Raw genomic sequence first — 128,405 nt, 5'->3', positions numbered from 1 at the left:
CTCTACTTCTCAGCAATGATTGCTGACTGACATCAGTGGCGTTAAGGAATTTACAGGAGATTTAAAGAGCCCTAACTAACGCAACAAATTCCAGCTCAACTGTCTAGTACAAGTGGATACTCCTCGAAGATCAATTCAATGAAAAAATCTATTGCCTTTTAAGTTGACAGGCCCACAATGAAAATGTAATTCATATCAGAAATCCAGCTACTAACCTCTTTAGGGTATTGAATAACAAAAGTTTGTGTTGGAACAATGCATGTTGCTGGGATAAATCCAGCAGGAACGTTCAGTTGCAGTATAAGGTAGTGGTTTTTAACTTCTTGAGATGGTGATGACTACAGCACATCTTTTGAAGTATTTCCTGCAATACAGGATGCATGTGTCTCACAGTATTGAGTGTCATGTAGATGTTTCTTCCATTGCTGAGATGACAGAAGTGTCAGTGCTTCTGTAATGTTGGTCTTTTTGAGATTGAAACAGCACAAAACGAACACCATGCCACAGGCATTAACACTGTAACATGAGGAGACTCTCCTACAATCTTTTCTGCTGCTTTTAGTACATTAAAATTTCAACACATGCTTCTTTAGTGCTACGATCAGTAATTGGAGGAGGTTGAAACATCACCTGGTGTAAAGTTTTTTTTTGTTTGGTTTTTTTTTTTGTTTTTTGCATGTGCTAAAAGCTTTACTAAAGCAAGCCCTTAATATATCTAAAACTGAACGTTTGTGATGAGACTCTCCAAGGCAAGCATATGTCTTTAAAGGAAAAGTTCACTCAAAAATGAGAATTTTCTCATAATTTACTCACCCTCATGCCATCCGAGATGTGTATGACTTACTTTCTTCTGCTGTACACAAATGAAGATTTTTAGAAAAATATCTCAGCTCTGTACGTCCTCACAATGCAAGAGAATTGTGACCAAAACTTAAGGTCCAAAAAGCATATAAAGGCACCATAAAAGTAATCCACACAACTCCAGTGATTAAATCCATATCTTCAGAAGCGATTTGATAGGTGTGGATGAGAAACAGATAAAAATGTAAGTTATTTTTTCCTATAAATTCTACTTCCACCCAGTAGGTGGCGATATGCAAAAAGAATGTGAATCGCCAAAAACAAAAGAAGAATCTAAAAATGGACATTTATAGTAAAAAAAAAAAAAAAGACTTAAATATTGATTTGTTTCTCACCCACACTTATCATATTGCTTCTGAAGGATTTAACATTGGAGTCATATGGATTACTTTTATGCTGCCTTTAAGTGCTTTTTGGCCCTTCAAGGTTCTGGTCACCATTCACTTGCATTGTATAAACCTACAGAGCTGAGATATTCTTCTAAAAATCTTTGTTTGTGTTCTGCAGAAGAAACAAAGTCATACACATCTGGGATGGCATGAGGGGGAGTAAATGATGGGAGAATTTTCATTTTTGGGTGAACTAGTGAACTTTAAGTGGATTACAGTGTTTTCTCAAGTTTTTTTGGAGTTTCAGGAGACAACTGTTGCTTGGCTACAAACATAAAGCTGAAAAATATCATTACCGAAATCTCTAATAAATGAATGTGGTTAAAACAAGTGCTTTAGCCAATGCAGGGTGTTCAAGTTCATTTTTGATTGTACTGTTAAAAAAAAAAAGAAAAAAAAAAAGGAATTGCAAGAAAGTAAGCCAAAGTAACCAAACCTTTCTCTTAAATAAGTCTCAAGGTAATTCAAATTCCCTTGAAAAATATTATCTAAATTCAAGATATAGGTTTTAGGTTTTTTAGTTTAATTTACTTATAATTGTTTTTCACGTATCATGTGTCATGATGAATCCTGAATGGTACTTTGTTCTGTTTGCTATATATTTGCTAGTTTTTTAAGCCTGTAAACAAAATGTGGTCTGAAGAAATTTGAAAAATTCTAATTTGCATAATCTTTAAGTTTAAGTTGCTCATTTTCAAAACTCCACTCCTGTCTGCAGTGGGCACAGCTTGAACATCGTATTCAGCCTGCCAGTGAGCGAGCAAGCAATCATGTATTATGTTTAACTTTAGTTGATTGTGTTTCTATGCAGGAACATTTGATGTTTCCTTGCTCTCCTGTACACTTCCTCCAAGACTCAGTTCAGGCAGAGTAGGATTTAAGTTTCCAGTGTTCTGGCGTCACACACTTGCATTCGTTAGTCCACATACTCAAGCTAAGTTGCCCATGTAGCACATCCCTCCAATGCTTGGTAGTGTCGGTGAGGCTACGTACCAGCCCAAATCTGTTCCTTCGAACCCCAGCAGAAGTACTCGAGCTGGGCAGCTCTTGCTCTACGCAGCAGGCATTGTACCAAATGTTGCATTGTATAGATTCATTATAACATCCGTCAAGAGAACTAGATCTCTCTGGCTTATTATCCTATCCCCGCAGAGTGCCCCTGCATGGCTTTGAGAGGAAATCCCCATGAAGGACATCAATGGGCCACCCAGTGTGCGTTCCACCCTGAGGATTGTAGGAAGAGTAAGAGAAAAAGAAGGCCTCGTGCAGAGTGGCATGAGGGGGCCGAGGGAGCTCTGGGTCCAGCCTACTGCTCAGCACGCTCAGAGCTTCCACACCTGTGTCAGGGACGAGCCTTTGTCTGGAAAAGAAGTACAAAAATGTAAGCCTGTGTAGAAGATACAATATTATTCATTATACATTAAACAATAAAACCATAGACACACAAACCTGATGAATGAGAGAATTGTTGGAAAGCCCCGGGGGTCCAGGTATAGAGCGAGCGTTTTTGCTGTGGATGTTGTTGATTGATGGAGACTTGGCCATTTTGGGCCTGCCAGGACCCTGTCCTCCTCCCCCTCCTGTTCCAGATGCTTTAGAAGTCATAACAAAGTTTCACTTCAATAAAAGACACCACAAAAAACAACACTATACACTACAGCAAACAGCAAATAATAATTATGTAAAGTTTACAAAAGACTTTGAGATATAGGGCTGCTAGGATTGTTTTAAGAAGATGTGAATTCAGAAAAAAAGAGAGATTTATCAGCAGCATGTCAGCTCTGCATGATGTTAGTTCAGTTTTTAAATCAACCTTTACTGAATAAAGTTTGAAAATCAATTGAGCCGGGATTAAATCTAAACTGAAATTAAACAGAAACCGAACAAACACTAAACTTAAACAAAACTTGGCTTAATACTAAACTGATACGAAACAGAGTCTGAATTAAAATTAGGATTGGGAAACAAGAACCAGTTCTTGAACAGAACCAGTTCTATTTTTTTGGAACTGTATGATTTTCATGACTTTGAGTTCTGTTAATGGTTCCTGAACGTGCAATTTTCCGCCGATGTGGATGAAACACCATATTAAAATACTTAGACAGGGTAATTTAGTGACAGTGCTGCCACTCTACTGAATCTATAATGCAAAAACGCAGCCCAACCACAGGGCTCTACAATGCGAGTGTTTCACTCGCATTTGTGAGCCGCTGAAAAAGTAGCGATACCTGGCGCAACAATCAAAGACAATCATCTTGCGCATGTTTACATAGAAAAACTATTACAAAACAAAATATACGAACACAAAAAAGGCATCTTCAATGAAGAATGAGGTATTTTACCTTTGCAACTGTGCGTCATAGGAAATGTATTGTTAACATTTTATAATAACTTGAATAATATTAACAAGCACTGTTGCATTATACAGTATATTGCTTAACAGATTAATAGTGTAGTCTGATTTCCGAAAGAATGCTGCTTATGAGTTGAAATTAATTAAAATATACTTGAAATCAGTTGATGTTACTGAATTAATCTTACTGAAGGGCAAGTAATGACTTTTGTCATTACTACTCGAAATGAAACAAACTGTGTAACGTACTGTTGTACGGAATATTCCGGGTTCAATACAAGTTAAGCTCAAACCGACAGCATTTGTGGTATGATGTTGATTACCACAAATATTTATTTAGACTTGTTCCTCCTTTTCTAAAAAAAAAATAAAAAACAAAAAAAATATCTAGGTTACAGTGAGGGGTCTGTATAATGAGTGGAATATGTTAGCACATTTTTGTTTAAAATTGTTAATGTATAGTATAGGATGCATTTTTGTATTGCATTTATGCCTCAAAAAGTAAATTGTATTTAATTTAATTCTGATTTGTTATATTTGTTCTGTCGAAATCGGAAATATCATTTGGCAACAGGTTGCTGAGGGCAGTAAATTGGATTTCTTATTTCCAAATAATTCTTCCTCAAAAGTACTAAAAGAAACATTAATGGAACCATTAAGGAACTGGAATCATTAAAGAAAGGAATCTGAACCATTAAATTCCTTACGACTCCCATCACTAATTAAAACTAAACAGAAATGAAACAAACTAGATTAACACTAAACTGATATGAATCCAAGTCTCAAAACTAAAGTAAAATGAAACTGAAAATGGATCAAAAATAAACCAAAATAAACCAGAATCTGGATCATAACTACACTAAAATGAAAAAAAGAAACTCAATTGAATCTGGATTGATTCTGATTATGGACCTGTGCTGTTGAGGCTACTTGAGCCAGGCGAGCCCTTCCTCCTTTTGGCTTCCAGGCGTGCATCTCCGTGGTGATCGCTGCTCTGGTGTATGAATGGGCCGAGGGAGAGGGTAGAGTCGCTGCTGTTCATAACCACGCTCATTCGCTTAATAGACTCTGCCGGGCTTCCTGAAGGAGGACCGCGACCTGTCGACTCCTGCTTTAAACTCAAAGAGTTGGCCCTGCCTGGAGTGCAGTTTACCCCCACACTGTACACCCCACTGTGGGATGAAGATGACAATGAAGATGAAGATGAAGTTGGAGTAGAGGCAAGCGTAGTGTGGTATGTGCTCCCCAGGATGCCCGAGTTTACAGCACAGTTCTTCTTAAAAGATGAAGAGGAGGAAGATTCCGAGGTGTAAGTGCTATGCAAGGTTAACAGGGAGCTGTTTTTCCGCTTTTTGCCTGAACTGAGGCTACTGCTCCCGCTACTGCTGACACTAGCACTGCTATTAGTGCTGCCCTTGACGATAGAGTTATTTAGGCTGGAGGATAGCTCCCTCACCCTGAAGGACTTTGTTCCAGATCTGGATTTGAGGGGTCGGTTGGAGCCCAGAGAGGGGAGAGAGGACGAGTGGGCTGAAGGCATCTGGGGTGATGAGGCAGACACTTGTCTAGACATGCCACTGTAGGCGGGCTGCTCGGTGGTGGAGGCTTGCTGAGAAGAGCGGGCATTCAGGGTGGTGCCGTATGACAGGACTGGCTTGCTGTCATAGGGTGGTGGTGAGGACAGGCTGTGAAAGCCTGTGGAAATGGAGGAGGATGAAGAGAAAGAGTGGGAGTTTGTGCTTGCCCGGTGAGAGGCTGTTAGTGTTGTTGAAGAGTTCTCCAATACCAGAGGGATTTTTCTAGAGAGTAAAACAAGAAATGACAATAACGTAACCTCTAAGAAATTAATTGTATTCTTTAGAAATACAGATACAATACAGATGTGGGTAGACTACATCAGTGTTTCCCACAGCACCATCAGAAAGGCTCAAGTACCCTTTGATTGACACAAAACCCAAGATGTGTACCTAAATAAAAGTCTAAATAAAATATAACGTTAACATTGATATTGTAATATCCCTCATGTATAAAAAAAAAAAAAATTAAAAGATGAAGTTGCCGGTTATGATGTGTCTTCATCAACAGCAAAACCATGCCATATGAGCAGTGAAACTCGCAATTAGAACAGACAGCGTTAATTACACAGGGGACCTTAAAACTTTGTTCATTTCGAAACATTGTTTTATTTATTTTTTTGGTAGTTAGTATATATATATATGGTACAGTGCTGATTTCTTCTATTTTTGTGTATTTTTCATACTAAATTGTTTAAGATCTTCAAACGAGATATAACATAAAACAAAGGCAACCAGAGTAATTTTTTATTGAAGCAAAAAATTTATCCAACACCTATATCACCCATGTGAAAAACTAACTGCCCCCTTAAACTTAACAGCTGGTTGTGCTGGGGCCTGGGTAGCTCAGCAAGTTAAGACGCTGACTACCACATCTGGAGTTGTAAGTTCGATTCCAGGGCGTGCTGAGTGACTCCAGTCAGGCTTCCTAAGCAACCAACTGGCCCGGTTGCTAGGGTGGGTAGAGTCACGTTGGGTTAACCTCCTCGTAGTCGCTATAATGTGGTTCTCGCTCTCGGTGGGGCGTGTGGTGAGTTGTGCGTGGATGCTATTACTACTATGCTTTGGATCATTGTCTTGCTGCATAATCCAGCTGCACTTGAGCTTCAACTCACGGACTGATGATCGGACGTTCTCCTTTAGGATTTTCTGGTAGAGAGCAGAATTCATGTTTCCCTCAATTATTGCAAGTTGTCCTGGCCCCGAAGCAGCAAAACATCCCCATCACACTACCAACACCATGCTTGAATGTAGGAATGATATTCTTTTTATGGAATTCTGTGTTTGATTGTAACAGAACACCAGTCTTCCAAACAGTTCCACTTTCGACTCATCAGTCCACAGAACATTCTCCCAAAAGGTTTAAGGATCATCAAGGTGTGTTTTGGCAAAATTCAGACGAGCCTTAATGTTCTTCTGGGTTAGTAGTGGTTTTTGCCTTGCCACACTTCCATAGATGGCATTTTTGGCCAGTGTCTTTCTGATAGTGGAGTCATGAACATTGACCTTTATTGATGTGAGAGAGGCCTGCAGTTCCTTGGATGTTGTCCTTGGCTTTTTGGATGAGTCATCACTGTGCTCTTCTGGGAAGTTTCACTACTGTGCCAAGTTTTCTCCGTTTGGAGATAATGGCTCTCACTGTGGTTCTTTGGAGTCCCAGAGCCTTTGAAATATCTTTGTAAACCTTCCCAGACTGATGTATTTCAATCACCTTTTTCCTCATCATTTCTGGAATTTCTTTCGACCTTGGCATAGTGTGCTAATGGGTGAGACCTTTTATTTATGTTATTTAGGTGTTGATTTGATTGAACAGGGCTGGCAGTAATCAGGCCTGGGTGTGTCTAGTCCAGCTGAACCACATAATAAATGCAGTTTCATAGATTTGGGGAATTAGTAACTAAGGGGGCAAACACTTTTTCACACAGGCCCAGTTGTTATTGGATAACTTTTTTGCTTCAATAAATAATATTATCATTAAAAACTGTATTTTGTGTTTACTCAGATTGCCTTTGATTTATGTTAGATTTAGTTTGAATTTTTGAAAAAATGTAGTATTATATATATATATACAGTATATACACACACACACACACGTTTATTGTTTACATGTATAATTACTATTTATACTATTTACATTGATATGTAGAACAAATGCTAAAACGGTACTGTCACTAAAAATACTGGCAGTTTTGAACTGGTTGAGCGCATAAGAGTGGAGTCGCACAGTTGCTTTTAGAATTAAATGTTTCTTTTGTTGTTTTTTAATAAACAACTAACTGTAAATAACAAAGGATATAAAGAAACATTATCAATGACAAATGGATTGCATGGATTTCCAAACTTTTACTCTAAACAAACAGTGAATAGATCTCAGTGCTGAACTTTGCATATTAAAAAAAAAATCAATCTTGGGATTTTAATAATCAATATCGAGATCATTAAAATGAAGATCATGATTAACTGGAAAATCTATATTTTTACCAAGCCCCGATCCCCATTAATATTTATTTTAATTCATACATTTTGTTTTAGAGGTTAAACAAAGTGAAATCCAATTATTTTTCGTATCCCATGGAACCTGCTTATATACCCCCGGTTGGGAAACACTGGACTAAATGGCCAAAAGTATGTGGACACTTCCTTCTAATTGACGGGTTTGGCTGTTTAAGCTACACCCATTAATAAGAGGTGCATAAAAACAAGCATGAAGTCATACCAAAGAAGTCAATGACTTTCAATGTGGCACTGTTATAGGATGCCACCAGTAAAATGGTTTACTGTGTCGGTGTGGAAAAACTTTACTAGTCTGCACAAAGCCCAGACCTGAATCCCACTGAACACCTTTAGGATGAATTGGAATACCTTCTGCGACCACACAGGTTGTACCGCCCTAAGGACGGCCCTGCATGGGAGTAGTGTTTCGGTGTCCACAAACTTTTGGCCATGTCATGTAGATAGACATGGTATATGAGTAGATAAATTTAAGTGGTTACAAATATGTATACAAATAATGTGTAAAGAAAGAATTATCAATTTGTAAAGCCAATAAAATAATTAGTCTCACTCACTTCCACATTTGTGAGTTGACATGTTTGTCAAACATGGTGGTCAGAGCACACCGAACTTGATCCCAGCGCCGGTCAAATGCATAACAACCTCTACCGAACAATCGACTTCCAAAAGTGCAGTACTGGTGAGAGAGACAGAGAACTACAATTTGCATTCACTGCTGACACTGGTTCACAACATGAATTGTGTATATATATATATAGTCACACCAAACATAAAAACCAATTCAGCCAATAAGATCAAGGTCAACTTGAATTGAAACCTGCTGAAGCTGACTCAAAACTTCAGGCCAAATTTGAATAAAAATGAGGCCCCGTATACAACTAATATTTTAAAAGAAGCTTAGTTATAAAAGCTGAAAAAGTTGAAAAGCTGAAAATAAATATTCATATATTCACTTAGAGCAGGCATTTGAGTCATTTACAAAAAAAAATCTAAATTTGAAGGAATAGTTCACCCAAAAATGAAAATTCTTATCCACTTATACTGTTTTTTTGTTTCATTATTATTATAATTTTGTGGAACACAAAAACAGAATTTTGAAGAATTTTCAAACAGGTCTTTTCCACACCACTACATAATTCACTGTTCATAGTGACCAAGAGTATTGGTCAGACTCATGAACTAATCATTCAAAAAGAATCAAAAGAATGATTCGTTCTAAAGTTCAACTGACTTAGAATATAGCGCACAAGTCATGTTGACTACTTTTATGGTGGTTAGGCATGGTTACTGTGCTCTACTGCTGAATGGAAATGATATGCTTGAAGATTGTTCAAATTATCAAATTTGTTTTCAAAAGAAGCAAGCAACCAATACATGTTTGAAACGATATGAGGGTGATTAAATAATGACAGAATTTCCATTTTTGGGTGAACTTTTCCTTTAAAATCCCCTAAATGGCCCAAATTGGTCCTCTTTCCAATCAGTGCAAAATAATGTAGAAAACAACATTTTAAGACCACAAGGTTTCTTTTACTTACAGCAGCTGGTCGTGGGTGGTAACCCGAATAATGGCAGTCCAGTTTCTCTGTGCTCTCCTCTCTCTCCTCATTCTCCCCCTCATCGCTGGAGAGACGGCTGGCCTCGGTACTGGCAGAGGCCAGATGAGAATGGTGGGCCTGCTCGTGGGCCATGGCTGGGTCTCCTCCACTGTGAGAATAACTGCTGTTTAGTCTAAGATAAAGCAGAGCACCAAAATACCTTTAGTTGGAGGCTCACATTCTCTTCCACCCAATTAAAGAATAGAAAAAGAAAATGGGGATGCATTCATTTCACTAGAGCAGGGGTTTTTAAACTGGGGTTGGGGACCCCCCCAGAAAACTGCAAGGAGCCGCTAGAGGGTCACTGGAAAATTTGAGGAAAAAATAAATAAAATATTTTAGTACTTATAATTTTTATATTATGGAATAATTCTGCTTTCTTAAGGCTTCATAAAGACTTTGGAAATCATGAGATTAATCGTGATTTTTTTAAAATTCTTTCATAATAAGAATACATTGAAGAATAGTTTGTATGTGTGTTGTGTTAGCCTTTCGCGTGTGATGGAGGAATAAGGTGTTTCCCTTATATGCATTTAGCAGCGGCGCAGCGCATCACAAGGTTAATTTAATATTTTTGACGCAACATAACACTTGCCAGCCCTAGTCAACTGTGTGCTTTGTACACTGCAAAAGAGACCCCACCAATCACACACACACACACAAATACACGCACATACTCACAGTGAAGTCACCACATAACACGTCAAACTCACTTCATTTCATGTGGCCCGCGAGCTCATTTCTTAAATGTAGGATGGCAGGGGATCGCAATGTTTCACTGACCAATCAGTTAGCGCTTTTATGAGCCTTCCCCAGCATCATCTGGACCATTTATCAACACGGCTCAATGGATAGAGCAGCGCGAGTGCAGAGCAGGTGTGGTAATTTGTGGACTGGTCTCAATCGAACAGAGTATTTTAAATGCATTTGTGAACCAGTGAGATGCACAGCAGTGGATTACGAAACCCGTTTGAATGCAGTACAGAATTGCCTGTTACAAAACTCCAAATGTCTCGGTGATTAAGCTAATTAAAACAAACAGGCCCCACATTCTAAACGGCACTGACTACAAAACAGTAGAAAACATAAATTAGAAGGCTTTTCAATTCTCAGATCACAACACTTACAAATATGTACCATGGATTTACTGTAGTAACACTAACTGTACTGTATTAACTATGGTATTTGTGGCAGAAAAAGTTTCTAAAAGTATTTAGACTGCTTTTTATAATTACAAACATGCCATAGTTCTTTATATAGAAAACATAGTTACCAACCATGGTAGTGAGGAGCCATGTGTGGTTTTACCAATGGTTACCATGAGCTATCACAAATATCATTATTAAAAATATGGACACTGTAGAAGAACTATTGTACATTTTCATAATTATTATGGACCAAGCCATCAGTCTCTTGTAATGCTCTCTGATTGCAGGAAAATGTGAGTTGTTTTGTTTGCCTTTAGAAATTCCAAGAGATTACTGTACTTTAATCAGTAGAAGCCTGATGAAAGGAATCTGTAAAGGAGAACTTAGTCTCACTCTCAGACTATTTCAATTTAGCCCTATAAAAATCAGGTGTTCATTTTTTCAACATATATTACTGTTGTTAATATCATAATTTCCATCTGCATCCCAACCTCAAAATAAATTCTTTAAGGCGTTAATACAGGTCAGGCTTTGCAGGCTCGTGGACGCATGCACAACAGCACCACTGCTGAAAAAATCCAAGGGGAAACACTGAACGTGTTAACTCACAAAAACTTGTGCAATTAATCGTGATTAATTATTTTAAACAATTGACAGCCCTAGCCTTTATGCAATAGGATAGTCAAATTTTGGGTTCTTGGCATCAAAAGTTCGAAAACCCCTGTGAGGACTGTAAACTACCACAATCTGGCTCTAACACCACATGGATTTTAGTCAACAAAATGGATTGAAAAGCAGAAAAGAGTGCGGCAAAAGGGAAGCAGCAACTCACCGTGGAAGCCCAGAATTATGAGGTTTGGGTTTGCTGAGGGGCAAAGGCTTGGAGGCATCGGCAGTGCCATTGCCATGGGAGACTGGGTGAGGGTCTTGTGAGAGGCGTGAGGGGGGAGGGTCCCTGAGAGGGGGTGCTGGGTGGGAGGGGTCCAACCTGAACTGCAGCTCCTTGTCACGTGCTTTGCTCTTGTGCTCAGCAAGCAGTGTGTCAAAGCGTTGCCGCCGACCGAGCACCGCCCTCCTCTGGCTAATGGAATGTGTCTGTGGAGGCATGGGTTTCATACTTAGCATTTCGATTTGGTTAATTAATGAAAAATTTGGTTCACACACATAGAAATATGGACATTCAACTATACAATCATATCTTCCAATTAGGAATGCATAATAGATTGGGGACCATATTGATATTGGCCAATATTCATGTTTTTTTTTTTAATCATCTGCATCTTTCTAATTAGGCTGATATTGGCTGCAGATAATATTGTTAATGTAACGTTATTGGCCATAATATCAAAATAACACTGGCTATCGATATCGGCTAAACTGTAATTACTGGTGCACAGTTCCAACTCCATCTAAAAGCATATTTCATTAGAGACTTAGATCACATGTAGACATTGACATACCTTGCATGTTAAGGATCTTGTGCATGGCTTACGTGCTGTCATATCCAAAACACCACAATGGATATCTGGATTAAATTCCCGTTCTAATTGAACAAAAACATCACAGCAGACCACACGAAAGATCAGGAAAAGGTCAAGATCAAGAAAATAATTGTACTTTTAAAAAGATTAATTTTTGTGTCAAATAACAAACTGGCAGCAGGTGAAAATCAGGCGAGGGTGCCACGGAGTTTAAGTTAACATTCACCTTGTCTCTTGTATAAGGGTCTTTTGCTACTAGCACCGCTGTTGTCCTGTTTCTTGTCAAGGGATGAGTTGTCCTGTTTCTTGTCAAGGGATGAGAGATGTCCCTTTCCATTGGGGATCTGGCCAGGGGCCATCTGTGGAGCCTTTGGTATGGAGGTGAAGTTAAGGCCTGGCTTCAGCGGAGAGGTGCTCACAGTATTGGAGGAAGAGGAAGAGGAGGAGGAAGTGGAAGAGGAGGCGGGCACATGGGTGAGTTTGGCTGAAAAATCCACCTTCAGATGGACTTTCTCTACTTTGACTGCAGAAATTAGGCTGAAAGGAGCATAAAATAGTAAAACTTTATTAGAAAAAAGTATATGATTTGACAGATATTAACACTTTTATACTAAATCGGTTATTGGTTCTTTAAAAATGCATCTACCGGTAAATTCCTTCTGGCGGGTCTCTAAAGAATAGCAAGTTCACAAGTTAATTAATTTCATATTACAATGAATAGATGATTACAAAGCCGTCATTCATGTAAGATGTTACAGAAATGGTTGAAACTAAAATTGCTTGCACTATTTTTGGCTAAATTATTATTGTTATATCAATAGTCTTTTTTTTTGTTATAGTCTAATGATTATTTAGTCATCATTGTGTCGTAAATAAATTACAAATCGGTCCTGCGAATTGGTTATCATCCACTTGAACATATAAATAATTAATATTTGTTGTACAAAACAATATAGTCTAGGGTTGTCACGATTATTCAACTTAATTTGATTACTTCACACAAAAAAAGATTCGATTATAAAATTGCTGAATCGACAAATCGAAAATAAGGCGGAAGTGACGCGTTCCATGGACAAGTGTCCAAACAAATAACGACAAGAGGTGTCAGCTGTGTGAGAGCACTTTATTTTAGATGTGAGAAACAATGCAGTCGACCTGAAAAACCATAGCATCTCTTCAGCAATGCAACAGCACTTGAAAAGATGACATCCAGTTTTCACAGAGCCCCTGGACACAGCACGGTAAATTCACTGCATGAGATTTGCGGTGCTGCGTGTCCAGATGTGTAAGAGAATTTGAGCCTCTTGTGTCCGTGCAGGACACACTGAACTCAGCAAAAAAAAAACACATTGGAATGCACTCTAAACCTATTTATCTACACAATCGTTTGCAATACAGGCTTTTATGCAGCAAAATAAGTTTGACTTGAGTTACACATGCAGTGATGGATGCACAAACACTTTCTGCTCGGTAAATCTGACTGAATCCATATGATCTAAGGTTATTTTCTGCAGATTGTAATTGGTGTGTAAATTAATTAGCATTTGAATGTAAATGCAATCTTCCTCCTTATGTAAATTAGATTTCATAAAGATTAAGTTTGTAAAAGTTCGCAATGCCCCACTTCTGATAAATATTTTATAGTTTATGGCCATTATCACCAGTAAAATAGAACTCAATGTGGGAATCCAGAAAACCTTATTTACTGAACAAAGCCACAGGTCTGTGTGTGATCAGTCAAAGCTTAACATGACCCTACTGTTAAAGCCACACAGCTGCAAGTCTCGTGCCTTGCAGAAACAATATGAAACGGACTTACCTGAAGGAATAATAGCTAGTATTCGCATGTGAAATGATTAACAGTGTTTACTCAAGATGGAACTGAATGTCCAGATGATTAAGGTCATTTTACATGGTAAGCGATAAGCTTACAGTATGTAGCACAAGCGCAACAATGCTGCAGTTTAACACAAATGAAAACATCTAGCCTCAATTACTGTTAATATTGTATTAAGTGTTGCATGTAAATGATGGTTAAAAAACAACAACCAAATAAAATTGTTTTTATATCTCCATTAAATTGTTGGACCATGAATATAACTAATCCTCAATAAACAATATTGGTGGGCAGATAATGTTTCCAAAAAGCTCAAATATTTTATTTCCATGGCCTGTTTTCCCATATTTGAGTTCTAAACTGAAAAGGATAGGTCGTGTGGAACATGTTCATAAAATAAAGTAGATCTTGCATTAAAAAAAAAAAAGAAGTTGCGCACACCTGGAGTAGCCAACCTCTGTCAGCTTGAATGATATATATTTTTTATATTATAGATCTGCTTTGGGTGTCTGCAGGCTTTACATATTGTTTGCACAATAGTTTTGTTGTTGTTATTCACTCATAGAATACATCAAAACTTGCGCTAATGAACGCATTTTAGCCAAACGTGACTTTACCTCGACAACTTTATGCAATTTGAGTACATTAATCATTTTTCCGATTACTCGATTAATCGTCAGAAAAATGAAAGATCAGAAAGATTAGCAAAATAATCGATAGTGATACACCTAATATCGTCTGATCTCTAATTAAAACACACACACATCCACACCTCTCTTCTTGCAGCACCCTATAGGGGAAGTGAGGCTTCCTGTTAGGCAGCTTCTCTTTGGCTGGTTTGAAGATTTTAGGGATGCTGCTGTTTGCGCTGGAGGGGCGTGTCAGTGTACCTCCACTGACAACCACACCCCCGACTCCGCCCCCAATGCTGCCCTTATTCCGAGAGATTGCGAATGCAGTAGAGGCAAAGCTGGATGGGGGCTTGTTGCTGGAGCTGTGTCTTCTCTCTGGAGAGGGGGAAGATAATTGTTTTACATGTTTACTCTCTGAATGCACTGAATCTGACCTTGAAAGGTGAAAAATACACGCTTCATCAAATATACATTAATATGCACACACTAAAACAAAAAACTATTAACATTATTTTTGTGAATCAGTGTCAAAAAAGCAATGAGATGGAAAATAAAGGACGGAAAAGAAAATAAATGAGGAAAAATAGAACAGCATATGCTCAACTTATGGAGTTTGACAGAGCTTTTCTTGAGTAAGAATTCGTGTCTGAGTTTGAATTTTGGCCAAGACAACCATGGAGACATTTTAATGGGTAGTTGACCTAACCTGCAATTAATCTAAATAGATTAAGACTCCTGGCGCAGACACACACACACGGACACACACTCCTCTTGTGAACACACCTCTCTGCTTCCTTTGAGCCGTAATAAGACACAAACTGGACAAAAGTCTGTTGTCAGAGCAGCAACTTTCAATAACTATCAATACCAGGGGAAAAATATCTTTACTGGTTTAAAACCCCATACACAGACTTTAGGCTCTATTTTCATGATTATTCTAGGCGCAGAGCTAAGTGCAACAACCGTATACTACATCTCCAATTTTAATGAGAGCGCTAATTCTTATCGAATTTTTGTGCCAGCGGAAAGCACAAGTGGGCGTGGGTGGGATGTTTGCGCTATCTTTGGGTGTATGCACGCAAACTGTGGGTGTATTGCGTGTTAATGAAGTGCCGCAAAGTGCAATTAGCTATTTTCCTGAGAAACAGATCATTGCTATAGGACAATTGAGAACCCTGTCTAATCTCGGCAGAAAGTCTGAAATCAGTTCCTGCATTTGCAGTTTTGGGATTCCACCAGCAGCAGATCATAACAAAGAGCTATCAATCACTTTTGCTTTGTTAAGATATGCCAAGACACAACTATACAAAGCTTCTAAGACCAACATAGTTGTAATTATACAACAATTGGTTTGAAGATTATGAGCTAAATATTGTTTTCAAAAAGAGTTCAAGGTGCCGTGTATGCCACTAGTGGCATCAAATGGAAAAATACATACCTCACCACTACAATGCTCAGGTATTGAGGGTGGTTGCCAAGGCCTTGCTCTGCATTTGCTAGGATGTTCTGTGTGGTTTCTAGAACATTGCCTGGTGGTTGCCAAGCCAAAAGAGCCCAACCTCAAGTCTCTATAATATTCATCAGTTTTCCTGAACAATTCCCCCATCTTCCATTGGTCGACCAAACAGGTGGTCTCGCCCCAAATTCAAAGCATTAGTTAATCAAGAAGTTAACATGTTGGCTGCTTAACATGTACCACAGATCCAGTATCTAAACACTTCTGGGAAATTAACCCACCAATGGCTTACTTACTTACGTACAAAACAGGTTGAAGATGTCAGTTAGAGGAGCAGTCAGCTAGTATTCCTTTATAAAGTAGTACTCCAGTGTTCCTTTAAAAACTCTCATCAGGTCTGGGCACTCTGCCAGATGTTCTGACTGAAGGAGTGAACCACTGTGCTGCAGCTCTGGCTTCTCCATTCTTGCAAGTCAACAACACACATACAATCCTGCTACTCAAACCCAACACTGGCAACTAATCTCTTCAGCAAACCAATGTCAAACACACATACACACACTCCCTGGTCTGATGTCTCGCCTGTGTTTATCTGTGCGATAAAATCCATTGCAGCGATTTTTATAGCAAAGGCACAAATATAGGTAAAAACACCAGTAAGAAATCCTTGACTTATTTATTTCTCAGAGACGCTTGTGGCTCCTTTACAGGTATTTGCCACTGCTCTGAAAATTTGAGCCAACAGCAATTTGTGTAACCAAAGCCCCAATCGACAAAGCCCCAATTAGACCACAACCGTCCGCAAAATCACTTTGTCCCATGTTGAAAAGCAGTCTGGGACTGTTGTAGGGAAACTATAAACCGAACAGTCCAGTATCTACCTGACAAATGACCACAGGGAACCACCGACAAAAAACAAAGAGCCTGAAGCAAAAAAAGGAGGATTATAAGTAAAAAAATAAATAAATAAATAAAAAAAACAGTAAACAAAACAAGCCAGCAGCCCTCCAAAACATGTGCCATATCCCTGCTAGTGTTGCTCAGTATACTGGTGCCACAGTACAACAGTGGTCCTCAAGCCCGAAACACTGGCTGTAGTGTTTTTCAAATGGTCGTACCATATTTACAGTATGTGTGCTAGAAATATTCTCAGATTAACTAGGTTATAAAGCGCCAATTGCGGCTCAGACTCTAGCGGTAAAGGCATGTGTCTGAGGCCAATGCTGTAATAAGGGCCATTCACAAAAGAAGCGGACAGAATAAAACAAACATGCTTTTCCAAATTGAAATCCTTTCAACTTGACACAGTGTTTTAAAATGCAATACACATGCCGCAAGATGCTAATAAGTAAGAAAGACAACCAAAAAAACCTCCATCTGACCCATATGTACAAAGACAGGCAATTAAAAAAAAGTGCGATATAAGAATGCGTCATCTATTTTAACAGACCAGACCAACTTGCAATGCTGCATGAAAATGAACAAATTAAGACAGAAGTTCAAAACTACATTATTTTTTAATAATAATGTTGTAATATTTTATTTAATAAAAATAATCATAATAATAAAAAAAATGCAAGCAGCAATAAGCAGGGCCAAGCCCCAAAAGGGCAACAAGTGTCCCACATTAAGCATAAAAAAAAAAGAAGAGTAAATGACCTCATTTCCACCTGGTATTATAATGCGTCTCGGATGATCCGATCATATGTGATCAGGTGAGACACATTGCTGTTTACACCTGGTCACTTAAATGTGTCTCCTGTGACCACTTGTGTTCGGATTTGGAGGGGAGGGTCTCTGTTTCATGATGACAACATCAATCACTATGTCAGTGTGTTTCTGCATGATAATAAAGCGCAACAAATTCAGAAAGACAAAGAAAGCGGCAAACATTTTTTTTAGTGTATTACCTGTATTAAAGGAGTTTCAGATTTTTGTGCTTCTCATCTGTTTTGATATCAGACACACTAAAGGAGATCCGTTAAGCTCTCTTGATTGTTTATATATCTGCTTTTTTATTTTCCAATGGACAGTTATTTCCGTAATAGGCAAAGTTTAAGCTCTTGTTTTAGCGCAGCAGTTGATTGACAGGTGAGGAGTGGCACTTTGCTGCTGCCAGGATGCTACCAGGACGGATTAACTTGTACACCTCAAATGCGATGTGGTCAGATGCCTTTTTGACCACATTTGTATGTGGTTTTTGTGATCTGATCACAATACGTTTTGAACCACATTTAGACCTGTATTTAGGGCTAACCACATGTGATCGGATCACCCGAAACGCTTCTTAATACAGGGTGTAAAACAGGGTCAATATGACATACACTGAAAATCCACAATGACTAGATATGAGTCGTCCCTATCATGGCTTGAATCAGTAGTCTTTTTTCCAGTCCAGCCTACAATCCACTGGACTATGCTGCCACATGGTCGGCGGAGGTCAAAGTGACATACCAAGCAGAGATTCAGCACAGTGCTCACCATGATCAACTTCGTGTTGATGTAACAAAGAAAATCTCAATTCTGTTAAGACCTTTCTGTGCGGCTCCGTCTGAAGCCGTTTTTTTGTAGGAGGAGCAGCTAAAAAACAATTAACATTAATTAGATAAAGTTTTCATGTAAAAGGAACATTAAAAATGACCATAGGAGAGTAATCAGAGGAAGCAAACATTTTACATTTACATTTATGTATTTGGCAGATGCTTTTATCCAAAGCGCCTTATTACAGGGACAATCCCCCTGGAGCAACCTGGGGTTAAGTGCTCAAGGCCACAATGGTGATGGCTGTGGGGACTGAACCAGCAACCGTCTGATTACCAGTTATGTGCTTTAGCCCACTACGCCACCACCACTCACCATTTTATTTTTAGACCAAACAGTTCATAAGTTACAGTATATGCAACATTAAAGTTAATGTTTGAACTGGTGGTGGTGCTATGGAGTTTGGCCTAGAGACCCCAAACCTGGTCTGGGAGTTTTTCATAACCACTTGTATCAGTGTGCCAAATTTAATAATTTTTCTATTTACGGATCATAGTGCTGCCTTAAACTCCCATTGGAGAGAAAGACAAAATAGAATAATAAAAATCGCTGCAAGCAGCAATGAACGTGGATAAGCTCATGATGATGACACATACCAATTTTCTTTTAAATCCGACAAAGCTTTCAAAAGATACATCACTTTATAAGAAAATTCAATATGGTGGAGAGGTAGTATGACCCAAGGAATCTATAGACTCCAACTTCATGATTTTAGGATATATGATTCAAAAGTTACGGACAAAAACATACAAAATGTTCTTTACCCATAGGTGGTGCTATCACCAAACTTTGCATGTACCCTCAGATCATGGTCCTAATGAAGCATACCAAGTTTCGTTTCGATATGACATAGCTTTGTGAGATTAACATGACAGCTTTAATTTCTGTTTTACATCAATCTTGTTAAATTTGCGTTGCTGTAACTTTTAATCAAAGATGAAAATCAAAGTTCTGTATTTTCAATTTGACATTATCAAGGTATCATGATCCACAAGCGTAACTGTCGTAACTATACAAGACACACCAACAATTTACTAGATGGGATATACAGCAGAGTGTGTTACATGAGGCCTGGCAACATAACGTAAATATCTGAGGCCATTTAGCTTAAAAAAGTCAAACAAACCAAGCATCCATCAGCCCTTCAAAAACATCTAACTTTTTATACTGTGCGACGGTAGAAACGTGTCAACTGGTAGAGATTATGCTATACTGTTTATACCGTAGTGCACAGTATATCCGTGTACTGATTTTAAGATGAACTTTAAATCAGATTTGTTAATTACAATGGCAGCAATTTAGTATTGAAATGACGCAGTAGGTTGTTTATGGTTGGCAAGCAACTTGCTGCAGCAACACAGAATAGAGAACTTATAGACCTTTAAATATAGACATACCATAGCGCCCTATGATTTGATGACAGAACTGCAGAATCATATCATAAAAATAGGATTAACATTAAAACAGATTTCACTGAATTTGACATATTTGGGATCAAATGAATATATAGATGTACAATTAATCAAATTAAAATCATGATATGTCCTAGCCTGATTATTAAACACCAAAAGACAGTGAACAACTTATCAACACACACAAACGTAAAGATCTTCACTTCTGCCAAAAAATAATTAAATAAGTGTTAGATTTAAGTTGACGCATGAAGTTGCAGAAATTACGACAGAAATAAATTCCTACTGTATATTAAAATGCTATATTTAATTTAATAATAAAAATAATACAATATATTTATGCAATATCTCACAAGCAAAAGTGTATTTGTACTGAATATTAGCTTTATAACAATTTCTATTTATTTATACAGTGATACTCCATTGTACATAATTATAATAACTCAGAGCTAATGACTCCTTCAAAGGTTTTTCAAATTACCACGCAAATAAAAATTATCAATACACAAATATATACTGTAAATATTTGCCTTTAAGACACTGCAAGGATCAATGCTTTTAAAAATTTACATTTTTATGATTTAAAATTCTGGTTTAGTCTTTGTACAATAAACAGATTGTACTCTGGAATATTTGAACATCAATGCTGTACTGAAAACTGAACTTCTGGAAGCTGAATAGAGTATCAAGTGCACTGATGTTTTGGCACTCTGAGGTTGCAACTTTTAGAATCAGCACAAATTCTTGGATTTTACGGTGCAAATATGGTCATGGGAAAGCTTCCATTAACATAATAGGCCCTAGTTTCATTTTGAGTTTTGATAGCCCATGAACAGCTGTGTAATAATGGTTTATGTATATTTGTATACACTAGACAGGCAGTTTTAAAACACCCCAGGTCGCTTTGAGTGTAACCTGAGTATCCAAATCTGAGCAATATATGAAAACTATAAATAATACTGCAAATACTTAAAAAAAGTCAAATGGTTTCATTATTATTACAAAACACTTACAGTCAGGCTGCTCGGTTTGCTCGAAAAATCATTCTGCAATTCTTTTGACAAACCACACTGCTGACTTGAAGCAAACCAAACTCAGACCACCCCCACAAGTTTGTGAGGAGCGTGCACCATATATTAAGATCCATGCGTGAAGTATGACAGGGTGCCACCCCTGAACTATGAAACATGCAGCGTATGCAGAAAATATAGTCTTTAATTAAACTGCAGCCTTTTGCAGTTTAATAATAACATTAGCCAATATGGCTATTTTGATTAATTATGCAGCCCTTCTTTACAGTGAAATAAAAAAACCACCAAAGCATTTTGACACTGGGTTTCAATTATATTTTGGCTCCCCCTTGTGGTCAATGCTGATATAATTATTTAGAGTGTACCATCTCATCTTTTAGAACTGAAAACAACAAATAAATGGACTTAGCATCAGGTAATGAGACCTTTCTTTTAAGGTTAATTACTATAAATAGTGCAACAAATTTGAGAGAGCAAGACCTTGACTGGGCCAAATGTTTTCAAAATCGAAATAAGAAAGAAACAGCTTTCAACACAAATATGAAACACTTAAACAGACCTATAATAATAATTATAATTATATTTATTTATCACACATTATACATTTGCACATATACAGTGAAATTCTTTTTTTCACATATCCCAGCTAAGCTGTGGTCAGAGTGCAGGGTCAGGACCTTGAACCTTAAGAACACATATCCACTAAAGTATAACCATCTGATTCATTTAACTGACACCACATTTAACTTGTATTACATTTCTTCTTAAAATTCTTTCAAAATATATGCAGCATTAACTTTGGATATGTATTAATGACCATACTTCACGATATCACCAATGCTACAGTGTTAAATTAAATGTTACACCAATGTTGACAGTTTTCATACCTCAAAAATGAATAAATCAATCAATAAATAAAATGCCTAAGCAATCAATCAATCTCAGAAATACTATTGAGAGATTAATTATTCAAATTTTATTCCTGAAATTTTCTGATGTCTTGCGGGAGGTTTTACATGTGCGAGATTGGATAAAACCGCACAGACATTCCGACTAAAAAGAGCACATCAAATATTAACTTTGGGATAGTAAACAGAACTCTGGTGGTGGATATCAAAGGCTTGTGTTCTTCCCTCTTCATGCTATGATAGCTGAGACAGAGCAGAGGTGGGGGCGGAAGGGATTTCTGTCTTAATTCCCTTGAGTGAGATAAGATTTTTCTAAAACACCTCCAGTGAAGACAGAAAGGAAGAGAGAGAGGAACTCAACTGTAGATAACAGAAGATGGTCTTACCGTAATGTGCTTGGAAGGCCTGGGGTTTGACTACCTGACTGCAGTGGCTGCACATGACCAGGTAGAAGTCGTCCTGTGCAGGACACTGACCAAAGATGGGCATATCTGCAGAAACACACACAAACACCAGGTTTGCATGTTAGCATTCACAAATACCATGTTTTTTTGTGCACATAACCAGAGTCAAAAATGATCTTTTTTTAAATAACCAGACAATGCAACAACAACAACAACAAAAAACTGTTTAGATCATGAAATCATAATCAATATAAGATTGGTTGGATACATAAACTCAAATCTGACCCAACCAATGAATGGATTCATAATCTGTCAGCTGCTCACATACCAACAAAAGCCCAATAAAATTATGTTGTTTTTTCACCAAACCTCAAGTACACATGTACACACAGTGCACATCCTTAATAAATAGTGTCTCTCCACCACACTGCCCATTCAGTTTATTAAGAGCCCAGGTTAGGTAAGGCCACCCAGGCCTTTCCGGGGATGTTCTGGAAAAAGTGTCTGGGCGAGTTCACGCGGTGCAGAGGGTCATTCACAGAAGAGCTACTCGCCTTGTTTTCATAAGAAAAAAAAAAGTGATAAGAGAAGTGAGTTACAGAGCCAGCCGTTCCAAAGGTTGCCTGGGGAGCGGGTCTTTTCCGAACGAGGTGAGTGGGAGAGCAGATGAGGATAAAGAGTAACTGAGTGGGAGAAAGTATGAGACTGAGACTGCAGATTAAGAGTGGCAGTAAAGTTGTGAAATATCGGCAAGGCTGAATGATTATAAACATATTAGTAAAAGTAAGCTGTACAGTAGGTGGCATTTGGCTATCAAGATTCATATTCAGTGCCCTGAATTTAATGCAGAGTTTGCGGAAAACAGTCAACCCAAACCACACAAATTACTACAGCACTGAAAATAGATGAAAGCAGCAGAAAAACTATCTGCACATAAACATAGTTCCTAGTCCTAGCTGTTTGGCGAGGCTCTGGCACTTGTTCCAAACACAAACTACTTGTTCAGTACATTTTACATTATGTCTAATGCTTGACCTGACTTGAAGTCTGTGTGATTCACAGCAACATGCAAATGATGATGTTCCAACAAACCAGATTATACACTGAACTGGGAAACATCACTTGTCATCAACAAATCATTTGTTTCAGGCCAACACATTCAAATCTGTGAGATTTGCATGGACACCATTGTGTTCAGAATGAACTCACAGTCATGTAGTTTTTCCAAAAGCTAAAACCTCCTGTGCACCTTTGTGGCAAATACTACAAGATTAATTAATCACCATGGTATTTAAAATGAGTTTTGGTCAGAATAGTGGTTGACCATTATCACTTTTTTCATGGCCGATGCTGATATCCAGAGAGCAGGGTGGCAAATAGTAGTGGTCAACCGATATTTCGCAGAGGCCGATAAATCGGCCGTTATTCTGAATTTTAAAATTATCGGCAGATACATTTTCCTGTTTGGCAGATTAGTTTCTCAAGCAACGACGGCACCAAGAATTGCCTGCTTGCACCTGAAGGAGCTGCCTGACACATGACCAATCACAGTTCGTTTTGCTGTTACTTACCATCGTGTTAAATCGTGTTACATCCCTACAACGCAGACGTCCTACACATGTAACTATTTATTTATTTAAAGACCGTAATTTTTCCTGTTTCTTGAAAGCCCGAGCGAGTTATGTGTCTCTATATCAAACAGTATCCACTTCTAACAAACTTCATCGGCAAACAGATCAGCTGAATGTAAACTAGCTCACTGAAGCTGAGGTAAGATACAAACAGACATTTTCAGACTTATTTATTGTGATCATTGAAGTGTTTGTTCAGAGTTACTTGTTTTATGTTTTTCTCTCTCTCCCTCACACGCAGCACCTCAGGGAGACAACACAAAGTTGGTTAAAATTAAACTGATACACTAGATTTAAATGGCAAACGAACATGTATTTATGACATGAATGCATGTATGACTACGGAGAGCACTTCACTATGAAAACAAGCAAATCCCGGGCATTCAAGGCCATTTAGAAATCCCGGTTTAACTTTTTTAAAGTCCCATTTGGGGGTAAGGACGTGTTGTCACTTTAAACAAGCAGCTATTACAGCTTGTCCTACTTGCATTACAACTTGTGGACAATCTTCCTCTTCCTTTGGTGAGTGTTGTGCTGCACTGATAGACTGAACACCGGGGCAGGTGATGCTATAGTTCAACCATGAGATTTCGTTAAACCATAGTTACCACACAATTAACCATGGTTACTACTACAATATTACTGTAGTAAAACCATGGTTTCAAAAATAATGTACAGATTTTGCTGTTTCGGATGGAAATTGGTACTTTAATTCACCAAAGTGGCATTCAACTGATCACAAAGTATAGTCAGGACATTACTGATGTAAAAAACAGCACAATCACTATTTGAAAAAAGTCATTTTTGATCAAATCTAGACAGGTCCCATTTCCAGCAGCCATCACTCCAACACCTTATCCTTGACTAATCATGCTAAACGGATAATTTGGTACTAGAAAATCACTTGCCATTATATCAAACACAGTTGAAAGCTATTTGGTTCATTAAATGAAGCTTAACATTGTCTTTGTGTTTGTTTTTGAGTTGCCACAGTATGCAATAGACTGGCATATCTTAAGGTCAATATTAGGTCAAAAATGGCAAAAAAGAAACAGCTTTCTCTAGAAACTCATCAGTCAATCATTGTTTTGAGGAATGAAGGCTATGCAATGTTTGAAATTGCCAAAAAACTGAAGATTTCATTCAAAGGTGTACACTACTGTCTTCAAAGACAAAGGACAACTGGCTCTAACAAGGACAGAAAGAGATGTGGAAGGCCAGATGTACAACTAAACAAGAGGATAAGTACATCAGAGTCTCTAATTTGAGAAATAGATGCCTCACATGTCCTCAGCTGACAGCTTCATTGAATTCTACCCGCTCAACACCAGTTTCATGTACGACAGTAAAGAGAAGACTCAGGGGTGCAGGCCTTATGGGAAGAAATGCAAAGAAAAAGCCACTTTTGAAACAGAGAAACAAAAAGAAAAGGTTAGAGTGGGCAAAGAAACACAGACATTGGACAACAGATAATTGGAAAAGAGTGTTATGGATCTTAACCCCACTGAGCTTTTGTGGGATCAGCTAGACTGTAAGGTGCGTGAGAAGTGCCTGAAGGCAAGTGCTACTGGAAGCATGGGGTGAAATGTCACCTGAGTATCTGGACAAACTGACAGCTAGAATGCCAAGAATCTGCAAAGCTGTCATTGCTGCATGTGGAGGATATTTTGATGAGAAATCTTTGAAGTAGTTAAAGTTAGTAATTAGTAATTTTTCACGTTATTAATGTCCTGACCATACACTGTGATCAATTGAATGCCACTTTGGTGAATAAAAGTACCAATTTCTTTCCATAAGAGCAAAATCTGTACATTATTCCAAACTTTTGGCCGCCAGTGTATATAGCTCTGGAAAAATTAAGAGACCACTGCAAAATTGGATTTGGTGGATTTAGGTATGGTTGAAGTAAAATGAACTATTTTGTTTTATTCTATAAAGTACTGACAACATTTCTCCCAAATTCTAAATAAAAATATTGAAATTTAGAGCATTTATTTGCAGAAAATGACAACTGGTCAAAATAACAAAAAAGATGCAGTGTTTTCAGACTTGGTTAAACGAAAACCTGGAGAGGCCTTCAGGCCACAGTGTCTCGCACCCACTAAGAAATTTGGTGGAGGATCGGTGATGATCTGGGGATAATCGATTAATTGAAGCCTATCCTTTGACATATCCACAAAGTCCACAGCAGCCAATAAACAAGCCAAGTTTAAGTTTGTATACCGACGTCTGGTCTCATTATTATCTGCACAAACACAACGCAGGGCCTATGCACACTGCACGTACACACCAAGTGATAATCTCATGCCCAGTCAATTATCTGCTATCTGCACTGCCTTGAACGGTACTGTATTAAAATCATTCCTGGCTTGCGATATGCATATCGTGATATGTACATTTGCGATATTTTGATAAATTAGATATATCGTGCAGCCCTACTTCAAAGTAAAAAAGCTTCACGTGCACTATAATTAAATGTCTTACAGTGCTTTGAATGTACAATTAGTTTGAATCTGTCTTTCTGTGAGAAAATGCGATTGCTAATGCACACATACCGTCCGTGGTTGCTGGACTACAGTTTGCACTGTTATTTCCTTCTTCCTAATGTAATGCAATTTCTTTGTGCAAACAAATTACTAAAATGGGAAGACTAAACAGAAACCAGGAGAAACTACTATTTACCATCTAAAACACACAAAATATTTTTACATTGTTGGAGTTGTGTCTAATTCTGAGTAAATATAATGCTAAATAAAAATGTAATTTTTTTAGCCAATTTATGTACATCATTTACTATTATATTAAATTGTGTGATATACAATATCAGCATTATATCGGCCACCCTGCTCTTTGGATATCGGCATCAGCAATTTTTTTAAAAACCATGTCGGCTGACCACTAGCCGAAATATCACACAATTTAATTTTGAAAATAACATATACAGTACTGTGCAAAAGTTTTAGGCACTTGTGAAAAATGTTGCATAGTGAGGATGTCTGCAAAAATAATGAAATAAATAGTTTTCATTTATCACTAAATGTCATACAAAGTCCAGTAAACATAAAAAAGCTAAAATCAATATTCGGTGTGACCACCTTTGCCTTTAAAACAGCACCAATTCTCCTAGGTACACCTGGACACAGTTTTTCTTTGTTTTTGGCAGATAGGATGTTCCAAGCTTCTTGGAGAATTCGCCACAGTTCTTCTATCTTTTTAGGCTGTCTCAATTGCTTCTGTCTCTATATGTAATCTCAGACTGACACGATGTTCAGTGGGGGGCTTTGTGGGGGCCATGACATTTGTTGCAGGGCTCCCTGTTCTTATATTCTAATCTTTTCTATTTGCAAAAGTTATGTTTGGGAGTCTAACATTTATATTTCCTATTGACACACTAAAGCTGAAGATGTGGGAAATGGAGATTCGTTTCCAGCTTGCATCATGTCAAGATCCCATACTCCCATTCTCACCTCAATCATTTCCTGTATCTTATCTACTTTGTGGTCAATAAAGGTGGCAAAAATGTTTTTTTTTTTTTTTTATATATATTATAAGTAGATGTACTGACAATATATTTTGACAGTTTATAACTTGTAACACCCATTATAATCGCTTTAAAAACACCCTAAACCAAAGCCATAAATGAGCACTAACATTATATTCAGAAGTGTTTTGTCGGCTAAGGATGTGGAGCTCAGAAAGGCCCTATCTGTCCATTAGTGAGAGAGCCAGGAGGTTAATTAGTGCGAGTGATTAAGTGAGGGGAAAGGAACAGCACTGCACCTGGCATTTGACTGCCACTCCTTCATACTGAGACACAAGGACACTCAAAAAACATCTCATCAGCTTCACCTAGATGTACCTGTGCTGATCTCACAGTAATTACTGCCTGTCTGGAAATCAGGACACTACCCTCTCCAAGAATTCACAAAAGTGACCGTCAAGTAGTAGTTAATCAGGGCAGTGTTTAAAGTAATAGTTCACTCATTTACTCATCTTCATGATGGTTGAAACCAGTAGGGTATGACTTTTTTTCCTCCATGGGGCACACAAAAAAAGTTAGGCAGAATGCTAACCTAGTCAGCATTCACTTTCATTGCATCTTTTTTTTTCTCCATACAATGAAAGCGAACAGTTATTGAGAGAAACCGTGTTCCACGGAAGAAAGTCATACTGGTTTCAACCATCATGAGTGTAAATGATGACAGAATTTGAAGGGTTTTGATTCACTGCTGCTTTACCTTATAAAGCAAACAGTATGTCTTTTTTTTTCTTCTTTTTTTCCTCCCCAATATGCATGCCCAGTTCCCAGTGCGCTCTAAGTCCTCGTGGTGGCGTAGTGACTTGCCTCAATCCGGGTGGCGGAGGACGAACCTCCGTGTCTGACACAGTCAAGCCGCACATCTTATCACGTGGCTAGTTGAGAGCATTACCGTGGAGACCTAGCGTGTGTAGGGCGGTCCACGCTATTCTCCGCGGCATCAACGCACAACTCGCCACGCGCCCCACCGAGAGCGAGAACCACATTATAGCGACCACGAGGAGGTTAACCTAACGTGACTCTACCCACCCTAGCAACTGGGCCAATTGGTTCTTAGGAAGAATGACTGGAATCACTCAGCACGCCCTGGATTCGAACTTGCGACTCCAGGTGTGGCAGTCAGCGTCTTTACTTGCTGAGCTACCCCGGCCCCCGCAAACAGTATGTCTTAATAACGGGTGGAGAACAAATATCACATGGTGCACAAGAAATATGGTGCTGTCCAGGTAGGTGATTCTTTCAGTGACTTATATAAAAAAACTTTGAAATCTTACAATGAGCAATATGATAAAAAGTAGTTATAGATCTATATATTAATAGATTAAATTGCTGTGACGTCACAGAGCAGGAAACCACGCTTCCGGGTTCTTTTGACCAGAACATTATAATGGTGGACATGAAAGCGCTGCTGTTTTAATAGTCATTTAAACATTACATAATGTAATAATGTTTGTTAATATTAATAAAAGTTACTATGAATGTATATCCATGGTTACAGTGAATAAATATATGAAGGTTTCAGGGCTGCACAATTAATCAAATAAATAATCGAGATTACAATTACAGCTGCCACAATAATCTAATCATCAAAAGTGTCAGTTATACCAGTCCATGTAGGTCTACTCCTGTTGCGTCAAAATTTTCCATTTGATGTTCTATTTAACATATGTTTTTGCAGTGGTTGATCGTTTTAACCAACCAGACACATGTCCATTGCTTGCTACTGTGTATGATTTATTCAGAATTTGAATTTTTTATGCTTCTGGGAGGACCAATGTAAAGTTGACCATTTAGGTAACTAGTCTTGATTTACTGATGTATAAAACAGCAATAAAGTCATTCAGGAACATAGTTCTCAGCTTGTTTTGGATGTGTAGCCAACATAAAGAATATAGCATGCAGTTGATCCCCTCAAATAAGTATTTTAATGTAAATTCTATTAATCTAAATTAATCAAAATTATAATATAAAGGGAAACAGAGTATTTCAACCCTACAAACAGAAATTTTTAGGCATTTTCAGCTCAATTCGTGCAAGCGCCCATTGAACTCAGTTCTTTTCTGCAGTGCCAAAACAACATAGAAGTGCTGGAACGTTAAATTGTATTTTATTATATACCTTGCTCTCTAGTTATTAGTATTGGCTATATCGGTCGACCACTAATAAAAGTTGCTGACCCTCATAAATTGTCTATAAAGTAGAAAGTAGTGGCGTCATCTCTGAGCATAGAGACAAACTTGAAAAACGCTGTGTTCCGCTGTGTCATAAGGTGGGTATGTCATCTGACGTCACTTTAGAAAAAGTTTTGAACTGATGCATCGCCCGAGTCATCTCAATTGGCAAGTTACATTTACATTTTCAATTTCAAATGGCTCCTACACCAGACAGCACACACTCCTGTCAGGAATAGCAGATACATTTTCACCCGTATTCAAAGTACAAACATGCAGCTGTTTAATAGACATGTGCAGATAGTGGCTTAGGGTCTAAGGTCTAGGGGCCAGGAGGAGTGATCTCCATGAATAGCCTCCACAATTACCTGCTATGAGTTTAACTACTGCTTTGAGGGACTCCTGCAGATAGTAACAACCATTTCAAAGAACATGCAGGAGGACTGCTTCCTTTTGAAATTCCAAATTAGCTTTCAGGGCTCCCATGGCTTTTGAGCAATACATTTCCATGAATTTTTCAATCGTATGTGATTACCGGAAAAGTATTTTTGAAAATGATTTTAAAGTGATTGCACTTTCTGGAGTACAAGTATAAAAATTTATATTCAATACAGAAATGTCCATGACTTGAGATTTTACTAGTTTCCAGGTCTGGAAATCAAAACTTTAATATTCCCTGACATTTCCAGGTGTTCCATGACAATGGGAACCCTGTTTCTTCCTGTTGCCATATGATCACTTTGTGCAATGAACATACTACGTTTATCAACTTTTGCAGCACTCATATCAAACATGGGAACTATGGTGCAGCTGGACGTCAATAACACCGAACCTGAATGAGAGTTAATAACTTTAGTGATCACAGGACTTCAAAAATCTTGGAAAATAATGCATAAAATATATATTCAATACTTTTACTGTTTTGTTTTGTTTTTTTGTCCTTTTGAAGGAAGACAGCCCAGAGTCACTATTTACTTTAAATATACGACTAAAAGCTATATGATAATGTTTCACATTTTTCCTATTGAGTTCCACGGAAGAAAGTCATACAGATTTGGACCAACATCAGGGTGAGTAGATAATGAAAGGATTTAAATTTTTTCGATGAACTACTCCTTTAACAAAGAAATCAAACCCCTCAAGCAAGTGAGCACTCCTCCGGATATCAATCCAAGCATTAGAGAACAACATGCTTATGACAGCGTATGATGACATGTTCTCCATCAGAGCTGGGTTGATATGACATGAAAACCACTGACATATTAGTGTCTTTTAATTGTGCAACTAAGATCTGAGATGAAGTGAAGAAGAGGACAGACAGGATGTGCTGAAAAAGAGAAAGAATGGAGATGGAAGAAAACAAAAATAAAGGAGGGAGAAGGTAGAGAAAAAGAGACAAATGAGAGAGAAGCAAAGACGGTGATCAGGTGAGAGGGAGAGACCACAAGACAGTCAGTAAGAGAGAGACTGTGCGCAGCAGTGTTATTATAGTTAAAGAAAGCTAAAATGAAAACGAACAAAAATTATTTTAGTTAAGAACTCCAAAACTAACTAAAATAAAATAAAAATGATCTCAAATTAATTTGAGTTTTTGTTATACTAGGGTGGATATGGGCAAAGTGGGACACCTTTGAAATTTTACATTTCTTGACATTTTGAATTATGATCTAATCGACACATAACCAAAGATTATACCTTTAAAGAAAGCTTATGATGTCTTCTTCCTTTGTCAAAAGCAAAAATGAAGAAATATTCAATACTAGGATGTAGAACCTTTGAAGACCCTCTTCTGACCAAATCCCAGATTTTGTTTATACAGTACTTGTAAAGTGGGACAGAGGAAAAACGATTCTCTAGAAAATATCTACATCTATTTGGAATACATTTTACATTTTAATATACACTTTCACATCATAACATTAAGTTAACTTATACGTATTTATAACCTTAACAAGATTTACCTCAAATTTTTGTCATTTTCTTTACCATTGCTTTTCTCAACAGTGGTCATGAAATGAGCTCTGCCACACATCCCAAAGTAAAATCATCAATTTAAAACCTCAAAAAGATAAAGGAATAGTTGACCCAAAAAATTAAATTATCTCATCATTTACTCACCCTCATGCCATTCCAGATGTGTATGACTTTCTTTCTTCTGCTGAACACAAACAACAATTTTTAGAAGAACATTTAAGCTCTGTAGGTCCTTACAATGCAAGTCAACAGGGTCCAAAACTCTGACGCTCCAAAAAGCACATAATGGCAGTATAAAAGTTATCCATAAGTGGTTTAATCAATGTCTTCTGAAGTGATCTAATCTGTTTTGGGAGAGAACAGACCAAAACGTAACTCCTTTTTCACTGCACACCTTGCAATTGCAGTCTGCAGGACAGATCATTATTTCAAGCTCGATTACACTTACGAGTGCTAGATGGTGTTGGGAAACAAAATCGAGCTTGAAATCATGATTACCAAGGATGTCAAGACTTACAGTAAAAAAGGACTTAAATATTTATCTGTTTCTCACCCACATCTATCATATCACTTATGAAGAAATGGATTAAACCACAGAGTCTTATGGATTACTTTTATGCTGCCTTTGTGTGCTTTTTGGAGCTTTAAAATTTTGGCCCTTATTGACTTGCATTGCATGGACCTAAAGAGCTGAAATATTCTTCTAAAAATCTTCATTTGTGTTTGGCAGAAGAAAGTCATACACATCTGGAATGGTATGAGGGTGAGTAAATGATGAGAGAATTTTAATTTTTTTGTCAACTATACCTTTGATTGTTTACTCCCCAAAGATTAGATTAGTAATGATTTAAAATCATTAAATGATTTTAAATGATTAATAATCATATGGATAAAGCTTAAATGTCCTTTGTCACTTTACCCATATTCGCCCTATATTATAAAATTTGCAACATTTACAATCCACATGAAACATGAAAAAATCCACTAGACAGAGGTAACACAAGACTGCCCTGAGAAATGTAATGATGTTAGACTTTTTAAATTACACCAGTAAACGCTCAGCTTTGGCAGCCATAAAAAATACTAAAACTAAAATAAAAACTAACTAAACTGAAACTACAAAACACTGAGAAAACTAAACTAAAACTAACAGACAAACTGAAAAATAACGAACACTAAACTAAATTGTTATGGCAAACTGAATATAAAATAGAAATAAAACTAAATAAAAAATCCAAGACTATAATAACACTGGTGCGCAGATAATTCGACCATCCCCTACATTGTCATTGATAAACGATCTAGGTAGAGAAGCTATTAGAAGCCCAGTACACGGAGCGAGGCAGCACAAACTCGGCAGTTTTAACTCCACACCTGGCTTGTCTGTTTCTCCTCCCCGTTCTCTTTTCTTCATTTGACAAAGAGCTGCAAGATCTTCACCACACACACCTTCATGCTTCACTAATCACCGTACAGGAGTTGTGCACGTGTGTGGAAGAGATGGTTTCACAGTGTGATTTTATGTGCATGCTGGTGGAAAAGCTGCTTATGGGGGTACGAAAAGTCAGATTGTGTTGGTCTAGGCATCTTTTAGGTTTGGTAATCATTTAAACTCCTCAAAACAGTGTGTTACCATCCCCTCAGAACCTGTAACCATTATACATCCCTTTTCCAAAACAGGGTGCTTGTGCTCAATTTGGTCCCATGTCGAAGTTTCCACCACGGAAAAGCGGTTCTGCAACGGAAAAATTTAAAGATTGACTCTGACCTTGTCGGTTAAACCTGCTATAATGCCGAATAATGTCCTAACCACAAAGTTATCAAAACAACAATGACTAAGTCTGCTTGGACCGACGCATAACAAAACTAGATTGCATAAAACTTGCTCCAACTTTTATCAACAATGCTGTCCACAATGTAAATATCTGATGGATAACAATGGAAAGCCACAAAAAAAAAAAAAAGTGAATTTGTCACATTCAAAATTTTCATTATGGATTTATCAGGGCCGTCAATCGATTAATCTATTTTTATTTTTTATTTTTTTAAGATAATTAAAAAAACATTACATTATGGCAGATGAAATCATTCAATAGACATAAGTAGCTTTAGAAGTCCGTAGATATTAGGGATGTGCCAGGGTGGTCGAATAATCGACTAATCGTCTAACAACTGACTATTCAATTACTTTGAATACTATCATTAATATTTTTAGTGGTGGTGGTTTTAATGGGAGATGCAATTCAAATTAATTGAGATGCAACTTCTAATAGAGCATTTTTCTTTGATGTTAAATTGCTGTGCTTAACAGTGAATAACAGTCAGCACAATAAAACACTCTGCAAGAAGTTTGGTCTCTTTAATGTTTTAGGTTTAGTCTTTTTATACACTGTTGTTAAAGCAAAGCGCTAAATCAAAATCAACAAATTTCAAGACGATCACTGTTGGACATTAAATCCTCTGAGTGAGTAACATTTACGTATTTGCGAGGTGCTGTGGAAACATTAAAGTCTCTTGCTGATTCTGTCTGTCACTGCTTAAATAAATAGTTGCAGTAAAAAAAGGTTTAAACTGCTTGATGTCGTGAACTAGATGTGTACTCGCAATATTATCTAGCAGTTCTGCACATTTGAATGTGCAGCGAGGATCTCCCTGAAACACTCCGGTTACTTTGAAGCATGTCATTCTGGGTTCAGGATTCGCATAGGTGGTTTAGTGCCGCTCTGTATTGGAGCCTTTCTTATTTTGTACTTTTCTTCGATAGTTGCAATAAGATGTTAGTTATTTAGTCTATTTATGTTTTGAATATTGGTTAGTCACCGTGATGAATTGCTGCGCTTAGCGTCCGTATATTCCTATAAAAGGCATCTGATCGGGGCCGCGTAAACAAAACGGAGCCTTATTATACATTATCCATAACACCGACTAATTATTCAAACAACCGAGAGACTTTTTGATTATAAAATTGGTCGTTTTGCACATTGCTAAAAGATATTGTTTGTTTTATTCCCATATCAGTAAACATAAAGCCTATCATTGGTCTATTGTTCACAGCAATCCATTTAGTATTCCTTCAAAAAGATTTTTAGTTGCTTGCTCTACACATACATCAGATTATGGCTTGTCTATCTAAACAAATGCAAGTTTTTGTGTCTGAGACCCTTGCGTTTTGTTTAGCCGTTTTAAACAAGTACTCGTTCTGTGTGAACAACTTCGCTTTCTCTCAGTAAGCAATCGTCAGGGGGCATGATTAATTGTGTTCATTTTGAGGATGTTATTTTTTATATAATTAATTGCATTAATTGTTCTCATAACTAGGAATGAGACTTATAAACAAAGACTGTAATGCACCATGTTTGTTAAAATACATTCTCAAAACTAGGAATGAGACTTACGTATAAACAAAGACTGTAATGCACCATATTTGTTAATGGGCAGAATATGTACTAACAGTTATGTCTTTGTTCGGCTCTAAAGTCAGTGGAAATGCGGGCCTTTTCTTAGAGAAGTCCACAAATCACACTAACAGAACCATTTTAAGAGAGGTTATAAAAAAGCTCAATTACAGCCTCTGGGCTAGAAATGAGGATGGCCTCCATAACCGTCTGACCTGCTGATCAAACACTTTCAACCAAAAAAGTTGGCTTTTTACAATAATTTCAATGTAGTTTTATTTTTGTTGTTGTTGAAATAGCTAAGGACAGGGTTTAGGCACACTGATTCAAGATTAGCATTACCTGTATCTACAGTAGCACACGTTTACAGCTAACAGAGCATTTTCCTGTGGAAATCCTCTCTCAATGTTAGACTGTAGCTAGTACAACACCTGGTGCTCTCAAGTCAAGGCATTAAAGAAACAGTTCACAAAACATTTCTGTCATAGTTTACTCACCTTCGAGATAGAACCCTGTATGACTTGTAAGGGGGGAAAAAATGAAAGCAAATGGTGACTGAGGTGGCTGTTATTCGGCCGAGCATCTCCTTTTGTGTTCCACAGAAAAAAGAAAGTAATAGTTGTTTGGAACAACACGAGGGTGAGTAAATTATGTCAGAATTTTTTTAAACTATCCCTTTAAAGGTGCTATATATAAGATTGACAAAAAGCGTTTGAAATGGGTACTGCCGTCCAAATTCAAAATATTGGAGAGTTGTCTGCCCCGCCCCAGACTCAAAGCTCATGCGGGTTGCCACTGAACGAGTGAAACTGAAAATGTCAAGCGACGAACTTTACACTGTAAGTTGATCAGCTTATGTATACGTTTGCAATGTTTTTAATTGTTTGCAAAATATAAACCGGCTCGTGTGGAAATTTTCGTGATCCAGTTCGTTTGCTGGCATCCATGGCTGCAGCACGCAGTGTAGTTTGCCTGCAAACTTGTTCAAATCTGGCAACCCGGTGGTGTCGAAATACTACTGGTGAGTGGGCAGTGGGCGGGATCACACAGGCCAAAACATAAACAGAAATTCCGGCCCGGAACGGAAACTTCAAAGTACAATATACTGGCTGTAGCATTGTTATCGGAGAAGCCAGTATTTCAACTTAGCATGTTTCCTAAATCTCTGATGACATATTATGGTCATTTGTTTGATTTAGTACAGTAAAAATCTTACATATAGCACCTTTAAGGCAGATAACATCCACATCTACAGCACCACGTATGCTGCTTTCAATACATCCTCACACGTAAATATTTCAGACATAAAACAAGCGATGATTCCAGTCCGGTTAAGTATGCGTTTTGTCCTTACAGGTAAAAACATGTTATGTTTTCTCTTATGTAACCCAAAAGCTGACAAATCAAACATATTCCTGTGCGACAACAATGGGTCTTCCAGGACCTAATTTACTCTAGTAAGTGTGCAATTGAGCACACGATGGCTCCATTGTTTGTCAAGGCAAATGCACTGTCAGATAAGTGCCCTGATAAGTACTTTGTATGCAGACAGAAAAGTAGGCAAGACGAGCCTGAAGATGATAATTGACAACAACTTCATGACAACTTAAGATAAAGCTAAGATCTACTGAAATGATCTCAATAAAGGGAGAAATCCTCTGTTGGGATAATTAACATGCTAGATACATTTTTTTTAAAAGGATAGTTCACTCAAGAGTGAGAATTCTGTCAGATTTCTAGACATTAAAACTTAAACAATAGTCTTTAATTGTAAAAAGTATCTCTACAGTAAACTTCTCCCCAAACACAGGGGTTGAAAAACGGGTGTCTACATGCATTCAACTGTCATGATGCTTGAACATATCAAAACATAGGAAAAGATGTTTTTAAGCATAAGTATTAAGAAATGTATGTTTTCATATACACATTATGCATTCTACTACTTTCTATAAATGTAACATGCAATCTAGAACTGTATAATAACTAATATCCCTGTAATTCTAATGAATGCAAAGATTATAACAGCTGAGTTTTAAAAGGCTGTACTGTCAAAAGTCAGCTGCACTTGTTTCAGTCAGCCGGTGTGTGAAAAGTGTGCACACACCACCAAAACAAAAACACACCTTTGACCAGAGAAAGCAACAATACTCACCGTCTCTGAAGAGTCTCATGGCTTCGCGATTTCTCCCGCACTCTTTCAAACTTTCTTCCAATTCTGTACCTGAGGAAGCGATTTGGACCGAGTTAAACAAATAGTTACACTTGCTCGCTTGTTCTCTCGCAACCAGTCGCGTTTCTCAATATTTAAAAACTGCACGCAATCGGGCAAAAGCTCGCGATCTGACGCGGCTGCCCGTTTAAAATGCAATGGCCGAACAACTCACCGTCACTCCCGTTCAGTTTCACAGTATCGACCCAGCTGCTCCACGGCTGTCCCAGCATTATTTCAGGACTAGGGAGGGATCTGCGCTCCGCAACAGTCGCCATTGCTGTGGAGGTTTCTCCCCGCTGCTTCAGCTGCCTGGCCGCTCTGCTGCGCTGCTGCTGCTGCTCCCCCCTGACGTCATCATCGGCCCTATCCGACATTCTTTCCGCTACAATGTAACACACAACAGCAGTGAACGTTTAAGGTGGCCGAGTGGATTCCGTCAATGAATGACATTGAGTTAAACGCAGGATTTATTTACGCTCTCTCGTGTTGTGCCGCGGGAAGCGCGAGCCCGATTGTCTTTTTTTCTCTGATACGAGCCGAGCGTGTAGCACGCGACGGCGTTCCTCGAGACATACATTATGTTTATTGGCAGATTACAAAGATAAAAGTTTAAGGAGGATCTCAAAACTTCCTTTCACGGACGTATGCGGGAAATAGAGGGAATCCTGGTTACCGGGTTACACTGTCACATTTATTTGATCCTATAGGTTCAAAAATGTATTCAGTTATCAAAGTGAATCAATGTGGATGGGAATTCCCTATTCTCTTAATATTGGCGCCCCAATATTTAGGACATGGCGATAAGGAAACGGGCCACGAAATGACGAATGGAATTTATATGCAAATATTTTAAATTATACCAAGGACAAAATCACATCCATTCCTTTGTATTTCTGAACACGTTTGACTTACAACAAGTGCTGTTAAGACAATAGCCCATACCGCAAACAAACGAGAGGGTTCTACATAATATATGTCACTTTACCAAGCCACTTCAAAGTGATAGCTGACCCAAAAATGAAAATTCAGTCATTGTTTACTCACCCCTGTGTTGTTATAACCTAATATGACTTACTTTCTTTTTCTTAACATAAAGGGAGAAATTGTGAAAAAAAAAAATTGTGCTCAGTGATGTCATAAGATGGCAGTTTCTGGGTAGGGTTGCACCTGCTGTGCTTAAGGTCTCACTTAAGTTGAGACGTAAAGTTCACACTAAGGGCTTAGTAACTACTAGTAAGTCAGTGCTTAATTTGGTTGCACCACCTGTTCTTAAGGCAAGACTTAACTAGTAGGTCGCCTAATATGACGTTTACCTGTATTTATCCAATAAGCAGCCTTGAAATTTGTACACAGAAGTGTTAAACAGCCGTGAAGTTTGCCAGTGCTGGCCAACTATATCCCCTTTAAAATACGACATGTAATAAAACAAGATTTCATTTATGATATATTTAGCTTATGTAAATGACAATATTCAATAACTGTATCTAAAATGAATAAGGGACAATAAATAAATACTAATACAACAGGCTGGAAAAACAGACGTTTATTCATTTTAATATCTATTTCGTATATGTTGAAACTTGACATCGGGCGGCGTACACAGGAAAGTGCAACTTTAGATCGGTTTCATGCTGAAGAAGTAAGTTTTTTACATAATGTTTTCTCCCGTAAATGTAAACGAGTGTAAATGCCAACATCATCATATATGTCAAAAGGACTGATGCCTGTCAACCAAAACATGAGCTCACTGATGTCATTAAATGAGTCTGCTTTTTTATTCCATCCGTCACTCCTGGTCAGAGGCTTCCATATATATTTAGTTTATCTGTAGGGTTACGTCCTACCTAAGTTTAATGGTGCAACACTCAAATATTTAGTAGAGCGTAAATTGTGACTCAGTGCCCATTTACGCCACAGCTAGGCTAAGTTGAAACTTACGTATAGTTGGTGCAACCGGCCCCTGGTGACTACCTCTTCAAACTTCAAAAGAATGCAAAAGTATAATTCAGAAGTCTAAGAAAATATTCCATGACACTCATGATTGTTATGAAACCATACGATAAGATTTGGTGAGAAACAAACCAAAATCGAATGTATTATTTAGTGAAAACATCTGTTGATTGCGCACGAGAGCAACAGTTCACGCAACATGGGGTGTTCAAGCAAAAACTAATTTGGTTTATCTAAAAACAGGTCCGCCACAGCGATGGGGACAAAAGAATACAACACAGCTGCACAAAAACCAGAGTACAGAACTTACTAAACATGTCTAAAGAGTTTGTAGTCAAAGAATAGATGCATGTCTATGCCCAGCCTTTTTAACCAGAGTACTCAATCCAACATTGAGATGTCTGTCACCTCTTCTCCTTTCTGAATCGGTGAGTATTTGTGACATATCTAACAGTGAGACCTCCGCTAAAACATTCGGTAGATGTAACATTCTCAACCAAAATCAAGTCGTTTTTAACTGGCTCATGAGATTCTGATTTACTATACTGTTATGACAAAGTTTTTGGACAGGTGCCAGTTCACAGCGGACGCAGAGTTACCTGGTGCAATGCCAAAAATAAAAAACAAGTGTTCGACAGAATGTACCATCGCTCGTCATGGCTGTTTGATTTCCGAATACTTCGTTAAAAAAAATAAGGCTGGGCATAGAAATGCATCAATTCTTCGATGACAAACTCTTCAGACATGTTTAGTAAGTTCTGTTCTCTCTTTTGTGTGCAGCTGTGTTTGTTCTTTTGTCACTATTGCTGTGGCAAACCTGTTTTTAGATAAACAAAATGGTTTTCACTTGAACGCACAATGTTGCGAGGGGGCTGCGTGTACTGTTGCTCTCGTGCTCTATCATGAATGTGCACAGAAGATCAACGATCAGTGAACAGTTTCACTATATAATACATTAGATTTCGGTTTGTTTCTCACCAAACCTCATCATATGGGTTCATAACAATCATGAGTCTCATGGAATAATTTATTAAACTTCTGAATAATACTTTTGCTTTCTTTTGACACTTGAAGAGGTAGTCACCATGAACTGGCACTGTATGACATCACTGAGCACAATTATTATTTTTTTTTTTCACAATTTCTTCCTTCATGCTAAGAAAAAGAAAGAAAGTCATATAGGGTTATAACAACACAGGGGTGAGTAAACAATGACTGAATTTTCATTTTTGGGTGAACTAATCCTTTAATGACAGCCAGAGGTGAATCATTGTTGATGCTTTACCACACAGTTCTTAAAGGAATATTCCAGCTTCAAAACAACTTAAGCTGAATCTACAGCATTTGTGGCATATTACCACAAAAAAATTATTTCAACTCGTCCACCATTTTCTTTCAAAAATCAAGGTTAAAGTGAGGCACGTACAATGGAAGTGAATGGGGACAATTTTTGGAGGCTGAAATGTGAAGCTTATGATTTTATAAAAGCAATTACATTCACTCTTCTGTTAAAACTCATGCATTATTTGAGCTGTAAAGTTTTTTTTTCTTTTTTCATTTTAGGGTTTGGGGTTTGTTGACTTTACATCGTCATGACAATGAAGATGTAAAATTGGCTATAACTGTACACAGAAAAGGTAACTAAGTGATTTTATCACACTAAAATCATGTTAACAAACATATTGTTTTTGTCTTGTGGCTATACTTTTGAAACAGTGAGTATTTTAACGTTTATGGATTGGCCCCATTCACTTCCATTGTAAGTGCCTCACTGTAACCCAGATTTTTGCTTTATTTAAAGAAGAGGGGCAAGTTAAAAAAATTTTTTTGTGGTAATCAACATTATGCCACAAACGCTGTCGATTGAGCTTAACTTGTATTGAACCCGGAATATTCCTTTAACCATATCTAGCTCTGATAGATTTAACACAATGATTAAGGCAAAAAATAGTTTAACTCAAACAAAACTGCATTGCAAGTTTTAAATCAATTCACTGTTTAAATAACAAACTTTGCAAAGTTTTACAAAACACTCTGAAAATTGCATAAAGTTAGAGGCATGGTTAAAGGCAAATTGTGTTATAAAGTATGAAGAACTTTCACACCTTTTGCATGCTCTAAAAATGAATTTATTCAGACTTTGAAACCGATCAACCATGTTATAAATAAATCACATTTTGGAGCACAGGCATTAGCAAATAATTTGTAGCCTATAACCATTTCTCAGCTTGTAAGAACGTGTCTGATATACACTCAAATTTGTCTGGGCCAATTTATCTAGAATAAGACATCTTCAAAGTCAATTTGGAGCTTTATGCAATAAAAAATGAATCAGTATCAAAATATGTTCATATTAAATATAGATGTTAATATTTAATACATGTAAAAGCTGGTTTATTTAGATCACCAAAGTTCAACTTTGAGGGAGTTTTACACTGTTTATGTGTATAAACAGCAAGTACAACCTGCAGGAAATAAATCACATCTTTAATGTTTGCTTGTACAAATTCTAAATCTTATCAAGTGCTGGTGTGAAAAATCCCTTCAGCATTAGGACCAGTCATTCAAACAGGTGCATCTGATTAAAGGGTTTCGACTATTATCCATCTATTAAAACCCTATTACAAAGTCACAGCATATTAAAGATAATAACTCCTCAGTCTCTAATGGACTGAAAATAAATCTGAAAATTGATTTTGAACAGTTTACACAGCTTAATAAAAAACTGTGCAAAATTATTTGAATATGCTGTAATTGTGTACTAAAAAACATTGGGTGGTGTTGTGTACAGGAGACTTCGGCTAAAAGTCATCTGATTTTTGAGTTGTAAACATCATCTCATACCTTGTCAAAAGTAAAAATTGGAACAAAACTGGTCAAGTCAGTAGATCCTCATCAGCTTTGGTGATTCCAGACTGCCACACAAGCTGGTGAGGGAATCTGGGCAAATGAGACACAAGAGGGAGGGCATGTTAGCAGCATTGTTTTAATACTCTGTGTGTAATAATCACAGTTTAGGTAATTAGCTGTTTGTCTTTTAACAAAGGAGCCTTTACGACCTAAGGCCAAGAGAATCTGGCTGTGGCTTTCAGCTCTACAGTTTTTTACTGGTACAAGATCTACTTATGGTGGAGCCCGCCGCTACAGAGTAATCCAATCCAATAATGACTATCCCTGGCTAACCATCTCAGAGCCCTTCAGTTGACAGCCTGATAATCCATCTCAGGCATACAAGTGACCAGTGAAAATGTTTTGACTTTCTAGCATATGTTTAGTGTTTGCAAAAGAGAATTCATAATCTAATTAATTTATTTGAACTAAGCAAAACCTCTCGGTTTTACACTATTTAATGCCATCTATTTATGTGAAATGAAAAATCACTGAGAAATGCTTCTGCAGGCACACTGAAAAAAGGGGTAAGCAGCTCTATAAAAAATACTAAACCAGTGCACTTGAAATCAACTTAATAGATTTATTTTTGAGATGAGAACATAATTATATTGCATAAAGATCACATTGCTATGAAATGATCAAATGGATTCAGATCTCTAACGGATGGTGTTCGGTCAACGTGATTTTTACTGTGTGCTCAATTAACTTATTTAAAATAAGCTAATGCAAAACAATTCTTTAGCATTTGGTCTCAACTTAATTTCATTGTGTACAATTCATCTATGTTCACTTAATCCAGTTGTGTTGGGACTATGTGAATAATATTTGTTGCATCAATGTATCGCTGAAACCAGGCAGGGGATTTCCCATTCTCAGCATGCTTTGCATGGGAATGGATTTGTAAGAGTGAATTAAGTGTGTGTGTGTTTTTTTTTTTTAAACATTTTTTTTATGTATTTCTATGCAAAATAGGTTAACTTAATTAATTTAGGTTTTCCCTACACAACGTTTTTTAGTAGAGCCTACATTTTAATTTCATATCAAAGACACTCGTTTTCACTGTGTGGAACCAATGTCCCCAACTGAATTAAACTGAACCAATGGATTTTATTTTCATTACAGTACATTTATAATTTACATCTGAATGCATAATTTCAGAATATATCCAACTACAAAGGAAATAACAAATATACACTAATAAGATAATTCTAATGATCGCTGGATCACTATTAGACTGTTGTTTGTCTTACTGGTAAGTGATGAAGGATTTATGCAATAAGTGTTGGAATGATGGGAATGGAGAATGATGACGCTTTCTATGCATTTTACAGAATTAAGAACAATCTTTTAGTTTCCACTGCAATACCCACTTGTTGCCAACGTCTTAACATTGCTACACAGACTTAGAATTTAGTATGCACAGCTTATGCAGTGATATCCAAACTGTTTGTTCCGATACCTTTCTTTGAAGCAATGTTTTCAGACAAGAACATGAGACATCATAGTCTTTAATTAGACTACTAAGCAATATAAGAAAACCTACTTAATAGCTAAATGAAGTCCATCTGTTGCAAAAAAATACATTTAAAAAATGCTGCTGCGTTTATCAGAATGTTGAAGAAAACATGATTTGGCTTATAGTAAAATGTTTAATAGCTCGGAAAATGAAAAACAACATGTAAAACACTTTGAAAGTTAAATAAAAGAAATAAGAATAGTAGGTTACAGTAAAGTTAAAATGATCACAGGTTCCCTTGGGTCCCCTCTCTAAAATGTCATATCCTTGAAGATAAAAAAAAAATAATAAAAGTATTCTGTTAATTGTTTCTTAATCAAACAACTATTGTGGCTCCATTCATTTCTAGCCATTTCCACTTGTTTGCATCCACTTGGGTTGTTACTGCCTGACAAGTGCACTTATGAAAGTGAAAGCATTAATGACAGGATCCTATATGATAGAATGGCACCTACAACAACTTTTCTACAAGGACTTAACATAGCGGCTTTGTCAGAGAGCAAAATGAACAAAGTAAACTTAAGTATTACGCCACCAAAATAAAATGATACAGACATAAGAGGGGGAGGGGGCGGCAGCAGGTTTAGCTTCCTCGCTAACTGAGCAGCTGAGTGTCACTGCTGTAGCATTCAACTGGCTAACTGACAAAACAGACATTAGCAGCTGATCTCGATGTCATCATTGTTCTCTTACCAATGTCCTGGACTCCAGATGTCCCGGTAGAGCTCCAACGAGAACAAAGGCGCAGGCTTTAGGGTGTATTGAAAATGAAGATCAGCTCAAAGAGCGAATGCTGCGCTCAGTGACTGTGGAGGTCTCCACCAGGTGCTTCCATGTCTGTTTACCAGGCAGCATTCTGGGACAAGAACGTCACTGACTCCAGCAGCACGCATGCACCCGAGCACGCCTGTCACTGGACACTGTGGTTGTGTTTCGAAACCTAGTGTGTTGCCTACCTAGACAACATTTCTGGCAGTCACACGCGCATTCGAACGTTCGAACACGTTTTTGAACGCCGTTTGAAGTGTTTGAACAGCTTTTGTTAAACGTTTCAAATGCGTTTATTCAGAGTAGCACCTAATGACATTTTTGACAGGAATGAAAACGAGACTCTGAGGGATAAACTTGCTTGTCTGTTCAGTGGCATTCACAGTATAAAGCTGTATAAAGGTCCTAGATCACATGTAGTTTTCACAATTCATGTTTGTTGTATTTTCATGAATTTTCAATGTTTTTATCATTTAAACAATTAAAACAGCAGTACAATCAATTGAAGACTGTACTTCTATCCCTCACAGTCTCGTTTTCGTTCCCGTCAAAAATGAAATATAGCGGTGTTATTTTAAAGATGAAGTATGTCATTTCTGGGACACTAGGCCACTGCATAAAATAGAGTGCAACAGTGCCCACTTATTCAGCCATCTGGGTTCCGGAAGTATGTTTCCCAATCATTTTTCACATAGACTTTTCATAAAATCCTTCATAAAAGAGTTGCAAGGCATAAACCAAACCAGCCAGCTCCGAGATAAATCACAACATCACAAAGTTTGTCTTGAGCCAATAAGGTATTTTAAAATCTGACAAAAAGACGAAGGTACAAGACTGTGTACTTAACGTCTTTCATGAGGGCATGTACTACAATCTCGAAGCTTTTCGAATGATGTAATTTAATAAAAAACGATGGGAATATGGAAAACTATTAATTTTAGTTTGTTGATTATAAGTATAGAAACAATATGTTTTAACTTTATTGCAAAATATTCCTATATTCAAATAGATAAGTAGTTTAAGGGTTTAAGAGACACCTATTCGATTACGTCATTCACAGTGCATCATGGGAGTTGGCGGTTGCTCCAAGGCATGTTTCTTTGGCTTGGTTAGCCACGGTTCATTGATTGTTAAAGCTAGTTTCTCTGCTGGACCATGGGTAATGAAGCTGTTTACCATAAAGTCTGCTATAAAACATGATTTATAACCAATGAAGTAGAAATAACACAGACAGATGGCTTCAACAGGAGCATATATACCATCGATGAACAACTTTTAAGCGCAAGGTAGTCAAAGGTTTATAAGTTGTTGAAAATCAATTCATCTATGCAAAAAATTAATGAGATTTTTACTTATGGAACCAGACTGACCAAAACAGTCAATCTGACCGGAACTCAAAACAGCTTTCCGAATAGAGCTATTCAGCTGCGATGTCAATTTGTAGGTGAACCCGGAAGAGTTCCCTCTGGATTTACCTATGAGTTTTTATAATGGGGTTTTTGAACTTATGAGTAAAATAAGGTCTGTGGTAAACATTACTTGACTATATGTGGACATTTTGTTCTACAACATAAATTACACACAGTCATACCTCAAACGTGAAGATTGAATCCGCCGTGTGTGTGTGTGTGTGTGTGTGTGTGTGTGTGTATGTAATTCAATACGGCTTCAAAATTTACATTTGAGGTACAGTATGACTGTGTGTAATTCATGTTGTAGAACAAAACCTCCACATATCGTCAAGTAATGTTTACCACAGACCTTATTTTACTCATAAATTCAAAACCTCCATTATAAAAACCCATAGGAAAATCCAGAGGGAACCTATGGTGAATTCTCTTCTGGGTTTTTGGACTACAACCTGAGCAGGTCCCATCTGCTGTTGCTCAAACAGTCAGATAATCCCGCCCGGCAACTGATGCCATTGGACGTTGTTGGGTGGGGTCTAAGGGTCGCTCAAAACAAACACAGGAATTTTTATAGTGCCACAGAGAAACAGTGTTTACAGTTTCCGAGAAAATGTATCTATGAATGGCTTACTTATAATTGTCTCTGCATAATAAGATGGTAAAGAAGAAAGTATTTAACGCTGAAAAAGTTACATACTTTAATGTAACTTTAAATTATGCTTTAAACTCCATTAAGTCCAAAAATGCTGTCCAGGTAGGCGGCTCACTGTTTTGAAACACAGCCTGTTACTGTACTTCATTAGGTCACAGTCAAACCGCAGACAGATGCAAAACCAAGAACACGTGATAAGAACCACAAGCAACTGACATAACTTTTAAATGACTTTGGGGATAAAATTATGAGATAAAAACGTGGACATGTTGGTTGCGTCCGAAAACTGAAAAAAAGCTGCCGTCGGAGGCTGAATGAAGAGTAGGGTGAAAATGAGGTGCTTTTCAAACCGTTCTGAGACCAGTTTCCTTAAGCGTTCAATTAATTAAAAAATGCTTTCGGTTAAGCCATTAACTGACAAGGCAGCAAGTCAGCTGCCTACGTTTTCGGATGCAGCCATTGTGATACGTGCAGTGGGTTCGGGTCATTTGCTTCGCAACAGAGGCGGGCGCTGCCAGAGATTCTTTCATACTGAGATACAAACCTCTGCAGCACAGCTCTGCCATATGAGAGAGCGTAACAGCAACTAGCATGTTCGACAGTAAGTCACCGTTTGCGGATATAATACAAATGAATGGAGAGAGCCGTAAACTGACACCTACCTATCGCAAAATTGTTGGCGTCACCTCTTATAAAACAGCGATTTTATAGTAGTAAGCTCCACACATAGTTAATTCCAAAATTATTGTTTAGTATAAAACATGTTACATATTATCGGACAGGTGGTCAATTCATTAAGCGATTAGCTGTTTCCTCACTAAACAGTTTATTCAGCGCCCTGAAGCAGCTCCTTCATTAAGATCCATTAAAAAAGAACAGCCTCTGGTCTCCTCGCCGGTGTACCGCCGCGCAACTCTTTGTTTTGCCTCCCTTGAAGGCTCAACTTGTTAAAAGGGTTCTGGCACTGCTGCTGCTATTGTTTTACCTGTGCGCGCCTACCAATAAAGTTTTTTGACTAACACCAGTCTTGGATACAGTTTTGGACAAATGGGTAGCATCACAGATGGTAAGAATTTGTTTGTTTTTTGGTAACTATATGTGTTCGTTTACTATGTGGCAAATCAGTACGATTTACTACATCGGTTCCTGACTCAACGTGTTTTTGTACACTAAAGGGACTCATTTCAAGTAAGAAATCGAGATTACATTATGAATCAAAGCTAGTTAGCCATGTGATGTGCTAACCAAAAAACTAGGCAAAAACACTAAAATGAGTTCGCATATGACGCATCGCTAACTTCACTACGTGTTATTGAAAAATTGAAGTATGATTTTGCAAGTTTGGTTGCCAGTACTGCCATGTTTATTCGCTATTTGAATTGTTCTAAACTTTTACACGTTCATAGCTTCTTTCATCAGGATTTAAATGTTTTATAAGGATTTAGGATCTTTCATTATTGCTACTTCATGTAGCCTAGCATATTAGCATTGCGTTAGTAACCTCAGGGCTTAACAGTAAGGATTTTTTATTTTTATTTATTTATTTTTTGCTGCAGTTCTGGAAAACTGGTTTCCGGTGCAAAACATTATTTATTGGTTTATCATTTTCAACCTCATTCCCATAACTTAAATAAAACCTTAGAGAGAGATTAACCAGCTAGATAATGTTACCTTTTTGGCAAGTTGAAATCAGCAGAATTTGCAACAAAAATGTCATGGCAGCAACATCACAAAAAATCTGCAGGCCATACAAACACATGTACAAAATCAACAAACGTAATAAGACGTTGTGAGAACGCAGCACTTGCCCATTGTGGGCAGTGATAATTCCATCAACTGGCCTGAAACTTTCTCACACTGGCCCGAGCCAGTGGGTCATCCTTATTGTTGAGCCCTGAACCTGCAACATCAATTGTTATTAAATTGATTAGTTAGTTAGGCTCAAGCAAGGACCAATTCCTACACTATTTAATTTGGCTCCCCCATTCTTTTTTTTTTGTGTGGATTTTCTCCCCAATTTGGGATGCCCAATTCCCAATGCGCTCCAAGTCCTCGTGGTGGCATAATGACTCTCAGTGAATTTTACCACACTAAATCTCAGTTGCCTCCGCGCCTGAGACTGTCAACCCTCGCATCTTATCACGTGGCTTGTTGAGCGCGTTACCTCGGAGACGTTGCGTGTGTGGAGGCTTCACGCTGTTCTCCGCGACACCCATGCACAACTCGCCACATGCCCCACCGAGAGCGAGAACCACATTATAGCGACCACGAGGAGGTTAACCCAACGTTACTCTACCCTCCCCAGCAACTGGGCCAATTGGTTGCTTAGGAAGCCTGACTGGAGACACTCAGCACGCCCTGGTTTCGAACTTACGACTCCAGGTGTGGTAGTCAGCGTCTTTACTTGCTGAGCTACCCAGGCCCCCTTGGCTCCCCCATTCTTGAATAATTGGTGACATTAATAATGCTCAATCATAATTCTCAAATGGTGTCATCTTAAGTCTGTTCAATCTGTTGTGTATCTCTTCATAGATGAGGTTATTCGGAAGCGTCTTCTTATTGATGGAGATGGAGCTGGAGATGACAGACGCATTAATGTACTCATGAAGACATTCACCAAATGGTGCCACTCCAATGTCTCACCAGAGGAAGGGTAATTACAATTTTAAGACCATCTGTGACCTGGCCTAATACTAGATTTTAATTCACATTGGCCCGTTGCCTAGTTTCACTTGACTACTATTTGAGGAACAAAATTTATGAGCCATTATTTTCAGCAGTTTAACATTTGTGTCTCTTGCATATCTTCATTTGAATATTGCTGCAGGTTCGTGCAGTATCAAAGGATGCTGACATCTTTAGCTCAGTGTGAATACTCCATGGGAAAGACTCTGCTTGTGTATGACATGAACCTGAAAGAAATGGAGAATTATGAAGCAATCTATGCAGATATTGGTAAAAACCTCCAGTTGTTTTGCTTGTTTGACTTTGTCAAGTATTGTCACTAGGGATGCACCAATATAACACATTTTGACTGATACCGATTTTAACAAAAAACTAGGCCGATGCCATTATTTTGTAACTTTCCTTATTTTGTCATCAGATCAATGTTTTACTTAGGAATGCTTAAAAAATGTACAAAGAGGTACAAATGCGTTTCACTGTTCTAGCAATAAATAATTTCCTTTGAACATTGCATCTGTTAAACACACGACAGGCCAAAAATTTAAAGAGAGCCACAATGTAAGATGCATACAAGATAAAAAAAAGACTACATATGATCACATGATGATTGATATGAAAAAGTTCTTGCAGTTTAAAATGCAGCCTTTTAAGGTTTAGTAATCGCGCCAGACCAAATTGGAATTTAAATCTTAATTTAATCAATCATGCAGCATTAATGGATATCATATCGATATCTCGGAAGTCAGAGTCAGCTGGTTTCAAAGCGTTTTGAATAGTTTCCCACAACATGTAGCCTATAGGTAAGTGCTGCTTTCACAGCTGTCACGTCCGTTTATGCCGGTTTTTCCGCATTAACGTGAAAATGAGAGAGAATAAAAACAAAATATTTCATGTTCTTAGGAGTGCCAACCCTTCTACATATTGTGGCTTTTGTTTTATCTGGATTGTGCATTTAAATTCATTAAGTTTTTACAAAGTGTGTTACTGAATAATTATGAAAAACCAATGATTTATTTATATCAGCATTTTCATTCTTATTACAGATATGCCGATAGTTTTAATTTGGTCAATAATTGTCCGATACGTTGGTGCATCCGTAATTGTCACCACTTTTTGACTTGTTTGCATAGAAAAATTTTCTTTTTTCCCAATATAGAGAAAAGTATAACATCAGCACATGAAAAGATTGTAGAGTGCAAAAAAGAAATCCAGAGAGCGAAAAGGATACGCAAAAATCGTCAAGGTGAGATGATCCCTGGATACAGTTATACAGCTCCTTTCATCACTGATTTCTGATTTCTATAACTCAAACTGTCTCATTTTTAGAGTATGATGCTTTGGCCAGAGTTATCAAACAACATCCAGACCGACATGAGACCTTAAAGTAAGTTAGGTCATAGCACAGCTGCTATAATACTGCCAAGTTATGTTTAAATACAGTTTATTTTTATTAATTGATCAAGCTTGCATAGCTGTTTTATTACTTATGTGGTTTTCAAAATGTGAAGAGAGCACCAGAACATATCAGGGGACTGAGGGGAGGCGCAAATAATAATGATAAATTCAAGTAAAGCTACAAATAAAAACATATGTATTTATTCAAAGAGAACTGAAAATTAATAGTAATAATAGGCAAATATTTCTTAGCTTAGTAAGCCCTAGTTGTGCCTCTGTAGATTCTTGCAAGCACTCCGCTTCTGTAGGTGTATTTGCACTAGGGTTGCACGGTATATCAGTTCTAATGAAATATAGCGATACCAACATCTTGTTGCTAATTCCTCTACCATACTACATACCATGTTGCTATTAGCTAAATTTTACAGGATGTGTAATTATTTAGATTAAATCAATGACAATTTGGCAATTAAGCTAATTTAAATCTTGAAATGGCCAAGTGTGATCATTAAACAGCAAAAGTATGTAATTTAATTAAATAATTTACAGTCTGCATGCACTGTGAACTTTAGAATGGACGAGAGGTGCAGCTGTGATCCCTGACAACAACTAAACACACACACACACACATATATATATATATATATATATATATATATATATATTAGTGAAGTCAGAAGTTTACATACACTTAGGTTGAAGTCATTAAAACTCATTTTTTAACCACTCCACAGATTTAATATTAGCAAACTATACTTTTGGCAGTTCGTTTAGGACATCAACGTTGTGCATGATATGAGTAATTTTTCCAACAATTGTTCACAGACAGATTGTTTCATTTTTAATTGACTATTTCACAATTCCAGTGGGTCAGAACTTTATATACACTACGATATCTGAAAAAGAAAAAAAAATGTGGACCTCCACAAGTCTGGTTCATCCTTGGGAGCAATTTCCAAACACCTAAATGTACCATATTCATCTGTACAAACAATAGTATGCAAGTAAACACGGGACCACGCAGCCATCATACCGCTCAGGAAGGAGACGCATTCTGTCTCCTAGAGATCAACGTAGTTTGGTGTGAAAAGTGCAGATCAATCCCAGCACAACAGCAAAGGAGCTTTGTAAGTAAATTATCTATATCCACAGTAAAACGAGTCCTATATCGACATAACCTGAAAGACTGCTCAGCGAGGAAGAAGACAGCTCCAAAACCACCATAAAAAAGCCAGACTACAGTTTGCAAGTGCGCATGGGGACAAAGATCTTACTTTTTGTAGAAATGTCCTCTGGTCTGATGAAACAAAAATTGAACTGTTTGGCCATAATGATTACCATTATGTTTGGAGGAAAAAGAGTGAGGCTTGCAAGCTGAAGAACACCATCCCAACTGTGAAGCATGGGGGTGACGGCATCATGTTGAGGGGATGCTTTGCTGCAGGAGAGACTGGTGCTCTTCAAAAAATAGATGGCATCATGAGGAAGGAAAATTATGTGGATATATTGAAGCAACATTGCGATGTTGCCATGAAGTTAAAGCACGGTCGCAAATGGGTCTTCCAAATGGACAATGACCCCAAGCGTACCTCCAAAGTTGTGGCAAAATGGCTTAAGGACAAAAAGTTTCACCCAAGTTAAACAATTTAAAGGCAATGCTACCAAATACTAACAAAGTGTATGTAAACCTCTGAACCACTGGGAATGTGATGAAAGAAATAAAAGCTTAAATAAATCATTCTCTCTACTATTATTCTGACATTTCACATTCTTAAAATAAAGTAGTGATCCTAACTGACCTAAGACAGGGAATGTTTCCTATGATTAAATATCAGGAATTGTGAAAACTGAGTTTAAATGTATTTGGCTAAGGTGTATGTAAACTTCTGACTTCAGCTGTAAGTTTTGTTAGAGGTGAGCCCCAAAACCCCTGTATTATTTGGTCCACTGTGTATTAGATCAATAGTTTATTGGCCCACCAGCTTTTAAATTGCTATTGTGAACTTATTTCTGCAGAAGGCTTGAGGCTTTAGACAAAGAGCTCCAACAGCTTTCACGGACCAAAGAGAATGTGGAGGACAAGGTGAGGAAAAATTTATTTCTTGACTTTTTAAATGTATACCATGCTATAAACATCAATATTAACTCTAATCTCTCTCTTATCTGTCTTCAGTTGGAGCTTCGTAAGAAACAGTTCCATGTCCTTCTCACCACCATCCAGGAACTTCAGCAGACTTTAGAGAGTAAGTCCGAAAAAGACAGTATCATCCTGTGTGCTGTTTTCCAAGGCAGATTTGGAAAAGCATATTTATACAGATCCTAGGCTGTATTGCAGTTGCCAACTGTCCTTTTTAGTTCAAATCAGGTGTAGGCCTTTTGTTAAACCAGGCCTCTGCTAAATAAACAATCCCTCAGTGATACAGGATTTTTTTTACTTGAAAGTCTAATTGTAAATAGTATTGATCCACCGGTAGTCTAGTCTTGCAGAGCTAGACTTTTTACTATTGGCATTAACTCTGGTCCACTTTGCAACTTATTCTGGCAAGAACCACACACTTAGACAGGAAGAAACCATCTGTCTGGTGATGTGACCAACTACAGTTTGTTTTGTTGTTACATACACTTTGGGGCATATAAATCTGAAATTGATGATACAGTAACAGATGGCATGTAAAGACATTCAAAGCAGGGTTCCAGACTGCGATTTAAATGGTTGCAAAATAATTGATTGTGACAATAATTTAAAATCTAGTCACCATTGGCAACAGTCGGGTTGGGTGCGTTCATATGCGGTTTCGTCAGATATCATCTTGTGAGTTATTGAATACATCTTTAGAGTGCACACCACCATTGTGTCTCCCACCGCTTTTCCACCCATTCTGCGCGAGAGAGTCGTGACCAAATTACTTTTGAACCGGGTCTTTTTCATGAATCACAATCAGCAAATCATCTGTTAGTGTGTTCACAACTGTGAGCGCAGACATTTCAAAATAGGTGTCCCATGTGTATTTCGGGCTTATATATAAGGGAGATCCAGCTTTTGACACTTAGAACAATTGAGGGACTCATACACAAGGTGCAAAAGTTCATTGATGCTCAAGAAGGTAACACACTACTATATGCATACTATGCTTTATGTAAATATCTACTTATGTAGATTCTGAAGGGCAATACTAAATAAATAAAAAAAAAATGTATCTCTTATATTTGTATAAATTATGAAAGGGGTGTGAACATTGACGAGACAAAAGGGAATGCAAACTTGCATATCTTCTTAACCAAATATACTGTTTATTAAACCTCAGATTAATGGTTATCAACTGTCTTCCTTTTCTTCTGCTTTCTATCTTGTTTCTGAACAGCAATCTAAATCGAGCAATTATATGTTTTGGCGACTAAAAACAGCCATTTGGCTCCTTAATGTTTCGGTTAAGAAGCCAATGGCTCCCAAGTATTTTTTTTAGTCTGGAGCCCTGCAAAGAATATCACTGCAGTCTCTGTAAATGGTTGAACAGAAAACAGAAGCAACTGATAAACGGAATTCCTGAAGTACTGAATATTCATAAGTGGAATGTACAGTTCTGCTTCCAGATTTCTATTTTACTTGCTGTAAAATAGTACCCAGGGTCTGATATTAACATACACTTGGAAAAATGTCACCGAAATGGACAAAAATGCCCCTGAAATTCAAAATATGGGGGCAAAAAATGCCCAGCAAGGAGTTCCTGTTTTTTTAAAATTGTTTTATTTTTCATAACATCTAATACAGTTACAAATAAATACACTGGTGGCCATAATTTCGGAATAATGTACAGATTTCGCTCTTATGGAAAGAAGTTAGTACTTTTATTCACCAAAGTGGCATTCAGCTGATCACGATGTATTTTCATTTTGAGGTGGTGAAACAGGTTGCTTGTATTACGAGTGATTATCGTCATGCGAACCACAGAAGTCGCACCTGTTTTAATAACGAGCTCCTCTTCATTTTCTTGACCTGTTTGGGAGTCGTCCTGTTCTGTGGAGATTTCTTCATTTGGGGTGCTCCTGGGTAAAAAAATGATTGAGTAGTGCAAGTGATACTGTTCTGAGCACTCCTGTCTCTGGAACACAAAATATTGGAAAGCCTGCTGGATTCACACGCAGTTCGAAACTCCAGAGACAGTGTGCGCCACAGTCACGTGAAACATTCGTATGTCAGATGAGAAGAATATTTAGCGCTTTTAAAGCAGCAAACGCACAATGAAGGTAATTAAATTTGCTTGGGTGGCCACCAAGGATGTAACCACATATTCAGGAATGAAGGGGACCAAATGAAATAATTTAATAATCAACCATGGAAAAACCCCAAATAATTAGACTACTATTATGAATATTCAGTGGGACATGTCCCCCTCAATGTCTATGGCGGTTATGACCCTGGCGGCCACAGAAAAATGTTCAATGCCGAAAAGACCCTGGCCACGTTTCTTCAATTCTCTCAGTCTCACGTGAAGCCCTGCCCTCTAATAGATGAGCCCATGCTCCGCACATGGATATTTAGATACCACGATATAGCAAATTCTCTATCGATTGATACTTTATATCATCGCCATGATATATATTGTCATATCATCCAGCCCTGTTATGCTGCTATCTGTCTGGAAAGCATCCTCACCTTCTACAGGCCAAAAGTGCAGGAGGAATGGATGTTATATAGTTGGTAAGTAAATCAGGGATGAGAAATCACAAAGTATAATGGAACCATGTTAACTTAAAGGGATAGTTCACCTAAAAAAATTTAAATTCCTGTTTTACTATCAATCTCCACTTTCACTTCCACATTCTGAAAGTGAAAGTGGAGATTTATAGTAAAAAAAAAGGGTTTAAATATTGGTCTGTTTCTCACTCAAATTGATTGCATTGTTTCAGAACGGGGCAGTGGTAGCTCAGCGGTTAAGGCTCTGGGTTACTGATCAGAAGGTTGGGGGTTCAAGCCCCAGCACTGCCAAGATGCCACTGTTGGGCCCTTGAGCAAGGCTCCAGGGGCGCCGTATCATGGCTGACCCTGCACTCTGACCCCAGCTTAGCTGGGATATGTGAAAAAGAAGAATTTCACTGTATATGTGCAAATGTATAATGTGTGATAAATAAAGAAAATTATTATTAAATTATATTAGGAGACATATATTAAACCACAGGAGTTTTTTGCCTTTGTGATTTCAAAGCGTCAAAGGTCTGGTCACCATTCACTTCTTTGAAAGGACCTACAGATATGAAATATTCTAAAAATATATATATAAGTCATTCACATCTTGGGATGACATGAAAGTGAGTAAATTATGAGAATTTTCATTTTTGGATGAACTATCCCTTTAATATCCAAAGTATTTGGAAATGAGTGAATCAGGTAGTATGTAATTATTGAAACATGCCTGTTGACATTGTAACTGAAATATTCCCAATTGCATTGATATTGAATAAAATAAAATGAGAATCGAATCAAATTAAATTGGTAAATCAGTGCTAGTACCCAGCCATACAAATATTAGTTGTTGATTTAATTTATTTGGTACAGCCTACATTATCTTATTATTCAAGTTGAATTCAATGATTAAATTAAAGAATTTGACAAAAGTAGATGAGACAGAGTCATACGGTTAGAAAAAAATTGCCCTTACAAAGGAAAGAAATGCCCCTGGAAATCAATTCCAAATATTGACCCCTAATGGAAAAGTTAATTTCTGACCATGATAGTACCTTAGACAAAGCTCCTGAATATATATAGTACGACTGAATGTACCTGGTGCATATCTAAAACTCCTTTAAAACAACGTACATTTTCTTTAGCAGCTATACTGCAGAAGAAAAAATTGTTATCTGAGAATGTTGAATATAATATTAAAAATACAAATATTTTAAAATATCTAAAAATCCTTTAAAAAGAGATGCATTCACCTGAGAAGCAGCATATAAGATATTTAGACTTGCTTTTAGAGAGTAGATCTTGAATATAAGTATATTTTGTCTTTACTGCACTTGTGGAAGTATAACCAATTGAAAAAATACACTTATATACAAGATACACTTATATTTAAGATACATTCTCTTAAAGCAAGTCTAAATATCTTATATGTTGCTTCTCAAGTAAATGAATCTTGTTTTAAGGATTTTTAGACCATTTTAAATGGAAAACAAGACAAAAACACTTGATAACAGTAGGATTTTTTTGCAGTGAATTTCTTTACTGAATTAAACTTAGTGTTTTTTCCCCCTTTATTTCAGTGAATGTCATTTAGAGGTATTTTTAAAAGATGATTTTGTCCTCTTTATTGTTAGTAAGCACGTTTAATACAACCTTTTAAGTCCGGCACAAGCTGAATAATCGGGTAAGAGCTAATGATTAATCGTTAGATTAATCGATTATCAAAATAATCGTTATTTGCAGCCCTACTTCAGATCGATCGCATTCTTGTGCTAAAAGATGCTAGACACAGCGCAACAAATACAGTTTAACAGAAAGCAGGTGTCTCAAGATGCTTTTTAAATTTCTTTTTAATTAGACACAGCATCTAAAAAAAACAGCGCTTCTGCACGAGACGCTGAATAAACAAAAACAAAGTGAAACTAAGACGTTCGTCTAGCGTGCGTTTACATAGAAAAACAAATGGATGGTTGCAAAAGTGTTTGGTGTGAACAGCCCCTTACAGTTGGTGGAGGTCTTTGGCCGTTGCGTCTTGCTCTCTTAATAAGCGTTTCTCAGATTAAGCAGCGAGTTTTTTTTTAAACGCTTTGTCAGAAAAGGAGTTCAGCTTAGAAATGTGTGTCTCGAGATTCTCGCATTCTGTTCCAGTCTGTTGTGTGTTCCATCTGATTGAACAGCCCCTGGCCTGGGCTCGTAGTCTGAGCCGCTTCACCACCGAGTTCAGCCGAATACCAATGCTATTTGTGAATATTGCTACCCTACATACATAATAAATAAATAATCAATGTGATATTTCACTGATATGAAGTTTGTCGGGGGTAGTATACTGTGGTATCAGTAAGTGAACTGTCTATTGAAGTCCCCTCCCCCATTAGTTGATTTTTTTATTTTTTTTTTTTTTTAACAGGCAGGAATGTTATTTGCAGTAATATAATGGTTCTGTATGGTTTATGTATTTAATGCACTCTCTTGTGGACTAAGGAAACATTCATTTAAAAAAAATCAGCTGACTTTAAAATTCAAATATTGGAATTTTGAAAATATTTAAGGTAAAGATTCAAACTTAGTTTCTCTGCTCAGTTCACAGCCCTACTAGTGACTAGCCAGCTCTTGCTGTTTAAGTGTGCATTTTGCATCAGCCACTTATTGTGGGCAGTCCATGGGCATGCCGTCTGAGACTACCAGCTGTAGCCTGATGTCACAGCCCATGAATTCACAGTCATCCCAATACTGTATGGTCTAAATATATGTTTTCTCATTTTTTTTTTTTTTTAGATGATGAGAAGATGGAAAATGATGATTCCCAGGAAAGTCAAATGGAAAGTGGAGACTAGGCATTTGTTTTTTTGTTTTTTCCAGTTTTTCTGGTTTCGATTGTTTGGATGATGTTCTTATTATCCCGACATTTGCCATGTGTTCCAAAACAACTATTTTTTTCTAATTTTAATCTCATTTTCTTTTGAAGTTGGCTGATTGCGTACAGTTTTACGATTGGCATGGCACAATAAAAGTTATTATTTTACAAACTGAATCTTTGTCTGAGTTGTTTGGATTTAATTTAAGCATTGTCCTGCTTCAATAAGTCACCTCTAGCAGAGTGAATAAACGAATAAATTTAGGAACAGATTACTAGCTTTAAACTTCTTGTTAATAAACAGAATATGAAGGAATTAATGATGTATAACTTTGCCATTTCACTGAATGACATAGGCTTTGCCCCTTTAAAACAGCAGATGTCGCTGCTGTCACAGTTTAACACGACTGACTGAAAGAACAGGACTATGAGATAAATGAGGCATTTGAAGGTTTATTTATCTTTCAGAGATTTTATATATATATATATATATATATATATATATATATATATATATATATATATATATATATATAAAGGTTTCCAATTAATAACATTCATATTCTCACCTTTACCATCAATAAGTTATTTCATGAATGAGTTTAGCCTGTCATTTTATTTATCTATCGTCGGTCTGTGAAGGATTTTAAAATATTTGATGGCAAGGGTTAAATGCTCAGAACTGAAAGTATTTGTAATAAACGAGAGATCAGCCAATCTTGCAGAATGACTCTAAAGCACTGATATGACCGAAGGATCAGCTCAGTTTACAGTAGTGTGGAATCAATTTATCATAGAAATAAAAACACTAATCTTTTGATACACTTAAAGAGCTGTTGCAGAGCACTATCAGGATGACATTTGCCCTTCCCAAATTACTGCTGTTGAAAGCAACTAAGAAAGATAAGAGAAATGGAAGAGGAGGACATAACTATGTGTGAGATATTTACAGTCCATTTTCATATTAGACACACAGAAGTACATAGATTCAATCAATGTAAAACTTTTCTTTCTTTTGTTAAAAATGTTCGCCATAATGTGAATTTTAAATGGATGTTTTATAGATAGTACTGGTTCTTAGAATAATGCTGTTTTATACTGGACATGATACATAATTATTGAACAACCTCCTGAAACCACGCATCCACATGCGTGGACATTACGTTCTGGCTTCACTATAGGCTATGCATAATTAAATTTAAACCAACTGATCTCAGTTCAAGAGACTAGGCTGTCATTAAAGGGTTAATATTTCGATGCACCTAGTCATGTGAAAAAAACATGGCGCCGATCTCAGCTGAGTTTGTCTTTGGGAGAAACGGCAACAAAACTACATCTGGTAAGAAACCTCATTAAGTTTTTAAGTTGAAATCTATTTGAGTCAAAAGAGTAGAGTCTATAGTTTCATCTGATATGCCATTTTAAAAATGTCAACGATTTGTCGCGAAAAGGCACGCTGTTAAACACAATGACGACGTACATGGACTATAGGCTCATTTTCTTAAAATATCCTATATTCACTGTGCATTTTCACATTGAGAATCAATGGATTCATCAAAAAGCTGGAAAATGTTGCTTTCAGAGGCTGCATATGGATTTAGGATGAAAATAAGGTGCATTTCAAGCTGTTCTGAGACCAGTGCAGTCAGACAACACACTGGAGGTTAAGTCATTCCCTAATTAGGGAGCATCCTATAGCTTTCCTATGCAGCCAAGTGCATTCACTCCTAACATCTGTTTAAAAGTTTATATTTAGGCTGCAGATGATGTTTGGATCACTCAACATGTTTGGTAATCATGGGACAGTGGTAATCAGTACATAGATTCAGAATTTATAATGTATAATTTTATTTTAACATGGTTGGCACTGATTGGATGATGCTGGGCATTACATTGAATCAGAAATAATTATGCTAATTTCTGATGTAATGTCTGTAATGTCTCAAAAACATGAACAATCAACACTCCTGAAAACATAAAATTTTTTGACTTTCTATAGCTTGGCATTAATTTCACAACTTAGTCCTGCTGTCCACATATGTGGGCATCTATTTTTAGTAATTATTATTATTCTTTTTATTATTATTATTATTATTATTTTTATTTATTTTTTTTGCAAGTTTCTTAGGGGCTACTAGTTACAAATCAAAAGGGGAATGGAAAATGCACATATCAGTCACGCTCAGGTCTCAGGATGATAATAATAGTTTATTCATAAATTATTCAGATTATGTATTGCTCAAATCAGCAGAACAGAAAGATGAAATTAACAGAGACAGGCTGAATTTTCCATGTCAGCACCTCTTTTCTACATTATTTCACATAAAACTGATACAATATTGTCCAATTCTGCCTTGTCACAATAAGAGCCAAATCTTCATTATCTGTTTCATTCAACACAACCCCTGTGTACAATATCCAATACCTCCACAAAGTAATTGCAGCTGAGCTATGCTGCTCCAAATGCACAGAGAGAGATGTAGAGAATAGTAGAGTATTAAGCATTCTGCCATATCCTATGTCTAATCAAACGGAGTCCCTGGAGTCAGCTGGAGTGCTTCCAATTGGGTCCCTGATTTAAAAACGTCTACAGCAGCCAAATAAGTCCTCCTGCCCGAACAAAATACAGACTGGCTCTCAAGAAGACACATGGGAACCTTATAACTCAGACTCAGAGATAAAGATGGAAAATTTTGTTTCTTCAGGTAAACCAAACTTTCCCAGCTTACTCTCACTCCTTGTCATCTGGGATGCTTTTGCTCTTTGATGTTTGCCTGAGGTCGCCTTTGATAATGGGCCAATCAGACACTTAAATGTCACAAGGTTCGGAAATGGAACACAGTTTCACTATGTGTCAGTGTTATCATGGTTTTCATTCAATGGAGACCATTATTTAGTCTGGGTGGCCGTATGGGCAAATGCAAAATGCAGATTATCTGCCATGCAATGCGCTGGGATAATTTAACATCCTAATTTGCATGCTGTGAAAGCTGTTGTTAGTATGTGTTATAGCTACAAAGGAGTTTTAGTCCACATTGTTACTATACTATTTCTAATCTATATTTTAAGATTCCATTTCTTGTTCACAAATCAAATAAACAAATTTGTGACATTGACTACACTAAAAAAATTGCTCTTTGGCTGAACTTGATTCAATCATGGACAGTGGTTCCATGTGTTCTTAATTTAAAATTACTATGTAATCTCAACACAAATACTTTGTGTCGAAAGAGCCTAGATGATTTGGGCAAACCCAACAAAATTAGGCGTGTCAATGTAACTAAAATAAATCTCTTTTATTTCTTTATGTACTAACAAAACATTAAATACTAAAAAGTGTCCCGCTTTATGTTCATCTTGCACAAAAACACAGAAAATAACACTTCATTTTAACATTTAATCACCATAACACCATAAAATGTATTCATGTAGTCCCAACTCAAATAGATTAAGTAAACTTCCATTTTACAAATTTGAATGGATAGAATGCAATTAAGTTGTGCCAAAATGTTCAAGAATTGTGTTGCTTTAGTTTTAATTACGTAAATTGAACAAGAGGCAAAAATAATTTTTTTGATTGAACGTTAACTCCGTACAAACTGTTAGATTTCCTTTGCTTGCATTTAGGCACACAATATGGTCTTTTGAACATTCTCAAATCAACTTCTGGAGTTCATGCCAGCTCAAGTGCATGCTGTCACTAAAACAAAAGGTTGGCATCCCAAATATTAAGAAATTCTGAAATTCATGTTAATTCTCCATCTCAGCTTTTCATGCAAATGTTTATGCTAACAATATAATTTGTAATGTTAAAATGGTATTACATTAGAATAAAATAGTTATTTTATTTCTATGGCTAGGTAAATGCCCAAAGGTCACAAAACAATCTGTTTTGTGCCTGTGCTTCTCCTTACTCCAAACACTCTATCTAACTCCGTCTTTCTCTCCATCTCTACGCACTTTTACTTTTTTCCCAGTATGCATTTCCAATGCAACTCCAGGTGGTCATATTCTTCCTTTATGAAAGACAGAGCTTTTCTCCCTGAGAGTGACTATAACATGCCGTGACACATCTTTCCATTGCTATGGTAACGGCACTGAGGTGTACATGAAAATAAGTCAAACCAATTTGCTGTAACACAGAAATATTAGATCAGGACTAGGTTAGAATGGCCCACTATTGGCAATCCATTCACCCACTAGGGCAGATTACACTATGTGAAGTACCTGTGGTTTGCATGTTGCGAGCTGTGTATCTCTGAATAAGTTACATTTCTAAGCTTGAAATGTTGCAACCAGCATCTCTGGTAAGCCCACTTCTCAATTCACTTCTTCACCAACAGAGAGTCATACATTTTAAGTGTATGAAAACCTCATTGTAAATCTGGGATTCAAAATCTAATTTAAATATGAAATAAGTTAAGCTTTAGGAGTTTGAACATGTTTAAATAAATAAACTTTGTGATAAAATTAATAAGAAATATTTAAGATTCTGCACTAGGTCACTAATCAAATAAGCAAATTTGTGACATTGATCATGCTAACTCCTTTGTACAAAAAGGTCAGACATCCTTGCTTCCACTGAAGCACACAAGAGGCTCATTTGAACATTCTCAAATCATGTTGGAATAACATGGATAATCAGAAAAATGCAAAATACAATCATTGATCTCATACTTTTAGACCCCACTCAGAGCTTGCATGCTTATATAATATATAAGATAGATATGGAATGGGTAGACAGATTTACCGTCCATATGGAGTGGTGTCAGCATGAGACATGACTCAGGCTTCCATTAGGAACTTTATAAAAAAACATGGCTGTGACATTTATTTTGGTGTGAAACAGAATAAGAACTGTCACCACATATCTTCTATAAGCAGCAAGGTTTGTGAGAAACAAGACATACAGTGCAGTTCAACACTCTTAGTCATGGAAAAGGGCATATTGTATAAGAGACTGGTATTCAGTACTTGCACTCAGTATGAGCAATTGTCTGCTCCTGATCAATTTAGATCTGATTACTAACTTTTTACTACTGACGCAGTCAGATTCCACTGTTTAGCTACTGAATCTGTTTAATAATAATAATAATAATAATAATTAATATTAATAGTTCCTAGAACAGAAAACAATAAAGTGTGTCGCATTCTACAAATACTGCTCTGAATATTTCTTTAGAATATATGTATACAAGGGAAAGCAGCTCTATTGAAAATACTAAACCAGAACACTTGCGATCAACTTAATACATTTATGTTTGAAATAAGAGCATAATTATATTGCGTAAAGTCCAAGTGATATTCAACACAGTCATCAAAAAGTGATATGATCACATTGCTATTAAATGTTCAGATTGATTCAGACTTCTAATGGATGGTGTTCACTCAATGTCATTTTTACTGTATGCTCAATTAACTTATTTAAAATGAGCTAATACAACAAAATTCTTTAGCATTTGGTCTCAACTTGATTTCATTGTTTACAATCCATCTATGTTGTTGATTACGACGTGCATTCATCGTGGCATTGTTTTGACAACCTTATGCAACTTCACAACATTTATTTCCATCCAGAGTTGCATAAATTTTTGGCTGAGATCTTGTATTGATGACGGGAGAGTCAAACCACTCCGTGAAGTCTTCTCCAGCACATCCCAAAGACGTTCAATAGGGTTAAGGTCAGGATTCTGTGGTGACCAATTCATGATTCCTCATGCTCCCTGAACCACTCTTTCAGAATTTGAGCCCGTTGAATCTTGGCAATGTCGTCCTGGAATATGCCCGTGCCATCAGGGAAGAAAAAATCCATTGATGGCATAACCTGGTCATTCAGTACATTCTGGTAGTCAGCTGGCTTCATTTTACTGCCGCATAACGTTGCTGAGCCTAGACCTGACCAATTGAAGCAACCCCAGATCATAACACTGCCTCCAGAGGCTTGTACAGTTGGCACTATGCTAACAGGTGCATCGCTTCATGCGCTTCCCTTCTTACCCTGACACGCCCATCACTTTGGAATAGGGTCAATCTGGATTCATCAGACCACATGACCTTTTTTCATTGCTCCACAGTCCAATCTTTATGCTCCCTAGCAAATTGAAGTTTTTTTTTTTTTTTTTCTCGATTAGTCTCACTAACAAGTGGCTTTCTTGTGGCCACACAGCTGTTTAGTCCCAATTCTGTAAGTTCTCATTGCATTGTGCATGTGGAAATGCTCTTCCTTTCACTATTAAACATAGCCGTGAGTTCTACTGTCGATTTTTTACGATGTGACTTCAAGCATTTTAGTGATCTCAGATCACGATCATTCAAGATTTTTTCCGACCACATTTCTTCCACGAAGCTGACAGTTCACCACTATCCTTTCAGGTTTAAATAATGCGTTGGACAGTTCTTAACCCAGTTCCAGTGATTTCAGCAGTCTCCTTAGTTGTTTTCTTTGCTTAATGCAGGCCAATCATTTTCCCCTTCTGAAACACAGTAACATGTTTTCCACGACCACGGGATTCATCTTCTGACAAGATTGATTAAGAAATGAGAAGCTACACACTGCATCAGTTAGGGTTAAAAGAGTTGTTGCCAGCTGAAACATATTAATCACTGCAATAATGATCCAATCATAGACTCTTTAAGTATCTGCTTTTTTTAAATCCAAATGGCAACTTTTTTTTTGGTCAGGCAGTGTATTTGTCAAGTTACAGGGACATTTTATATGTGGTGTTCAAAACGATTACTTACAGCACCTTTAAGCATGGTGAATAAAAGTAATTCTGCTTCTATAAGATAAATCATTTCTGAGTAAAGAGGAAACATCTAGACAAACTTGAATTAAATCAATGAGTAGCCCGGTATGTTTAGTCCAGAGGAATGTACAATATCTTTATTGGCATTGCACAAAATGCATCAAAGCATTCACACACATTGATTTAAAATGCAAATATATCAAGACACATTGAAATGCAACAGCAATCAGAACAAGAACATTACCATGTATTGGGGTGTTTCTTCTTGTTTTATAGTCTTTGTGGTTAATAAACAGCATGCATTTTAAAAGGACCAGAAAATAGAAGAAAATACATATGATTGCAGGGAATGTAATCATGAATTGTATTTCTTATAGTACAAGGATTAATACCTTGCATTTAAATCACCTTATGATCATAAAGGCCTATGAACAGACAATATGACCCTTTTATAAGGAAAAAAAAAAATTAGTTATTTGCAATTTGTGAAATAAGGATAATATGGCACAACTCCATGCAGTTCATCAATACAGTTTAAACATTAGAAAGCCACATAAACGTGGACCACATATTTTTATTAACACAATAGTGCAAACACAATGACCACTTGCATTACATTATTCAGGGGATGAGAAATCTGGAAAACTGACAAACAGTTGTTTCACATCTACACAAACAAAAGAATGCAGTTTTCTGTAATATACTCTAAATTGCCAGTATTACTTCCTGTAGGTGATCATCATTATAGGACAGGTATGCTTATAGGTGCACTCAGCGATTCCCGAGAAACACTGTTAATATTCAAACTCAACTGCCAAAACAAACACACCCCTCCCTTCAGTGCTCCTTTGGAAGCTCCGCCCCCCAAATTCATGCACACAAATTCTTTCCTTTTACCTCTCAGAGGTCTCTCCACCGCAGAAAATCCTCGCCGATGTTGACGCAGCTCCTAGCCCTCGACTTATCATAATCCTTCTTTTTTAGTTTATATTCGTCTGACATTTTTCCCTTGATATGTTTCCCAGCCATTTGTCCTCCATGGAGTTTAGAAAGTTCGCATCAGCCAGATTTACCCTCGTTCTTCTAATGAATTTCCCTCCCGCTCTGCCCCCCCCCCATCCTGTGCACGTGCAAGAACCACCCCCTATTGCCGATTGGCTGGAGTAGTGTTGTGTGGATCGGTTCGATCCACTTTGTTTTTGTCCCATTTACAGAGCCAGGGCTGTGTACAAATACTACAAATATTTTTTTTCAGCCCACCCACAGAAGGGACAGCAAGCAGACTGTGAGGAGATATTTGCAGAATTTGACAAAAAATGTATTGGATTAGAATTACTGAGTGCATCTTTAACTCTACTTGCATTGAGTTTCACTTTTGGATGTAATGACCTTAGTTCAGTAAACAGTGGTATTTCACATACATTTACAGACATGTAAATTAAAAAATTGTACAATGCATCTGAGGATCCCTGTCATTAATATTTAAAAAACATATTATTCTGGACAAGCGATAGCCTTTACGTATTTTGTTTCATCAGAAATAAAGGATGCATATTAATATATCTGTTAAATTCATTTACTCCTCCTCTTGTGCTCAATGTTGAATTTTGCCCTTAAAAATTGGTCCCCTCTATAAGGTGATTACACTTATTAGGCAGAGGGGGTTACTGATTGGTGTTGGAGATAGGCCCAGTTGAAGCATAATTTCCCACCTGGCTGTACTCCGATTGGCCGAAGTCCCCTGTTCCAGTAAAAGCAACTCCTGACTGATCAAAACCTCCCTGGTTGTAGACCTGTTGGTTGAAAGCAGTGCCCTGTTTTTCAGAGGACGAGACAGGGTGCCTCGCTGCACCTCCCTTGTGCCATCCAGTCTCTTTAAATACAAACCAGATGTTTCCAGCCCACAGCACGAAGTTTAAATATCCGAATACCTGTGAATGAATGGACACAAAAGCTGTGATGAACATTGCTGGGGAAGTTACTCAAAAAAGATATCCACTACCTCCACTGAAATTGTAATCAGATTAAAATTAAAATCAAATGTAATTAGATTGTAATTAAATTGTAATCAATTAATTTACTGATTACATTACGGAAAAGTAACATTACTAACTATTTTACTTAGAGGTTACCTTATAAAACCCTTACAAACTTACAAAAATACAAATGTGTCACACAATAGTACTTGAACACTTACTGAACACAATAGCAAAAAAATCAACTCTGCAATTGCACACGGCGGATCATAAAGGGCTGCACATCCTTTAACCCTTTAAGCTCTGAAAGTGTTTTTAAAGATTTCCTGTTTCAGTGGCATACCCAAAATTAAAGGCTAATAACTAAAAAATAAATACAATTAAATTTTCTTGTAAAGAAAACTTTTAATATTTTTTAATGATATAGATTATGATAAATTCTGAGACTCAGCCTAAAGCCCCGTTCACACTGCCAGCGACTTTGTAGCTTGGTGTCACTAGACCACGATCTGTGTCACTAGTGGGCGTTCCTACTGTTTGTCGCTGTAACTTTATTGGAGGACTGCACGTCTGGACATTGCTTTTGAAAATGTGATCAGGGATGAGACCTAATACTGGTAAAATTTAAATATCATTACAATTTGACAAGGAATCAGTTCTCTTGTCTCTAAAATGTACATTCTGCTGTGTAGAGTGTTTTATAAAACGTGCAGCAGTGTTCAGAGCATTAAATCATTAACAAGATGATCAATCGAGTCACGTGACACCATGCGAGGTTTGGACGTGAGAACGGCGAGCTCTGCGAACTTTGCTGGTTTTAATACTTTTTATGTCATAAACCAGTGAGATTCGATACACCCTGATTCTTAACTGTTCTAGGAAGACAATATGTCAAAGAATTCAAAATCCTCGGGCTCTGGAGACATTGAAAGACGCTTACGTGCTCAAGCTGTTGCCCCCGAGCAGGTTGCAAGCCCGGGAGCCGATTTGGCTGGAGAAGTGAGGGAAATGCGGTGAGAATTGTTGAACATGTTGGCAATGCTGACAAAGGTCGTTGCTGATTTGGAGGATCTTGCTGTAATACGTTGATCAATCACTGCCATGGAGATAAAATTCACTGAGGTGGCTACAAGAGTGGGGGATGTCGAGAAACGGATCAATTATCTGGAGTTATCGGAGAGGGAATTAGCTGCTAATACGCTAGCGACCAAAGTGGATTTGGAGTGCGTCTGGGAGAAGTTGGAGGACTTGGCGAACCGTAACCGGCAGAATAACGTCCGAATTGTTGGAATTCCTGAGGACGAAGAATGTCGGGATATAGAGAAATTCCTGGACAGGCTCTTTTCATGTCTGCTCGACATAACAGGCCATAAGCTGGACATCGAGCGAGCTCCCAGGAGCCGGAGCTCGGCGATCCGCTGAGTGAGACAAATAATCAATTCTGAATAATTGAAATCCAAATAATCAATTCTGGCCAAATTTCTGAGATCATCCGATAAAGATCTCGTTACGCAAGGTGAGGGGTAAAGGAAGGATTTCTTGGAAGAACCACAGCATTTTCTTATTCCCAGACTTTGCAAATTCGACAAGAGAGAAACTTGATCGATTTAAGGAATGCAAGAAAATCTTACATCAACGGAAGGTCGATTTTTCACTGATGTTCCTGGCCAAATTGAGATTAGATGCTAACGATGGCCATAAAATATTAATTTTATGTCCCCAGCAAGCGATGTCCTTCATAAAGTCAATGGACTTTTGTGGTACTCACGTTGCAGCCAAGTGGACAGACTCATTGAACATTCGTTTGACTCTCTGAGGAAACTGAACAGCCTTTTTTTTTTTTTTTTTTTTTTTTGTGCTGGTTCCTCTAGCGGCTGGAGTATATTTTGTGGAGGAACACACCTTCGGGACAGTTCTGTGGATGAAATTACACTTTCTTTCTGTTTATTCCGCCTACTGGCTGGAGTTTGTTTTATAGATTATCTTCTGTTGTGTAATTCTGTCTCACAAAATTTTTATAGAAACACCGGACTTGAGCAATCCGATGGCAAAGTTGTCGCAGGGGCTCTCGTAGGGGTACATGGACTGTTTGAGTTTAGAAGGACGGATGGCAGTTGGCGCTGTCGTGCGCGGGGTTAATGCGGGCGTTTTTTTGTTTCGGGGGGGCGGAGGTTTGGGGTTTGATTGTTGCACTAATGTTGGAATATGGCCTTTATAATTGTATTTTTGACACACAATCTATTTTTTCTAATATGTCAAAATGTAAAAAAATTTTTTTCATCAGTCCATAAGATTTATTTTAATATATATATTTTTTTATATCTAAGTCCCTCATTTCATCTGTTGTTTATTGCTCAATTGGAAACATCTTAGTCTCAGATCATGCCCTGGTGAGTTTAGAGGTGTTGCCACATACGGAGAACAAGAAATCATATAGTTGCCACTTTAATGTATCCCTTTTGCAAAATCCTGAATTCAAACAAATGTTAAAGGCTGAAATCAATGTTTATATGGAGACCAATTGGTCCTCAGTATCCTCTGTGGGCATGGTTTGGGAGGCACTTAAGGCGGTTCTTAGGGGTCGGACCATACCGTATGCCTCATTCACCAACAAATCCAAAGCACGAGAACTCGTGGAGTTTGAAGGGAATATTAAAAGTGCCGAGGCAGAGCTGAAGCGCCGAATGTCAACTGATGGCCTCAGAAAATTTACCCGATTGAAATACAGATATAATACTATTTTGTCACGGAAGGTGGAGTTTTGGCTATTCAGGGTAAGACAGTCATACTTTGAGTCAGGGGACAAAGCAGGGAAGCTTTTGGCTAGATATATAAAGCAGAGGGATTCTTTTTCTACCATTCCCTCAGTGAAATCTGCTGGTGGTGAAATATTTACCTCGGCCATTGATATTAATAATGCTTTTAAAGAATTCAATCTTGATCTCTATAGTTCCACGTCTTCGTCTACTGATGAGGATATTAGAAACTTTGTGGAACCATTAGAACTTCCTAAACTGATGACTGAGCAAATAAATTCTCTTGATTCTGAGATAACCTTGGAGGAGCTTGGCGAGGTAATTAAGGCTTTGCCTACAGGAAAGGCTCTGGGGCCAGATGGCTTTGCTACTGAGTTTTTTTAGATCTTATGCTACAAAATTGGCTCCACTTTCACAAGAAGTTTATACGGAATCATTAAAGAATGGAAAGCTTCCTCCAACCATGACACAAGCCCGGATCAGTCTGATTCTTAAAAAGGACAAAGATCCAAGCGAGTGTAAGAGTAATTGTCCAATTTCCCTGATCCAGCTAGACGTTAAAATATTGTCAAAAATTTTGGCTAACCGATTAAGTAAGGTTATGACATCTCTTATACATATAGATCAGGTGGGGTTTATTCGGGGCCGTAGCTCTTCTGATAACATTAGGCATTTCATCAAAATCATGTGGTCAGTGGTGAATGATCAGACTCCGGTCGTTGCCATCTCACTTGATGCCAAAATGTGATTGAGATGGTAGAATGGGATTATCTTTTTAAGATTTTGGAAATGTACGGGTTTGGGAATACTTTTATTGGTTGGATTAAGTTACTTACACCCAGTAGCGGCAGTACAAACGATTGGATTAATTTCAGATTATTTTACTCTGGATAGGGGCACCCGGCAGCATTGCCCTATTTCCCCATTATTGTTCTGTCTTGCCCTGGAACCATTAGCAGCCACGATAAGAAAGGAGGATGATTTTCAGGGGTGGTGGTGGGATGTGTGGCGCATAAACTTTTGCTTTACGCAGATTATATTTTATTATTCATCTCCGACCCTACTAGATCTATGCCTTGCCTCCACTGAATTATTAATTCCTTTTCTAAATTCTCAGGGTACAGATTTAATTGGTCTAAATCCAAAGCTTTGGCTCTAACAGCATACTGCCCGGTAACGGCTTTTCAGCCGGGTGCCTTCCAGTGGCTGAAACAGGGCATTAAGTATTTGGGTATTTTATTCCCAAATTTGGGTGATTTAGTTAGAGTAAATTTTGACCCTTTAATAAAAATATTTTCGAGAGATGTGGGCAGGTGGGCTTCATTGCATTTATCTATGATTGGGAAGGTTAATGTTATTAAAAGGAATTGTATTCCAAAATGCAACTACCTGCTACAGTCTCTCCCTATAGATGTCCCCCTTTCTTATTTCAAGCAATTTGATAGCATAGCGAAATCTTTCATTTGGAATGGTAAATGTCCCAGATTACATTTCAGTAAGTTGCATAGGCCGATTGACAAAGGTGGGCTAGGTCAACCCAAGATATTGTTTTATTATCATGCATTCGGTCTCAAACATTTGGCTCATTGGTCGCTTCCACCTTTGAGAGACCCTCCCTGGTTTTGTATTGTACAGGAAGTTCTTGCCCCTATTTCGCCATCGCAAAGCCTTTCTATCAGACTAATCTGAGCAGTTAAGTTACACCCCGTTATCTCGCATTTGCACTCGGTATGGGCAAAAGTGTCCAGGGTGTTTAATTCGGACATTTATTTAAATGTGGCCTTGAGCATATGGCTGAACCCAAAATTATGTATTAATAAGTCCCCTTTCTGCTGGTCAGAGTGCATTGTGATGGAGGTTAATACACTCAGTGACCTATATGAGAGTGGAGTGTTGAGATCCTTTGAAAATTTGGTTCAACATTTTGGGATTCCCAGATCTCAGTTCTTTAGGTGTTTACAGCTGCGCCATCTGCTCTGTACTATTTTGGGGAGTAGCATACACCCCCCTAAAGCGGCAAATACTGTGGGAGTGGTGATTACCTCTTTTGGAAAAGGTCTCGAGGCAACAGTGTATTACTCCCTGCTAATTCATAGCCTGGGGGACGGAGCTTTAACTTCTATCAAGAGATTATGGGAGAAAGATTTAAACTTGGTATTGGAGGGAGTGTGGGCTAAGATTCTAAAAAACATCAAGTCTGTATTTAGAGATGCAAGGGTACGCCTTATGCAATTCAAGATTTTCCATAGATTCTATTGGACCCCCTCTAGATTGTATAGGCTTAGTCTTAAAGACACACCCACCTGCTGGCGATGCCAATCAGAAGATGGAGACACAACCCATGTTTTTTGGTGGTGTGTTAAGATCCAAGAATTTTGGTTGAAGGTTCAGAGTTTTATGTGTGATGTATTGTAACGGGGGGTTGCTGAGATGAGACAGGACGTGTAGGATCTATGTACAGGCTTTAATAAAAATGATGACAGTCCAACAACAAACAGGAACTCAAAACAACAACAAACAAGAACTGACAAAGGAATGCAAAATCTAAAGGGTATTTATCCAAACAAAAGCTAATGAGGGAATGGAAAACAGGTGAGAACAATCAGGAACATATGGCAGTGATGAGGGCAGTGCATACTGGGTAACGTAGTCCGGGGGAAACACTTCAAAATAAGAGTCCTAGAAAACATGAGGGAGACTGTCTGTGACATAACCCCCCCTTTAAGGGGCAACTCCTGGCACCCAAAAGATGGCTGAGCAGGGCAGGAAGATGACCAGGTGGCCAGGGAGGAGACCCCAGGGTAAGGATTGGGTCCGGAGGTCTGGGGGGGCCGCCTCAGGGTAGAGACTGGGTCAGAAGGTCTAGGAGACGGCCACAGGGCTGGGATAGAGTCGGGAGGCCTGGGAGGTGGCCACAGGGCCGGGACTGGGTCAGGAGGCCTGGGTGGCGGCCACAGAGTGGGGACAGGGTCAGGAGGCCTGGGAGGCGGCCACAGAGCTGGGACTAGGTCAGGAGGCCGAGCCGCTGGAGGAGGAGCAGGCGGAACCACTGGAAGAGGAGTCTCTGGGGGAACGGGTGGAACCGCTGGAAGAGGAGTCTCTGGGGGAGTGGGCGGAACCACTGGAAGAGGAGTCTCTGGGGGAGCGGGCAGAACCGCTGGAAGAGGAGTCTCTGGGGGAGTGGGCGGAATTGCCAGAAGAGGAGTCTCTGGGGAGCGGGCGGAGCCCTGGAAGACTCTGAGGGCGGAGCCAGGAGAGGCTCGATGAAGGCAGGCGGAGCCAGGAGAGGCTCGACGAAGGCAGGCGGAGACTGGAGAGGCTCGAAGTTCAGAGCCATGGAAGGCTCTAAGGGCAGAGCTATGGAAGGTGGAGCCATGGAAGGCGGAGCCATGGGAGGCTCAAGGGGCAGAGCCATGGAAGGCAGAGCTGTGGGAGGCTCGAGGGGCGAAGCCATGGAAGGCGGTGTAGGATCTATGTGCAGGCTTTAATAAAATGATGACAGTCAAAGAACAAACAGGAACTCAAAACAACAACAAACAAGAACTGACAAAGGAATGCAAAAACTAAAGGGTATTTATACAAACAAAAGCTAATGAGGGAATGGAAAACAGGTGAGAACAATCAGGAACAGATGGCAGTGATGAGGGCAGTGCATACTGGGTAATGTAGTCCGGGTGAAACACTTCAAAATAAGAGTCCTAGGAAACACGAGGGAGACAGACTGTGACACGTATTGGGCACTAAAATTTCATTTTGCCCCAGACTCTGTATTTTAGGTGATGGGGCGGTCATCAATATAGGGGATAAACATATACAAAATTGGGTCCTGACCAGTGTTAAGATAGGTAGACAGATTGTTTTAAGGGGATGGAAGTCGGCTGGATCGTCCTCATTTCAGGAGTGGTGTGCGGAGATGGGGAGGGTGGCAGCTTTCGAGAAGGTGTCATGTAGAAGGCTGGGGATCTTGGATTTGTTTGATGGGAAATGGGGCAGTTATTTGGTGTTTCTGGTGAACTCTCGGGGAGGGGCTGTGGAAAGAGAAGCATATTTCTAAATTTGTATGATTATTATATATATTTATTTTTTATTTTTTATTTTTTGGTGTGTGTGTATACTTGTATGTGACCACAGGGGTGTTCGTTGAGGGTCAGGGTGGGGTTGGTGATTGGGGAGGGGTAATAGTGGGGGTTAAATGTTGATTCAGTGTATTTATGTTTTGTTTTTCTTTGTTATCTGTACGAATCAATAAAAAATGTTAATCGGAAACCAAATGATCAATCTATCAAAATAAATCATTAACAAGACAATCAATCTATCATGAATGAATGAATCAAACTTACTCGGAATGCAGACCATTTCTGACATGTTTTTCCACGCATTATTGTTTTATCATATCCATGCATATGGTTACAAACAAATGATATAGAACAGTAAAAATCCCTCACGACGCTGAAACTTCTCCGTCTTGCCTGCACTCGTCTCTATTCTGCCAAGAGACAGATGAAATGAGCTCCGCTGTCTTCACTCTCATTGGTAGTCGCTCGCGAATGTCGCTCATTATTTGCATAAAGTTTACATTTTCTCAACTTGTCGTGTCGCTCTCCGATGGCGATCTTTGTCACCAACGGCCGCGGCAGCTTGTGTCATCGGAAGTTGCTATGCTCTCATTGAAAATAAATGGGATTGTGTTGCTGTCTCGTGCAATGTCACTGGCAGTGTGAACGGGGCTTAAGAAACTGCTGAAAATCACAAATATTTTTTTTATTTTTCTTCTTATCTTTCTGATTTTGCATTATATATCTCTGGGTGTAAATAAGGTGGCTCTAAAAAACTGCTTTTGGTTGGTTTCCAATCATGTCAACTGTACCTGAGAAAAAAGTTGTTGACATGACAAAGCAATCAAAAGTTACAGCATTACAAAAATAATTTATCCTAGTGTACAAAAACCTCTCCAAGTGTCCAAACACCTCTCCAAACAAATAAAACATAATAATTGTACATAAGAACTAATTACACATGCAAAGCAACAATGACTAAAGGTTTGCATAGCATGCAGACATGATTTTACTAATGAGATTTCACAGAATGAGTTTCATTCTGTGCCATTTGAGTCATCATTGAGTCTGTGTCATGTACTTGGCGCCATATCCTGGTGGCCACATGTAACAGTCACCAATCACATGTCTCTCTGCCCAAATATGGAAGATTCCGATCTGAAACCAATCTGATTGGTTTAGCGTTTCATGACGCTACACAATTTTCAATGACATCATCTGATCCAGGAAAGCTAATGTGTTTTTAGCCAGATTGCAAGATGGCAGATAGCAAGATGCTGTGTGGACATTGTGCTACGTATGGATTGTCTAATGATCTGTGCATCTAATAACCTTGTGTGTGGGCTTGTTTGAAAGATAATTGCCTCTAAGTAACTGTATGTGATATTTTATGTTGTTTATTTTTTTTATGAAGTTAGTAATTGTAATCTGATTACAGTAATTTAGATTTAGCACATTACATTACTAACATACAGTATGTTACTGAGTTTTATTACAGGGCTCTCTGAAATACTCGATGCTGTTTGGTCAATCATACAATCTCTAGTGGTCTGATATTTCTGAATAATGAGTGCACTTTTTTTTTTGGCAAGTAGTCAAGTAATAAAGTGGGATAATGAGCAGTCAGACAATTACTTTCACAATATAAACACCAACAGGATCCTGGCACTAACCGGAGGTGGAATTCAGCTGTTTCTTGAGACTCTGCAGTCTCTTCTCACATAAACATTTATTTTTATTTGGTAAGTAGCCATGTAATAAGTGGAATAATCTATAGTCAACCGGTCATTATGGTAAAATAAACCCCTTTAGGGTAAACCCTGTCAGGTTTATTTTGTGATAATGATCAACTGAGTGTAAAGTATCCCTTATGAAACACATTACTTTCAACACTGGTTATGAATACAAGAGATAGCTACCGTTTCATCCTAAAGTCTTATAAATGGAATTGCACACCTGCATTAATTATTATGATGCAAGAAAGGATGTTTTATGACATACAGCATAATGAGGTATAGTGATTATTTATCACCATTTCTTACCAGCAACACAAATACAACTAATATTTGTGGCTAGAGTGGTAAAATCTTAGAAACTCAAGTCTTACCACAGACGTATTCAGACCAGACCATCTGGGTCCATATAATGAACTGCATTTGTTGGCCTGCACCTTACAAGCCGACAAGAGCAGAACCACCTCACCAGGATCAGTCGCTGCCTTTACATCTGAAAGACCTTTTGCCCAGGCAGATGAGCTCACTAGCCACATAAATGAGAACACCACGGTCACTACAAAGTCCTGGGAAGCATGAAGAAAGCACAAAAGTGTTACAAACATTTTCTGCAAATTTTATTTCTTGTTACTAATGGAAAGGTGAAGTGCGTAGATATGGCACCAACAACGACACCAAATGGAATTGCAAAAAGAATGACTGTTCTCAAACAGTTTTCCCCAACCTACCCCACCTGTTGTTTGTTTGGCATAACTGATAGTCCCACCCCAAACTCATGCCATTGATTGAGACAATGTTTTTGTGTTGGGGTGGGCAGGATGCTCAAATAAACAGAGTAATGTTTTGAAAGTGGCACATAGCCAACACAGTATGTACACTTTTCAAGAGAAATGAACCCCCAAATGGCTTGCTTATAGTTGTCTCTGCATATTAATCTGGGATAGGGAGTATTTTAACATCAAACAATTAAACACTTCACAGTTAAACTATGTATGACAAATTATGAAAAAGTATGACAAATTTTCGTCATGTCTTATGACTAGATTTAATGTGGGTATTTAATGAATAGAAGCTTGTTTTTTGTTCATCAGTCTTTCCCAATCCACAGTTTTCCTGACCAGTCACTGGGCACCGCCATGAGGATTCAGATTGCTGCTGGACTGTTTTCTGGTTCCGGTCTCCATTTAAAGCAATGTAAAAACTACCAAAACGAGTATTCAAGGCAGAGGACAACAACCATTTTAAGTGTTAGTTGAAGTAAAAAAAAATAGTTCAGGCTCAACTTGCGCAGTTGTTAGCTGTCATTACATCTCGACATAGTTAACGTATCAAGGTAATTAACCTCCCGGCCATAGCTTCATGTCATCTACCTACTCCTTAAACTTGGATGGGTGAGGCACTGTCAAAAGACAGTCATCGTGCCTCTGTAAGTAATGGCACTATGGTGTCACATGCTTTTTTTTTGGGCAATTTATACAAATTTAATCCGCTAAACATCAAAATATCTTGTAAAGAGCATACGCCGATGCAAGTTCAAAAACTGGAGACCGGAAAAGGAAAACAGGATTCCGGTATGAATCTTCCGCATTCAGGAAAAAGGTGGATAGCAAGGCATTTGTGGATGTAGGTTGTCTAAAATAACAGCAGTGCTCACAATGAGAGGTCCGCGGTTGTTCTCACGGTACTTATTCTGGAAAAAGATGTAGACCACAGTGGCCAACAGGGAGTAGAGGAAGGCGAAGACAGCAATGGTGACAAAGAACTCGGCGGAGGAGGAAAAGTCTCCGATTAGGTAGAGCCGCTCTTGCCTCCTTCCTTCACACATCGGCACGTCAAATTCCACCCGGTTCAACCTGTTACATACCGTACACAAAAACGTCATACAAACTATCAGGTACATTCAGGCCAGCATAATGTTAAAGACTAGGCTGTATCTGCGTTTAAGAAGATAAATGGAATAGTTCACCCAAAAAGTTTAATTTTGTCATAATTTATTCAACCTTAATGTCGTTCCAAACATTTATGTTCCAAGTCTTTTAAAGCCTTTTGATACCTTTGTGTGAAGATCAGACCAAAATGTCTGTTCTGCTGAACACAATAAAGCTTTTTAGAAGAATATCTCAGCTCTATAGGTCCTTACAATGCAAGTGAATGGTGGCCAGAACTTCAAAAGCTCCAAAAAGGAGATAAAGTCAGCATAAAAGTAATCCATAAGACTCCAGTGGTTTAATCAATGTCTTCTGAAGCAATCCAGTTGGTTTTTGATGAGAACAGTCCAAAATATAACTCCGTTTCAATCTCAGTTTGTGTTCAGCAGAAGAATGAAAATCATACGCATCTGGGATGGCATGAAGGTGAGTAAATGATGAGAGAATTTTACATTTTTGGGTGAACTAACCTTTTAAGTTGTTGTATATGGTCACTGTAACATTCAAAATGTCTTTTCTGTTACACAGATGAAATAAATTCATCATGGTTTGGAACGACATAAAGGTGAGTAAATGATGACACAATATACATTTTTGTGTGAACTATTCCTTTAACACACAATGGCAGTGAGTCTAAGTCAATACTGTGTATGTCTAGAGAGTGGAAAAGGGGTTTCTCTTTTCTTAGCTATTTCAATCTGTATATTTTAGAAAAAATAAATAAAATAAATACTGTCCTATTTAAATTTATTTGTCTAGTCCTGCTCTGATATCTATAAACTTGAAGCCCAGTGAATACAGAATAAACCTGAGGGCTACTTCAAACCATCACACTGGCCAGGACATCTTGTGTGTCCACTTGACTTTTCAGGGCAAAAGGCCATGCAAACAGCCTGTTCTTGCAAATTGATGTACATACAATGTTCTACAAAATAATTTCTGTCTGTCAAAAACAATAAAAACAGTTCTGATAGGTGCGATTTTAATCAGTTTTACAGAGAATAATGCAGATTCATTAAGGTGACATATTGTTCTCTTTTGCTTAAAGGAATATTACGGGTTCAATACAAGTTAAGCTCCATCAACAGCACATGTGACATAATATTGATTACCACAAAAATTTTATTTGACTTGCCCCTCCTTTTCTTTAAAAAAAAGCGTAAATCTGGGTTCCAGTGAGGCACAATGAAAGTGAATAGGGGCCAATCTGTAAATGTTAAAATTATCACAGTTTCAAAATTTTAGCCACAAGACGTAAACAATATGCATGTTAACATGATTTTAGTGTGATAAAATCGCTTACTAACCTTTTCTGTATAAAGTTATAGACAATTTGACAACTTCGTTGTCATGACGATGTAATGTCAACAAACCCTAAAACCCTAAAATGACTGTAACAATTATGATTTAAACTAATTTACAGCTCAAATAATACATGAGTTTTAACAGAAGAATTAAAACTACACTATGAAAAATTTCATTAATAAGCACGTACACCAACAATCCGTCTTCCAAACCATGTTTTTGACTTACCCCAATTCACTATGGTAAGCCTATAATAATTATTTATATTTTTGAGCTGTCAGGACGGATTTGGCAGGAAATTGCATACTTCCATCATTCATGTTTACATCATGTCTGTAAATAAAAAAAAATAAGATCCAGCTACTACAGCATGTGTATGTGCGCTGACATGTGTGGTAGTAGTTTGAAGCTGAAAGCTTATGACCACAACAAATGAGCGACATTGATCATGGATCATTCAAAAAGGGAACCCTCTGGGGAATCACCCGTTTTCAAAATAAAGAAACCGAGAAGCGAGAAGAGTCTGAAAGCAAAAAGGGAAAGCAACAGAGCTCGTAATAAAACACAAAACAACACTGGATTGGCTTTTCAGAGGTGGCGACAACTCAGAGATCTTAAAGGATTTAAAACTGACCCAGAGATGGAGTTTTTCTCGCTGGACAGGTCAGATATTTTATTGGACCGATAGTTAGCCAGGTAGCTTTCTTACCGCTGTAGTTTGTTAGATAGAGTTAGCCACTCTAATGGGGTGTTTTATTATGGATTGTGATACTCCAGTGTTTTCAGTTTCATTTTCGAGGAAGGAAGGACAATGGAAAAAATTTAACTTTTATGCTGGTAAAAATGCCAATCTCTAAACCAGTTACTGCCTTTGTTTATTTGCCTGCTTCCCAAGTTATTATACACTGCCTGGCCAAAAAAAGTTTGCTGTTTGGATTTAAATAAGCAGATACTTAAGAGCCTATGATTGGATCATTATTGCAGTGATTAATATGTTTCAGCTGGCAACAATTCTTTTAACCCTAACTGATGCAGTGTGTAGCTTCTCATTTCTTAAACAGTCATGTCGAAAGACATATTCCGTGATTGTGGAAAAGATGTTACTGTGTTTCAGAAGGGGCAAATTATTGGCCTGCATTAAGCAAAGAAAACAACTATGGAGATTCCTGAAATCACTGGAATTGGATTAAGAACTGTCCAACGCATTATTAAAACCTTAAAGTATAGTGGTGAACTGTCAGCTTCGTGGAAGAAATGTGGTCGGAAAAAAATCTTAAATTATTGTGATCGGAGATCACTAAAACGCTTGAAGTCACATTGTAAAAAATCAACAGTAGAACTCACAGTTATGTTTAATAGTGAAACTAAGAGCATTTCCACATGCACAATGTGACGAGAACTTACAGGATTTGGACTAAACCGCTGTGTGGCCACAAGAAAGCCACTTGTTAGTGAGGCTAATTGGAAAAAACAATTTGCTAGAGAGCATAATGATTGGAGCAATGGAAAAAGGTCATGTGGTCTGATGAGTCCAGATTTACCCTATTCCAAAGTGATGGGCGTGTCAGGGTAAGAAGGGAAGCGCATGAAGCGATGCACCCGTCATGCATAGTGCCCACTGTACAAGCCTCTGGAGGCAGTGTTATGATCTGGGGTTGCTTCAATTGGTCAGGTATAGGCTCAGCAACATTATGCGGCAGTAAAATGAAGTCAACTGACTACCAGAATGTACTGAATGACCAGGTTTTCCAATCAATGGATTTTTTCTTCCCTGATGGCTCGGGCATATTCCATGGCAACAATGCCAAGATTCATTGGGCTCAAATTGTGAAAGAGTGGTTCAGGGTGCATGAGGAATCATGAATTGGCCACCACAGAGTCTTGACCATAACCCCATTGAAAGTCTTTGGGATGTGCAGGAGAAGACTTTATGGAGTGGTTTGACTCTCCCGTCATCAATACAAGATCTCAGCCAAAAATTAATGCAACTCTGGATGGAAATAAATGTTGTGACATTGCATAAGTTTGTCGAAACAATGCCACGATGAATGCACGCCGTAATATAAGCTAAAGGTGGTCCAACGAAATATTAGTGTATGCGACTTTTGTTTTTGACCAGGCAGTGTAGTTTCCACCATTTGATTTGATCTGATATGACTAGCATTCGTTATGTCTTATGTCATCATTGCCTAAGTTTGTAACACTATTTATTTAAAAACAACTTTTTTTAATAAGTCAAAACAACAGCGGAAGATATGCTACTTACCTGCTCCTAAGACATATTTTCAGATATTCTTCTTTCTCTTCCTTTCATTATTTATTTATTTTTTGAGGGGAGGGGGCGAGTTTTGTTGTCATTAACAAAGATGATCACCTGTAACCATGGTTACTCCTCAAACCATCAGATTCATCCATGCAGAATAGCAGAGTCGATGCACAACTCACGTAATTACCAAAACAATGTTCCTCCGCAAGTAACCTGCAGTTTTATGCTTCAACCACTAGAGGTAAAAGTTACATAGTGTTGCTTTAATGTAAGTGCTTTTATAAGACTATAAGCTACACATTTCTGCCTTTAAACCCTCCAAAAATTGGCTCCATTCACTTCCATTGTAAGTGCCTGACTGTAACTTACATTTTTGCTTTTTTTAAAGAAAGGAGGGAACAGTCAAAATAATTGTTTGTGGTGCCACAAATGCTGTCGATTAAGCTGAACTTTTATTGAATCCCGGAATATTCCTTTTAATTAACAATGTATGTCTTCATGTTACCTTACATTCTGTTACCACAAAGGACCTGGTGTATGATTCTAGCACATAGTATTTGCTTTTGTGTCAGCCACATTGAGAATAAATGAATTTGAAATTAGTGCAAGTATGTTTCTTTCTGTGTCTCAGAAAGAATAGCTTTCTCATCTCACTGAACTGCTGAATAAATTTTATTCCTGAGACAGAACTGTCTGATATACTTTGAGACATTTGAAATTGATCATATGGCCGAGCTTTCTAAATTTTTTATTTAACCATGGATTTAGAGTTGTGAATATGAAAAACCTATAGCAAGTTAACAATGGCTTCAGTAAATTTGTGAATTGGCTAATTACCATTAGATTTGATTATATATATTTTTTCACGTAATCCATTGACTGAAATATAGGTTTTAGTACAATTTTAAACAATGCAGTAGCCAACTGAATACAACCTTTTTTTGGCACTATCAAATGTCTAATGTTTGGTTACTGTAATGATGTTCAACCAATTCTCTTCTTGACAACACTGTGACCTTTTAATATATAGATGACTTTAAACTCTCAATATAATCACATTAAAACATTCTCACATAGTAGGGTTATGAGGAATGAACAGTGATAGTATGGTGTTTTGAAAAAACGAAACACTTCTTATTAGATTAGCTCTGATTCAGTGTTTTCACACTTTAAAATTTATGTCGCCATTGTATACAGTATATGTATAAAATACAACAAAACAAATAAAATAAAAGAAATAATGGTAACACTTTACAATAAGGTTCCATTTATTAACAATAGTTAATGCATTAGGAACAAACATAAACAATTAACAATTTATTTTTTACAGAATTTATTCATCTTTGTTAATGTTAGTTAATAAAAATACAATTGTTCATTGTTAGGTCATAGTACATTAAATAATGTTAACTAATATAACATTTGATTTAAAAAAATCTATTAGTATATGTAGAAATTAACATTATCTTAGATTAATAAATGCAGTAAAAGTATTGTTCATTATTAGTTCATGCTAACTAATGTTGTTAACTAATGGAACCTTATTGTAAAGTTTAACCAAAATAATTATTATTAAACATGAAAAAGAAATATATATATATATATATATATATATATATATATATATATATATATATATATATACATATAAATAAAAAATATATATACTGTATCCTTACAGGATCATATTAAAGCATTTCAAACATGATTTTAAATAACTAATGGGTCAGTTTGTTATAACTCAGATTTTAGATGTCAAAGTATATTTGATGATCAAGTTCTTGTTTTACCTTCTTTGAAGCTAATATCATTTTAGTTTAATTTAACATATTGCTATTTATACTGCACATATACTATACATAATGTACCAGGCAGAATAATTAACAATTCTTATATGACAAGAACAGCAGAGGCAGTGGCATGAACCATCCACTTTGGCTATTGTATGAAGCTCTGATGAAGGGAACACTGTTTAATATTATATTGTAACACGAGTTACAATATAATCACAAATTTAATGTTTGAAAACATATAGCTGGAACCACTATAGAGGGTTTTGGCCTACTATGGCTGTAATAAACCTGTGTCACAAGACACATACATGTGTAAATCATGTTAAAACATTTTGAATACAGTCAATTGTGCTTATCAGGAGAAAAGATCTGTAACTGGCAGAATTAAAACATTCACAAGGACTCAAGAGAATGTGAAGCTAAAAGCCTTATCACATTACCACATGCTTATCTGGGGATTAGAATACTGAATCAAAGCCAAATAATTAACTTTTTTTTTTTTCTCTATTTCTCTACCAGAAGTATGCAGGGAGCTTCAAGCTAGCCTTACCTGAATGGGTAGGCAAAGTTGATGCCAATGCTGAGGTTGCTGTCAGTCCTGTTGACGCAGTCCACACTAACCCGCAGTTGCCCAGAGTAACCTCCACATGTTGCAAATGCAAAGATGGCAAAAAGCTGAGAAGAATTGGAGAATAGGTGTTTTTATTGATCACATAATATAATTATTATTGAGAATGATTACACATTATTCCAAAGAAAAAACATTCATCAACATGTCAACTTTGAGACGACCTTTCTTTTCTTTTTAAATGTCACCAATCCCTCTTATTTTTCAATCAATCACCTGTCGGATAGAGACCATTTTTCACGATTCAATCAATTCCCAATGGATAAAAAGTCCCATTCTACCTTTTTCCTGTTATATATCCCATTTCACTTGGAAATATGTCACATTATGAAAGCAAAACTGTTTCATGTTAACTCTACAGTTAGGATAATTGAAGGGTGATACTGTTTCCCAACCAGCTTAAAAGAACAGTTTCTAACTAGGAGGGTTAATCCTCTAATCACTTGTTGGTTATTTAGATACTGAACTGGCTGCAGCATGTGGGATTGTAGTCAATTTTAATTAAGTCGGTGACTTTGTAAACAGCTGATTAATTCTCATCTGCTACTGCTGGAGGTGGAGGTCTGGAGGTGTTAACTTGTCAGTGTCAAGCTCATATGCAAACACTGAGTCAAACTGTAATATCTGAACAGCATTCTTAATAGTGATCACACCAATAGGTGTTCTCTATCTCTTTATCACTCATCTCATCTTCAACATTTTTCTCTTTTACACAATCTCTCCACAGCTACCTCTCTACCTAACCCAAGCCCCTTCTCAATGTTTCCCACTCATTTTTTCTTTATATGTCCATTACATTGTGCCGACTTTCTTAGGCCCTGGCTCTGTTGTGAAGGCTAGCCTTATTAAGCACAGAGGACAAGTTCTCTGATAATGAAACTGACTGGCCTACAACTAGTGGGGGGTCTAATACTTATGGGTCACTGACAAATAAGGTTGTCCAAGTTGTTAAAATGAGAAACCTTTTAAAGTTTCTAAAATCTAGTTTAAAACACGTGTGTCATGTTCTCAGAAATGTATTCTTTGTGTCCAGTTTGGTTTCATACATGTTTTAAAAAGTTTATAGCATTTTCTACAAAAAAATTACAACTTTAAAATTGTCATGTGGTGTGACCATCAAGTAAAAAGTATTATAATACTTTCTTTGCACCTTGAATTCATGAGATTATAAACAACTTAATCATTAATTTCCTAAAACTTTTCAAACACATTTTTCAAGGTATAAAAAAAATAAAATAATAATAATTAAAAAAATTTTTTAACAAAAATTATATATATGGGATAACGCAGTTTGGGGCAGACCAATGTACAATGAGTTGCAATAGTCTAACCTTGATGAAATAAGTGAGTGGATCACAATTTCCAAGTCTTTATGGGAAAGAAAATGTATTATTTTAGCGATAGATCTAAGATGGAAAAAGCTACCCTTGACAACAGCACTGATCTGCTTATTGAAAAGTAATGATGAGTTTAAAATCACTCCTAGACTCCTCACATGATCTTGTACATTCAACGACAGAGGACCTAACTGGGCAACCAGGCCTGGTAAGTAGGACATGGAGGAACCTAAAATCAGAAGTTCGGTTTTGCTTTCATTTAATTGTAAGTAATTGTTTGCCAGCCAATGTTTAATATCTTTGAAGCAATTTAGGGCATTCTCAGATGAGCAATTCTTGTCTGCACTCACTGGGAAATAAAATTGGGAATCGTCAGCAAAACAGTGATAAGATATGCTGTACTTATTAAAAACAGAGCTCAGAGGAAGCATATACAGTGAAAATAATAAGGGTCCTAAGATTGACCCTTGAAGGACACCACACTTTAACTGAGATGAAGTAGAAGAAAAATGACCTAAATTCACAGAGAACGTCCTTTCTTTTAGATAGGAGGAAAACCACTGGAGGGTCATCCCCTGGATGCCAACCATACATTCTAGACAATTGAGAAGAATATTATGGTCGATTGTGTCGAATGCGGCACTGAGATCTAATAAAACTAAGACGACAGGCGAACCTGAATCTATGGAGAGTAAAATATTATTAGTGACCTTCAACAATGCAGATTCAGTGCTGTGCAAGTGTCTGAAACCAGACTGAAATGTATCTAAAATATTAAATGTATTTAGATAGTAGTAGAGCTGCGAATAAACAACTCTCTCCAAAAGCTTGGAAATAAAAGGCAGTTTGAAGATTGGTCTGTAATTGTTGTGTATTGCCGGATCCAAAAAAAAATTTTTTAACAAAGGATGTAGAATTGCATGTTTAAAACTACTTGGAACAACTCCACTTGCTAATGAGCTGTTAATTATAGCTGTCACACTGGAACTGATAGTCATGAAAACTTCTTTAAGAAGGCATGGAGAAAGAATGTCCAGCTTGTAACTGGAACACTTCATCTTAGAGACTACATCTGCTAACTGTGCTGATGAAACTGGTTCAAAACGAGTCAGGGAGCTGGACAGGGAAGGAATTAGTGGTTGATCAAATTGTGAAGGTACAATCGCACCTTTAATCTGCTCAATTTTGTGAGTAAAAAGTTTAAAAATGTTTCACAGTTCTCTTGGGTGGCGTCCAGAAGAGCATTTTTAGTTGGGTTTAAAACAGAATCAATAGTTTTGAACAAAACTTTTGGTCGATTTGCGTTATCAGAAATTAAAGTAGAGAAAAACATTAATCTCTTGGCTTTAGCTTCCTTTACAGCTCTCTGACAGTTTGTTAAACTCCTTTAAAATATCATAAGAGACCTGAAGCTTGTCTCGTTTCCACTTGGCTCTGCACTCTTGTCTGAGAGCACTGGTGACGTCATTTTAAACACCCTTAATTCTCCTTGGCTTGAGCGGAGCGACATTATCAAGTGTAAAAGTACAAGATTAATTAAAAGCTTCAACCAATGATTCAGTGTCGAGTCCAGCTAAGACATCATCTGTGAAATGCGTTAGATAAAATTCTGAATAAAGACTGGCAATAGACGAGTGAATGGACCGGGAGTGACGTAAGGGCTGACAAAAAGTATGGAGAGGACATGTAGACACAGACTCAAATATTATTGTATATTTTACAACATTTTTATATTTGTATAAATTTGTATACTTATTATCAAATATTATATATATATACATACATACATACACTATATGGCCAAAAGTTTGTGGACACCATATGTGCTTGATGAACATTTGATTTCAAAACCTTAGGCATCAATTTCCCCCTTTGCTGTAATAACAGCTTCCACTCTTTTGGGAAGGCTTTTCACTATACTGTATGTAGTAACATGGCTGCGGGGATTTGCTCTCATTCATACACTATCAGTGGCTATCAGTGAGGTCAGGAACTGATGTTGGTTGATGGGGCCTGACTTACAGTTGCTGTTCCAGTTCAGCCCAAAAGTGATCAGTGGGGTTCAGGTCTGGGCTTTGTGCAGGCCAGTCAATTTCTTCCATGCCAGACACAGTAAACCATTTCTTTATGGACCACACTTTGTTCACAGGGGCATTGTCATGCTGGAACAGAAAAGGGCTATCCACAAACAGTTGCCACAAATTTGGAAGCACACAAAGCCCAAGCCATTACATAAAGAAACATTAAGATTTTTCTTTACTGGATTTAATGGAGTAACCAAATTCGTTAATTAGAAGGGGGTGTCCACATACTTTTGAGCATATAGTGTGTGTGTATATATATATATATATATATATATATATATTATGTATCACAGTACTTAGGCAGGGGCACACATTCAACATTGCCTCTTGCTTATCAGTAAAACAGGGTAGGCTATATGCAAGTCTAAAATACTCAAGACATGTTTTCCACATATACTGTATGTACCATTATATAAACAGATACAAATTAGAGATCGACCGATATTGGATTGTGCTGAGTTATGTAAATCATTAGTAAAACTATTTTTTTTTTTTTTTAGTAAAATTATTCTTATGTAAATTGTCCCATTCAATTCAATGGAACAATATATGTAAGTACTCATTTACACACAAAATTGTTCTGCTCATTTTTTCATGAATAAGGCTCAGTACATGTAAAAATAAAAAAATAAGAATGAGAAAACAAACATTAGGCCTTATTCATGAAACACAAGCTTTCATTTCACTGTGACAATTTATGTAAGAACATGAACAATTCCCATGGAAATACATACATTGTGCGTGTCATGAATGAGGCCCATTATTTGTTAAATCTAAAGGTGAAGTGTGTAACTTCTGTGTCATTAGGAACATAAAATGGAATTGCAAAAATAAGGACTGCTTTCAAAAAGGTTACTGAAACATTCTTGTCTGCTTGTCTTCCATTGGTAGTCCCACTCCAAACTTATGCAATTTGTTCAGTCTGAAATTAGATCAGAATATTATGTGACTATGGCAACATTTTTGCAAAATGACATTAAGCAGATCATAACATTTATCGCAGCAATTCCAAGGTGAAATGTCCACCCTGTGTTGCCAAAAGCGAGTTAAATGTTCTCCCAAACAGATGAGGTTAATGCTCTATCAAGTTTAAATCAACAAAACCTACCTTCCAACCCTAAACCTTAAACCTAAATGATAGTGTCATAAAAGCAAACATGAGATGGTTGAAGTAACCACATCATGTTGTGGTGCTTCTATGACACTTTTGGATCACGTCAACTCGCGTAATCTTCAGGACTCGTACCCCGGTACTTTGCACTGCAAGTGCAATGCACCTGCGCAATTTGATCACACTTAAAGGGGTCATGTCATGAGGAATCAAATTTCCCTTGATAATCTGACATATAAGAGGTTGTTCTACTATAAAAACATACTGTACATTTCAGAACTCAAAACTTATTCAACACCTACTTTAAATCATCACACCCTTGGCCCCGCCCACTGGCGCTCAGTCCATAAACAGAGAGAAAGAGCAGGACAGGCTGGCCTTGTGTGGCCTACTAACTATTCTTGAACACCAAAGGGGACCCATTTTGGCTATTTTGAATTATTTTTGTATATAAACATGCATTAGACAGACGTTCTTGACCATTGTCATGTATCTCGCGCAGCTTTTAGAAGACACAGTGTCAAGTTACAACTCTGAAAAGAAGACCCCATTCTGTTAGTGTATGAAAACATGCTCAAGATAGATGTCTTTGACCATTTTGATGTGTTTCTGGCAATGTGCGTATCAGTGCAGGATGATACTGTATGTGTGTGCATCTTGCTTTATGCTTTGGACTATGTATGTGCGTTTTTTTCACCTCATATCAGCGTGGATTGCTTGTGAACCAGTCGTAATATGATTCAAGCTTTGAAAAGGAACTGTTATTGAAGGATGCGGCAGTTAAAAACACTATTGGACCCAATCGCAAAACCACAAGTAAACAGTTTCATTCATGAATATTTCAAATGTCATGACTGTTTGATAGTTTATGGTGCTGCTGTGCTTGAGTGAACAGTTTAATGTATTTGGATGCAATGTGTTGGACGTGCGTTATGTGTAAACCCTGAAATTTTGTTTTGTAATATTGTGGACCTTGTTAATTCTCTTCTGATTGAGTTTCAAATGTGGCTATATTCGAGGGGCTGCACAATGTTAGCCAATCATAACAGTGGCTGTTTACGTTGAAGTTTAAGGGAGGCGCTTAGGCAAAAAACCGAGCTTTTCAGACAGAGGGTCAGAGACAGGGTGGAAAACTATCATATACTGTATTACTTAATTATGTCTGTTTTGGTGCAATTAACTTTACTAAAATTATCCGTAGACCTCAGGGGAGATAATACAATGATAAAAGAGTATGTCATGACACCTTTAAACAAGCTTGTAAATGTAGTTATTTATGTAATGTAGACATTACTGTATGTATTTTTTTACAAGTTATACACTATGGTAAAAGTGTTTTGATTCCATAAGATGGCATTGTGTGAGGAACAGAGCGAAAAGTATGTGTTTATGAACTGTTAATCTGCTGTTTTACTCGTGATTAGTGTAAAAGTGAATAAAAGTCATTGTTGTAGCTCCCCTAGTGTTCATTTGACCAGGAAACTGTCATGATATGTACAGCAAGCCATGTAAAAATCATTTTGCAAAAATGTAGGTTGAGATATGTAATTCTATGAGACCAGGTTGGTCAATGTTGCTATGTCGGGCCTCTTAAAAAGAGCAACGTTGAAAGTGCCACAGTTTAAACATTTTGGAAAAGTCAACCTATAAATGGCCTACTTATAGTTTCTACACATTGAACTGGGATAGGAGAAATAATTTTAACATAAAAATGACACTTTTTACATAGTGAAGTTTACCAACAAAAACAAAACCTAAAGCAAGTTCCTCAGACTTCAGAAAACAGTTTGTATCACTAAATCCACCCACTTTACTCATATAAAGTGCTCTTAATTAGTCAAATTTTTAACAGTTTTACAGCCTATTACTTTGAAACTCACTTTATTAGGGATACAGGTATGCATTCCAAACATGATACCTGGAACGGTTAAATGCCAGAATGTCACCATGGTAACCTTAAGGCAGATATGCAGTGAACCCCTTCAGCAGCATATCACTCTACAATAAATTCAACTACAGAAATCTCTTGGTTTTTAACCTAGTTTCTGAAACATCAAAAGGGTTACAATAGCATTGATCTGTATGGGCGTAGGAAATTTGATCTATGAATGTCTTCTCTCAGATACTTCCTGAGATACACTGGATGGCTATTCCCCTTTTTGCACAGCATATTCATTGATCACGAATAATGACTCATTTATAGGCTAACAGAAAAAGGCATCTCACTCATTCAGAATTTCAAATTCAATTTAGTAAAGCAGTAGTGCAATGTTAGCAGCTAAACAGTGTCTGGCACTCTGACAAATATAATTTTTAGGTGGGAGTGTCATACATGCTTCTGTTTTAGTCGTCTGGTATGTTGTTCTGGTATCAGTACTCCAAATTGCCTTGTGAATTCAGCCTCTCTGGATAGCTTACATTTGCAGCTCTAAAGCATTTAAATAATTGATTAGAATATAATCTGGATTCCAAAAAAGTAATGTTAACAGAATAATTTTAGGTTTGAAACTGCTAAACTTACAAGAAAATTCACAGAATCTCACACCTTATTGTAGAAGCATCTGTCATAGAATAGTAGTCAAACTGTCCACAACTATGCAGCACCTATGCCTGCTACAGATACATAAAGATTCTAAAGCAAGGACTTACCGGAGCAAATATGACCATACACATTTAAAAGCAAAAGAGATGTCCAGCTTCAGAACACAAGTAATACTCTGTTCTCATTTAGATGCTCCAAAGAGTCAGAACAAAAGCAGCTTTTGCGTTATCTTTGTTCTAGCTTCTTGTCTTGTAGTGTGGATAGAGAAGGGTGAATGTGAGCTCAGCAGAGTGAGACAGAAGAGGGCTGGTGTTTCTGTGTGCTTCTCTAAGTATTACCCTGTGCACCCTCCTTTGCTCTGAGCACAGGGGCTGAAACTGCTTTGGAGTCACAAACACACATGCAAGCACACTGAGGGACTCCCTATTCAGGAACTACAAATCACTTCACAATGAAATCACACATCATGTACTGTATGATTATGAATGCTACAGTTAACATGGCAGGCATTAGTCATGCATCCACATATGCTTGCTACACAAGCAATAAGTCACAAGAAATGTTTAGCATGTTCAAGAATAGGTTAAAGCAAAATATGTTTTATTGGATTTGGATAGTGGCAACAGCAATATGATAAAAGACACAATTGTTTAATTAATAGTTATATTTATTATTAATAATAATCAGTATAAACTATTCTTCCACCAAATGTAGTTCATTAGCCTAAGTACATATAGGATGTTTATAGTTGCCAAGCCATTAATACAGAGTTTAACTGAAGCATGGTCACAGGGGTCCGTATATCAGATCATTTACGATGTCTTTGAACTTGGTTCATCCAATCGGAATTTAGAGATGGAATCTGTTTAATAATTGGCGTTTTCCAATCCATAACATATATGATTGTTTCTGAGCATGTATAGTCATCGATAGCACAATGTCAATAGTTGCTGCAGTTCTGAGAAAAAAAAAAAAACTTTCTCTGGAATTGAAAGCAGTCAAGCAGGCATTTGTTTAAAGCCTTCAGATCTCTCCTTTAGAAAATGGGGATTTATGCGTTATGGATACGGAATGCATTGAAAAAGAACGAACCTTTATAATTAGGTTGACAACTGAAGTATTACCCTAGTAAAAAGTAATATACCAGATTGTATTTAAAATATATTTATTTCATGATAAGTATACTACAAATACATTAACATATCTATGTACTAATTAAAAGTACCATGTAATTGCACTTATTTTATGCTTTCTTCAAATGCACACAGAGAAACTTTGATCACTACAATTGAAGTGGTAAAGTAGTATAGCTTTTACAGATGCAATTAGGGGAAGAATATATTAAGTTCAAATATAGTGTAATTTAAGAAAGTACACTGGTTAGGTGCTTGTTTTCATCTTATGATTCTACAACTTGTTTGAACAGTGTTAAAAGCAACTGTCATAATAATGTTCTCCAAGCACAAAAAAATATTAGTAATATGACTCAGAAATATTTTCCTAATATTATACTGTATATTTTAAATTACGCCATGTCTGTTCTGAGAACTTTTAAAAGAACTTTTACTGTTATCATACGGAGAACAAACTCTTTTTTTGTCTATTATTATTTTTAAAAAGATTTAAATCTGCTTCCGCTGAGAGAGACTTGCTATGTGCTTGTCATTATTTTCAGTTCACACAAACCACTGCTCAACAAAATGAAATGCTGTCTGTTAAGCCATTGATGATGATACTACTGGAGCACTGAATTGGTTCAACTGCGGGATCTTGTGTAAGGGTTTCTCCTCTTTATGTATCTATTAAAGTCTCAATTAGACAGTCTTTTTTTGTTTGTGTCTGCATTCAAGACATCATGCAAGTCATATCATGTAAGCTATAGCTACCTACATGAACATCTGGACTTATAATAGTGTATAACGGAGCATCTCTTTATGGTTCTATTCGTGTCTACAAACAACGCAGAATGGCAGTGACATAGTTAACTATTTTATTTGACTATTTATTAACAACAATTGCCCACAAACTCATTATAAAAAAATGTCACCTTTAGATATGTTGTTATTTTAGTGTGAATTTACTCCAGAAGCTGTTTCTCTGATTTTCTATCATTACATGTACAAGGCACTGATCCCAAAGAAGAAATAGTTCCCATCCTGCTCAAGTATTTGCTAATATAGCCTAATCCTTTTTATTTCACTTTGAAGCTTATGATTATTGTTCATGCTCATGGTAACAAAATAATAATATCCCTAGTTAAAAAAATAATAATTTAGAATTGATATATTTTTGATTCAACATCTGTATTGGAAGTATCGATACTTTAGGATCGATCTGCCCATCCCTACTCACAATGCTTGTTTTCCCAACTTTCTTCCCAGTATTACCCATACTATAATACTTTTAACGCAAGCACCAGAAGTACATATATTAATGCCAGCTGTAATTCAGTTGTGGTGTGGTCCAGCATTATATTATGAATATAACATTAATATATGTCCAGTACTCTTACAGTACAATGGATTTGCAATTGTAATGTCACCAAAATACATTATAACTTCACACTGAGTCAATTCTGTGTATGTCAGAAATTAAATACAATGGGACCCAGGCAGCTCAGTGGTAAAGACACAGGCTACCACCCCTGGAGTTCGCTGGTTTGAATCCCAGGGTGTGCTGAGTGACTCCAGCCAGGTCTCCTAAGCAACAAAATTGGCTTGCTAAGGAGGGTAGAGTCACATGGGGTAACCTCCTCATGATCGCTATAAGGTGGCTTGCTCTCGGTGGGGCACGTGGTGAGTTGGGTGTGGTTGCCACAGTGGGTGGTGTGAAGCCTCCACATGCGCTGTGCCTCTGCAGTGGCGTGCCTGGCAAGCCATATGATAAGATGTGCAAGTAGATGGTCTCAGACACAGAGGCAGCTGGGATCTGTCCTCTGCACACGGACTGAGGTGAGTCACTACGCCATCACAAGAAGAATATTAGTGTGTACATTGGGAATTGGACATTCCAAATTGGGAGAACAAAAATAAATAAATTAAATACAAGGGTAGATATATAAAGCGTACTAAAGTATACTTGAAATAGTTCCATTTTAGCACAACCATGTATACTGAACACATCTTTAGTTGCACCACAGCACTGCTTTCGGGTAACTAAAGTGCAAAAAAGTACAAAATTAGTTGTTCCATTTAGCAGACTTTATACCAATTTATAGCTGGCCAGCAATACACTTTAGTATACTGAAGCACCCATGAATAAAGTGTGCTTAAGTATATTATTTTTTCACTAGGGTAGTAATATAGGAGATAGGAACTTACCATAACTTAACTATCCTATGGCTGAAACAAATAAGATTTTTAATCATATAAAGCTGTGCATATCATATTTGATACATGATTTTCTAAAGACTCTACATCACCAACATGATGATTACTTGGCTAAAAAAAAAAAAAAAAACTGTTGTATGAAATGTCCTATATGTCTACTCCTGGTAAATGTCTCTGTGCTCTTTTGGAAGTAGAAGACCTTGGTTGAGTTCCGAATGGCATACTATACCAATGTAAACGAAAACTAAACTTTAACTAAAGTTATTTTCGTTAACTAAAATAAGAATAACAACTGAAATTATTGGAAAAAAACTGAGACTAAACTAAAATAATTTTTCATAACTCCAAAACTAACTAAAACAAAATAAAAATGATCTCAAATTCATTTGAGATTCATTCACAAGTTTTTGTTATACTAGGGTGGATATAGGCAAGGTGGTACACTCTCTGAAACTGTACATTTCTTGACACTTTGAATTACGATCTAAATGACAAATAATCTAAGATTATACCTTTAAAGAAAGCTTATGATGTCTTCTTCCTTTGTCAAAAGCAAAAATGAAGAAATATTCAATACTAGGGTGTAGAATTTTTGAAGACCCTCTTTTGACCAAATCCCAGATTTTTATAAGCAGTACTGATAAAGTGGGACACAGGGAAAATTATTCTCTAGAAAATGTCTACATCTATTTGGAATACATCTTTATATTTTCATATACACTTTCACATCATAACATTAAGTTAACTTATACGTTTTTCATAACCTTAACAAGATTTACCTCAAATTTTTGTCATTTTCTTTACCATTGCTTTTCTCACCAGTGGTCATGAAATGAGCTCTGCCACACATCCCAAAGTAAAATCATCAATTTAAAACCTCAAAAAGATAAAGGAATAGTTGACCCAAAAAATTAAATTATCTCATCATTTACTCACCCTCATGCCATTCCAGATGTGTATGACTTTCTTTTTTCTGCTGAACACAAACAACAATTTTTAGAAGAACATTTAAGCTCTGTAGGTCCTTACAATGCAAGTCAACAGGGTCCAAAACTCTGACGCTCCAAAAAGCACATAATGGCAGTATAAAAGTTAACCATAAGTGGTTTAATCAATGTCTTCTGAAGTGATCTAATCTGTTTTGGGAGAGAACAGACCAAAACGTAACTCCTTTTCACTGCACACCTTGCAATTGCAGTCTGCAGGACAGATCATTATTTCAAGCTCGATTACACTTACAAGTGCTAGATGGTGCTGGGAAACAAAATCAGTATTTACAGTAAAAAGTATTTAAATATTGATCTGTTTCTCACCCACACCTATCATATCACTTATGAAGACATGGATTTAATCACAGAGTCTTATGAATTACTTTTATGCTGCCTTTGTGTTCTTTTTGGAGCTTTAAAGTTTTGAGATGAGATATTCTTCTAAAAATCTTCATTTGTGTTTGGCAGAAGAAAGAAAGTCATACACATCTGGGATGGTATGAGGGTGAGTAAATGATGAGAGAATATTAATTTTTTTGTCAACTATACCTTTGATTGTTTACTCCCCAAAGATTAGATTAGTAATGATTTATAATCATTTAAGGAAATACATATGGATACAATGTGGATCAAGCTTAAATGTCTTTTGTCACTTTACCCATATTCACCCTATATTATGAAATTTGCAACATTTACAATCCACATTAAACATGAAAATACCACTAGATAGAGGTAACACAAGACTGCCCTGAGAAATGTAATGACTTTTTAAATTACACCAGTAAACGCTCAGCTTTGGCAGCCATAAAAAATACTAAAACTAAAATAAAACTAACAGACAAACTGTGAAAATAACGAAAACTAAACTAAATCTGTCATATTATCATAATCATAATTTTATATTCAATTATAATTAAATCATAACTGAATATAAAATAGAAATACAAATTAAATAAAAAATACAATACTATAATAACACTGACCCATACTACTCTTACTAATTCTGCCATGTCTGTCTATGGCAGAAATAGTCAGAGTAGTATGTTAGTAAGCAATTCCAAACTCGGCTCTTGAAATATAATTTCCAAAATGTCCGCCTTCATGCTGAGATGCATACGTCTTTAGTGAAATTTTTTCTGATTTTGAAGTACAAGTAACAATCAGGTTTAAACTGTTACTGATATTTTGAAATGAGTATTTGCTTAATTGAAGCGACTTGTGCTTGGTTAAAATTTTGTACATTGTTTTATAGAAAAATCACGTTAAAATGTGTGTATCAAATATGATCCAATAGGCTTTTGAGGTATAGCTCTCAATCATCATTCCACTCCATTCCATTTATGCCCACCACAATGAAAAATGCCAAGCTTTGAAACTACTGAAATATAATTTTGTAAGATATATTTAAAGTTGGAAGCATTGTCACCGCAAATATGCAAATTATAACATTAACACAGAGTTAACAAATGTAAAGTTTGAAACCTCGGAACATGAACACACAGGATCAGGGTTGGGAGTAGCGGAATACATGTAACGGGATTACATATTTAAAATACAAAATATCAGTAACTGTATTCCACTATAGTTACAATTTAAAATGTTGGTAATCAGAATAGTTACATTCAAAAAGTATTTTGATTACTGAAGAGATTACTTTGCATTTAATTGTCATTTTTTTCATTTAATATTTAGTCTATTCAGTTGTAAAACATTTATCTGTACAAATGATGTGATCTGAGGAACGTTTGAACAGTGGTGAAACACTTTCTTATGATGTGTTACATTCATACGAGCAGACAGAGGGTGCTTTTACACTGTTATGAGTGAAAAGGTGGCTATGACGTCATTGAGGAAAAATATGTGGCTGTGTTCACTCTGTGGAGTTTTGAAATAAGTTTGGAGCAGCAGATATAGTTAACCTTGTGTATACTGTCATGTGAGCATTTAACTTTATGCTAAGATAAAATGCTATTTCTAGCCTTTAACATGCACGTTACCAGCCACAATTACGTTCGATCATACATATATACAGTATATCTTTTTTTTTCTCTCTAGCAAAACCTTTGATATTAGGGCAAAGATATACTGCAAAAATATTATTCTTGATGAGAATTTTTGCTTTTTTTCCCTAAATATTAAAGCAAGATAAATGTACTTTGCATAAGATATTTAGATATTTATATTATTTTTAATACAAGTGTATTTTGTCTTTTTACTGGCAGTAAAAAGTGTACTTTACAGACACTTTTAAGTGTCAGTGTGAACTGTTAATGTCATGTTAAGGCCTATTTCAGATGTATGGAAAATGACAGCCCTGCTAATAAACAACATGATTAATTACTGCAGGCAATAACTCTTTATAAGAGGCAGCACTGGCCAGTCAATATTGTAAAAACAATGATGCTTTCACAAAGCTAACCAAATGCCTGTTCAAATATCATGCTGAGGTAACAACATTGTAAAGCTACATCACAAAACAATGAGGCCTATGTCTTATTCTCTGTGGGAATAAGAATAAGAGTCTCATGATGTGCATTATAAAACCTCAACACACCAGAACTGGGGCTGAATTCCAAACATTCAAAAAATGTTTAATCCCAGCGAAACTATCTGTTACTATGGGAGCTTTAAATTGACCTGCAAACTCCACAAATTTAGCTTTCTGCCTTAAAGTCTTCTGTGGATGCATGATTTTAGTTTTAGGGCTTTGGTGACAGATGTAGTAGGTAACAAATTAAAGTTAGATTAAAGTTTTCATAAGCATTTTGTTATTTGTCACATAAACAAAGTCAGTCCACTCGGCGGCCATCTTGGGAACGCTCCCAGGTGGCTATTTTATATAGATACAAGCGGCATAAAAGTACAGGTCCTATCTACTTGAATGGGGCGGACCGAAATCTCCAAACTGGTTGGTCAAGATTACCATCACATAACATATTTCAAATCAGCAGTAAAATCTGACAACAATGGTATCATACAGTAAATTGTGCTTCTTTTGCTCAGGACACGCTAACAAAACGTATTTTTCAGGCTAGACTTCCTCACATTTTACTCTTATCATTTAAACTCTTTATTATTTTTTTCAAATTTATATTCTCTCTTCATCATTTGTTTTGCTTAACATAAGTTTTAAGTCATTAGACTCTTTGTGGTCATTAGACTCTACTTAAAGGTGCACTCCGTAACTTTTGTCTTTGTGTCATCTTGAACAGACACTGGTGGCTCAGCGGTTAAGGCTCTGGGTTACTGATCAGAAGGTTGGGGGTTCAAGCCCCAGGACCAAGATGCTGGGCTGTATCATGGCTGCCCCTGCACTCTGACCCCAGCTTAGCTGGGATATGTGAAAAAAAGAATTTCACTGTATATGTGCAAATGTATAATGTGTGATAAATAAAATTAATTAAATTACCTAGTGTCTTGGATGTAGCATTATTTAAAATCAATAGTTTTCAATTTCAGATGCCATAGCCCATTGTAAAAATGTAGTATTCACAGTCAGCCATGATTACTTTAATCAATGAGTGAAAGTGTCAATTAACAGGAGGGTTAATGAGATTAAGCGAGTAGTATTCGGCTGGTCATGTGAATCTAACATGGCATCCTCCATGTGCGGACCCTCTCTGTGTAGAATAAAACAGCTTTTATATACGGTTTCTGATGTGATTGGAGTCTTCATTTTAATGTGAATGGTCATGAAATCCTACATATATTGCAAAATTACAATTCATGTCTTTAGAAGTTAAACTTTTTTAATGAGAGAAAAAAAAAGATACTGAGTGCACCTTTAACACCCAGTCTAAAAGCTGAGTTCTTATTATGACTACAGATTCATCCACACACCAAAAGGAGCCAAAGCAGGGAGTCTGTGCTGAGGCAATCAAATAAAAATGTGTCTGACAGCAGGAGAAACACACTCATCTTTATCAGAATCTTTTGGACAGATGTGAGAAATCCATGGGACAACTGATGAGCAGTGCGTAGGTGCTCAACAGAAAGTAGAAAGCAGGGTTCTCTCACGGTGACCCATATGTGCACAGCACCTGTTGAGCTGGTAATGAGCAGAGGTTTTCCCGCTTTGTCTGTAACTGCCAGAATATTTCCAGCCACTGCAGTCTCTAACCAGAAGAGTAATGAGTCAAGTTACAAGTATGTCAGATAGAAACTATGTCATGTTTCTATCTTCAGTGGAGGGTGTATGTGCACCTGGTGTTTGGGGAATGCCACACTTCAAATTTAAGATGAAGAGGTTCCACAGAAATAGAAGACTTTTTTGTGAAAAATGGGGGTGCATTTAAATCCTAGTGATCGTTATGTAGGTCCCCAAATCCTTAGAGAAACTCTAAATATATGTAATTAAAAAGGATGTATAGGGAAAACCCAACCACTGTTGGGATTAAAGGACATTCTGGTGGCTAGCCTTAAGGTGCACTCAGTAATATATTTTACCCCTAAAGAAATGAATACTACTTTTGAAAAATATACTTAAGTCATGTACCCTCACATGAGATGAAGAGTCATATCAGTAGCCTAATAAAAGCATGGTGTGATCACATGACCAGCTGAACGCTACTTATTTTATCTTGATAACCCCCCCATTAACAGACACTTTTGCTCACAGAATAAATTAATCTTGGCTGACTGAAAATAGTGCATTTCTACAATTGCATCAGTAACCGAAAACTATTGCTTTTGCATGATGCAGATCCACACAGCTAGGTGTCAGTATAGGTCTAAGATGACTGCTCCTTTAATAAAATGGCTATGTAATTTTCTTCTGTATCATATTTCTTTTCATTGTTTCCTGGTTATTTCTATGTCAATATGCACAATATTTTTTTCTGCTAATAAAAAAACTAAAACAAATAAAATAAAACGATGCTACAATGCTACAACATAGACATTTAAATGAATATTCTGGTTACAATACAAGATAAGTGTAATTGACAGCATTTGTGGCATAATAATGATTGCCACAAAAGTAAATGTTGACTTGTCCCACCTTTTCTTTAAAAAAAAAAAAAAAAAAAGCATGACAGTGAGGCACTTACAATGGAGGTGAATGGGGCCAATCAGTAAACGTTCAAAAACGTTTCATGATTCATGAAAGCCTTTCATGATGTAACATGATTTTATTTTGACAAAATCGCTTACTAACCTTTTCTGTGTAAAGTCAAATCCAATTTTACAACTTTGTTGCCATGATGACGTAATGCCGTTAACCCTGTAATTCCGGTAAAGGACAATTTAGGCTTTCACACTTGGTTCGATTGCTTGGACTGAACCAGAGTTCGTTTCCTCCCTCCTCCCCCCGCTGGTCTCCATTCACATCATTTTATTTGGAGTCCGATTACATTATCAAAGTACAAGCAGCAGCAGTTTTATCACTGAAACTCGGTAACAACTCAAGAAGACGTCAGCTTTACTGTGTTAAGTGAGGTATTAATGTTTGTCTTTTTGGATTTACCACCAAAACTTGCCATGCACACAATGACGAATTATAAGTTTCACAAGCGGTTCACTTCTGCGATTTGGTACGATTGCATTCATATCAGCAGCAAAATATACTGGAGTTCACATGAATCATATCCCAGACCACCTTTTCAAGCAGACTTGGGTGTGGTTTGCCGGTTCGTCACCCGACTTCGGAAAACAGCGTTCACATCACCCAAACCAACCGAACTTTGACGTCATTCGAACCCGGGTGCGCACCAAAAGTGCTAGTGTGAAAGCACCCTTAAACAAGTTTACAGCCCAATTAATACACACATTTTAGCAGAAGAATGAATGCAAGTGCTTTTATAAAATTTCTGCCTTTTAACCTTCCAAAAATTGGCCCCATTCACTTCCACTGTAAGTGCCTCACTGTAACCTTGATTTTTGCTTTTTTTTTTTTTAAGAGAAGGAGGGCTGTCGATTGAGATTAACTTTTACTGAACCTGGAAAATTCCTTTTAGCTATTTGGTTTATGTCACTCTTTGTGCACTCTGCACTATTTAACAGAGGTTGTGGCTGATCTAACACAGTTTACTGTATTGGTAGTGATTAAGACTTAGTTTGGGATAACTTATCTCAGATCAGTGCAGCAGTGCTTTTTCTGTATGGCTGACCAAAGTATAAGGGTAACAAATAGATCACAGTGATGAACTCATGATCATACAGTATGTGCATCTTCAAAGCCACCTACACCACTCTGCCGCTGGTGAACTGCTCCCACAATCGCTCATTGATGTGTCGATCATTCAGCCTCACTACAAAACAACTTCAGACAGTTCCTCGACTCACACACACACATCCACATATTGTCACTTACACACACATTCCCCAAAAGCAACAGAATAGACAGAACGCAGTGCATTGTGTGCGGATTCAGTGTGCAGATGATCCAAGCCACTGAAATGAGGACTGAGATACATTAGCTATAGCCTATTGAAAATCCTCCCAGTGGGAAAGATGCTGCATGCTGGTATCGATCCAAAATGGCTGTTAATTTAGTGTACAGTAAGTCACTTTGGACAAAACTGCTCCTGCTTGCTCTTATTATGCGAGATACAAATATTATATGACAAAGCTTATTGCAGGGTTATTTAATTAGCCTTCGGGTACATGAGAGCTCCATACTGTCCTGCATATCATTAACTGACTGCACTGAATGACTTCATCTTCATCTTTCTATCACCCTTACAAAAAAAAGTACTGTGACAGTATGGAATAGTGATGGTATTAGATAATACCATGGTTCTAAATTATTATACTTATATACCATGGTATTTGTAGGGTTCTCCAAGGTACTTTACCATGGTTTATGTCCAAACAGTCATGGTACAGCCTCATTAAAAAAAGCTGCGATTGTTACCTCAAGAATACATTTTAACTGAATCTAACACATAAAAATTACTATCGTTGATGTAAACTAATTTGTCAGGTGGATTTACTCAGAATAAATAACATTAATTTAGATATTACCACATAAAACACATTTTTAAGTTACCTGACAAATTTTTTTTTTTAAATGTATGGCCAAAAATTACATTAGTATCGTGGTACTTTTTGTTAGTGCAGGTGAAGAGCTCAGATCATACAGTACAGTACAGTTGAGTGTATCAGATACAAGAAAAGCCCATTGAAACTGTGCTTGAAATGAACTTCTCCTGTGGTCTGTATTGACTTCAGCAGTGAGCCATTTATTAAAACCCAGTGTTTTTAGCCTGATAAATTCCGGGAATCCAATTTCTGATTGATGTGAATCGGTAGTCCACAGCAGAAGAACCAATGAGAGTGCAGCAGCAGTAGCCTCGCATTGACAGCACACTGATGACTATGAGAGAACTCCTAATCTGTTTTGAATGTGGTCTGCTATGACTGCAGTGCAATGGGGATCATTGTAAGGGGATGTAGCGCTGTCTAAGAATTTTATTGTTTACTTTTCAAGTTTAAAACAGCACAGCTGGAGTATATTAATAAACAAGGCACTAATCTTCTAAACCAGTTTTATCATTGTCAACGAAAACTTCAACAATAACTTGATGAATGCATATTTGTTCATAATTTAAAAAACTGAAACTAAAATACTTTTTCATGACTCCAAAACTAACTAAAATAAAAAAAGACCACAAAAATGTCTTTCAATTTTTTTTAAATAAAAAATACTAATAATATATATATATATATATATATATATATATATATATATATATATATATATATATAGTGGTAACCAGAAATTGTTACCCTTAAGGATATTTCTACTTGATCTAACCCTTAAAATTACTTTCGTTGGTGCAACCTAATTTCTCAGGCATATATAGTCAGATTAAATAAACAATTTTAATTGAATAAACTTTAAAAGTATGCATTTAGATGTTACCACATGAAGCACTTTTTTAGACTAGCAGACACGGTGTACGGTGTATATTATAAAATTTTAAACCTTAACAAGCCACCTTCTTTAACTATGAATATTCTACTATAAAGCAAAAACACTACATATATGGCTATTAAACATATTTTACAAGTCCACTAGTTCATAAAGTCCTGGAAGCATATTAAGGTAAACAAATCTGACGTGCTGTCCATGGCGGAGGGGCTCAAGCACGGGACTGGGCCTGCACCCCAGTGTTAGGGATGTAGTTGCTTATAAATCCTTGGGATATGATTGGCAGGCCTAGTTGAACAAGCTCCTTCCGAACTTAAAGGAATATTCCAGGTTCAATACAAGTTAAGCTCAATCGACAGCATTTGTGGCATAATGTTGATTACCACAAAAATGTATTTAGACTTTTCCTTCCTTGTCTTTAAAAAAAGTTACAGTGAGGCACTTACACTGATATAGGTACAGGCAGCACTCCAAAAAGGGGTGGGAGCTCCAAACCGCCATTAAAGATATAGGGAGCCCCTTACCTAACTAACCCTTTCCCTTTTTTTTTTTCTTTTTTTTTTGGTGTAACCATGCCCCTTTCGGGGTGACTCCGCCCCTTTTAGAGTTCCCTCCAGAAATGTAAAGCTTTTAATTTATAAAAGCACTTACATTAACTCTTCTGTTAAACCTCGTGTATTATTTGAGCTGTAAAGTTGTTTAAAGTCATTTTTACATTTAAAGTCGTTTTAGGGTTTGTTACATTACACTGTAAAAAGTGGTAACCTACAGTTGTTACAGGTTCAATACAAAGGAGTAGATGATGAGAGAATTTTCATTGCTGTGATAAACCATCGCTACTCTGTCTTGGTTCTTGATGAGCAGACCACATACTGGATACTTTAACACACACATATTTACCTTAATACATGAATCCCAAAAGATTTTCTATCGTGATGGCATCAGGACTTATCTGCTGTTTTGCATTAAGAGTATGCTATTGTGTTACAGTTATTTCATTCAGACCAGTAGAGGATTACTCTACTGATGCCCTCCGAGATACTTTATTACTATATTTGATACTACATGATACTATAATTATATAGAGCTTTCATCACAGGCTAATGCTCAGTTTAAAAAAATACAAAAAAATAAATAAAAAAAATAACTAAAAGGTATAAAATGCATAAATTCACATTGAAACATGTTAAGGGAACAATGTACATAAGTAGTAAAGTAATATTTGTTAGACAGGTAACAAACATAAGTATAAGAAGATGTGAATTTGAGCCACAGTTTAATATACAATTAAACATTTTTCTCTATGTAAACATGTCTTCTTCACTAACTGAAGCCAGTGTGGTCTTCATATGCTGTATTCGGTCTTTCAGCCGTTTAAAACAAACTGTATATTAATGTGTATATTAATGATGGTTATGTAGTATTTGATGCAGTAACTTGCTGTAAAAATAAGGTAATAAGCGCCATCTGGTGGTGGCACTAAGATGAGCCTGCAAGTTGTCAATAAAATACACCTTCAATTTATGCAACTGAACACTTGCATACAGATGGTGCAGAAGTGCTTAGTGTGTCAAATAGACAGATGTGGAAAGTAACGGATTACAACTAATCTTGTTACAGCACTTTTGTACATTTATCAAATTTTTCCTTTTTTTTTTTTTTGTAGGTATAAATAAATAATACTTTTACTTGAGTTGATTTTTGAAGTAAAATAAATGCATAATATTTAAGAATGTTTGGGAAGAAGAATGTTATAAGCGCTAAATCTTTTTATAAACTAAAATGCGCTGGTGGCACAGCATCATGAGCACTGTCATAAGTGTCCTCTCTTCTCTAGCTACTCCAAGACTTTCTGCCCTGTCACTATACAAGAACTGTAATACTGTGATTTTCTGCATATTTCATTTTATTCTGGAAAGGAGCCATTCATTCAGGTACGAAGGAACCATCTGAACATTTTAACCACTGATCAAACTTCACTTGTTTTTAAGTTAGGCAAGGTTTTAACTGTCAAACTTTAACATAATGTAGTTTGACATACTGTATATGTGGGAATATCTTATTTATTTGCTACTATATTTCTAAAACAAACTTTTAACTACCTTAAATACAATGCCAATAGTGTCGGAAATTAATGGGGACTCGAGGCAAAAATGCCACAGAAATTGACAAAAATATCCCTGAAATTCTAAATATGAGGGCAAAAAATGCCCACGCAATGAGTTCCCGTGTTTTATTAATAATATCTGATATATTTACAGTTACATACGATTATGATCTTTTTTTCCCGCATCAGTTCGGTATTGTACTCCCGCATTAAATTCCGTAACTCTTCGTCCCTCTTGTTCAAAATAAACTGTCCTAGCGGGTAACACTCTTGCTCATGTTGCTGTGCTGTACTTCCCTGCCCTGTGCTGCTGTTTATCTGTCTGAAAAGCCTCACCCGCTAGAGGCCAAAAGTGCACATGGGATGGATGTTATATAAAGAAGGTATGAGAAATCACAAAACATAATGTAACCAAATGCTACAATTTACTTATAATAATAATAATATCTCAATATGTTAAATAACCATAATGTTAATTAAGACTTTATTATTACAACTGTAATACAATAATACAATCATATCTCTCACTAAACACTGTGTGAAATGTTTACTTTTGCCTTATTTTATTCAGTTGTAGAGTTGATCACAGTTTGCTTAATAATCTCATTCCATATCTGGATAATTGCTGCAGTATCATAGAGGATACATTTCCTCCTCTATGATGTTGCATTATTTTAGTTTTGTACAGTATGTTAACTTAATAGCCAAAATACAGTACTGTGCAAAAGTGTTAAGCACATAAGATGTTTCACAAAAACATTTGTCTTAAGATGGTTAAGATGGTTATTTATATCTTCAGCTTTAGTGTGTCAATATGAAATATACATTTTAGACTCCCAAACATTCCTTTTGCAAATATAAAAGAACAGAAAAGAAGAACAAGGAACCCTGCAACAGACCCCAACAGAGCCCCCCACTGTACATCGAGTCAGTCTGGGATTGCCTGAAGAGATGGAAGAACTGTGGCGAATTCTCCAAGATGCTTGGAACATCCTCTCAGAAAAACTGTGTCCAGGTGTACCTATGATAACTGGTGCTGTTTTGAAGGCAAAGGTGTTCACACCAAATATTGATTTTGCTTGTTTTATGTTTACTGTATGACATTAATTGATATATGAAAACTATTAATGGCATGATTTTTGAAGACATCCACACTATGCAACAGTTTTCACAAGTGCCTAAAACTTTTGCACAATTCTGTACTTTGACATACGGTAATGAGAATAAACCTGAAATAGGAATGTGCTTCAGTCACAACGCACATTATGTAGTTTAGAGATGATTTAGAGGCATTTAGAATATCACAAATGGCTATTTCTATTTAAATAAATGTTGCATTCTTAAAATGTTCTGTTTGTCCAAGAATCCTCTTGCAGCAATGCAGGTCTTTGGCATTTAGAAGCTGCTAGTTTAGGACCTGTGAGGAGTCTGTTTCTCAAACTAGAGACTGTGGTTTACTTGTCATTTTGTTGTGCATCTGGCTGTCCACTTCCCTCTCTATCCTGGTTAGGGATTCTTTTCTAAAAACAGTAATGCACGGAATAGCCTTCATCTCTCTAAAACAGACTTTAGGAGAAAATAGAATTTTAGGAGAAATGTGTTTGTGAAAATGAATTTTTGCCTTTTTGTGTGTGTGCCTTTTTTTTAAACCAAAATTTGACTTGTAAGTGTAAAGCAACTTGTAAGAACTTAATACCTCAACAAATGGGGAAAAAACCCACTGTATTGTGATTTCCGCATGGTAGCGCAACCATTTTCAATTGTTCTAATAATAGGAACATTTCCTGAGTACCAAATTAGCACTTTAGAATGTTTTGTAAGGAATAGGTGACACAGTATATGTTTGCCATCACATGTAAAGAAAAAATGTAATAAATACCACTTAAAACAATTAATTCAAACCATAATAATAATTTGCAATTAATGATTTTGGCAGTATTTTTGATCAATTTAATGCATACTTGGTGAAAGGAAGCATCAATTTCTTTCAAGAACAAAAATGTCTTTGTGTTCTAAAAATGGAAGCATATATACTATATATAATATAATTTTCATAAAGTAACTTGTAACGTAATTACTTGAGTAGTTTTTCGGCAAACTACTTATTTACTCATACTTGAGTCATAATATTTCTCAGTACTTCTACTTGTAAGTTGATTATTTCTTCAGTAGCAGTACTTTTACTAAAGTAAAAAAAATCTGTACTCTTTCCACCACTGCAATCAGAACACTAAAACTCCACTTTTGGCACTATGCATCAGTTCTGAAAAGTAGGTTGATATCACGGCACTTTACCACATTCTCCACAGTTTTAGCAAGAAACTATATATCCTTTCTTATGCTAAAATTAAAACTTTCCTGACCTATGACTTACATATATATATATATATATATATATATATATATAAAACATCTTTTATATATAAATTTAATATTTTTATTTTTATTTTTCCATTATTTATCTTCTTTATCTTATCTATGTACACATGGTTGGTTTAAATGTGTTTTATTATTATTATTATTATTATTATTTATATTATCTTATTAAAAATAAACTGTACGTCACCTGTACTTCATGTCTTTATGACTCAGTGACTGTTTTCATACATAGTTCGATCTGTGTAATGTTTCACATCTTATTGAATATTTATATAGAAACAAATCCACAGTTTTAGCACAATGTGTGGACATTTCAGACAGTCCCTTACCCACCGTAGGCAAAATTAATTTCCAACTTGAATGCAATCTGGAACGATTTCACAGTGACGCCATCTGACCAGCTTAAATACAGGACAAATCACATCCTGTATTGATTCGATACGGGATGGATCATTTAATCTTTAAATCCAGGACCATCCAGTATTTTATGGGACAGGTGACAACCCTAGATCACTTTTCCTGACTTAGTGGGCGGTTCTTGGCCATTTTAAGCTGCGATAACCCCCAGAAATTCACAGCAGTCAAATGTCTGGCTACTCAAGACCTTGTTAATCACTAGAGTTAGCTTTATATAAAATCAATAGAAGTCTAGGCTATGTCCTCATTTACAGTAGATACTGTAGCTAAGTAAACGTGCTTGTGGGGGATAATTTAGCTTGAATTTAGCTAAATCTGACAAAACCTCCATTTGGGGATATCTGGGGATATGATAAAACATTTCATACATGAAATAAATAATGACATTTTTAAAAATCTATAAGTGTAAAAAGTTTTCTTTAAGGGGTAGGGTAAGGGTTAGTCCATAGTATTTATAGCCAGTGTTGGGTAAGTTACTTAAAAATAGTAATCCACTACACATGACATATTATTGATCTAAAAATTTTAATCAAATTAATTTACTAATTACTTAATTGGGAAAGTAATAACATTACTTATTACTTTACTTTTAAGTTACTTTCTAAAACACTTTTCTGCTCTACAAATTCAAAATAGTGTGTATATTTCTCCCTTGTTCATTGTTACACACAAGTCATACACTCAGCACCTCACATTTCTCCTTCACAATGACTCTGACAGGGCGATAATTATTGTATTCTACATAAAAAAAATATGTACCCTATAATGTACTTAAAAGTAAATAAATTAATTGAAAGTCAGTAACTGTAATCTGATTACAAGAATTTAAAATGAAATGCATTACACTTTTTTTACTAAAAAGTAATTTGATTACAGTAACTAATTATGTTGTAATTGGATTACACCCAACACTGTTTATAGCTATATATAAAAACAATCATTCAATAGTACAGTATGTCCTCATTTAGATAGCTAAAGTAAACGTGTGTGTACACAGTGTGAGCCAGTTGAGCTTACAAAAAATAATTTACACCACTGCACTAGACACACACTTTCACGTGTATAACCACATGCATGGCCAAATAAACACAAACACACACACGCACAAATACCCCAAACACACTAGCTTCAAGCATGGTGAGAAGCTTTGGAGACCCACCCCCTCTCCCCTCTTCTATTACAGCTGAGTTCTCCTCTCCATCCCTCCACTCTCAGTCTCTCTGTCTCTCTGTTTTGATCTTTCTCACACACAAACGCTGGTGTGACTATGAACGGGTGAGTGTTACGAGGCCACAGCGTGTTTATCAAGCTTTTCCAGCTGTGTTCTGCAGGGCAAGGATGAAGAGAGCAGAGAGAAGAAGAGGAAGAGAAGATTACACCAAAACAGACAAACAGACCCACTGCCTTCACATTCACACAGCTCTATACTGAGCACAGAGAGAGAGAGAAACAGAAAAATAATGAAACAGTGGAAGGAAGAGGATTTGATTTATGGAGCAGAGGAAAATGAAGGACCTAAGATCATTTTTAAGAACAGCAGCCTAAAGCATGATATAAAAGAGGAAATGATGGAACTAACAAAAAAGCACCACAGTACAACCATGGTTTTTTTGGATATGGTACCATTGTTGTGCAATGGTTTTCTTTGAGGTACCTTTGAGTACCATGTAAATACCAAGGTATTAAATTTTGGTAACCACTTACAGTAATACAATGGTGTACAGGTGCATCTCAATAAATTAGAATGTCGTGGAAAAGTTCATTTATTTCAGTAATTCAACTCAAATTGTGAAACTCGTGTATTAAATAAATTCAGTGCACACAGACTGAAGTAGTTTAAGTCTTTGGTTCTTTTAATTGTGATGATTTTGGCTCACATTTAACAAAAACCCACCAATTCACTATCTCAAAAAATTAGAATACATCATAAGACCAATAAAAAAAAAACATTTTTAGTGAATTGTTGGCCTTCTGGAAAGTATGTTCATTTACTGTATATGTACTCAATACTTGGTAGGGGCTCCTTTTGCTTTAATTACTGCCTCAATTCGGCGTGGCATGGAGGTGATCAGTTTGTGGCACTGCTGAGGTGGTATGGAAGCCCAGGTTTCTTTGACAGTGGCCTTCAGCTCATCTGCATTTTTTGGTCTCTTGTTTCTCATTTTCCTCTTGACAATACCCCATAGATTCTCTATGGGGTTCAGGTCTGGTGAGTTTGCTGGCCAGTCAAGCACACCAACACCATGGTCATTTAACCAACTTTTGGTGCTTTTGGCAGTGTGGGCAGGTGCCAAATCCTGCTGGAAAATGAAATCAGCATCTTTAAAAAGCTGGTCAGCAGAAGGAAGCATGAAGTGCTCCAAAATGTCTTGGTAAACGGGTGCAGTGACTTTGGTTTTCAAAAAACACAATGGACCAACACCAGCAGATGACATTGCACCCCAAGTCATCACAGAATGTGGAAACTTAACACTGGACTTCAAGCAACTTGGGCTATGAGCTTCTACACCCTTCCTCCAGACTCTAGGACCTTGGTTTCCAAATGAAATACAAAACTTGCTCTCATCTGAAAAGAGGACTTTGGACCACCGGGCAACAGTCCAGTTCTTCTTCTCCTTAGCCCAGGTAAGACGCCTCTGACGTTGTCTGTGGTTCAGGAGTGGCTTAACAAGAGGAATATGACAACTGTAGCCAAATTCCTTGACACGTCTGTGTGTGGTGGCTCTTGATGCCTTGACCCCAGCCTCAGTCCATTCCTTGTGAAGTTCACCCAAATTCTTGAATCGATTTTGCTTGACAATCCTCATAAGGCTGCGGTTCTCTCGGTTGGTTGTGCATCTTTTTTTCCACACTTTTTCCTTCCACTCAACTTTCTGTTAACATGCTTGGATACAGCACTCTGTGAACAGCCAGCTTCTTTGGCAATGAATGTTTGTGGCTTACCCTCCTTGTGAAGGGTGTCAATGATTGTCTTCTGGACAACTGTCAGATCAGCAGTCTTCCCCATGATTGTGTAGCCGAGTGAACCAAACTGAGAGACCATTTTGAAGGCTCAGGAAACCTTTGCAGGTGTTTTGAGTTGATTAGCTGATTGGCATGTCACCATATTCTAATTTTTTGAGATAGTGAATTGGTGGGTTTTTGTTAAATGTAAGCCAAAATCATCACAATTAAAAGAACCAAAGACTTAAACTACTTCAGTCTGTGTGCACTGAATTTATTTAATACACGAGTTTCACAATTTGAGTTGAATTACTGAAATAAATGAACTTTTCCACGACATTCTAATTTATTGAGATGCACCTGTATATCGGGGTGTCAAAGACACGGCCAAATCTGAGGAGTCCGATTGTGACGAGGAGGAGGGTGTGGCCAGGCCGTGATGGACCACTGAATCAGCAGATCAGTGGGACAGCGAGATAAGGGGCGGCCGGAGATGCTAGTTCGAGAGCGAGAAGCGCACGCGGCCACGCTGCACATTTGTTTGTGTTGGTTTTAAGTTTATATCATTAAAGTTTATGTTTATTGTTCAGCCGGTTCCTGCCTCCTCCTTGCCCGACCTTTAACTGTTACTGTGGTGCCGAAACCCGGGAAGGAGGAGAGCTGCGCTGTCGCGGAGTTCTCGCCACTGCTATCTCGACAGAGCATCCCTACTCCTTCCCGGGATTCGGCACCACTGTAACAGTTAAAGGTTAGGCAAGGAGGAGGCAGGAACCGGCTGAACAGTAAACAAACTTTAATTGTAAACTTAAAACAACATAAAACATAAGGACACAGACACTCATGCAACGCGGCCGCATGCATCTCTCTCTCGAACCAGCGTCTCCGGCTGCCCCTTATCTTTCTCTCCCGCTGATCAGCTGATTCAGTGGTCCATCAAGGCCCGGCCACACCCTCCTCCTCGTCACAGTCGGATTCCTCAGATTTGGCCATGTCTTTGACACCCCGATATACACCATTGTATTACTGTAAGTGGTTACCAAAGTTTAGTACCTTGGTATTTACATGGTACTCAAAGGTACCTCAAAGAAAACCATTGCACAACAATGGTACCATATCCAAAAAACCATGGTTGTACCGTGGTACTTTTTTGTTAGTTCCATCTTTTAGTTCATCATTTGTTAGTTCCGGCCACGCCCTCCCCCTCATCACACTGATCTATCCCACAGTATGAAAAAAAAAATGTAAAATTCACAAAAAATTTTAATTTATTATATTTGTATGATAAATTGATTATCTATTTTTAGCTACAGCAGAAAACTTTTTAATTCGTTTTTTTTTTTTTTTTTGTATGTTAAACATCGCACCTTAAAGTGGTAGAACCTTTCTTTGACCGTAAATACACAAGGCTTTCGGCACTTATGTATAGAGCACAAAAGTGCCCGCCCAATTTTCAGCCGTCTTGGTTCCGAAAGTATTTTCCCCATTTTTTTTTTCATAGGTATTTCATGAAATCATTCATAAAAGTGTTCTAAGACATGAACACAACCAACCAGCTCTGAAATTAATCACAAAATTAAAATCTTTTTGTAGATTGTGTAGTTAACATCTTTAAAGGTATTCACCCAAATCTAAAAAATTCTCTCATCATTTACGCACCCTCATGCCATCCCAGATGTGTATACATTTAATTCTTCTGCTCAACACAAAAAGATTTTTTAGAAGAATATCTCAGCTCTGTAGGTCCATACAGTACAAGTGAATGGTGGATAGAACTTTGAAGGTCCAAAAAGCATATAAAGGCAGCATCAAATTTATCCATATGACTCCAGTGGTTAAATCAATATCTTGAGAAGCGATATGATAGGAGTGGGTGAGAAACAGATAAGTCCTTTTTTTACTATAAATCTCCACTTTCACTTACAAATTCTTCTTCTTTTGTTTTTGGCAATTTGCGTTCTTTGTGCATATCGCCCCCTACTGGGAAGGGAGGGGAATTTATAGTAAAAAAAGACTTAAATATTGATCTGTTTCTCACCCACACCTATAATGTTACTGAAACCAGACTGTTGTGCTCTGTGTATCTGACCCAGAGCAATCTTTGAGTCACTCACAGCAATAATGACAAATTGGACAGGTGCAAAAAAAAAAGATGATCACACTTTTTAAAAATGGCCCCACTTTATATTACAGTAGGTGCCTCTAACTACTAGGTTAAGTAGAACACAAACGGAGATGTAAACCAGATCACCATTCACTTTCATTGTATGGAAAAAAGGCTAACATTCTGCCTAACATCTCCTTTTATGTTACACTTGTTTGGAACAACATGAGGGTGAGTAAATGATAATAACAATTTTTGACTTATGGATAAACTATCCCTTTAATCCCTTAAACTCTGGTGCATTTTTGGGCTGCCGCCCGCAATTTTTCACACTTAAATTTAAAAGTTCACCATTCACACATACTTTGGACAAATTGCAAAAAATGTGTCTCATTTTTCAGAGAACCGGCCAAATAATAATAATAAAAAAAAGATTCCAATTATTCATAAACAATGTTACATTTTACCTCTACTACATTCCATCACAATATACAGGTCTGAAATGTAGGTGGCGCTCTAATGTATTTTAGCCCTCACAGATGTGCTCGTCCATAAACATTCAGTCTAATTTTCAGTTCAAGCACCACCCTTGTTGTTTAATTCAACATCTCGGCCTCTGATTGGACTAGAAGCTCATCAGGTTGTCATTAGAAAGATTTCAACGTAAATGTTTTGTGGCCTTATTTTGTTTTTTTAAGTAACACACACTACCGGTCAAAGGTTTTGAAACACTTGACCGAAATGTTTCTCACGATCTTAAAAATCTTTTGATCTGAACGCGTATGCTTAAATGTTTGAAATTAGTTTTGTAGACAAAAATATATTTGTGCCACCATATAAATTTATTTCATTATAAAACTAAAATGTAATAATAATAATAATAATAAAAAAAAGTTTTTGAAATTGATGACTTGGACCAAATAATAAAGAAAAGCAGCCAATAAGTGCCCAAAATAGATGGGAACTCCTTTAATACTGTTTAAAAAGCATCCCAGGGTGATACCTCAAGAAGTTGGTTGAGAAAATGTCAAGAGAACAGTTCTGCAAATTCTAGGCAAATGGTGACTACTTTGAAGATGCTAAAATATAACATAGTTTTGATTTATTTTGGATTTTGTTTAGTCACAACATAATTCCCATAGTTCCATTTATGTTATTCCATAGTTTTGATGGCTTTACTATTATTCTAAAATGTGAGAAAAAAAAAATTATAATAAAGAATGAGTGTTTCAAGACTTTTGACCGGTAGTGTAAATGGAGAATTGATGGTTATCTCTGAAAAGGTGAGATTCTAATGATACCTCATATGCCTGACTTATGTATACAAAGACTTTAAAGTTTTAAGCATGAACTTTTTTCGCAATATAGCACCCCCCTTCCATACAGTTTAAGGGGAAGTTAAGTTCAGTTATAGAGAACGTTACACGTATATATCCTGAGTAAGGATGTTTCTGTATGGCCCCAAGTGTATATTACAGTACCACAGTATTGCCATCTGATAATGTCACTGTACCATGGTAAAGCCACAGTTCTTGTTTGTAAGGTGGGAAACAACTGAAAAAGCTAGTGTAATATTTGCTTGTGGGTGTTCTCGGGGCTTTAATCCTAAGAAGACTGTTGGAATATTGAAATAAAACCCTCGGACACTGACGAGTTCTTCGCTTAACCCTTCACCGTTCTTTTCTATTCTCTTTTTCTTTTTTTCTCTCTCCTCTCCTCTCCTTCACCATACACCCCGTCATAATAAAAGTCCTCACAACACCATCCAATACAACACAGAATAGATACTGCTGAATTAACATCAAATATTCAAATCCAACATCAGCATTTATCTTTCAACATAATCTGCTTAACTCTTACACTACTTCCCCCTTATGAAAAGAAATGTCCTCGTTTCCTGAAATAAACAGAACAGAAACAACACATCTATAACAAAATATGCTTTCCAGACATTTGCAATTTCAAACTAAAACACTCTCAGGTACAGAGAGAAAACAAGATTCAGAATTTCAAACAATATGAAACTTTTACAAAATACAAACATCACTTTGAATGTGTCAGTTTTGTTTTCTTTTAACTTGTTTGGCATTACTCCACTCTGTACTCAACCATACATTACACAATCTCATACTAAGGAATTTACTTGTATATGAACATGAAGATGTGGAGACAGATGTTAATAAGCCATTATACATCCCTATAACGTAATGGAGGATGCACAGAACGTCCTGACCTTGTTCTTATGCCATTTGGGATTTGGCTCTAGAACCCTCAGAAGGTTCAACCTGAAGAGGAGGTAACGTACCATCCCTCTCTTGAATCAGTCGAGCTGGCCTTACAGGCTGGGGTACAAAGGAGTCATAAAAAACATAAGGTCTGGAGCCTGAAAGTGCTGTAAGTGGAGGGCGTCCACTCTAAAGGGACGTCAGAACTGGACGTGGTTCAGGTGACCAAGCAGAGCGGTAAGGTTTCAGCCGATTATAGTGAATCACTTTAGGATTTGACTTAAAAATCAAGCAGATCTTTCACTTCATATGTCACTCCAATATCACCTGTCCGTGAGTCCAGTCTGCTCAAGACTTTGTATGGACCAGTCCATTTTGGAGAAAGTTTGTGTCTTGACAGAGCTGGAAGATCAGCCCATACAAGATCATTAGGTCGATAAGCCGTATGCTGGATATGACGGTCGTAGTAATGCTTTTGCTGTGCTCCAGCTTTCTGGATATTGTCTGCAATGGAGGTAAAAGCAGAGCGTAGTCATCCAAGCATAGAATGTGCATATTCATTTGGGGTTCTGGGTGTAGCCCTGGAAGTTGCTGGGGATACACCAAGAAGAAAATCAGCAGGTAGGCGAGCTTCTCTACCATGTGCTAAGAAGAAAGGTGTATGTTTGGTTGAGGAATGAACACTCGTATTGTAGGCAAATTCAACCTGTTTTAAGTGGTCATCCCATTCCCCACCTTTGGTATACAGATATTTTGCAAGCTGATCTTTTATGGATCTATTGGTACATTCTACCATACCGTCCGACATGGCATGATATGGGGATGTTCGTGTTTTGCGAATCCCAAGCAGGGAACACAGTTCTTTCACCAAGTCAGAATCAAACTGTCGACCTTGGTCAGTGTGCAAACTCTGGGGCACACCATGTTGGCTCACATAGTCTTCAAACAAGCATTTGGCAACAGTTGTTGCACGTTGATCAGGAACTGCATAGAGGTTTAGGTACTTGGTAAAATAATCCATTACTACAAGAACATACCGATTTCCTTTCTGTGTAATTGGCAACTCAGTTAGATCAGCAGCAACTTTCTCAAAAGGCATGCTTGTGACTAAGTTTTGCTTTGGGGCCTGCTGATGAGGTGTTTGTGGCCTCCTTGATTCACAAGCCTGACATTGGGCACACCACTGTGTAATGTCCCTTGACATGTGGGGCCAGTAGCACCTCACTAGAGCACGTTGCAATGTCTTTTGTGCACTGAAATGTCCAGAGAGTGAATGACCATGTAAAGTCTCAAACACGTTATGCTGTAGTGCAGGTAGAACTACAACCTGCAGAATCTGTTCACCTGGTGCAGGTCTGATTCTACGGCAAAGAACAGAATCCACAAAGGTAAACCTTGGAAACTCTTTCCAGAAATGCCTAAGTCCGTTAGAGGTGCCTTTGAGCATTGCATATGGGGTCTCTTCTTAGTTAACACCCATTCAGAGACAATGCTCAAAACAGGGTCAGCTTTCTGAGCCTGTAGTATATCTTCACTATCCATACTCAGGCATGTAACGCTGGAAAAGGTAGAGACAGCAGAATTTGATGGCTCAAACCCAGAACCTGCACCAGAAGAAACAGGCTGTGCAGAAGTAGGATGCGATTCGATTACCTCAGTCTGCGTCGAAGCAGTAACGAAATGAACAGGCTTGATCTCAAAGTCATTTGAAACGTTACCCTCCCTGTCAGGCTGACGAGACATGGCATCAGCGTTGGCATGTTTGTGACCATGTCGGTACTCAATGGTCCAGTTATAGAGGTCAATCTCCAGAGCCACCTTGCTCTGCGACCCGTTGGATCACAATACAAAACCATTTGTCTCAGACTAAGCAAGGGCTTATGATCAGTGATGATTCGAAAGGAATGACCCATGAGATACTGACGGAAGTGACGAATGGATCAAACAATAGCCCACAACTCCCTGTCTTATGTTGACCATCGTTTCGCAGTAGGTGTCAGAATGTGACTGCCATTTGCGATGACACTTTCTTTGTGGACATCATTCATCTGGGACAGAACACATCTGACAGCTGTGTTGGAAGCATCAGTGAAGAGTAAGAACTCCTTCGAAAAGTCCGGGTAAGAAAGAATTGGAGTGTTAGTAAGTGCATGTTGCAGAGAATTGAAAGCTTCCTGGTCTACATCAGTCCAAACAAACAGCTTCCCTTTTTGAGTTAGAGCATGCAGTGGCTGTGACATTTGAGCAAAGCAGCAAATGAAACGCCTGTAATATGAACACAGGCCTAAGAAGGCTCAAACTTCTATAGGATTTTCAGGAGTAGGCCATTCCTTAACCTTCTGAATATTTCTCTCATCAGGATGAACACCAGCAGAATATACAGTGTGACCCAGAAATGTCACTTGATGTTGGGCAAAAGAACATTTAGCTGGTTTTAGCTTCAAATTTGCTGCACTCAAACATTGAAAAACCTCCCTCAAGTGCTGAATGTGCTGAGTAAAACTCTTGCTGTAGACGGTGATATTGTCTAAATACACAAAACATGTTTTCCAGGACAGACCATGCAAGACTAGCTGCATCAAATGTTGAAAAGTGGGCGGAGCACTGACAAGACCCATTGGCATCACTGTAAACTGATATAAAGAACGACCAGTGGTGAAGGCTGTTTTTGGTTTGTCTGCCTCATGGAGATGCACTTGCCAATATCCTGATGAAAGATCCATGGAACTGAATATAGAGAAACCTCTGAGTGCTTCCAAGGTGTCATCTGTCCTGGGTAAAGGATGGGTGTCCTTAATGGTGACAGAATCAAGGCCCCTATAATCTACGCAAAAGCGCCAAGTGCCATCTTTTTTCCACACCATAACGACAGGCGCAGCCCAAGGGTTATGACTAACTTCCATAATACCTTTTGCCAACATGTCATCCACATGTGACTGAATCACATCTTGCATTTGAGTAGAAGTACTGTAGGCTCATTTTTGAATTAGAATTGCATTGATTTTGTGCGTGAATATATTTGTTCTACCAAAATCTGTAGGACTCTTACTAAACACATCACAATACTCATGCAACAGTGACTGTAGTTCATTCACCTGAGGGTCAGATAGATTCCCATTTTGAATCTCAAATAGAAGAGGTGGCACCTGTGTAGAAGGGGTGGACACATTACATACAGTATCTGAGTACTGAATGACATCATCCTGGTTTATTGGAGTGAACTCCCCCAGTTGCATACCTGGTTGCAGTACAAAAGGGCTGTTTGTTGGATGCATGACCCGCACTACAGTCTGACCGTTTTCAGCTACAGTAAGGGTGCGTGCAACTGCAATGCCATCCAGCTTAGATGGATATGGCTCAAATAACCCACTGTAACGTCTGTTAAACCTGAATTAACAGCAGACGGGATGAGTTTGGCTGTACAGTGTATCTCACATTGGGGGGGGGGGGGGGGGGTGGGGGGGGGGTACAATGTACAGGGGCAAGTTGAGATGTGCTTAGCAACGGTAAAGTCTGATCATAAAGGCAGCACAGTCCTTTATCTACATTCAAGACTACCTGGTGCTGCTTGAGAAAATCCCAACTAAGTATGATACCCTGATTCACATTTTTGATGACGTGCATGTCATGCTGTAATGTTAGTGTACCTAGTCTCAGGGTAACAGTCACAGTTCCCAGAGTGTCTAAATTCTGACCAGTTACAGAGTTTGACAGAATGAATTTACTCTTCAATGGTCTTTTAGACAATGAAGGAATTGCCATACGGGTGATTTCATTAATGAATGAAATGCTAGAACCAGTGTCTACCATGATGTGCATGTCAGTACCTTCAACAAAGCCACTGATGTGTGCTGTACAAGTGTCCTTCATATCTGTAACAGAACAGTCTTCATTCTCTGGAAGGCTGGTGTCTGTGGTTGTCATCCGTATTTTGTCATCTGGGGCTGGTGGTGAAACAGCTGATGTGTGTGCCACCGCATCAGCTAGTGGAAGTTTCCCTGAGGATGGCTGTGATGATCTTGGTAGATGCCACGTGAACCACTCTGAATATCCAGGCTGTGCTGCTGAGGTCTGTAATTATGGTCTTCGCACTCCTCAAAGGTTACACGCTTGTGATGAGGGCTTGGACTTCGTCATTGAAATGATGAGCTGTTGTATGACATGGTGTCATTCCGTGGTCCCCGCCTGCCATCCTCGTAGTAGTCAGTGCAGACATCAGTGGAGTATTTTGGATAGCAATTCTTGAACCTCTCCATGTGGTGAGGCATAAAATCCACTCTTTTATGCTGGTATGTGTCGTCCCTTCATCTGTAAAGATCACTGCAATGGCTGGGGGATCTTCTGTAGCTGTCAGGTGAAGGAGAACGAGCTTCTGAAAGTCTGGTCAGTGAATGTCCATACGGTGCACTCCATGCCGTAGCATATCTAGTTGGACTGCACCGATGTGGTGATGAAGTTTGGCGAGATCGGCAGCGTTGATCATACAACTGCAGTTTCAATGCTGATACATCCTTACTTAGGTCTTTAACTGTGTTAGTAAGATCAACAACAGCTTGCTTAATAAAAAGAGTGTCAGTGTCAGAAATAGCATTGACTGTCTGTGCTTCTGAATTGTCTCTCACAGCAGATGAAACTGGCTATACCAATCTGGCTGCCTGGCGTGCCCATTCAGCTTGAACAGCAACTTGGAAGGCATCTTTGAAAGTTTTCACTCCCCTCTCATGGCACTTAATCTGGAGTTCTTGATCTAAACCAGCCAGAAATCTTGACAGTTTCATGTATTCAGAAGCATATTGTTCAAAATCTGGAAAAGCTTCTTTGACCAGTCTACATATGTCTGCAGCATACACTTCACTTGGTTCATTAGGTGATTTGTGGCATGAATTTGGAAACGTTTGAAAAGAAGCAATCACATCCTTTTGACCAAAAGCATCTTGCAACTGTTTTTTCGCAGCAACAAAAGTGTGCTGAATTTTAGATGGAAAATTGTCCCAAAAAATGAATAATTCAGGTGGCAATCTAGTGGGCAACTCTGCAACTAACACTGCATCCAAATCAACACCGCTATCTTTACAGCGAGCCTCTTGAATTACCTCATAACGACAAGCCCACAGCTGAAAGGACTCACTGCCATCGTTGCTAAATGGCAGCGGTAAAGGAATGTCCTTTGTGTGTGGCGTGGCCACAAGGCATGAGCACTATTCTCCCACGGCGCTTGTACTTCCTCGTCCGACATCACTGAAGTTCATTCACGGCACAGCGATGCTCAAAACGTCCCGCTGATATCACAGTAATGTATACACAGCACTCGCACAAGGCTTCGGTGAAAAAGTTTATAAAAAAAAGAAACTCGAATATCCGACGAAAAACACAGCTGCCACCAGTGTAATATTTGCTTATGGGTGTTCTCGGGGCTTTATTCCTAAGAAGACTGTAGGAATATTGAAATAAAACCCTCAGACACTGTCGAGTTCTTCTCTTAACACTTCATGTTCTTTTCTTCTCTCTTTTTCTTTTTTCTTTTTTCTTCTCTCCTCTCCTTCACCATACACCCGTCATAATAAAAGTCCTCACAACAACATCCACTACAACACAGAATAGATACTGCTGAATTAACATAAAATATTCAAATCCAACATCAGCATTCATCTTTCAACATAATCTGGTCAACTCTTACACTAGTATAGACTGCCTAATAGCTGTAAATTGACTAGAGCAACATTATCAAATTTTGTTTGCTCTTTAAAATGATCTTATTGGGTTTGTTCAATGAGGAAATCAATTAGAATGCACCTGCATCCCATTAAGGCACCCACTCAACCGCTATCCCTGCTCCCACAGCAATGGGCCAACAACACCCACCCAAGACTGGTACTGAGAGCCCTTAAGAGTGATGCATCTATTTACCTCTGTGCTTTCAGCCTGTATAGAACACTTCAGCAACTCTCCCTGTCACTGTAGCACTTCCTGAATGTTTCAGGAAGGTGATTAAATGCTGTTGAATGCAAATCCACATATACATTCAAACACACAAGTGTGTTATGCAATTTGTGCCCCCAACCTTTCCATCCCCCATCCACTGCATTCATGCCACGCTTCATTCCAATGACTCCCAGTATGTGAGGAGTGTAAAAATATCTCATGTTCTGCACTTGTCTCAGCCACTCTTCACAATTATTTCTTCTTGAGATGTCAGGTTGGGCTAACAACAGTGATTTTGTGTTAACCAGATAACCTGATGGATAAGCACACTATGTTTGGTGGTTTTAAATAAGTCTGTTTGGATTTAAAACTTGTTTTCTTTCCATGAACATGAATGTGTGGAAAATGGTTAAGTGGCTCTCCGAACATTTTCAGACCCCTATGTTGTTGAAATGGAACAAAATGTAACATTGCATGGCCCTGTTGTTAACTTCTCCCAGTTGTTCTTGCAAACTCTAACATTATCTATGTTAAAATCTCACTGCCACTGAGATTTTCTTATTGGTCGGTCCCAAAACTCATTATCTTGCTGTATAAAGCACTCAGGCCTATAACAGCCAGTGTGTATCTGGGCACTCTTTGTATGCTTCCCTGATCATAAGAAGGTATAAAATCTCATTTTATTTTAAAACAATGTCCCCTTTTTCTCAGTTGCTATCTCCCTATGGAGTTGCCATGGCTACATGGTCATATGACATTATGAAGCCCCTTCCCCTGCCCTGAGGTGACTGTCACAGCGGTTAGTCAGACTCGGCCACCCGACCGGGATGCAATCCGACTGTATATTTGAGCGTGCATTTGTGTGTATGTTTGTATGGATGTAGGTTGGAGTTCATGTTGATGTTGGTGCTGCTGGCTTTTGCCAATTGTATCCTAAACTTGTCCCTCCTTTTCTTTAAAAAAAACTCTTCCAAAAAGTTACAGTGAGACACTTACAATGGAAGTGAATGGGGACAATTTTGAAAGGTTTAAGCAGAAATGTGAAGCTTATCATTTTATAAAAGCACTTACATTAAAAATAAAAAAATAAAAATTGTCATTTTACAGTCGTTTTAGGATTTTTGCTGTTACATTGTCATAGCTATGAACTTGTAAAATATGGAAAAAAGAAAGAAAAATGTTCACAGAAAAGGTTAGTAAGAAATTTGATCACACTTAAACAATTGTAAGTGCCTCACTGTAACCCAGATTTGTGCTTTTTTGTTATTTAAAGAAAAGTCTATATTAATTTTTGTGCTATCAGAATTATGCCTTAAATGCTGTCGTTTGAGCTTAAAGGGATGGTTCACCCAAAAATGAAAATTCTCTCATTATTTACTCACCCTCATGCCATCCCAGATGTGTATGACTTACTTTCTTCTGCAGAACACAAATATTTTTAGAAAAATATCTCAGCTCTGTAGAGCCATACAATGCAAGTGAATGGTGGCCAAAACTTTGAAGGTCCAAAAAGCATATAAAAGACAGCATGAAAGTAATCCATATTACTCCAGTGGTTTAATCCATGTCTTCTGAAGCAATATGATAGGTATGGGTGAGAAACAGATAAATATTTAAGACCCTTTTTATAATAAATGTCCACTTTCACTTTCACAATCTTCTTTTTTTGTTTTAGGTAATTTACATTCTGCGTGCATGTCACCACCCACTGTGCAGAGAGGAGAATTTATGGTAACAAAAAAGGGCTTAAATATGGATTTGTTTCTCACCCACACATTCCATATCGCTTCAGAAGACATGGATTTAACATCTGGAGTCTTATGGATTACTTTTACTCTGCCTTTATGTGCTTTTTAGAGCTTCAAAGTTCTGGCCACCATTCACTTGCATTGTATGGAGCTGAAATATTCTTCTTAAAATGCTTGTTTGTGTTCAGCAGAAGAAAGTCATATACTGTATCTGGGATGGCATGAGGGTGAGTAAATGATGTGAGAATTTTCATTTTTTGGTGAACTATCTTTTTAACTTGTATTGAACCCTAAATATTCCTTTAACCTAGCACTTTATTCCTTCTATTTTAGTGGGCATTAGGTAAAAACACAGTGCTGTAATGTGCTGTGATTCAGTGTAGCACTCCAGTCTTTCCTCTGTTTTGTCTTATCCATGTAACAAAATGATGGGTCATGAAACCATTGGTTCCTGTGAGTGCAGACTGGAGATCAGAAAATACAGTGAGACAGCCAACCTTTCACAGATGAATTTCTGCACTTTGTGCACAGGCAGCCAAAGCGCATGTGCCCACAGTCAGTCAGCCTTTTCTCAGTGAATTGACAGACATCTGATCGCCATGTAGTCAACCAACCATTCCTCTGTGAATTTGTAAACCTTTACCCTGGGACTTCACCTCACTGAGTCACACCTGCACATTCTCAGTGGTCTACCAAGTATAATTTCAGCTCTGGAATTCAACTTAGAATTGTATAAGGTCTTAATTAATATCTACCATCAGTCAACAACCCACTTTTTGGACAGGTAAAACACTAGATTTTCAAAAGGTTTTCTAAATGTAGTTTAATAAGCTCACTGAGACAGATCTAACAGATCTTGAATCAAAGGTATCTTGCTCAAGGTTTGCCAAACAAACTTTATGTGTAATGTGTATTATTTGAATGGGTAACAAGGAGATATACTGAAAAAGGAGCTGCTATCCATGCATCAGATAAATACATAATTTTGATTCATGTCACTGGTCTTTCAGAGTCATATCACTTCTACAGCCCAATAATTGGTTAATTATCACAAATAATGGTTCTTGAGAGAAGAGAGAGTGTGAGAGAGAGAGAGAGAGAGCAAGAGGAGGGCTGTGCAGGAATCACTGAGGGGAAAAAACAAACAAAGAGAAGTCATTGGCAGAGAGGGAACTAGAGGGGCAGAGACAAGCCAAAGACCTGCAAAGAGAGAGAAATAGAGATAGAGAAAGGAGAGAGAAAAGCCACAGTGTGACCAAAAGTAATTAAGACTGCATGTTTCCCCAGTGATAAGCTACTCGTTTTTGCAGAGGACACTTCAAATGGAGAGCAGGGAGATTAATTTCCTCAGGAGAAGATGCATCGCTTTCCTCCAATCCCCCAGCATTCATTTGCAATAATTAGCCAAAATACCATTGCCACTTATGCCTGCCTCACATTTGCATAGCTTAGGGCTGTTTATGGTTGGTGTTTTTATTTTTCACTACTTCGTCCATGCTGATAAAAAAACGGAGTGTCTATTTGCACCTCGGAAGCATCTGCCACACAGCGGAGATATTTGCACCCCAACAGTCTGATGGAACCACAGAAATATACAACAAACTAATCAATAGATGTTGCTGCAGTGATGTGGGGTGTAAAGACCGTGTGTGAATGTGTACTGTTGTCCTAGTGATTGCAGTTCGAATCTGCGCTTTGTCTCGTTCTTTTTCTATCCGATTTCCTGTTTCCACTTAATATTTCCTTTAATACTACTTATAATAATAGTTAAAAATGAATATATATGTTGATTTCATCACAATGATTTGGTCATGGTGAATATCGAGGAGTGCAGAGAAGGGTTTAATCTGGAGGCGGGGTCTGTCGATCACATTCGTTTCTGTGTAAAACCATGGTTACTGTAGTAAAACCAAGGTTATTTTTTCTAAGGTAAAGTTATGGTTAGGTTAAGGGGTAGAGCTTAATGTAGTGTTTCTTTGGGACAATAAACACACTGCAGTGATGCCCGTACTGTATGAGAGTATTTAAATATTGGTGCAATTAGTATCTACCATTATTTGCACCAGGGTTGGGGTGCAAATAATATCTGCCACTATTTGCACTGGGGTGTAAATAGCATTTACTATTGTTTGCACCAGGGTCCAAATAGCATCTGCCTATAGTAAAAAGGGGTCTGGAAGAGCACTTGACCTTTTGACCTTGTGCAGTTGCTTTGTCAAAAATATTAAGAGATAGATGGCTTTTGTGAAGCTAGAGCAATTGTTCCCATTGAACATAAACTATGACAATGATTAAACAGTAAAAAAAACAAAAAAACAAAAAACAAAACTATGACAATATGTAACATGCAGTGGAGAAGCTTAGAACTACTGTTTTTTTGAAGTAATTCATAAAAAATCTGCAACCTGCAACTTAAGTTACAAAAAGACATTACTAATTTTAACATACTTCTATTCTATTCTATTCTATTCTATTCTCAGTTTCATCAGTGAGCCAGGCCGTACAAAGTCAAAATGCAGAAACATTGCCATTGTGGAGTCAAGCAGGTTTTAATGAGCTGTCCTAGCAAAGGGCAAAACTTGTTGTACTTGACACAGTAACATTTTACTAGTTTTTTTACACAAAGACAAAAATATACCCGAGTAATAGCTAAGTATATGTCTCTGACATGTTAAATGTAAACAGGTCTTGCTTATTTGCCACGTTTTTGCTTATAACTTCAAGAAAAATACACAGAACATAAAATATAAAACACCATTACTTAGAGGAGGTGATTATCTTTAAAACGAGCCCAAACACAATGTAATTGGATGCATAGATCTTTAGATAAAGCACACAAAGCACAATGTGCACACAGCACATAATTTGCTATCTGGCAAAAATACGTTAGCTTTCCTGGATCAGATGACTTTATCGCAAATGATGTTGCCCAGTGTCATGGAGTGCTAAACCAACTGTATTAGGATTCAAATTACTGCAACCAGAGGTGGAAGTAATCCAAATATGGGCAGAGAGGATCGGTCACTGTATACAATCACATATGGTTACCATTAGATGACAGACTCAGTGATGGCTCAAATGACACAGAATGGAACTGAATGAGATCTCGTTACTCATACCTGCATGCTTTGGAGAGAGAGCATACTTTTAGTCGTCGTTGTATTTGCATGTGTAATTAGTTCTTATGTACAATTATTATGTTTTATTTGTTTGGAGCAGTTTTTGGAAACTAGGATAAATTATTTTTGTAATGCTATAACTTTTTATATCTTTGTCATATCAACAAAAAAAAATTGATATTCACATACAGTTTTTCGAAACTACCTTACCCTGAGATATTTCGTGTCAAATCAGAAAAATACGATTTTTTTTTTTTTTTTTTTTGTGGGGGGGGGGGGGGGGGTTCAGCAGACTTGTCATACTTGGCCCAGTAACTTTTTATCAGTTCAGCTACAGGGAACTGAATTGATGTTTGGTTGGGTATAAACTTCATATACCCTTTACCATTTTTTTTTTTTGTCTTTTTTTTTGTCATTGCAAAGGATTAAATGATCCTAATAGAACAACTAGGATAATAAGCATGTTCCTTTTGATCTTTATTTTTGGTTTTAACTTATATTTACAGGCTACATCAAGTATAAACCAAGTGACAGATATTTTGCTTATATACTGGACCAATAGCAGGCTAAATTATATACTACATCAACAAAATTAATAAATATCTACCCAAATTTAATATGTTTACTCAAACATCAGTTTATATATATATATGTGTGTGTGTGTGTGTGTGTAATATATATATATATAAGTAGAACAGTCCTAAACCAAAGCTCTCTCTTTGACATGTTTACAAAAAAGGAAAGCAAAAAAGGTAATATTTAATGATCTTACTACAATGGTAAGTCATGTATCTATAACTAATAATACATTTCCAGTTCTCTCAATGAACTACTTAGCTCAGACGTCAGTTTTTGCGGTCATCTCATAATTTACTCCATATACACATTGACCAATTGTTTATGTTTGGCACTTAAAAGTCAGTAAAAGCAAAACTCCCGAAACGTGGTGACTGCTGGTGCATTATATAAACCCGAAGCCTTCAGTCCCTGTTCGTGGGATATGCGCGCGTTGAATTATCATGACAACAACGAAAGATCCAATATGACACTTACTTATGTGGAGTAATTTAAACGTTTAATATAAATCACAAGGTTGTACAAAGCGCATTCAGCGTAGATATACAAGATTGCCATTCAACATGCCCCATGTAAACCTGATTCTTTGTGTGCGCGCGGATTAAGTGTCCAATTATAATGGCTGTATTGCATATATTTAGTCAAAACTGGCTACAGCACATGAGACACATGATAAATGATATACACACCTGGACGAAGTTTAGTGAGCCAATCGAAAAAAAGTGAAGGAAAGATAGTTAGAGACAGGTGAGAGGACAAACGCGTGCTTTACGCACACTTACCCATTCCAGAACACGGATAAATCCCAAAGGTAATTTAAACACTTGGAATGTCCCCAAAGATACAACCTGTAATAACAGACGAATATGTTCAAGCGCGCCATTTAATGTAGTTTGACTGTTTTGATTAGGTACATTTCTGTACAATTTGAAGATTTATCTGCATTTCTGTTAGATATGATGCACAAACAATGGGAACTATTTCCTACTTGGTTAGCGGTTTCCATTTTCTTGTTTGAGAGAAATTCGCTGGTGAGTCGGATAGGTCAAGACCAAAACAACGCTAAATGTGTGATGTGCCAGCGTTTCAGGCGCAAAGCAAGTGAATCGACTTTAATCGCTCCTACATACGGAAAAAGCCGAGTGTCTTCGGCATTAATCGCTACTCCATCCGGAAGTAGCCGGGTATCATCGGCATTAATCGCTTCGTGATATTTACAGAGCCGAGTGTCTTCGGCAATAATCGGTCGTCAAAACGGAAAGAGCCGAGTATATTTGGCATTTGGAGACGCTCTTGGGCCCCTTGGAGACAGACAGGGATTGGATTTAATCAAATGAACCGTGGCCATAATGTTTTTTTTTAATTTTTTTATTTTATTGGATGATATTTTTAACTAATTATAATTTATTTGCACTATAAAATATAGTTTTTTGACAATAGAATGGTTTGGTATGCTGACTGGGCATCAGTTATTAACTGAATGTTTCTCTTCATTTCCAGTATACTTATAATTAAGTGGGAAGAAGTCAGCTATTACTCTCAGAATCAGCACATAAGCTGTTTTTGTGTTAACAAAATGAATACATTAATAACATGTGCATCATGTTTACTACGTTTGTGTTTTTTTCTGTTTACCATGCAGATTTCATGTGTCCAGTGACATTTTCCTAGGGCTCACTCAAGTGTGTGGAAACATAGTACAGAATCTAACTCATCTGTATTGCATAACCATGATCTCCTTTAACTCCACTAAGAAGGCTGGAGAGAGAATCAAGATAATAAAGTGAAAATATGCTTGAAGATGTAATGCATATTTTGATGGACCAGACTGAGAGCTGCATTTGTAGCTTTCGATTTGTAGTATTTTAAAAAAAAAATGTTTTTAAAGAATAGCCTATATGCAGCACAAATTGAGGTTTTACATTACCACATTTTTACAATACTATCCAAATACTTTTTATTTTGCAAAACCATTCAGTGGAAAAATGAGATTGAAAAAGAAGTCAAGGAGAAAGGAAAGAAAGAAAGAAAAAGAAAGAAATAAGTGTAAATCTGCCCTTACAATTAGGCTTCTGTGTGTACACTAAATGTCCATCCATTCTTGACTTATATTATATACTGTATTACACTATACTTTGTATACTGTAAACCCTTTTCTTCACATTTTACCAAATGCACAAAGAAAAAAAACTCAATTTCTTGTTGTAACACACACTTACCTAATTTCACTTAGATCATGTGCTGCTTAGAGGGATTCAAGCAGTCACTGAGAATATGAGGAGAAAATAAACTTGCGGAAGTTTGAATGTCAGAGTGAAGCCTACAGGGACAGGAACCCTGAACAGCTTTTTTTTATTATTATTTTTTTTTACAAGGCACTGTTCATTTAAAGTTGAGTGTGTGTTAGTGTTTGCATGTGTACTTGCATTTGTATTTGCCAAACTGTCCAAGGTCAAGTCTACCCCAATCACTGTTCTTTCAGTTATACGAGAAAGACCCTAAAGACACACACACACACACACACTATAACACCTGATGCCATCTCAGCTGTAGCC

General features: G+C 37.3%; 3 protein-coding genes across 5 annotated transcripts; 1 reads left to right on the top strand and 2 right to left on the bottom strand.

The window, feature by feature from the left end:
- Positions 1 to 1,328: 1,328 nt before the first annotated feature.
- On the bottom strand, positions 1,329 to 44,260 carry LOC127426003 (ataxin-7). The gene is made up of 14 exons (XM_051672409.1): positions 44,112 to 44,260; positions 41,855 to 41,950; positions 37,233 to 37,442; positions 37,001 to 37,069; positions 22,122 to 22,226; positions 14,528 to 14,762; positions 12,145 to 12,455; positions 11,898 to 11,980; positions 11,270 to 11,532; positions 9,230 to 9,422; positions 8,246 to 8,367; positions 4,516 to 5,402; positions 2,700 to 2,842; positions 1,329 to 2,610 (listed from the first exon to the last, which is right to left on the bottom strand). The coding sequence occupies exons 3-14, from the start codon at positions 37,432 to 37,434 to the stop codon at positions 2,593 to 2,595; spliced, it is 2,631 nt and encodes an 876-aa protein (XP_051528369.1). The 5' UTR covers positions 37,435 to 37,442; positions 41,855 to 41,950; positions 44,112 to 44,260; the 3' UTR covers positions 1,329 to 2,592.
- A 2,457-nt stretch (positions 44,261 to 46,717) lies between these two features.
- LOC127426006 (THO complex subunit 7 homolog) lies at positions 46,718 to 58,039 on the top strand. 2 transcript variants are annotated; one of them, XM_051672415.1, is made up of 8 exons: positions 46,718 to 46,848; positions 48,780 to 48,900; positions 49,075 to 49,202; positions 50,089 to 50,175; positions 50,259 to 50,316; positions 52,344 to 52,410; positions 52,501 to 52,570; positions 57,784 to 58,039. In XM_051672415.1, the coding sequence occupies exons 1-8, from the start codon at positions 46,839 to 46,841 to the stop codon at positions 57,840 to 57,842; spliced, it is 600 nt and encodes a 199-aa protein (XP_051528375.1). In that variant the 5' UTR covers positions 46,718 to 46,838; the 3' UTR covers positions 57,843 to 58,039. The 2 variants fall into 2 exon arrangements, with proteins under 2 accessions (XP_051528375.1, XP_051528374.1); XM_051672414.1 differs by lacking the exon at positions 46,718 to 46,848 and adding an exon at positions 47,125 to 47,313.
- A 6,689-nt stretch (positions 58,040 to 64,728) lies between these two features.
- On the bottom strand, positions 64,729 to 126,922 carry synpra (synaptoporin a). Of its 2 annotated transcripts, XM_051672412.1 has the most exons (6): positions 126,839 to 126,922; positions 126,633 to 126,698; positions 82,971 to 83,095; positions 76,783 to 76,981; positions 75,503 to 75,694; positions 64,729 to 66,539 (listed from the first exon to the last, which is right to left on the bottom strand). In XM_051672412.1, exons 1-6 carry the CDS (start codon positions 126,854 to 126,856, stop codon positions 66,273 to 66,275), a joined length of 867 nt encoding a protein of 288 aa, XP_051528372.1. In that variant the 5' UTR covers positions 126,857 to 126,922; the 3' UTR covers positions 64,729 to 66,272. The 2 variants fall into 2 exon arrangements, with proteins under 2 accessions (XP_051528372.1, XP_051528373.1); XM_051672413.1 differs by lacking the exons at positions 126,633 to 126,698; positions 126,839 to 126,922 and adding an exon at positions 90,230 to 90,436.
- Between the last annotated feature and the right edge of the window lie 1,483 nt (positions 126,923 to 128,405).

The sequence above is a fragment of the Myxocyprinus asiaticus genome, chromosome 35 (assembly GCF_019703515.2).
Source record: "Myxocyprinus asiaticus isolate MX2 ecotype Aquarium Trade chromosome 35, UBuf_Myxa_2, whole genome shotgun sequence".
Lineage (NCBI taxonomy): Eukaryota > Metazoa > Chordata > Actinopteri > Cypriniformes > Catostomidae > Myxocyprinus > Myxocyprinus asiaticus.
This window is presented reverse-complemented; position numbering and strand designations above follow the sequence as displayed.

Coding starts and splice junctions, on each gene's coding strand:
- LOC127426006 (XM_051672414.1), top strand. Junction 50,317..52,343: donor GACCGACATGAGACCTTAAA/GTAAGTTAGGTC, acceptor TTATTTCTGCAG/AAGGCTTGAGGCTTTAGACA. Junction 52,571..57,783: donor ACTTCAGCAGACTTTAGAGA/GTAAGTCCGAAA, acceptor TTTTTTTTTTAG/ATGATGAGAAGATGGAAAAT.
- synpra (XM_051672412.1), bottom strand. Junction 83,096..126,632: donor TTATCCGTGTTCTGGAATGG/GTAAGTGTGCGT, acceptor AATTCTTCTCAG/CTTTTTGCCATCTTTGCATT. Junction 76,982..82,970: donor AACTTTGCCTACCCATTCAG/GTAAGGCTAGCT, acceptor GGTATGTAACAG/GTTGAACCGGGTGGAATTTG.
- LOC127426003 (XM_051672409.1), bottom strand. CDS start 37,434: ATGTCGGATAGGGCCGATGATGACGTCAGGGGGGAGCAGCAGCAGCAG. Junction 11,981..12,144: donor ACCCTTATACAAGAGACAAG/GTGAATGTTAAC, acceptor TTGTTCAATTAG/AACGGGAATTTAATCCAGAT. Junction 9,423..11,269: donor CATAATTCTGGGCTTCCACG/GTGAGTTGCTGC, acceptor GCTTTATCTTAG/ACTAAACAGCAGTTATTCTC.